We start from the raw sequence: 110,771 nt of genomic DNA on the forward strand, positions 1-110,771 counted from the left end.
GGTATGCATGTTGATGGTTTGCTATTTTTGCTAGGGTTTCATTGGAACTAGTTTTATGAACGACCGTTTTAACTGTGAAATTGCAAGCCTGACTTAAAATTATTTGGATCATACCATAACATATGTAATGAAGTTGAATTAATGCTATTGATAGTAGCATTCTAAAATTGTTGATGATCACATTGTCCTTCAAACAAATATGTCGCTTATTTTTAAATCCCGCTTAATACATACTAATATTGCTTCTATAATCATTTGACTGTCAACTATCTATGTGTGTATAGTATTTTAGGTAATAGCCTGTCGTGATTGATAATGATTTACATATACTAATTCCTGTAAATGCCACCCTACAATGTTAAGGGATATTGATCGATAATGATTTACATATATTAATCCCTGTAAATGCCACCCTATAATGTTAAGGGATATTGATGGGAGTAAGGTGCATAAGGCTCTAACGAAGAAGTATGGAGACGAAGGATATAAGGAAGGTGATGTTATTAGTTTCTATATCATTATTTTTGGATATGGGATCTGATTGTGTAAAATATGGTCAGTACTGCTGCATCTTTGGTTCACTATTAGATATAATCACATTCCTTTTTGAATTTCGCATACTGGATATCTGCTTATTAGAAATTACGTGTGCTTAATTTATCTACTTGGAAGAATTTATTATACAAATAAATGAATCAATGACAAATTTAAATTTAGAAGATGCAGTTTGCTTCTTTTTGTTGAGAAAGATAATAGATTGGAGAACCTATCATCAAGGGGATGTTGAAGTACTGGCCAGTAATGAATTGTCAAAAATAAGTTCTTTTTCTTGGAGCTTTGGTTACTTTAGTAACAAATCAGATTTTGTAAGTGTCATTGCTTGTGCGGTTATAAATGAAATTCCCTTGCCTATAATATAAATTTTGAATTTCCTTTGCTGCAAGTTGTATTCTAAGTGTAGCATGTTTATAAAAATCATCTGATTCTAAATATAATATTGATGCAGGAAGTGAGATATTTTTCTTCAAAAATGGCGTGTACCAAAGTGTAGTTTTCAAAGATCTTTTTGACGGTCGATACTACTCTGCTGCTTCAATGTATACTCTCCCCAATGAACCAAGTTGAACTGTTAAGTTTAACTTTGGCCCTGACTTTGAATTCTTTCCCCTGAGGATTTTCAAGATCGGCTGATTCTCAAGCCAATAATCGAAGTTTCCTACCATAGTTTTGATAATCGAGGCTACTAAGAAGAAACCATGAAAAGGTTGATGCCCTTTAAATGAAACTTAAATTCTTTTCTGTTTCAAACTTGATAAATTCTTATGTTGCACACACACTTTGATTATGTTATTAAAGGGCTGATAAATTCTTATGTAATTGCTTAATTGGTGTTAGCATTTAAATGATATTTTATTCGTGGGATGTTGCTTATACTTATGTTGCATTCTTAGGTGATTGTTGCATGCTAAAAAATATGGTTTGGCATCGAATGGAGAAGAGAAGAGAAGTGAAATTTGAGGATTAGGGTTTTTAAATTTGATTCAGGACCAACTTGCCACAAAAAAGTTTACTAATTTATGTCAACTAGCTATTGCCTAGTCAGTGTGTTAGAGACGAGTCCACATCAGTTTTCCAATTGCATCTATTGACGAAAAATGCTTGAAGGATGACTCTGAGTCTCGAAATGTAATTTCAAGAATGAATATGGATAATTATTAATTTTAGGGACTACTTTAAATTTTGAGTATAGTTTTAGGGACCACTTTGAGGTTTAACTCGATATAATAACCTATGCATGTTTTCCTTTTTTATGTATTTATTATATGCATATATAACAGAAAAAAAATATTTAATACACTACAACAACATTTATTAAGTTATAAATTGTTTCAACATTTATTTTTTATCTAAATATTAGGGGAATGTTTTTTTTTATGTATACCATTTCTAAATGGTTGACAGCATATTGTTTCATGGGTTTTAATCTGTTCATGTATTAATGAATATAAAAATTTACGTATGTGTATATATATAGATATATTAATAATTAATTTCAGATGTAGATATATGTTATTTAATATATATTATTTTACTTTTTCTTTAATTACTGGCATTTTTTCGAACATCTTTTGATGGTGTTGGATTTGGTGATGTCTTTATTGATTCACTATTTTTTGAGAAAGAAGAAGTATTGGGAGTCAATGAAGTATCTGTACAATGTGTATAATGGGGGTTTAGGGATGTTAGATTCAGTAAGATATCAGATGTTTATTATTCTTAGTACCCAGATGGTTATTCTGGATAGTATGAGTGTATTGTATTTGAGAAATTAGTAGTATTTTACCTTGAATGTTTATTTTTTAACTCATATTGGGCCAAATAAATAGCCCACTGTACACATTGTACAAATACTCCATTGACTCCCTAGCTGGATTCTTTGAGAAAAATTCTACATTCATGTAAAAAATACATGGATGTTATCCAAGTCTTTTTGGCTATATGCGCCTCCTCCAATCTCCAAATCTTTGTGATTCACGCACTACATATAACTTAAACTTTCCATGACCTTTACTCAACGTAAACTTTTTGCTGCAACTTAAACCCTCTTCTTCTTCTTCTTCTTCTTCTTCTTCTTCTTCTTCTTCTTCTTCTTCTTCTTCTTCTTCTTCTTCTTCTTCTCTGCTTGCATCATAGGTTTCGCCGTTCTCCTCTGCTCGCGTTTTCTTTCTTCTTGTTGTTCTTCTTCTTCTCTACTCGCGTTCTTCGTTATGGATCTAGATTGACTTCAACCTAATTAGCTTCATCATTCTTCTTCTTATTCGTTTTCTTCTTCGATCTGGACTTCTGAATTGAAACAATGAATGAATCAACTTCAAATCAGTTGAATGAGGTTATTATGTTGAGACAGTTAGGAAATGATTGCTGCACGCTATCACAATAATCTTAAACACTGAACAAAGTAAAATGAGGCTACCAAACCGAACAACATTCATCTGGTGAATCAAAATCACAAAGGCTACCGAACTGAACAATGTTCATGTGGTGAATAAATGGTGATCAACTTTTAATCAACAAGAGTAGTATTTATCCTCCTCTTCCTCCTCCTCCTTCTTCTTTCAAATTCGCGCACATAGGTTCTTCTTCTGCTTCTTCTTCTTCGCGCACGCAGATTCTTCTTCTTTCGTTATAATCATCACCAACAACACTAATATTTTGCTCGGTTAAGTGGAGTTGCTCATTTTGATTCACTTGATTATTAATGTGTTTAGTTGAGTTCTTGTGCATGCAGAAATGTTTTTCTTACTGATTGAATGCTTATCACATTTATTTAGCACATGATTGATGTTTGGTTTAGTGATGTTGACCATTTCGATTCACCTGATTGTACTCAGTGAACGAAACATAATCCATGATATGAAATCAAATTCGAAACACCTCTGTCAACAATTTAGATATTATCAATTCAATTCAGATTTAGAACACCTGCGTCCATTCAATTCAATTCAATTCAATTTAACAATTGCATTCCATTCAATTCGATTAAAAAAATAATCTATTACCAAAATGTTAGTGTTGTTGGTGATGACGATAACGAAAGAGGAGAAGAAGAAGAAGAGAAGGAGGAAGAGGAGGTATACGTAAATTTGAAAGAAGAAGAAGATGACGTATGCATATATTTGAAAGAAGAAGAGGAAGAAGAAGAAGCGCAGGGAAGAACAAGAGGAAAATAAAGCGCGTATTTTCACTCGTCATTAATGCGCGTGACTCTATTTGAACTTGTGCCAACTTGGTTACATGATTACATGGATGTATAGTACGCCCCTTCTATTTTTATATTCTATTTATTGCATTCATTAATTGCTTTATTTGAATGCTGTTTGTGTATCTATTTTTTTTAGTGAGATAAGTTATGACTATTTTTAGTTGATTTTCTTTACTTACCAAACATTTTTTATTATTCTTTATGCATGTTGTCTGTTGCTTTAGTTACTCCATGTCTCGTTTAATTACCTTTTTTCTCTTATCAAACTAAACTTCGATTGTTGGATTCACCATCCTATAAATCTTCTGCAATGCCGTCTTCTTTTTGTTACACTTTTTCCACAGCTTGCCCACTCTCTTTTTTCACAATTTGTAGCTTTTACACTTTTTCTAATCTGAGATGAAGTCATTCTTTACCCTTCTAAGCAAATTTTTCTTCACCTTCCTCGACCATGGGTAATTTACTTTTTAAGCTCGGTCACGTTTTTTGTTATGTTTGCATTATTTTTTAAATGATATTACGTATTAACGTTTGCATACTTATATTTAACTTTTTTTTCTTTTGATAATGGATAGCAGTTAGGGATAATAAACGAGTTGAAATCCGCGTAATCTACTAAAAAAGGTGGGTTGGGTTGAAAATTTGAAATCGTCAAACTTAAAAAATTCGACTAACCCGCACCGCTTAAGCCCTGGACTTTGGCCGAGCAGGACAGACATCTCCGGCAGACTAGCCGTTTTTTTGTCAGGACCTTTTTTTACAAATTTCTATGATATTATTGATCTACAAAAGGATAAAGATAATAATTGAAAATGTTCTAAGTTCTATTTTTTATTATGTTTTATCTTTGATTGATTATAAACTTGAAGATGTTTAATTATATGTTTTGGATAATATTTATTTTGTTTTGAATAATATTGGTTTTATTATTTTGTTTCAAAAAACTTGGTTTATGATTATGTTTATTACATATTTATAATTATAACAATTTTAATATTCGTGAATTTAGAATTATAATTTTTTTATGTCTTTAGAAATTATAAATTTATTAAAATGATTGTGAAATTATATAAATTATTTAATATTTAATAGTTTATAAAAAAAGATTTGGCGGGCTTAGCCCACTAATCTGGCATTAGGCAGGATGGAGAAAGAATTTATGACTGTATCACTAGGCGGGGAGGACCAGCCCGCCAGATAGTGAATTTTTACCGGAACGGGATGGAGCGAACTTCCCCATTTGTCACCCTAATATAAAAGAGAATTTGAGAGGAAGGAAATCTCTCAACCCCTTATCTAAAATACAGAATTATACTTTTTTTTGGCGACTTTTTTTTTTCTCTTTTTATCAAAATACATTAAGAGAAAAAAGAGAATTAAACTTAAATTTTTCAATCTTTGTTGACTTTCAAAATTTTTAAAAATTTTTAAGATACAGCAAATAAAAGAAAAACTTATGCAAAAAAATCACACAAATTTACTTAAAAATTTTTTTATTAAAAAACACGTTAAAAATATATCCATTCAATTCATTATGTTCCTCCTTCTATCATGTTTCTTGTCTTTTAACTAAATCTTTACTTAAAACTATATAAATAGCTAATGTACATTATATATATATATATATATATATATATATATATATATATATATATAATTATTTTTATTAACGTGATCATTTATAATTAAATGTATATATAAAATTTTTATCGATAATTTGTAAAAAATTAAATCTGCAAAAAAAATTGTTGAAACAAATAACTTCATAATTGTGATGTGATATTTTTGAATATTTTTTGCTCAAACAAAATTGTTTCCGATAAAAAAATAATACTTATGGTCCCAAAAAAAACCGTTAGTTAAATGTGCAAACAACATGCTAATATGACAGACCAATCCAATCTTATAGAAAAAGTTGATAAACTATGCATTATATATATAGCTAATATTATAATGAGTACGCAATTTTGGCACGCCAATGAATCATGCTACCCCAATTCACACATTTCCCTAACTAACTTAAATGAGAAATTTCTATCGCATTGATACCTCTGTCATTTGTCAACTATACCATTGATTATGCGAACCAATTGAGACATGATAAGATGCTTTGCATAAGACCATCTCCAATAGGGAACTCATCTCAGTCTCTATTTATGGCCCACTTGTCATAAAAAGTGACTCCACATCAGATTTTGCGTCATAACCAATAAATAGGAACTCAATGAATCTCTCTCTTCTCCATTAGAAGGAACTAACTTTGATCCCTATTGTGGTCCCACCTAATTAATTAATTAAGTAATTAAAATTAATATAATAATTATTATTTTTTAATAATATTATTTAAATTTATAAATTCAAAATAATTCAATATTATAAAATATTAAAATAAATAACTTAAATTTGATTAGTATTTTAAATTTTATAAATAAAAATAAATAATTCAACTAAAAATTATTTTATAATATATAAAAATTAAATTTATTTTTTATATAAAATAAATTTAATTAATTATGATTTAATATAACAATATAAATAATATTTGATATTGATTTAACATAATTATTTATATTAATTATAATTTAATATAACTAATTATTAAATAATTAATATAAATAATTAATTAAATAGATATATAAGTATTTAATATATATTTAATATATTTTTTATTTTTTTTATTAACTTACCACATGGCATGATTTTATTGGTTGTTGCAAGTCCCTGCTTAGAGGGACTCTCAACCTTGATCTCCGTGAAGAGCCCTCTTTCCCTTTTCACTCCAATGATAATTGAGTCCCCATATGTCAGAAGAGAAACTCTATTTCTTAGCATTGGAGTTGCTCTAAGTTGACAAAATTATAGTCCCGCATAAGAAAACGAAAAGCAGTATGATTATTTTGTTTAATTTTAATGTATAATGTAAAAAGTTTTATATAATTGTATATTTTTTAATAATTATTCATCAAATATATAAAAAAATAATTATTTTTATTAATATAATGATATATAATTAAATACATATATAAAATTATTCAACTATATTTATTTTGGAATAATTATTCATCGGATGTATAATATAATTGTATATTATTAGTAAAGCTGTGATTAAGAATGGAAGAAAATTAGACATTTTTAAAAAAATTAAGAATTTAATTTTGATGTCTTAATCATATAAATATTTTATATGGTCGTTTAATTACAAACATATATATAGGTACCCAACCTTCTTTAAAATAATATGTAAGTTATCTTTTATGATGTGTTACACTCTAATTGGTTATTATCTTAACCATAGTTGAATTATTTTGTAATTACCAGTTGAGATGGGTAATGGTATAATTTCTTAAAATATCAAAAACTTCATTCCCGATGAAGCACCTTTTCAACTCCTCCATTCTTTCTTCATCAGGTAGTTTTAAATCCTTTCAAGCATGCTGTCGACGTTTGTGACAAGAAGCGACAATGGTCATCTACTGCTCTATCACGCAATTTTTCATCCTTAACGACCTCGTTGAATTTCCTTCGTCCGTGACTTTGCGTCCTTCTCAACATAGCTAGCGCCGATATTATCTTCTGGTCATCTCACTCAATCCCTCTTTCTGTAGTAGAATGGTTAGTTTGGTTATTAAATTTTGTCATTAAAAAATATATCTTTATTTAATTACACGATGGAACATATATTCATATTTAAAGTATAATATAATAAAATAAATATATTCAGAATGCTTAAAAATATAATTAAAATTAAGAATATACAAATATAATAATAAAATTTGTACTCTAAACAAGTAAACATATCCTTTATCATACATAAATTATTTAAAAAAATAAATAAATGATTAAAATTAATAACACAAGTTTAAAATGATAAAATTCGATTTTCTTACAAATATTTTTTATGTATTTTTATTCTTTTAATTTTTAATTTATTAGTACTTTATTATTTAATTAATGATTAAACAAATTATTTTCATGAGAAATTATTTTTTGTATTATCTTAAAAAAGAGACTAATATAATAATTTAAAAAATAATGTAAAAATGATATTTTAAATAAAAAATAGTTAATATTAAAAATTTTAAATACAAAAGTAAATTGTATAGATATTTAAGATATAAATATGAAATATATGTCTAAAATAAATAAAACAGATAAAAATAATTCTTTATTTCTCGTGAGTATGTCTAAAATAAATAAAACAAACAAAAATAATTCGTTATTTCTCATGAGTATTCTCATTTTATCTGTTTTATTTATTTTATGCATGTATTTTATATCTATCTCTTAAATATTTATACAATTTATTTTTGTATTTAAAAATTTTAATATTAAATACTTTTTATTTAAAATATCATTTTTAGGTTTTTTTTTTAAACTGTTATATTTATCTTTTTTTAAGATAATACAAAAAATAATTTCTCATAAAAATAATTTTGTAATTATTAATTAAATAATAAAGTACTAATAAATTAAAAATTAAAAGAATAAAAATACTATAAAAGAATACGGTAAGAAAATTGAATTTTATCATTTTAAATTTGTATTATTAATTTTAATAATATATTTATTTTTAAATAATTTATGTATGATAAAAAAATATATTTACTTGTTTAGAGTATAAATTTATTATTATATTTATATGTTCATGATTTTAATTATACTTCTAAGTATTCTAAATAGATTTATTTTATTATATTATATTTTACTTATGAATGTATATTTTAATGAAAAAAATTAATAACTAAACTAACCATTAATTATGTTGATAAGAAGTGATCCATTGCAGAAACAGGATAGAATGAAATTCAACAACATCGTTAAGAAATGATGCATTGAAAAGAGAGATTGCGTGAGAGGGCAGTAGATTTAGAAGGGCCGAAGTTACATGATGAAAAAAGAATGGAGGAGTGAAGATATGCTTCGATTAACGGGAGTGAACTTTTAATATTTTAAGAAATTATATAATTACCCATCTCAAACCATAAATTACAAAATAATCAAACTGTGATTAAGATAATGACCAATTAAAGTGTGACATATCATGAAAGGTAACTTACGTGTTATTTTAGAGGAGGTTGAGTAAAATTTACCATATATATATTTCTTTTTTTTTAAATGATGATAGATAGATCAATGGTATTCTAAGTTAATGCATGTGATCTATTGCTTATTTATCAATTATTTGATTTAATTAAGTTTTATCACTATAATAAATTATCAATATAGTGACCGATTCTGGTAGTCACTACTCGTTAAAATTTTGGTCGCTAAATTTAAAATGTGACCAATGTTGGTCGCTAATAATTAGTAATTAATTTAGTGATCGATTTTCAATCAAGACTACCAAATCCTCACCAAACAAAATCGATTGCTAACCAAATCAATTGTTAAATAGTGATCAATTTTTTTGTCGTTAAATTGGTCGTTAAGAAAATTAATTGCTGAATTTTTTTTTGACGACCAATTTTTAATGACCGATTTTTTAATGTCTAAATCAATCGCTGATCCTAATTTTTTAATTATAATAATAATTCAACAAAATATATAAATAAACAAAGATGGATCCATTTTTCATATAAATATCAAATAACATTCATGATATCTACATAACTATAAAAAAGAGTAATATTTACATAATCACTTAACGTGTGGTTAACATTTCACTAAACAAAAAACAAATATGACATTCAAATAATAATACTACAACTATTGAACCAAGAAAGCAAAAGAATTCAATAAATCAATAATCATTCTTCTTTATTAGCTTCTTTAACAAAATAATAGCACTAAAACCTCTTTTAACTTCTTTCCACTTTCACATTCAACTTCGCATCTCTTTTTTCCACTTCTTCTCCAATCTTTCTTGCATACCCTTCATCATCATTTAAATTTTTTGCAACAAACAATAATGATGATGGTGCTGTTCAGCATATCTACATGAATCAATATCCAAAATTAACATGAAGGCACAAATTGATAAACATTGGTACATACAGTGAAGAACGAAATTCATGGTTTGCTATAGAATGATAGGTAATTAATATAATATTTTTTTTTCATAAATAGGATAGGTGTAAGAGATCCAATTGACATAATCCGTACGCGCAAGGTTCATCATTAGGAAAGTCAAAGTATTTAAAAAGTTCATCTCAAAAGAACAATAATATGAATGTCACAAAAGTATAAACTACATTAACTAGTTTAGCTTACTTGTCAACGGATTCATTTTCTAAGGAAGCACATCCTTGCTATGTTCCAGAGATGTCCAATTAAGAGCTTCAGCTTTTAATTAATCATATGAATACATGATTAATCATATTCCACTAAAGATGGACAAAGAATCATATGAGCACATGATTATGTTAATGTTGTAAGTGTTGAAGTTAGTCCCACATCAAAGAAAGCAAGGAAGAGTGATGAGTTTATAAGATGAGAGACCCATTTACTTTACACCTTAAAATTTTAAATTGGATGTAGTGTTTTCTCATTTTATGTTTCCGGTTGTCGAGAGCTCCCCATGGTTGGCCCAACAGATTATTAATGATAACTCTGCCAAATATATTCAGCTTGTAGTTAACATATTCATATTTCACGATGACAGACTTTAAAATTTAAGTATTTGAAGATTAACAAAAACTACACAAATTTAGAGTTATTTTTTTTAAACATTTGAGCATGATGCGGATAGAGCAAATTTGACTTCTCTAAAATTCTCTAATTAGTTATCCAAAATACTAAATAGAGACAGAGAATAGCTTTAGTTATCTCTAAAGGCAGGTGAAGAGAGATGGGGCAGAATAAAGCATAAGAAAGGAGACCACAGCAGTACCAAAGCACAGGGACAAAAGACAATTTTTTATTTTGTGTAATGTTAAACTAGACCAAGTTAGTGCATAAACTGTGTACAAGAAAATCAAACAAGCAACAATGACAGGAAAAGAAGGAATTCTTCATGAACCAACATTGTGTTTTCTCACTTTTTCTTCTCGTGCTTATCCTTAACATTAAGATTTATGTATGAATAATTGAGTATAATTAAAATGTGTATCAAAGTGTTCATATTACATTTTTTTTTACTGAAGACAGATTTTATTGATGCAATAAAATAAAGTGGCCATCTTAGACTTACAGCAAAGATAAAATTTGAGTATTTTCAAACCAAATGAAAAATCTAAAGATTAGCTACTAAAAAAAAAGTTTCTAAAGAATATGAAAGAGTAAAGTGAAAAAAGGTAAAGAATTGTTGGGTAAAGAAGTTATTACTGAAATTTTATCAATGGAGGCTAGTCACTGCTTCTAAGATTTCGGACCTTGCAATAGCTATTATTTGAGGAGAAATAACTTTCACTTCGAAGATCCTCAAGTTTCTCATCTTTAAAATCTGTTAGGTTAATATTACAGCTAAATAGATTTTTTTTTCACTTGCTTTTTCCTTCTAAGTTGTTTCTGGAATCATAACTATCGTCTCCATGTTTCTATTTCTTAAGTTGTCTAGGAAAGGTTTGTTATTTTTTAGGCATTCTCTAATTCCGGGCATTGGGTGAGACAGTAGAGAGTTGATTCCACTGTAGCATCGTAACGATTGCAAAATGAGTTCACCATTTGGATTATAGAGTATAGCCTTTTCTTGATTGGTAAGCCTTCATACTTAGAGAAAAATTTTAATTTTAAATTGACATTTTAACTTTCAGATTAAACTCCACAGTTCTCTCCTTCTGCATTGTTCCGACAAAAACTTAACTGACGCATAGTAGAACTAAAAGGCCACGGTATATCCAGAGGCAACTAAGTAGCATTCACTTTTCTCCTTATTCTAGGTAACCATATTTTCTGCTACTTTGATGCTTGTGTTATGATTACCTGGGCTACTATGTGTGTGAATATTGAGGTGATTAGCTCTTGATTCTAATTTTGATATGGTAGGAGTAGTTCAGAAATCCAAACCGGGTGATTATATGAATTGTTGAGAAATTGGATTTCATTCTGGTTGAATTTGTTTTATTTAATTATTCTTTGTGATTTTAACCGAAAGTCTCCTTTTAATTTTTTAAAAAATGTCTTTTTCCAAAATCTGTCTACCCTCTAGAATACTTTTCTAATCCCAAAATAGATTATTACCTATTTTTGTACGTAAAAAGGTTAAAATTTTAAAATACTTGTTTTGATAGACCATGTAAATTAGAAAATGAGACCAAAAAATTAACCTCTATTCTTATTTTTCTAGCACAGTCAAATTAAAAATTATGAGATTCTTAAAATTTAAGCCACTTTAATTTTTTGGTCTACAAATAATTCGCCAATTAATTCACTACATCTTTCTCTCTATATTTTTTTGGACAAAAAAAAAATTACATTATTATCTTTTGTATGTCTTTTAATAATATCTTGGAGAACTTAAAACAACTTAATATGTAGATAGACACTGCAGTTGTCATTATTTTTATTAAAATTTCTCTACCACTAGCTAAATAAATCCCTTCTTTTCATTATTGTAATTTTTGCAAAACTCTATCTTTAACAAAATTAAATATCCTCTTTTTTTTATTTATTAACCACCGCTAAAGACTTAAATATTTGTTCTGACAATCAATATATAGTACAGACAATAAAACAAATTAATAAAAGAATATTTTTACTTAAAAAAAAGACATTTAAATTTATTACCTGACCACTTATTTTTTTCACATTACACTAAGGAGTGTATTTCTGAAAATAAATGACTGAATTAGTCATTTTAAACGCTACGAGACTAAATTAATTTCATCCTTTTAATTTCACAAGCAATAAAATGAACATAATCTTATTTTTTAGGAAGCTAAAGAATAAAAATAAAAGGTAAAAATTTATATATAATTTTAAAAAGTATTAGACCATAATTTAATTAAATATATTAAATTATTTAATAACTTTTAATTATCAATTAAAAATAAAAAGAGTTACATATCACTATATCAGTTTTCATCAAAATAAAATTATAATATTTTAATATTTTCCCAAAAGGACTTCGCCATGTCAGAGAGAGAGAGAGTCGAAATCTTTCTATACATGATAAGAGTTAAGACAGAGACACGACAAAGCAAAAGCGTTCTTATCAACGGCTAAACGCGGGGTAGACGCTAGACCTACCTGGTTTCCCTTTCCCACATAACGGTACCATCGTGTAATAAACTAATAATTTTGATGAGAAACGATCTTTTTATTATTTTTATAAATTATTTTTAATATTTAATTTTGATCCAATCTCATCTAAAATAAATTTATAAATATATTTAATTACATAATATTATATAAAAAAAATAAATTTACTTAACGAATGAATTATAAATTATAATTCAAATAACATAAACTCTCTATATTTATCTAAAAATTTGTAAGTTTAAATTTTTTTATTTTTAAACATAATTTGTAACTAATAAAAGATATTATTTGACCGTACAAACACAGCATGTGACAAGTTTTTTTTTTAAGTGGTTCTTGCATTGTTGGGTGTTGATGGTGGGACCCACACGGTGTTTCTTCCTTGGAGGAGGAAAAAAAGAAAAGCAAAAAATTGGTTGGGTTTCCAACTCAAAACTCAAAAGAACTCTTGATTTCAACCAATGTAAGCAACAACCAACCAACGAATCAACGACCCTTCTTCTTCGCCGCCCCACACACACATAACAACACTCTTTTCCTTCTTCTTCCCCACCAAGTTACTTTCTTTCTCTTTTCACTTAATTCAACTAATATCATAAATTATAAATATCACACAATATCATAACATAAGTGTTGCTTCCATTAAGCAAATAGCCAAATATTCTCTCTTATCGCTAATTAATCTCATTCTATCATCATCTCTAATTCAATTCAGCCGCCTCTTTGATTACAAAGGTATTTCTAATTTATCTATTTGCCGTCTTTTTTTCTTTGACTTTGTCCATCTCTGCATGTATGATTGTACACCATTTTTATTTTTTATTTTGCGTTTTCAATATTAAATGTCAACCCTATCTAGATTTTATGGGGAATAATATGTTTTCCTCTATATGAGCAGGCGTTGAGTTTGACCTTGCAATTCTTAATTAGTCAAATTCTTATCTTCGTGTGTTATATATAATGCTGTTTTTGTACTCTATTTTAATGGCAGATTAATCATAAAATTGTAGGGTTAAAGTTGTAATCTTTTGGGGTGTTTCAATATGATGCTTAATTTTCGTTTGGTGATTCTTGTGTTGGCAATTTGTGGGGTTAGATACAGGATGGGAATGGTGAAAGCAGAAGAATTAAGTCTTGAATCTGTGAAGGGGAAGGTGTATACTCTGGATTCAGTGAGGGAAGCTTTGATCAGGCAAGAAGATACAATTGTCTTTGGCCTCATTGAGAGAGCAAAGTTCCTAATGAATTCTCGCACCTACGGCCGCGAGGAGATTCCGGGATTCGCTGGTTCATTGGCTGAGTTTGTTGTGAAGAATACAGAAGCAGTTCAAGCTAAGGTTAGTAGTTTAGGGTTTTAGCCCTTATATTTATTATTCTTTATAATGTGTTATCATTATTGTTGTGTACTCTCTTAATTCACTTTTATTTGGTCCTTTTGGATACATTATTGGATAAATGTTTTTCATACAAATATATATGGATCCAAGAAAAACTGTGATTCGCTAGCCCGGTGAAAAAGAGTTTGTGTTAGTCTATTAAGACAGTTGACAGATAACGTAATTCTTGTTGATATGATGCGATAGTATCGTTTGATTTATGTAGTTGACCTTACTTAGTGGGAAGCGTTTGTCGTTATAGTAGTATGATTGTGTTCTGTTTTCCTTGCTTCATTCATCAAGTGATATCCATGTTGTGAATATATGAGCATTGTACTTCTCAACCTTTGTTATGTGGGTTTGTACTTAACTTTCATTTCTAATGAATTTGGAAGAATCTTAAGAGATTATAGTTGAAAAAATGGCTTCAAAAAGGTGTCAAATACATAATAAGTATCTTTGATAAGGTTATACCTTAACACATTCCTCATTACCAAATGGAAACATTTAGAACTTCTGCTATTACTTATTTATCAATAAGTATCTAGTTTATGGACTAATGCAATTATAAGAACATTTGATCTTGGCAATCACCAAAAGTGTTTCTTATTTTCTTATGCTATTGGCTTGGAAAGAAGATTGCACATAAAAAAGTTATGCTATGCTATAGGTTGGAAGATACAATAACCCTGAAGAAAATCCTTTCTTCCCGGAAAATCTGCCACCCTCACTTGTGCCATCTTACTCCTTCACACAGGTAATTTACCAAATCCAAAAATCTTTCTCCAATCTCCTAACTTGGTTCACTGTCAAGAAAGAAAAATGCTAAAATTTAATTAGATCTGCAGTTTTTACATCCCAAAGCTGCTTCGATTAACATAAACAAATCCATCTGGAAAATCTACTTTGATGAGCTGCTTCCTTCGTTTGTTGCTTCTGGTGATGACGGCAACTATGCGCAAACCGCAGCTAGTGATCTTTCCTTGTTGCAGGTAATGTTCTCTCCGAAAACTCTCCTAATCGAAGTTTCATGTTGCGAATGTAAATTTTGGTCAAATCTCATAAGAGAAATTTCAACTGTGGCCTTAATGGCTCTAAACTAGCGCTAATTCTCATTTGTTTCTGCAGGCCATCTCTAGAAGGATTCATTATGGAAAATTTGTTGCTGAAGTGAAATTCAGGGAGTCTGCTCAACAATATGAGTCTCTGATTCGCGCCGAGGTATACATCATAATGCTGAATGGTAGCACATTAGTTCCACTAATATTCTTATTAGCAATTTAGTCCCATTAATATTCATGTTTCTATCCACATATCACTTTTCAAATCTACTAATTTTTTGTTCACTATTACTATATAATATTGAACAAATTACATTGATTTTCTAAATTTATCATGGTCCCCCTCTATGACATGGACCTCACATAAACGTTCCTTTAGAGGAGGTTACTGTTATGTTTATAAAGGTGTTTAATGCAATATTTTACAAAATACACAAGTATCGGTTGTATTATCACCTAAATCTTAGGGAAAATCAATGTATAGTTTTAGAAATAAAAAGGATTGAATTAGATTTCATTAAATATCAACAAAGGTCAGTGCAATATGAAACTTCTGAAGTAGTTATCACATTAGTCAAATATTTTTAATTTAATGATATAGTTACATACAATTAGGTGATTGTGTAAATATATTTCATGCTCATGAATTGCTTAAACAAATATCATCTTGGTTGTTTACTAACCTTAGTCTAAAATATAAATGCTTGATTATTTCAGGATAAAGGAGGATTGATGAAATTGTTGACATTTGAGAGTGTAGAAGAAACGGTGAGGAAGAGGGTTGAAAAGAAAGCTATGGTATTCGGACAGAATGTGACCCTCAACAATGGTGATGATAAAAATGTAACATACAAGGTTGATCCATCAGTGGCTGCCAACTTATACAAGAATTGGATAATACCTCTTACTAAGGATGTTCAAGTTGAGTACCTATTGCACCGTCTTGATTGAAATTCAAGAAACTTTAATGTCTTTTCCAAGAGGAATATTCATCTCAATTTTTAGGCCATCCTTTATTGCCGAATTCTTGTGGCTGTACAATCGCCATTAGAGTGTGTAGATGCTTTGGATAATAAACATTTACACATCTAATAGTGTAGTAGCTATAGAAAGATTATTAATGAAGGATTGATTAATTGATTATTGTAAATCAAATCATCATCTTATTTATTAAATAACAATTATTATAGACATAGCCGTTATTAGCATCCTTTTTGTTTTAAAGAATTCTAATTTGTTTTCGGAAATTATTTATGAAAATGTGTTATTCTCATCTTTGTTTAAAGTTATAAAATCTTTTCCTAAAAATAATTTACTTTTATTCCCACGAAAACTGTATACCACAATTCTGATAATTTTGTTCTCATTTCAATAAGTAGGTATTGGATATTCCCATGTGAAGGGACTAAAACCATATAACATTACTATTATATCACAATAATCATTATTTTTGTCAAAGAATTCCTCCTCCTAGATATTTGGATATTTTGAAAATTTAGGATCCATCTTTAAGAATATAAAAAGACATATTCATAATTTATTTTAACGAATATTAAAAACAAATCTTAACAATTTATAGCACTAAACAAACAGCCCCTTAGATATATTTTAGAGCCTTATATTACCAAATCCAATGCTGATAATTTTTCTTTCATATAAACCGCCCATATCTAAAATTCACTAGATCTTCAAATAATTGAAATCCGAATTATACCATTTGACTGACTTAGTGTCCTACTTAACAAAGGAAATAAAAGTTTTAAGCGAGGATTTCAGTTTACCATAATTTGATCATAAAGCTCTTGAACAAAAAATCAAAACATTTGTCATCTTAAACTAATTTTCATACTTCATAATTGAACCCACTTTATCCTAACATGTGGCACAACTAGCGCCTATGAACCAACCTACATTTACGGGAACAAAGTCCACCTAAATTTTATCCCGAATTTGATTGGACCTCTAACGTGCTTTTTTGTAACCCTTGTTTCTTTAACCAGTGATAATACAAAAATGTTATTTATACACTAAAATTAGCTATTAAAATCAACTCTTAATATATTTGTATATAAATATATGTGTGATTTAATTTATTTTTAATATGAAATTATATTTTAACATGTATTTTATACTAGTGACTGACTTTGATAACTAATTTTAGTGTATACGTAATATAGTTGTAAAATTATACATGTTCGAAGTTCAAACCCTATCATGTCCAAAAACAAAAAACCCTATGAAATTTTTATATCAATTTACTTCCACTCCATTCTACTTGAGGCTGCAGTTGCACCACATGCAGCAGAATATACCATGCGTATAATCAGGTTTGTGATTTTGACAAACCTGAGTGTGAATGTAATTTACTCATAAAAAAAAGGTTGAGAAAGAAACATTCATGAAAGAACTTGAGGAATGGATAACAAATTAAAACAGCAACGAGCGAGCTAATTGGATAATCTACATTTTTCATGAATGCTTGATGATAATTCAACCTTGCACCCCACCAAAAATAAAAGTGCAACTATTACATTTTCATGCTAATACAACACAGAAATGTGAAAAACTATTATGTTCTATGAAGTCAGCAAACAAATCTTGAACTTATTTGGTCTACCCTTGATAATGACAAGAATTAATGAAGATTGTACTAATCTCACATGTAAGGTTCTCGCAATGCCGTCGGTAATACCAGTTCAGACTCTACTTCGCTGAACGGAGAGAAATATGATTGAACCATGTCATCTGATACATCCTTTAAACTAGGTGGATCCCACTGCAAATTTTGTAAATAAAATGCTCATAAATTTCCCAAGAAAAATGGAGGAAGTGTGAATTTATAAAGATTTAATCTGTATGAATTGGCAATATAAAGAAGTATTACACAAACAATCAATCATATACCGTCACATCATGAAAGTGTCTTACTCGAGTACACCAACTTAAAAGTCTTAGAAACAAAAGCATTCGATTGGAACACAACGTAAAACTCTTTTATACTTCCAAGGTATGTTAATTAAACTCAATTTGTGAATATACAAACCATTGGATGGATAGGCATACCTTGGGGGTAAAATCTTTATCAACCATTCTTGCTCTAACACCCTACATGAAGAATAAATCAATAAGAAAACAAAGAAAAAAAAAATTGAAATGTCCTTTATGGAAGGCCAGAAAGAAAAACCATTACCTCAAAGAAATCAGAGGAGAACTGCTTGGAAATTCCACGAAGGGATATCCGGTACTCACGTGCAAGACATTGATCAAGTGTTTCAAATCTACCTTCACGTATCTGAATGCAGTAACAGATGTTAGTGCAGAAGTCAAAAGGAATTTGAATGATAAATTAACGAACAGTCAAACTTGCAAGGGAAATGTAACTCACAGATTCTAAAGTAATTTTCAAACTCAATGGAGATGCTTCTCTAATCTTCCTAAGAGTTGATATACACCATTCATCATAAGACTCAGCTGCTTCCTTGGCCTGAAAGATAGCATTTAAAAAGAAACTATATGAAGGTAGCTTAGTTAAAGCCAAAAGGATTTGAAAAACTACCAAGTGCTTAGTTCCCTGCCTATTCTAAGGTTTAGTTCCCTGTCCATTTTTTGTCTCTGTTAATTTTTGTGCTTTGTTTCGATGGGAGCTTTTATTAGGTCAATTGCATGAATATCATGAAATCATAATATCTTAAAACAAACTATGTATATAGTCAAATCATTACAAGTTAAATGCTTTTTAGGCTGCTATAGATTTTTTTTGGTCTCTCTACCTTTTAAACATTGGCCAATCACCTATTTGATATCCTCTCCTAATTGGGACTTCTGCAGATCTTTTCAAGAACCATAAATGTCACCTCCAACTTTTTCTAATGCATTCATTCCTTATCTTGAGAGACGTTCTTAGCATCCCTTCTCAAGTGGAGACTGATACAGCTAATAATCTCTTCTCCAATTTTGAATGATAATATGGTGATTCACATATCTTGGTTAAAGCTAAATTATGACCTTCAGCAAGAACTTCCCAAAAAGTCAAATTCTAAAGTTGATAAAACTTTTCATCTTTGATGTTTTAGCAATAAATAAGCATAAGGTTCCTTCTAAAAACTGCCTACTGTAAGGAAATTTTGCTTGTCAGCAAAAAGAGATTTACAAGAAAGTGACAAAAGATATACTACACAAGCAGTAGTTATAAAACAACACAAAATTGTAATTAAAATTGCTCGATATGTTCAATTTTTTATTCACCAATCAAAACTCATCAAAGATCAGGTACAAAAGATTTACTACAATGCTTACCAAAGCTTCAATAATTTCCTCCATTGTATCATGACAGAAACATCGATCAATAGTATCAATCCTGAGTCAAAACAAAATATCATATGCAGAAGCAGACGATGATGTCAATTTAGTCCAATATAAGTATGGAGAAAAACAAGACAGCATCACTGAATTGCCTAACAGAACAATCTCATTTCTTGTTGGCACATGGGTTGAGTGACGAATCAATCAGGTAGCAAATCATAAAGTGCTTAAGAGATAGGTGGTACAATACAAACACTCCATCAAACGAGAACTAAAGCTTGTAATTCTAATTAAAATAAACTTCTAGATAACATAATATCACTAACCAAACAATCTCAACAAAATTAAACTTTCTTTGGAGGATTTCACCAAACATATTTTAAGAAGAAAGGACCAGAGTTTATTAAAATTGATGCATTTTATTTTTTCTTGTCTCGATTGTTTCACAATGTTAATACATTTTAAGAAAGCAGATTTCTGTGACTGGACCTTAATTGGGTCAGATCAACAGAACTATGAAGAAAATTATTCACGCAATAGAACTTATCGAGCTGAAAAGAAATGTGGGTGTTTAGATGCACATTACTTGTGAAGGACACTGCTTTTGTCTGGGTAAACAATATCTCCATACTGGGCAAGAGATGTCTCCACAATAGAAGGATCATCTGTGATCAATTTTCCTAGGCGTTCTTCAAGCCAAGGAAGCCTCTGTCAGGGAAACCAAAACAAGTAAGTAGCAGAGAACTCTAGTAACAAAGATAGAACAAAGTGCAAACACAAACTTTTTAAAAATTCAAATAAATAAATAAATAAATAACAACAACAGAGAAAAACATACCGCATTTAGTGTAAAGTGAGTAGCAAGGTGACAAGCAATCATTTCTACACCATTTAGCTTATCTCCTGTAAGGGCCAAGTATTCCCCTGCACAGCATGATTGTGAAACAAATTAGCTCGAGTCAATTCCTGGTTTAGTCATGTAACCAAGAATCTCTCTCTCTCTCTCTTCTTTTGTTGTTGGGTGTTTTTTTTTTCGTTTTGGATGGGCAAAATGTAGGGTTTTAGTTATACATTGTAAAAGAATTAGAACTTTCAGTAAAGAGTCTTTTAAAACATTATGTAGGGTTCTTGCTCAGATATTGTATACCACAATGATATTACCTAGGTATCCAGGTAAACGAGATAAATAATAAGAAGCTCCTGAATCAGGGTGGAAACCTATTTGAGCCTCTGGGTGTGAAAAAATCTGCAAATTTTAAGCAGGAGATTCAGTTGACAGATTTTTTACTGATTATAAAAACTGTTTACTAAACATAAGTTCAACAAGCATTAAAGAAATCATCATACAGTTTTATCAGTAACCACACGATACATCCCCGGAAGAGAAATTCCAGCTCCACATCCCATTGTTATTCCATCGAGAATAGCTACCTGAATAAATGCTCATAAAATTATCATCCTACTTCCAAAAAGATTTCATGAAAATTCCAAGATATAAAAAAAAAAAAAAAAACTGATCATCAAATAATGAACAATCCCATGGAGCCTCATTAATCATTATCACTGTAGCAGTAGTATTAACAACATAGTATTATCATTTCTAGAGGTGTTATCCTGACAAAAGTAAATCACTAAGGGTGTGTGTGGTTCGAGGAATTATAAATAATTCCTAGGAATTTTAAGATGGAAATATCATATTCCTATGTTTGATTCAAAGTTTGAAAAGCTATTCCTAAGCAAGTTTGATTCCAGGGAATCAAAATACCATCATTTCAATTCCCACCTTCCCCTTGGGTATCTTTGATTCCCATAGGAATAGAATCTTTATAACAAAGTAATACTTGAACCGCACACATCCTAAAGGTGAGAGATTCTATCGTATGATAAGTCCAGATAAATGAATGATGATGTAAATTAAATTGTATGAGTAAGCTTAACTACCCTAAGCAATCTTGCCAGTAGCTTTAAACTTGATGCAAAAGGGTTAAATCAGTTTACGTTTCATCTTTTTATAAACCTGCATTAAAAAGTTACTTTTTTATAAAAACAAATACCAACACACACTTTGATAGTTCTATTTCCTTCACACTCAGTTGTTTTAAACTGTAGTAGATAATATAACCCCCTAAAAAATGTTATAGGTATATATCTTATATCCTTCTTGTATTTCCACTACAAAGTATTAATACTCAATATTTCAAACAAAAATATGGGAAATGATAAAAAACTTACATGTGGCTTAAGATATGTCCCTTGAAGATATGCGAATGAATATAATGTTCTGAGAAACTGTTCAGCTTCTTCAACATTTCCTTTCATAATAAACACAAGAAATTTGACATATTGCTTAATTTTTAATGTATCGAATTGAAAGATGGACAGATAATAAAACTTGTTCATCAAACAATAAAACAAAACCTACCTTCATTCAGTGAGTTATACAGCCTAACAACATCTGCACCAGAACAGAAAGCTCTGCCACTACCCTTCAAAAGAATTCAACATAGCAATTCAGACTCGAAACAACAACCAATATACAAGACTCCTTAGATGAAAAAATAATAAAAGTTAGAAGAAAAACAAACCCTACATTATCAAAGCCTTTATGTAACTTCACTAGCTCGCGATATAAAACTATGTTACAAAAATGTAGTTCAGTCATAAAAACCGAATTGTCCAGCTAAACAGCTTGAACAACTTGCCATTAAGACAATTTTTCATTTCAATAATGGTTTCATCATGGTACAACTACAAATTAAACAGCTTGAATTGAACCATACGTACTTAAAAACATGGTAAACAACTCTCAAAGAAAAGACAGTAATAACATACCTTCATTAAGACAAAGCCAATGTCAGAATTTTCTTCCCACGAATCATATAGCCTCTTAAGCCTAGCAACCTACAACACCAAAAAAACGACTTGCCGTTCACAACCACAGGAACCGTACAGCCACAAAACGCACAAGAAAAGGAAACAAAAACGGCAATGCGAACCATTGAAGTTGTGAGCGCATTCAGTGAAGATGGCCTGTTGAGTATAGCTGCTCTCGATTTCGCTCTTCCTTCAACCAAAATCTAAAACCAAAGAAACAAATAATTGAATTTTTTTTTTAAAAAAAGGTTATATTTAAATAAAAACAAAATAAAATTGACCTGCTGTTGGGGATCATCGTGATCATCATCGATATGGTGGTGCACTTGAGCAGAGAAAGCTCGAGGATGAGAGCATAGTGTGCGAAGAGAGAATCTACATTTTTCAGGCAGCAGAGTTTTCAAACGTTGCATGTTTTCAAAAGTTATGTCTCTGCTGTTTTGTGCAGAGAAGGTGTTTGATGTTTGTTCTGTTAGAGAAAAGGAAAAAAATGGAAACTCAGAGCGAGTTTGAGAAGCTTGGCGCTGCTGATTCGGGTCGGGTTTCAAAGAGACGAGTTGGTAAATAAAATGAGAAGCTCCTTTTTTTGTTCGCAACAAGCTCTTTTGCTTTTCACTTTTTTTTTTGACCTGCTTTGTGTTTTTTTAATGGGCAACAGAAATCGTGAAAAGCTAAAAAATATATTTTTTTATCTATAAAAAATATAATTAAATCATTTTTAGAAAATACATAGTTAAGATTGGGTTTAGATTTTAGCCCGAAAAAGGGATACTTTTCTAAAAAACAGAAATTTAAAACATGGGAAAGAGTGTACAAAAAAAAACATGGGAAAGAAATAAGAAGATAGAAATCAATATGTTAACCAACTTAATGGTCATTTCCCGCTTAAAGAAAGTTTGAATTTCGTCTTGTATATACACCAATTTATTAATCAATGACAGACTTTTAAATAAAACTCTAATTATATTTAATTCTAATTATATTTAATTCGATCGTCTACTTAAACTAGTATAGAAGATTCAAATCCCATAACAAATTACTAAATAGTAAATACTAAGATTTTAATCTCTATAAGATGATAGTATAATAATGTTTCTTTAAATTTAATCTGATTTCATTTTATTTATAAATTTCAATACAAATTCCAGTTCTAAATTAATTCACCTCTTATAAATATCAAATGATACTTCAAAAACACTTTCAAAAGCTATTCCCAAAAATGCTATTTTTAGGAATAAGATTATTGGAAATGAAAATTAAGAAATGAGGGATTAAAATTCACCTCTTGCTACATGGATCAATATGGAGTACCATGTGAATGTCACGTAGCAAAATTTTCAATGAGAAATAGAATAACACTAAATTCAATCCCTAATCATTTTCTATGAATAGTTCCCTCCTTAACCAAAATAAATTACAATCTGATTTCTAACTAAAAAAAATGCAAGATACATTACTTGTAATATCTTATCTTAAGAACTAATTTATCTCTTATTTTTTCCATAGTTAAAAACCAAATTATTTTATTTTGGTTAGAAACCAAAGGGTTCCAAAAAACAAAGTTGTATAAACATTACCTAGATGAAAAATCTTGCGAATTGTGATTACCATCAAAATATCAAATATTAGACACCCGCCAAAAAAAATGTACACATTTTCTTCAATTCCTGTGCATGCATACCAAAATACATACATTACCTTACATTACATCCTACACCACTTTACACTTCCATAACAATTCTGAATCATCTCCTTCGCTTGTTTTGAACAATTTTATCATATCAAAATTCAACTAAGATATAGAATGCCTCCGGTGTCTTAAAGATGAACCAGAAGACTTGGTGTCCCCAGGAACTATTGAAGCTGGGCTATTAGAACTCCCTGAAGTCTCTGAACTCCTATTCTCTGCCTGCCCTTTTCCCACATTCCACAACTTATCGAAGATCCTCCTCGACCGAGAAGGCAACAACTGCGTGCCACTCCGGCTGTTCTTGCTATTCTTCTTGTTCAACTTTCCATTCTTGCACAATTCTCCTTCTTTCAAGTGACATACTTCGTTGTCAAGGTATTGACAGCTCTCACCCTCAGTTTGTTTGCATTCATCGTCTCCATTTGAGTCGGCATTTGAAGGGCCGTGTGGAATGTTATTAATGGATTGAGGGATGGCAGAAGCTTTGACCTGCTCAAAATAGAGAACCTGCACTATAACCCGGAGAGGAAGACGATCATTTTGAGCGGCGTGCGTCGACGCATCAATGGTTAATTTTTTGACATCCATGAGTCCACATATGTTCCTTTTTTCAGCTTTTGTCAGGCCAGGGTGCTCCTGAAGATTATAGAATGATTTTAATACTAAGATGTCATCAAATTTGTTAAAGATGCATGAGAACAATTACATGATAATCACAAGTATACAACATTTTTTAGTTCACCAAAGCATATACTCTGAACTAATCAACCCAAGAGAAACATTTTTCCCAAGATCACATGCATAGAAACAACACCAGCAAAAGAATCTCGAGTCAAATCAAGGTATTATCATGGAATATGGTAGTTTCACGAAATCTTACCTTCAAGTAGATGTCAATAGCTCTGTACAAACCATCATGATTTGGCCTAGCAGACTTTGGAATTGACTGAGACAAAGCAATAAAACTAGTGAGGCTGAGATTCGGATCGTGCGAAATTTCTCTGATATAACCATCAACCAACTTGCCAACATTCAACAAGGACATACTCCTCAAAAGAGATTCATCATTTACTTTATCTTTCTTCTCATTGGCTTCGAAATTAAGGCCGTCCTTTTCTTCACTCATGTATCGATTCAAAAGACCTTGTACCAAATCAACATCAAACATAGTACTTTGAGGAGACCTTGCTGGAATCAACAAGTCTTTCACAGAAGCTTCATGTAATTTCAGGCTGATGCTCTTCATCAACTCTTCTCTCGATGACTCATCAGCTTCAACTAGTATTGCCACTTTCAATAACTTGAGCAAGAAGCTACAGGAACAACCAACGCCATTATCACTCGGCAGCAGACACACAATGGTTTCTACCAAGGTTTTGTACCTCTGGGCGTGGGCACCAGACACCAATTCATCTACAGAATCGGGTAACCATCTTATAGCATAGATTTTTAGTGCCTCCCCAATCACAACACCATCCATTCTTCCCTTTGATTTCACTGTAATCATCACTCTTCTATAAAGATCAATGTCCAATTCACATATATCTTCAACCCACCAATCCCTTGGAACATGCTTAACTTTCTCTTGGGATGTCTCCTCCACAATATTATCAGGTTCTGTTAATTTCCGGTTATAAGTGTAAGACCAAGTGATGTTGCCTGGGTCCACTGAAGTCTTTGAAGCAATGGAATCAATGCATCTCCCAATGATCTTCAGATCCTCAGACCATGGAAGAAGAGCCTTTGTTGTTTGGAGAACAATTATCGAATCTTTCCAGCTACGAAAGATACTAGAGTTCAAAAACACCTCAATCTTGAAAATCAAGTTTCCTTTATCGATATCTTCAGTCATCTCAAGGAACTCCGCAGCACAACGAACAGCCACTACATTATAAGGATTTAGAGTAACTGTCATTCCATAGCAGAATTTTGCGCAAACTTCGAAGGCCTTCGGTCCTCCAGGGAAGTCATCCAAGTATATGTCATCAGAATTCTCTTCATCAACCTTCGATACTAACCTCTGTAATCGATTGCTCTTGGAGAGTAGAGGGAACTGTGAATAGTGAAAGTTCATTGTTCACAAAGTAAAACCGCATACTATGGTAGCCTTATTGTCAAATTCAAATTTTTTATCTTTGAATTTAAGTCTAGTGGCTGGTTTTATTAATGAAAAGAAAAACTCCTACATATCTATAACTTGCAAGTTATACATACAAAGAAAATATATTTAGTTTTTAACCATAAATACCAATTTCTTAGTTAATATTAACAGGAGAAATAGCAAAGATTCTGAAAATACTGTACCTTGTGAAGGCAAAACTTAACTTCACCGACAGTGATTGTGATATCTGTAGCCAATTCAGATGACACATACCTGCATAAATTCAAATCGAAATTATTTTAGCTTCTAAAGAAAGGCAAACGATGTTAAAAGAATTGTTAACAACCGAATAAGCAAAATATTAAGCAGTTAATCAAAAACCTTCATTAGAGATGTATTTAATATTTAATAAGACAATATTCATGTTGCTCACAGCACTCTCACTTGGATGCATCACATAATATAGCAAAGATGCATTATATTTAACAAACTTGATCATATTTTCAACACAATCCTCCAACCTCAGGACAATAAATAAATAAATAAATATTGAAAGAATGAACATGCAAGTTATTTCCAAGTGGTTTACCATCAGAGAAAATTACACTGACCCCTGAAATTTGGTGGAATTCATTGTGACCCCTTCTATTTGCTATGTTTATTGTATTTTATAAAATACAAAGGTACTCGCTGTATTATTACCTAAATCTCAATTTTCAAGGAAGTCAATGCATGTTTTTAGAGATAAAGGGGAATCAAGTTGAATTTCACCAATTCCTCAGTCAGGTGAGTGTTAATTTTCTAAAGTGATTGGGAACATTTTCAATTTCATTTGTCTCCTGTACAAAGAAACCCCAATTTTCATAGCAGAAAAGTTAATAGACTTAAAAAAATCAATGGCTAACTGAATACACATCTAAACTTCACTATACCATACCAAATGGGGTTCTTAGTTGAACACACATTCCACAAGCATCACAGATGAAATATCATTTTCAAACATAATACAAAAGCTAAATAATAAAGGACTAAAGGACACATCCTCAAAAAAGAATTCATTCACGCTTGAAAATCTTTATAGCATTATCTATAAAACAAGGCAACTAACAAGTGCCACAAATGAAAGTATAAAACTCACAATTTCACATGCATATAACTCATCTATTCCATTATTTAAGACAATTAACATGGTCTTAAATGTGGCTTTGCTTGTTGCCATGATTCAAGAAAGTGGATGAACCAACAACCACTTCCCCATATTTGGACCACAAACATGTTCACACAGCTCTAAATGATGGACCACCCTATATTCATCAACAATAGCTTTTAGTTCAATCTCTCTCACTCTTCCTTCTTTTTCTGTTTTTCAGTTAGCAGAAAATTCAGTAAATAAATAAATAAATAAAATGAATCCATATTATTGACCATGCCCATCTAATTACATTAAAAAACATGCAATGGTAACATAGACATTTGTCACGGTAAATTTGAAAATGTTAGATTCAATAGTGTTTGTAATTTTGTATAGTACTTAAAGTGTTTGAAAATATTCAGGATGATTCTGAATCGTTTTAGAATGTCATGAAAAGTCTTGAAAGACTCTAAAAAGTTCTAGAAGATGATAGACCATTCTAGAAGAGTATAGATGTATGTAGAAGTATGAAGAGAAACATAGAAGAATCTAAAAATATTTAGATAAACGTATTAGGTTAGATATTTATAATGAAAGTTTTGGACACCCAATCTAAACCGTTGATTAATTTTTTATTAATTTAATCATGAACGTCCATTAAGGAGGTGGATGACTATAATAAAAGAATATGAGAGTTAAAATAGTTTAGTATGGGTGAGTCATTTATAAAAAACACTTGAGTAATAAAATACTCTTTCTACTAAATCTTTATTTCTCTTGTATTCTTAGCTTTTTTAATAAGTATGGAGAATTAGTCTCACTTGATTTTAGTTAAAGAGGTTAAATAAGTACAAGTGCTCGCAAAATAACATTAGAGTGTGTTCAAAGTCGTGAAACAGAGCTATAATTACCTATTATTATTATTATTATTATTATTATTATTATTATTATTAGAATTTAGCAATAGTCATAAAAGACAATGGTCATTCAATAAAATTGAAATAAATTAATTAATTAACTAAAATGAGAAAAAATCTTATAACAAACTCTTAGTTTTGATAGTTCCACTATCATAAAAAAATTATAAAACAAATAAAAAAATTGGATAAAATAAAAAGGCTAACCATGAACACAACAAGATTTAGAAGGTGTACTAAGCTAATAACACTCTCAATCAAAATTTAAAATAAATTAATAAATACAAAAAATATTTTTAAAAAAAAATTAGTAGATTCGGGGAAGATAACTGGGGTCTAGTTTTTTTTTTTTTACTTTTTTCCAATAAAAATTATCTAAAAGAAACCACACACATATGAAAAAATACCAAGAAATTAACAATGGCTTATTAAGCTGAGTGAGAAATGAAGAAGAAACAAACAAAATAGAATAAGAAGAACAAACTTTCTCATCACCTGACAGATTTTCCATCAGCTTTAAGGGCATCAGGCTTTGATCCCAACTTCATAAACTTCATTTTCTTTTTCCTTTTCTTTTCTCTCTCTCTTTGGCTTTCTCCTTCAAACTAAACCGTTATAACCACCTAAAAAACAAAAATTGCAGGCAAAATGACAATTACACACCTCAGATTCCTACACGAACAAAAAAAAACAACAAAAAGAAGCTACCAAAGAAGAAGAAGAAGAAGAACCATGTAAGTAACACGTTGTGGCTCTTTACTCTTCACAGCAACATCAACACTTGACGAAGACCGTATTTCACGTTTTGCATTGATGATAATGTTGACGAATACACCAACAGCTATAGCTAGTGGTCACGAATATAAGAAAAAGAATGAAAAAAAGAAAATAAAATATTGCAAAAGGTCGAAGGTGGTGGTGAGTAACAAGGTAGTTGGGGAAAGAGAGAGGAGCAGTTATTATTATGACTTGATGGACAGAAGAAAAGAAAAACGTGTTGTTATCGGAAATATGGAAATTGAATCGAATTGAATGTTTTGTGTTCATTCATGCACACAGAAAAGAAGCAGAAGGAGAAGAAGAAAGAGAAAACTGGCGTCAGAATGAAAAATGAAGAAGAAGGTGTCAGAGTGAAAAATGAATATAAATATTAAGAGAAAAATGGTTTGGTTTTTTTGGGCAGTAAGTGAATGGTGGTAATATCGCCGCCTTTGGTTAGAGAAAAGAAAAAGAAACGAGGGGTGATTCGGGGCGCAAATCTCAAAAGAAAGAGTTAATTGAAATTGTTGTGTAGGTAAAATGAATTTGAATTTATTTAGGGGAGTGAGATAGAGATAGTAGTAGTAGTGGTAGTGTAGTAGTGGTTAGTGGGATTTTTGTGTGTGTGATGATGGGGGTGGTGTTGTAGCAGTGTGTGTGTTCTGACGCACTTGTCGTGGCTCCAAACGCCTCTTGCTGTGGACTTTGCAGGATAAAGTAAAAGGGAAGGGGAGAGAGAGAGAGACAGAGAGACAGAGCAGGGAGAGGTTTTAATTTTTGAGTAGAGGGAGTAGGGGACTATGTCACTGACAGGGTGGCTCAGACCAGACGAGAACACTTTTTCCATTCATATTTTCTCTATTATTTTCTTGGGTGAATTTCAGGTGTTTATGGTATATCAGTATTCCACTAATTGTACTGCTCACTTTCTGAGATTAGCAAATTTGCGTCTTCATCAATTTCGCAACTGGAAATGAGACATTCTTAGTAGGGCTGTGCGCAAATCGGGTTTGATATGATATAGAACCAGAAATATACATCGGGTTTATTTGATATCAATTAAAACTTATACACTTTTGAGTTATAATTATACTGGATAAAAATTGGGTGAAAATTAGGCCATTAACATTATATTATATTAATATTTTTTTGTAAGTTAGCATGTAAAAATATATAAATTTCCAAGACTTCAACCATTATTTGACATGGTAACATTCACTTAGAAAAATATAACAAAAATCAACTATTCTCTAAAATTAAAGCTTAACCATAATCAATACTAATATTGTCTAATAACACCAAATATTTAAATCAATACAAATAACACAATATTATACAATAGTATAAAATCTTATGTATTTTAAACATAAAATATTAACTTATAGTCTTATATATAATGACTAATAACACAAAATATTAAGGTTTACAATACTTAAATTCCACATAATAATTGCCATCATCCATCACTAATAACACAAAATATTAATTGTGTACGATGACCGGCCCACTGGGCCGATTTCGGGTGACCCGAGCTATGGCTCGAACCCGACCCAAAATAATAATCGAGTCTATTTTTTAGACTCTTACCCGACCCTAAACCCAATAAAATTACACCAAATTAGTCCCTAAAGTATTTAGGACCGGGTCGGATTTTCGAGTCGGACCGGACCATGCACACCCCTAATTATTAGTTTTATAGTGTAATTTTATTTTTTTGTCATTATTTTTAATCATGAGCTCAATTTCTTTAATCTAACCATCTAACAACATATTTTTAGGGATAAAATACATAAACAAACCAAATAAAAATTAATATTATATAATAATCCTAAATATAATAACGTTACATTATTGTTCCGATTGTGTTTTTATATAAATCGAATCTATTAATTTCGATTTACACTTTCTCAAGATAAATCGAATTAATAAAATTCAAATTAAGAGAAATATATAAATCGAATTATATAGGTTCAATTTAGTATGCCTAACATAGTAAAACGAGTAAATAGCCAAAATCGTCCCAAAAAGATATCCCGATCTCTATTTTAGTTCTCGAAAGATAAAGATAATCAAAATCGTCCCTGAAAGATACACGATTGATCACGTTAGTCCTTCCGTCAGTTGGATGATGACGTGTCACGTTAAGTACCACGTGGCATATGATGACGTGGATGACTAATGCCACGTGTCAAAAGATAATTGGTTGACATGTTAGATCAGTAACACCTGGCATTTGACGTGTAAAAAAATTATTTATAATCAAAATAGTCCTTGAAAGATACCCCGTAAGTCATTTTCATCCCTGAAATTTTAAAAATTAATCAAATTAGTCCTTATATAAGTTTTTTTTATTTTTTCTTGATAATATTAAATTTAAAATATTTTTTGATACTACTAATTTTAATAAAAATGTAATTGACAATTAAAAAATTAGTAATTGTATCTTTTCTTCTTAAAAAATTTTTCAATAAAATTACTCTCTCCTTTAATTCTTCTCAAAATCTCTGTTATTCTTTTCTATTCTAAAACTTTTTTTTACATTATTATTACATTTTGCTGGAATATATATATACTCAAAAGTTAAAATATTGAAAGTCAAAATTCAAGAAGATCCACAAATTTTGCTTCAATTTCAAACTTTACAAAATATTAAAAATTTGTTGCTTAATTATTATTATTATTATTATTATTATTATTATTATTATTATTATTATTATTATTATTATTATTATTATTATTATTATTATTATAATATATGCTAAACGAATTCCTTCTTAAGCTATTACATGCAAATCATAATAAATTTTTGTGTGTTTCATATGTTTGAGATAGATTATATAATTTTTTTTTAATATCACTATCATTACATGCTATATGTAAGTAATACCGTAATGAAAAAAAAAATATGTAGTAAAAAAAAATAGTGGTATAACTTTGTTTAGGTTAACATACATAAATTTTGATTTTAAACATATAACTTTGTTTAGGTTAACAAATACATTCATTTCAATTTTCAATTTTGAGTATATATATATATATATATATATATATATATATATATATATATATATATATATATATATATATATTCCAGCAAAATGTAATAATAATGTAAAAAAAAGATTTTAGAATAGAAAAAAATAAGAAAGATTTTGAGAAGCATTAAAGAAGAGAGATAATTTTATTGAAAAAATTTTTAAGAAGAAAATATACAATTACTAATTTTTTTTATTGTCAATTACATTTCTATTAAAATTAGTAGTATCAAAAAATATTTTAAATTTAATATTATTAAGAAAAAAACTTATATAAGGACTAATTTTATTAATTTTTAAAATTTCAAGGATGAAAATGACTTACGTCTGAACTTTGAAAGACTATTTTTATTATAAATAACTTTTCTACGTGTCAAGTGCCACGTGGCATGCCAGATGTCACTGATTTGACACGTCAACCAATCATCTTGTGACACGTGGCATTAGCCCTCCACGTCATCATATGCCACGTCGCACTTAACGTGACATGTCATCATCTAACTGACGGAAGGACTAATGTGACGAATCGTGTATCTTTCGGGGACAATTTCGATTAACTTTATCTTTCGAAGGGATATTTTGATTAACTTTATCTTTCGAGGACCAAAATGGAGATCGGGGTATCTTTCAGGGACGATTTTGGATATTTACTCATAGTAAAACAATAAAATGACTAGCACATAGTAAATCGAATGGATTTAATTCAATTTAGAGGCAATTTACACGGTAGTTAAATCGAATGTATTGCTTTAATTTATTTTCAATACACCTATATATACAATTCGAATTGAATTGTTTGGAAATACAATTCACAATCTTTCCCACCACCAAAACGCATTCTAGAGACAAAAAAAAGTTAGGCAACAACACCACAAGATTTAAAACTGCGCACATGAAAGATGACACGAATTATATCTATCGATTGAATAAAGTTGTCCATAATACTGATGGTATTAATGAAATGGTTAATGAATACTTTTTTTTAAAGATAGATTACAAATGTTATTAATATTAAGCCGCTTAGAATATTTGTTTATAAATGTTTGTTAGAAATTAGAATTTTTTAACTATAAATAGTGGTTAGATTAGTGATTATAAATATCTGTTAGTTAGAGTATTGAGTAGAAGACCTGTTAAAATTTATAAGTTATAAATGTTATATTAAGTAGTGAAAAATAGTATAGTTGAAATTTAATTTAAGGGTACCCTTAATTTAACTCGAAAGTGTAAGTAATAACAGTAATTGAGGATGTGGTATGTTTTACATTAATTATTTTCTGTTAGAATTTTTTGCGTTAGGTCCATTTAGATTTAGGTCGGATTTTTTTTTTTTTTTTTTGCTTGTAAGATTATTTGTTTGGATTTAGGGCTTTTTTTTATTAAGACATGCATTATTTAATATTCATTTAGTGAACAATTTTGTTATGGTTCTTAGAAAGAACCAACATCTCTTGAGTCTGTTCGAATTAGCCTCATCCATAGTAGTCTGGATCCTAGTAGTCCTCAAACGTCTTTTAGAAGCACGTCCCTTGGTAGGATCGAGTATGACTGTCGGACTATCGTATGGTGGATAAAATTCCTCGGGGATTGGAGGTGTGAATTTCATCTAATAGACATTAAACATCGAGTTAAGGCGATACACCTCATGAACATAGGTTACCCAACTCATATGTGAGTATGCACAGCATGCTAAGGCATGGCGACATAGATAATGAAGTGCATAAAAATATCCACAATCACATGTCTGGTTCCTGAGGGACACTCTGTAAGAGCTAAGTGAAAAGCTATCAGTCGGAGTGGTCTCAACCATAGTAAACTCATAATTATCTCTATCATACAAAGTCACTGTGAAACACCTTGAAGCTTTCAAATTAGCATCTACTGCCTTCATTAAATGCTGACTAAATTGCTGTTCGATTTCTAACTGTGCCTCTACCTCTCTCTCCTTCCGAACAAATAACTCGGCCAATCCCCCATAGGTGAATTTTAGCAACGAACAAACTAGAAGGTTCCTTACACCTTTTAGTATAGAGTTTACACACTCGGAGATGTTAATAGTCATATGCCTGAATATCCACCTTCATCTCGATACTGAGTCCATTACTCATATTCAATCTTGTTCGCTCAGTCACATATTGCAAGGTCTTCAGTGGAAAATGTCAAACTAGTAGTCAAACTCGATCTCAGTCTTGGCATAAGCAGCATTCACTAAAAATTTCTGTGCATCCTTGCCCTTAAAACTCAGGACGAAATTTGCCGTCACATGTCGGATACAAAATGTCCAATAGGCATTAGGTGGATGCCAACCGCCATCAGGAGTCTCCAAAGCAGCCTTGATTCTGTTGTGCCTATTCAATATAACGAGATTACCCGGCTGAGGTGTTATGTGCTACCGAATGTGAGATAGAAAGAACGACCACGACTCCGTATTCTCACCCTCCACAAGTGCGAATGCAATAGAAATGTTGTTGGAATCGTCGTCCTGAGCAATTGCAACAAGCAATGTACCCCATATTTACTGTACAAGTGGGTCCCATTAATACTAACCAACAGCTTACAATGTCTGAAAGACTTGATATACGGTGAAAAAGTCCAAAAAAGCTAATGGAAATAAGCTGATGACTTATCGACTTGTCCACCAACTCGCACAGGGCTCATTTTCATTGGTGCAACACTACCTGACATCATTATCTGCACACCCAGTACCCATATCGGCAACTCATTATACAACTCTTTTCAATCTCTGTAAATCTATGCCACGGACTTCTGCTTAGCCAACTAAACCCTCCTGTAAGTCGGTCTGAATCCAAAATGTGCATCTGTCGCATTTTGTAGTACCTTGATCGACATGGCAGCAGTAGCTCTAATCATAGTTAGTATGAAAGCCAATATAATATGATAATCAAGCATCATGTGATCGCTAGATATCGACGTGGTCAAGCAAATATTTGGTTCATTGTACCGTCTTACCTCCAAAATACCCTTTTGTTGGCTAAGAGTGATCCGAATCAACTATGTGTAATCATTGCCAAAATCCTTACGCTTCTCACGGTACTTGCAATGATCATATTTTAGCACTTTATATTCAACCCCACGGCAAATGCTATAAGTCTTCACGCTTAAGACGACCTTCTCTTTATCCTAAAAATGTTGACAAACTTGGAACTTAGCTAGACCTCCTGTATCCTGTATATCTTTGGACCCAAATCCAGAAGCTACTCTCGATAATCCTTGATGTGTCGTGGCCTCCAAATCTAAAGTCGAAAAGTGTGGGGGGATACTATTGAGTTCCTAAACTAGCTAGAGGTTCCCCCACTATCAATTGAAATACTCCTCGCTATATCATCATCACTATCATCAACAATTGTGGCGAGCTCCACATCATCATCATCATCCCACAGTACATCTTCGACACCATCTGGTGCTCCACCCTCCCTAGAAACTGGGGTCATAACAGGAGTATCGACCATCGCAATAGCAATAGCAAGCTCATCGAAGGGTCGAGTATCAACTATTTGTCCTTCAATATCGCAGTTTAGGTCAGCTATGAAGGATAGAGATATAACCAAAACTACCTCAGGTGCAATGACAGGCACAGATGATAAGTCACCAAGAGGTATTGAACTAGAGACGGTTGGCATTGCTAAAGATTGAGGATTCTGGTTCGATCATCCCGAATTACAAACCACATCTCCAAACTTGGCCAATATCTCAGGGGTCCTTACCTCGAAAATTTGACGACAACAGTGGAATAAAACTTGCAAATCTTTGTCAATGTCTATGACGAAAGAATTGTACTTCACACCTTCACGTACTATAGAAATAGGAATTTTATAGAATAACTTCTCCACCTGTTTCATGCCTGTAGTCCTAATTTTTGGATTATAGTATTCCAAAACTTAATGAAACTCATAGAAAGTTTGATAAAAATACTCAACGGATCCTTATTAATAAATTTTATTCCCTTTCGCATTTAATTTTTTTTAAATCGACTCTTTATAGTGCACAAGAATTAAAAAACTATTATCACTAGGCATTGTGAGTCCCACTATGATAAGGATTTCATGTTTAATTCATATTTATATATGTAAGTATAATAATAAATCGAATTAATCTCTCTCTCTCCCTCTATCTATCTATCTATCTATCGAATTATTATGATTCAATTTAGCTACGTTTTCTCACATGAAGTAAATCGAATGTAATTGTTTTAATTTACACCATGCAACGCTTTATTTAGGTAAATCGAATCCATTAATTAATATCGATTTATGTATTCTAATGCTAAATTGAATTGAGTAAATTTGATTTACATAAATGATGGAATAAATTCAATTTACATTGAAAAAAGATAAATCGAGTTAATTTGCTTCGATTTATATAATTTTATTGTCAAAATTGGACATGAATGTAACGTTATTGTATTTAGAACTATTATGTAATATTAATTTTCATTTGCTTTGTTCATGTGTTTTATCCTATTTTTAGCTTATATTTTTAAATATTAATGACTAACTATTAGTTAAAAACAATAAATTTTATCAATCATCTTACATTTTTTTTATTTTTTAACATTTAGATTTTTTTCTGTTTCACAAAATACTTAGTTTATTTATACTAGTTAAGAATTCTTAGTGCATTTTTCACATTTGAACAAATATTAAATAGTACATTAATAAAATTATTAAATTATATTTAAATTTGTTAATTATCAAAATTCATTTTGAGATATCCGAAACTAATAAATTTATATAATATTAGGAAATGTTATATAATATTATAAATTTGTAACTTTAAACTAATTTATAAAAAATACAGACTTGAAAGATATGATAAAGAAAACCACGACTGATATTATTACTTTATTAATTATTTTTCGTAATAATTGAAGCATAATAATTATTCCCTTTCATCATAATTTATGCAACCATATAAGTGGTTCTCACTTCTCAGATGAAATTAAACATGCATAAGCAACTGCTTCAACGTGCGGTCCGCTTGAAAATCAACAAGCACTGATGATATTGCACTAACTAAAATGGTGGATACTCTTGTGATCCCATATTCCTACAAAAATAGAATTATAAATTATTAAATAGTTTAATATATTTGATTAATTATATTTAACTAATTATCTGAAAATTTAAAATGTCATTTTTGTGTGAGTATTCTCCAACTAAAATAGATGCAACTCCATAAGTTGAACAAATTATATATCAATATAAATAATACACAGAAAAAATGAGATTTTTTTTTCAGAAATAAAATAAAAAAATTATATTCCTCCAAATACCATTTTTAAATTTTAATTCTCTAAATACGATTTTTTTTTTGGAACAAGTTCGTCGCACCCTCAACGAACTCTATAAAAATTATAGAATTCGCCTTATTCCCGCAAGGTGAACTCTCTTAAAAAATCATTGAAAAAGTCATACTTGTTGTCGGTGTATTTTTGTGTATTTTATATACTATTTGTAGATCTTATACTATTTAAAAATAATAATAATTGATTAAAAATATGAGGTTTAAAATATTTGAATGGAGTTCGTCAGGATAAAGCTAATTCTATAATTTTGTTAGAGTTCAGGGGTACAGCAAACTTGCTCTGAACAAAAAGATGTATTTATAGAATTAAAGTTTAGAAGTGGTGTTCGAAAAAATATAAATTTTTTTTATTTTATTTCTGAATGATGCTGAAATTAAACTGCCGATATACATGTCTAAATTAAACCTTTTGATGAACCATAACATGCTTTAACTGTTCGTCGGGGGATGTAGCTCAAATGGTAGAGCGCTCGCTTTGCATGCGAGAGGCACGGGGTTCGATCCCCTGCATCTCCACTTTATGTGTTTAAAACTGGCATCATCTCATTCCTAATTTAAAAAAAAAAAATTGCTTTATGTGTTCTGTTAAGTGTTAACTGAGGATGCATCATCTCATTCCTAATTTTTTAAAGAAAAATTGCTTTATGTGTTCTGTTAAATGTTAACTGAGGATGCTGAAATTAAATTGTCCTTCTTTCTTTTATTGATAGCTAACAAAAATGGATTTTATTTTTTCTAATAGTAAAAATGTTTTACCTTTTTAAAATAAAACAAATTAATTAAAGTTTTTCATTTATATTTTACGTCATTTTCTAAAGAAACGTGTCTAACTTAAACTAAATATGATACAACACCTATTTGTGATAGGAGCGAAAAAGCAAGCATCTTTTTCTCAAATCACTATATGCTATAAATTAAATGGACCCCTAATTATTATTATTGATCATACTAACTGTGGACTTGTTAACTTGCGCTGCTATCCCATGTTCGGGAACGATGCTATTAACAGAATTATAGTTTTCAATTATTATTCTCAGGACCACACAGAATTTTGGTGTCTCTTCGTACATAAATAAAAAATTAATAATTTTAATAGTACATAAGATTTTATTCTGATAAACCCTACAACAATAATTATACACCACGAGATCTTTCTAAGTTCGCATAATAATATGGGTCATGTATGTTATTATTATATTTATATATATAGTAATATCATATATATCGCTCCTTACATTGATTTTCTGTCCCAACACCAATAATTTCGTTCACAAACAATAATAATAATAATGATCATATAAAAAGTTTCTATGATAGATTTTGATAACTCAGAAAAATCTCAAAGCACTACTCATCATTTATATTTAGATTATATGAATAATCGTTTTCTTAAAAAGCTAAGGTAGCAAAGGGCAATTAAAACGGTACATAAGGACCACAATCCTAGCAATATATATGGTCCTCAAATATAGCACATGCATCTGATGAAGACTAATTAAAATAAATACATATAAATACTTGGTATAACAAGCCAAAAGATTAATTAATAATTAAAATATATGAAGTAAAAAAATGTAACCGAATATATATTGATATTTTGTTTTTGAAAATAAATAACATAAATGAATAAAAGATTAAATGTAAATTATGAAACAAAGGTATGTGAACAAAAAAAGTATGAGTCAATTACTTTAAATTTTTTATGAGAAAAAATGTTAATAATGATTGAAGTTAATGACACTACGGATACACTTTGTGCTAAATAATGTGTGCGGCGACTTATAGTAAGAAATTAAAGCAAACAACAAGCTAAGTGAGGGGTAAAGAAAATGATAAGTAGGACTAATTAATTAAAGGTTTATTATGCTTTCTCTTAATTATTTTATTGTTCTTAATTTGTATGATATTAATATTTAAGTTATAAATTATATAAATTGGATACAGATGGTTCATTTTCATGGCATTGTTTGTTATATAAATATGTTAAATAAGCTTTTATTATATATAGGTAAGATTTATTTTTTAAATCATAGCTTTATGATCTAACTTAGCTTGTGAGTTTTAATTGACTTTAACTTATTAAAAATTTAAAATACACTTATATTATCAATAAATCAATCTCAATTCTAATAAGTTGTTGGGTAACTATATATGTTAATTTGTTCTCGATTCACCCGTTTTGAATTCATGTATACAAGTATTATTTATGAAGCTGAACTTATTATTTTAGATAATTATACGAATCCATTTAAATTAATTGAGGAATTAATTTATTTGTCTACTTAAATAAATATTAAAAATTTAAATTTTATTTTATAGATACAATAATTTAATTAATATTACTTTTTTTAAATAGAATTTTAATATACCACAAATTAATTTTTATCTTATTGAATACAATTGAAAAATACGGTTAAAAAAATACTAAATACATATACCACATATCAATACCCTAATTTCAAGCCGATAAACTTCTGAACCAACAAATTTCTTCTAAATCAACAATAATTTGTCCGTTTTTATGTCCGACAACTTATTTTGTCTATTTGACCCTTACTTAAAAGGATTAATGAGATAATTATTACAGCAACCCAATTTTATTATTTTAGTTATTTTATTTGTAAGACAAAATGTATTTATTTAATCAAAACATGTTCTAATGAGTAATAATTCAAATGATATAGTCTTTTTAAATTTATTTAAAAGGTTACGGTTTCAGTATTCTATCTTTAGTAAACAAAAAAATCAAGACAAGTATATCTTTGGTGAATGGTGAGGGATCATGGCATAAGTGGCGTTCACATGGGTCCACAAAATCCTCTAATCATAAGTTTGGTGAATGCTGATATATATACTATGCCATCTCGTGCTCATCCAATATGGTATCTCATATCATATTATATTATATTATTATTCTGATAAAGTTCTCTGGGTGCAAAATAAGAAAGGGTGCCATTTCTCTTTTCTAAATCATAATTGGTATCAGCAAGTCCAAAAGTGGCGTTAATATAGGTAGCATAAATGCATAATGACACGATAACTTGTAGTTAATTATGTCCAAAAGCTAAGTTAACAGCTTAATTTAGATTTTTTTTTAAGATAGGGCATTCGAATCTGCAATTTTCAAGTGAGTATGAAGATATTATATTATTTAAGTTATAATTTATTGATAAAAATTTAATTTAGATTAATTAATAAAAAATTAATCAATATATTTTAATATTATATAAAATTATTATTAATAAAAGTTTTAAATTTTTTATTTTAATATTAAAATAAAATCCTAAACACTAAAAATTTTAAATTTTTAATAATAATAAATTGAGTAAAGTATTAAATTAGTCTTTTATGTTTGTGTATAATTCTATTTTGATATTTAAAGTTTAGAATGTCTTATTTAAATGCAAAAAAGTTTTATTTGACTTCAATATAATCTCATTGTGAGGTCAAAGTTAAATAATTAACTGAAATGTCATACATGACAGTAGTACAAAAATAAAGTCGATAATTTGGGGAATAAGTACAAACTTTAGAGGCACAAAATCAACTGTGATGTATCAATACATTTATTTATTATTCTTTTTATAATTTAAATAAAATATTTTCTATAAAACTAAAAAAAATAATAAACAAATATATTAGTATATTTACAGTTGATTTTGTACCTCTAGAATTTGTATTTGTTCTCTAAATTATTGACTTTGTTCTTATATTGCTGTTATGTATGATATTTTGTTAATTATGTAACTTTGACTTCACGATGAGATTACATTTAAGTTAAATGAAATTTTTTTAAATTCAAATATGATACTTTAAATCTTAAAGACTAAAACAGAATTACGTTTAAATATAGAGGATTAATTTAGTACTTTATCCATAATAAATATATTAAAAACTTAAATTTTATATATTTTCTATAAAACATTTTTCAATTAATAACTTTAATGTATGTGTTGGCTAAACTTTTAATTAAAAGGGATGTCACAACAACTTTTTTGTCTAATCAATAATCATATGCGCATGTGTGTATAAGCCTATAAGGTGGAATCATGGGTGAGATTAGGCGTGGGCATAAATAGCCCATCTATCGCAATATTAATAATTAATAATTATAATAATTATTAAGAGTTTGATGGAAGAGGGTCCCAAGTTTTTTAAAATGGTTGGAGTGTGAGGTGACTTGTCTCCTGGCAAAACTTGCCATTGGGGACCATGTGGCTTCTTTTATGGCTAAACCCTAATGTGGTTCTTGCTCATCCTTTGACTTTATCTTTAGATTTTAATTTTATAATTGTAGGTTAAGTTTTGATTGAGATATAAATGGATAGATGTTATTTCGTTACAATAATGCAACTGGCTAAAGGTTTTAAGATCTTAAAGATTAACATGATTTGTGCACGCTTGTAGTGAGCTTTTTCATCACTTCTACTATATTGTCCATAATCAAATACACACACACACACACACACACACACACACACACATATATATATATATATATATATATATATATATATATATATATATATATATATATATATATGTTTCAAAATAGTTAATTAGTAATGAATTCTCTCATTTTTTCTCAAATTGATATTATATAAAATATTATATAATAAAAGATCACATTTGACAAGATTACTTGAGATAAAAAAAATAAATTTAAAAAAGTTTTATGAGTAGAATTTAATTTTTATACATTAATAATATAAAAATAGTTTTATATTATTATTTAATTGGATATTATTATATTAATGAAAATAATTAATTTTAAATTATTTATTTGAAAAATTATTTAAATTTATAAATTTAATTGAATAATTTTATAAATTTTTTTCCATCATAAATGTAATATACCACATCTTTTATGGGACAATTCACCTAAATAAAATAAATAGATCAAATATTTACTCAAATACAACAATTGAAAATTGATTACTTAGTTGTCCTATTTTTTATTCTATGTAAACTGTGTAACCCCTCCCAGTTTTTACAAAAGAGCAATGCTAGGGAGCCAGCAACTTTTGTGATTGTTAGCCATCAACTAACCATTAATGATGATTTGATGGTGTGAGATTGATGTGAGATTTCATCCAATGACTCACCTTTCTCTGCTGGTTACATGCTGGCCAAAATTCAATAAAATTGCTGTCCCTAAACTTTCCCTTTACAAAAATATGTAAACTGTAGTACCTCTTCCACAATTTATGAAAGAAAAAATGTGTGCTAGTACTCCTTCCACAGTTTACAAAGAAAAATCTGTGTGCATAAAACGTGGTATCCCTTCCACAGTTTACAATGAAAAAAATGTGAGCACAAATTGTGGTACTTCTTCCACGGTTTATGAAAAGCTATATATATACGTAACCCGCGAAACCGAACGATGGATTATGGGTGTGTTTGGAAAACTGTTGGAAGGGAAGAAGCATGTTTAAATTTCTTGAAAGCTTCAACTTTTGGTTTGGCAAATTTTTTTTTTCGTGAACGCAGAAGTGATTTTGCTGCCAAAAAACCACGTTTACAAGAAGCAACTATTTGTAGCTTCTGCGTTTTCTTAACTGACTTTTAGCCATAGATACTAACAATTTATTTACCTTTTACCAACTTTATCCTTTATATATGTTATTATATTATTGATAAAATTCTTGTTATTTCTAGTTATATGAGTTCTATTTTCTATTATTTATTATTTTTATTTTTTTCAACTATTTATTTGACATTATACACTTTTATAATAGTGATTTTTGTGTATTGTGTTTGTTATTATCTTTTTATAATATAATTTATTAATTCTATTAGCTAAAGTAAATTAAACAAAAAATTAACTGTAAATAATAATAAATAAAAAAAATTATAACATACTACAAAACGAGTACCAAAAATACTAAAAATATATTATATAAAAAGATCATCAAGAACTTTTATATTTGTTTCAATCACTATAAAGTAAATATTTAATTTTTTTTATTATTTTCAGTATTTTCATTTATAATTGTAATTCTCGGATACTATATTTTAGTGTAATCTTTTATAATATAGATTATGATTCCATTAAAAAAGATAAATTAAATAAAAAATTAATCATAGATAATAATAAAATCATAAAAGTTGAATTCCAAATTAATATTAAGAATAAGATTATTGAGAGTACTAGAATAAGAGTACGATGTAAAAAATACTAAAGTAACATTTAATACTTAGAAAATGTAACATATTTGATTAAATATTATTTTATATATATATATATATAATTTATATTTTTATTTTTATTTAAAAATATATTTTATCTATTTTTATATGTTATTTTTATTTTAGTAAATAAATATTAATTTTATTATAAAATTAACTAATAAGATGTATTTAAATATCTAAATTAAAATAATAGGATAATATAAAAAAAATTTAAGTTGATGTCCATTTTAATAATTTTTTATTTAAAAGTGATTTTAAACGGTATAAGCCAAACAACATTTATTTTATTATAATCCATTTTGATACAAAAATTACCAAACATAAATCACTTTAATACAAACTTACTTTTGATCAAAATCAAGTTTGCAAAATCAATTTTATGCAAACGGGAATCCAAACACACACTATATTGTTGAGTGTTAAAGTTGTTGGAGGTGAGAGCATTTGGAAGAGAATCTGGGAGCATCGAAATCTGGCGTGGTGGAGTCATGAAAACCAAGATTGCATGTACCCATTGAATGGCGTTGCTCACGTGGCCGGCAACATCAACCAATAGGTTAATTTTTCATATGCTAAAATTTTATTAGTAAGGAGTTAAATATTTTTGTTAATTTATGTGTTAAAATATTATGTGTGCTTTGTGTAATTCGTAAATAATTTATAGTGTAGTGATTTGTACACTAAATTTTTATTAGTATCGAATTAATTTTTTCGATAATGAACCAATTTTTTCGTTAATGAATCGTATTTTTTTTAAATTTGATGTGTGTTGAATTAATTTTTTCGTCAATGAACTATATATTTTTTAAATTTGATTAATGTCGAAATAATTTTTTGTTCCACATGTTACAGCGGTGTATTTATAGTGTTAGGAGAGAATTCACCCAATTGCTCCCAAATACTTAAAGTTTATGCAGTATGCTGTTCTTTAGATCTGATAACATATTTGATATGGCAGAAGTTGCTTCTGGATGAAGAAGGATTGGAAGATAATGATGTTTCCGTGTGAAACGAAGAAGAAGGGAATAAAAGTAACTGTTTGATCAAATTCAAACCGATTTTTTAAATAAACTATCTATCTATAACAATATATAATGGCAATACATGGGTTTGGTGTCCAATTTTTTTTTTCAGTATTACTCTCTCTAATTAACTTCTCCACTTAATGTCAGTTATCTCTGAAAAACTCTCATTACTCCACTTGGCCACTTGACGTACTTGTCACCTCTTGACAGTGTATTATGGTTGTTAATTGTTCCCTTAAAAAATTTACGCTATTAATTTAATATTTGAATTTTTTTTATTGTTGTTAATTCTTTACTAAAAAAATTTACACTATTAATTTAATATTTGAATTTTTTTATTATGGTACTATTTTAATGTACTCTAAATTTTTATTATGTATTTATAATTTTGATAAAAATCATTCTTAAAAGAAATATTAATCTTATTTTTTAATTTTTTTTGTCCAGATAATATTAAATTATTTATATTAAAAGATTTACGAAATTTAAAAAATATTATTTATATGTTAAAAATCTGTTTTTAGATATTAAGTATTAGAATTGGTCCAAATAACATTGGTTAGTTGTGTATATATATTCCATTAGTTTGTTAATTTTATCTTTTGAATTATTTTTTATTATTGTACTATTTTAATGTACTCTAATTTTTATTGTGTATTTATAATTTTAAAAATAATCATTAGAAGAAATATTAATTTTATCTCTTAAATTTTTTAGCTTTGACAATATTAACTAATTTATATTAAAATATTTAGATAATTCCAAAACTATTATTTATACTATAACAAAATAACAATATACAAAAAAATATGGGAGTTTGATGTTCAATTTTTTTTATTCAGTGAGTTCTACTTGACAGTTGTTGTATAAAATATTTATTTAAAAATATTAGTAATTTTTTATTTAATTTATACGGTAAATAATAATATTTATGTAATTTTATTTTATTTAGTATCAAATAAATTTAGATTTGAATTTTCTTTTATTCTTTTCGAATTGAAATAGTCTCATTGCATGATTGACAACTTCGATTTCTATTATAATAACTATTTTTTCTATTATTTTCTATTTACTATTTTTTTTATTTTTGTCATAATAACTTTTTTTATCTATACCAATATATAATGGGATAGAAAAGTTTGGTATCCAATTCCTTCTCCCTATTTTATCCCTATTTCTTTTTTATTTTTGTTACACATTGAATTTAATATAACAAACTGTTACCACGTCCTCAATTTTTTATTTTTTTATAAAAGAATTTATCTCACGACAGAGTATTAAATTGATTCATTTTCAACCCACGACATATTTTAAAACTGATTTACTTCTAATAAAAAACTGCTTCCACTACGTACTCAATTTAAAAACTGAAACCCCAACAGAATTAAATACTTTTTCACTTTCAATTTTGGTTTCACAAACCAGATTCGACAAGGAAAACAAGTTGCCATATCAACTGACTCCAATTTCAACTCAAATGCCAAACGCATGTAGAGGTACTCGATTAACTACAAACATAGAAGTAGTCCAGTTGACTACAATTAAACAAATGACTAGAGCTACCACCCATCATCAATTTGATACAGGTAATACGATAACTAATTTTCTTTGTTATGAATTCAATTAGTTTTTAATTTTCTTTGTTATGACAATGGAACAGGCACAAGTAACAGAAATCTATAACAATATACAATGTACTTTCTAATGTTGCCCTTAATGATAGAGATTCTCCCGTACATGCGTCTTTTACTTTAAATAAAAGAACTTTCACCGTTAACAGCAACACATGTTATTCTATCTTATTTTCATTCTGTTTCACTAATAGTTGTAGGAACCATAACCTCTTCTTCAATTCTTTATTCCAATAATTTATCCATTTAATTAATTTTATCCGTTTTCAATTTTTCTTACTTCTCTTTCCAAGTATGAATGTGTTTCTCTGTATGTAACAATTATTTGGATGAATTTTTGTAATTTTCTGAACTAGATAATGACTATGCCAAATGTTGATTTTTGACGCCATGTACGAAAGGAGGAAAAAAATAATTAGGGGTGATAAATAATTTTTTATAGATCTTATCGTTTTATTTTGGGTATATTCTTTATGTGAGTACTTTATACCAAGTTTGATCTCATTATTCAATTTTTAGTGCTTCTCCTCTTGCCATTAGGTGCACTATTCTATATTATTACTGTTGCCATCATTCTCATTCCCTGAATATCGTGATTGTATCGCTTCCATCTTTTCCTCGCTTTCATTTACTACAATTGCAAATTTTATAACATTTTATTGTTGATATTAATTTCACGCATAACTTTCACCTTCATTTTCCTTTCTTTTCAGTTTACTTACCAAACTGTATTCATTCTTATATATTTTTAATCTATCTTTCACATACAAAATTTCTCTCATCAATTTAATTTAAAAAAATGATTATTTTTTTTATCTGATATTTATTTTTTAATTTTGTTTTGACATGTATATACCTATCAATAATGAACCGAAGAACTCTCATAAATTATTTTGTTAACTCATTCTTATATATTTTTAATCTGTCTTTCACATACAAAGTGATGAAAAAAAATGAGAGCTGCCATAATGGTATTATGGTAATTGATTGCGAAAAAAATAAAATAAGACAACATAATAGTGACGGTGAGACGATAATAGTTATCCATGTAAAAAGAATGATAAGAAAAAATGATAGTGTATAATATGATGAGATGATATAATCAAAATAAAAATTAATAATTTTAAAATAATAATAAAATTAAAAATAATTAAAGATGTTTAATATAAGATTAAAAAATTTTTTTTATCTATTCGAATTATACATAAAGATAACGAGTATTTTGAATATAAAATTTTAAATTTACTTCAAATTAAATAAGATTGAAAAAATAAATAAATTTAATATATAAATAACTAATTTGTAAACTATGTTAGTAAATTTTTATCTTAATTTTAGTATACATAATAATAATATAACTTTTTAAATTTTTTAATTTAAATTAAATTATTTTATATTTTTTACATATCTTAAATAATTTAAAATATTTAATTTTTTTATAATTAATTTTTATTTATTGATATCAAATTTATAATTTTAAAAACAAAAAAATAAAAAAGCGGCTGAACAGGCACTTTCAGCAGCTTTTCTATTATTTTTAAGAAATTAATTTTATTTTTTTGTTAATATATCATTCATTATTCAAATTTATTAGATAAGTATTTTTTATTTTAATGTTGATGTGACTTTATTTATATCATATTTTATTAAAATTAAAATTACTATAAACCAAAATATAATTCAAAAAATAATGATAATAACATTTTTCTGATTCAAAAAGAGTATATATAAACCAAAATACATATTAGTTATTTATAAAAGATAATTTTTACTTAAATGTCAGATAAAAGTACTATTATTTTAATATTAAATTGAAAAATATATTTTTTTATCTATTAGAATTATAGATGGAGATAAAAAATATTTTGGATATAAATTTTTAAATTTGCTTCTAATTAAATAGGATTGAAAAAAAAATAAATTTAATAATATTTATAAATAACTAATCTTTAAATAATATCAATAAATTTTTATATTAATTTTATTACACATAATAGCAAATTAATATTTTTTAATCTTATTTTTTAATTTAAATTTATTTTTTTAATATTTTACATGTTAAATAATATAAGATATTTTATTTTTTTTATAATTTATTTTTAATTATTATTAAATTTATAATTTTAAAATAAAAATATAAAATTAATTTTTAAAACTCAATAGAAAAGCGGCTCAACAGGCACGATAGTGCCTGGTGAGCCGCTAGTTTGTATAAAATAAATCGGTTTTTTTTAAACCATATAGTAACACGTGTCAACCATCCAAAAGCAACTTCACCTGCAGTCGACTGCAGGTGAGTTTCCACCTTTTTTCAGACTAATGTACTAGTATTAGAAAATTCGAAAACTCTCTTCCTCATTTGTCATTATAAAAATAATATTCTTCTGTACAATTAATTTCATCGAGTACATATAAAGTTTTTAATCCTCATAAACCATGAAAGGAGTAAAACAGATTATGTATGCATGCTTACTATTCATAAACTATGGAAAGAGTGTTACGATTTATGTATTTTCTACATTTTTTATAAACCGTAGACAAGATACCACTGTTTTATATAATTTTGTAAAAAGTAAAAGAAATTTCACGATTTATATAGAATAAAAATAGGACAAATAAATAATTTATTTTTAATTGTTGTATTTGAGTAAATATTTAGTCCATTTATTTTATTTAGGTGAATTGTCCTATTTTATTTTATTTTATTATTACTTTATATATATATATATATATATATATATATATATATATATATATATATATATATATATATATATATTTACCTTGTTTGATACTGTGAGGACAGCCCCATCCATGATGATTATGGCAATGTGCAAGGTCATATAAATAATTATATAAAGGCATAAGAAGGACATCATTACACATTGTAAAAACTAGAAACTGTCATAATGGCCTAGTTACCTATTTAAATTTTTTCTATAGTAAAATAATCAATTAATGATACACATAAATTAGATTACCATATTTCAAAATAATTCTGGTAAGGAGTATAAATAAGGCTAATGTTAAATTTGATAATTAAAAAAAAGAATTTAAATTAAATCTTTTAAAATAAAAAAATTAATAAAATAATAAAGTGAGAGATTAATTACTATTTTATAACTTCAATAAAATATATAGGTAAGTTCTGTGGTGACCATGTTTTGTGGTGGTTAATAGGTTAAGATTAATTATAGTTGACTGGCCAATAAAATTAAGAACTTGTTTGGGTGAGCTTTTAAAAAAAATATAAATTACAGTTTCTAAAAAAAATATTTTTTTATTATTTTTTTAGTATTTTTATTTTTACTACTAGAAATTTGTTAAATATTCTAAAAAATAAAAAATATTTTTTTATTAAAAAAAATATTTTTTATTAAAATAATGGCACCCAAACAAATACTAAGACACATGGATAAAAAAATTAGTTATTGTATGATTAATTTAAAAAAAAATGGTAACTGAAGGAATATTACCACAATGACAGAATGGTAATTACAGGTCCTAGACCATTTTTTGATGGATTGGGCCTAGAATGTAATGGACAATAAACAAAAAACAATGAAATTATAATGGTATATTCCAAAAACTGTGTCAAAGTGAAAGGAAATAGTAATTGGACCCCAGTGAATTAAATAGTTAGAATTAGTTAAAAGAAAAAAGGGATGATGCAAAATAAAGTAGTCAGCAATATATCCAGTATGAAAATTTGGGGAAGTCACGGTGCTGTTAGAGCTTCAGAGTCATATTGGTAAAATTTAAAATTTGAAATTAAAAACTTTAAAATTTGAAATTTGATATAAAATAATTGAATAGAAATTTTTAAATTTAGAGTAATATGTAAAGTAGTTTTTTCTATTTATTTTTATTTGGCTAAATAATCAGTCCATTGTATATATATTGTTAAAATTTTTTGTTACCTTTCTAGCGAAGCTCATATTATAATGCCTAATCCTTAAGATTTTATCGTAAACAATAATTGTTTTCATTTGTATCAATAATAAAGTAAAAATATAAATTAAAATGAAGAAAATTACTACTATTGTTAATATTTGTAAAACAAAATTTTAAATGGTGAAGTGTGAAAATTTATACTACATTTATACAATTGTAAGTCTTTAACATTTTTTTTAAAAAGAGTAAATTCTCACTCAGTTGATGAACTTTAAAATTTAAATAATTAAATTAATTATCATAAATGCTAACTATGGAATAATTTTATTATTTTTTAATCTATGATACATTACTTATATTTTATAGATGTTTTAAGAACCATAAAAAGGCGTAAGAAAATAATTGTTGTAACTTGAAATCAAAGAATTTTGTACTAAACACTAGAAAGGTAATGAAATTAAATTTTATGTGAGAGAAATCTTCATATATTGTTAGACTTAAAAATTATTTAAAAGGATAATTTGATTTTATTATTAAAAAAATTAAATAATTTAGATATAAAAAATATTATGAATTATATACACTATTCTAGATCATGAATCATCAATTCTACATTCTAAACCTTTAACTTAATGACCCTTATATTTAGTTGGGGAAAATATATTTTTTATTCTTGAAGTTTGGCAAAAATTAAAAAAATATCTCTAAGTTTTATTTTGTTTTAATTTTATCTCAAAAATTTTTTATTTGTATTAAACATATCCTCGATGGCTGAATTTTCAAAAAAATTAAGACCAATCTAATAATAATGCATAAAAATTATACTTGATTTACTTGTATTGAGAGATTATTCTTATGAAATTATTGTTGAATCAGTCTTAAATTTTTTTAAAAATTAGTTATTAAAGGTATATTTGATACAATCGAAAATTTCTGGAATAAAATTAAAACAAAATAAAACTTAAAAATATTTTTAAATTTTTTGTCAAACTTTAGGAACAAAAAATATATTTTATCCTATTTAATTTATTATAATCGGTAATAATTTTAAATAATTAAATCTTTCAATCTAAATATCAATAGCTACAGCAACAGCGTAAACACTAACTTTAATACCATTATTGGTTGCAAACACAAATCTTTTAAGTTCAACCGTCTCCAAATTTAATGTGTGAACAACATTTTATCTTTAAAAAAATGAGATAAGTCTCAATATAGTTCCTGAAGTTGCACTCGAACTTCATAGTAGTCCCTAAACTTAAAAGTTCCTCAGAGTCATCCCCAAACTTGCACTCCAGGACTTAAAGTGGTCCTTCCGGCAATTTCAGCACGCGTGGCGCAACCAAAAAACTTAGCTGGCAGCGTTGGTGACGCGTGGGGCTTACAGAAACGACGTCGTTTTGGCTGTGGCGCCAAAATGACATGAAACGACGTCGTTTCACGCTCACTACGTCCCTCCCTCAACGTTTCAATAACGTATTGTCTCCCTCCTCTCTAAACACGAAACAAACACAACACAGAGCGAGGTTTCTTCTTCTCCCTCCCTCAATCTCCAATGGCGCATGTGCAACTGCATTAACCGCACCGATTTCGTAGTGGAAGACTTTGGCTCTGGAGCATCGCTGTTTTCCTCGCCTTCATACACATAGTTGGGAAGCCTGGTTTTTCTGAAAGAGGTAAGCCAAAAATGAAAAAAAATGTGGTTCCTCTGGTTTTTTATATTGTTGTTAATCTAATATTCACAAAAGTTCATACCGTTTTTTTCGATTATAATTGGTGGGTATGAACGCCTCTGTTTTGTTCTCTGTGCTAGGGTTTGATCACTACTGGCTTTCGTAGTGGTTTGGCCAAGAAAATTGTAGAGTAGGAGTGTTTCTTGTGTTTTGATGATATGAAAAGTGTTCTTTTATGTGTTAGGGTTTACTGCTGTTAGTGGAGGAGTTACCAAAATGTTAATGTGTTTCAGGAGAATGACTCTGATCAATGAATTTGTTAAACAGAGTTTGCATGATCACAGTAGAAGTAAAGATCTTTTGGGAGTTGAAATTTTTTGTAACTCTGATAATGAATTCTGAATTTGACTGATTAGTGAGAGTGATGATGAAAATTGTAGAAGAGAAAATTCATGAATGATTTTAAATGATGATAAGCTATTATCTGAAGTTTAGCCGAAATGTGCTTCATTTTACTATTTTTCTCTTGGAATACACAATTATGATACTGGTTAGCTTTATATAGAAGACTTTTGGGAACTTTCTTTTTTTGCCAAAAAGTTTCCAATGACTACACTTTTTCGAATAGAAAAAAAAGGTCCTAATGTATATTATTACTATTCTTGAATGTCTTGAAGGCGTGAGGAAGCATTGCCTATATTCAAGAGGAGACTCTTAGGTGCCTTGCTGGAGTTTTCTACTCAAGAATTGCAGGTTCAAGTACATTGGTTTTTGACAATGATCTTCTTTTCAAACATTTTATTTATGGCATGTAGGCACAATTGTATCCTTTTGTCTTCTGAATCTATTTTTCTCATCATTCATTTTGGTTCCGAATGTCCATGCTTATCCAAAAATAAATAGCTTCACTCATAGTTAAGCACACCTAGTTAGTGTTTGAAAATGGTTTCTGAGATACAAATATAGAGATAATGAGACAATAGTGATGGATACAAAGAGAAATGTATTTGTTAATAATTTTAACATTCGGGAATTCTGTAATAAAAAACAAAAACAATTCTCAGCATATAGAATAAAATATACTCTATTCTAACATCTTGGTCAATAAAGCTAAATGTGTATACCATGCTCCATATAATTCTATTGTAGAAGCACTCATGAGTTAAGACCTTCCACATCTTCTGAAAAGTGATGAAATAAATTCACCATATGAATCTCTTTTTCCACTAGGCAGTTTTACTAAGCATTCATTCAAACAAACATGAAGTGAAACCTTGCAATCTATTTGTTCAGATTCAGAAATGCTTAATAATTATAGTCTAATTTCAGAGAAAAACCTAATGTAATCTTAATGTTGTTGTATTCGTTGTTGTGTGAATGCTGTTTAGGAATGCCATGTGTGTATGCGTGTGCTGCACTGGTAAAGGCTGGTAAGAGACCGAAGGACTATTATCATCAGTGGTTGATCATGGAAGCATATAATAACACATATGCCTTCCATATCAATCCAATTCCAGGTCAAGCAATATGGAAAAAATCATCATATAACAGACCACAAGCACCAAAATTTAGAAACAAGCCCGGACCACTTAAGAAAAAAAGAAGAAAAGATGCAGATGCAGATGAAGAGTCAAGTGGGAGTAAGAAAATGAAGATGAAGATGAAAAGAATATATAAAAAAGGTCGATGTTGTTGTTGTGGTGAAGTAGAACACACAAGAAGGAACTGTCCAAAGAAAGATGCTGCAGAGGCTGCCACTGCACAACCCACTGCTGCTAATGCTGGTGAAGGTTAGGCCAACTCTGCTGTCCCTGTCCCAGAAGCCCCAACCGAAATCAATCTTGACCAAAGTCAACCACCCTTGGAAGCAACTGATGACTCTCAACAGGTTCACGAGCTTATATGATTTTAAATTTATCATACTCACATTCTAACCTAATTTACTAACTATGTTACATTTTTTGGCTTATAGGTTCTACCCTCACCTGTTAGGCCGCCAAAGCTCCCTCTAAAAAGAAAGTTAGCCAAGCATTGTGAAAAACCAGTTTCAGGAAGTAGCAATTCACCAGTAACCACCCCACCTACTGCTACCCCACCAGGAAGTAGTCATACAGCAAGGAATTCCCCACCTAACCCTATGCAAGGTGCAACACAGGAAACTGCTACAAGGCTTGCAAATTTCATGAAGTTTGTGCCCAACCCTGGATTCAAGGCACCCGGACACAAAATGAAGATTAGGATGATTATGTTTAGGAAAAGCAGGCTATTTTTTTGTATCTATTTTGCTGATGTTGTTTACAATGCCTAAAATATTGTCCCAGTGTTGGAGATTTTAGTATTTGAATTTTATCAGGTCAATATGTCAACTACTTTGATATACTTGGTGTTTTGGCTCTATAATGTCTTTTTTGAATCAAACATTACCAATATGAATTATAAATTATGACTTTATTGAATTGAGTTTTCTCAGTCTTTTGTTTATATTTTATTCTCTGTTAAAGACTTAAGAGTAGTTCAAATCCTGTCCATTTCTATTTCATTGAAAAGAAATCCAGGAACAAAACTATGCATATAATCAAACACTTTAATTTCCATTTCTTTTAAACAAAAGGATAGGAACAAGTACATGAACAAGGAATGCATATAACATGCATGTCATTTGTTTTTTGCTAGATACAGTTGAACTTGCTGTCTATCCAGTTTAATACAAGAACACCAATTACAATCAGCAGCATGAACACAAACATCAAAATTCCCCCCATTTTTAGAACCCTAATTTCAGCTTCTAATTTACCAAATTTTCAAGCCATCTTCATCTTCCATTCTTCATCATCAACTGAATGTCTTGTTCTATCATCACATGGCATGGCATCTTCCAAAACTTTATCAACCCACATAAATAATCCACACCATTTCTTACCCACAGTCTGCAGATCAAAGAAAATTCAATCAGCAAAATTTATATCCATAAATACAGCAATCAACAACAATAATACTTACATTGTAGTTTGGGCAACACAGGAACGGTCTCCTTGGATTAGAATCCGTCCCTGACCACCGCAGCACCGGTCTCGACCCGCAGGCACACCATTCTGGCAAACGAGCTTCTCTGTTTCTGTTCATTCTCCTCATGATGCTTCCAAACGATCATGGGTAGTTCGAGCTCCCAACTGCATTACTCGTGCTAGCCATAACCTTCGGGCTTCAGAGAGGGAGAACAGAAGAACACAGCACCGACGAGGAGACAACAGAGTGAATAATGTGGCCTTCAAAAAAGGGGATTAGGGTTTTAACTTCACTTGAGGGACCAAATTGAGTCGGAAGAATTTACTCTGCCACATCAGCTAGCCGTTGTGAGTCCCACGTGTCACCAACGCTGCCAGTTAAGCTTTCCGGTTGCGCCACGTGTACTGAAATTGCCGGAAGGACCACTTTGAGTCCCGGAGTGCAAGTTCGGGGATGACTCTGAGGAACTTTTAAGTTCAGGGACTACTATGAGACTCGAGTGCAACTTCAGGGACTACATTGAGGCTTATCTCTTAAAAAAACAAAAACAAAAACTTTATAATAACTTTAAAACTAACTTTTCTAACAAAAAGGAGCTTTCTCTCAATATATACAAAGAAAAAATTTTAAACAACTCCTGATTAATTCGAAAGATAACTGAGGTCTTCAATAATTTTTTTTTCAACTTTTGATATTTATTTTTATGAGATTGATTAATTTTTCTATTAATAATTTTTATCTGTATTAATAGAATAAATCTATATGACATATTAAACTGTTGATTGGTCCATTAAAAATCAATTAGGATTAACAAATTCTTTTTTGGTAAGAATTTCGTTGTCTTTTAAGAATAATTATCAAAGCCATTTAGTTTTTATTTTATTTTTCTATTACCTTTTTTAATTACATTAGTTAATTTTATTGTGTAAAACTAAGAAATATTAGTAATTTTTAAATTGTTTTTATTTATAAAAATTAAGAAATATTCTTCACATCCAAGTAATTTTAGCATCGAAATTCATCCAAGCAATTTTAGGTCACGCGCTTTTTTCACTTTCTTCTTTCCGTACGCTTCTTCTCTTCTTCTTCTTCTCTTCTCCCCCGCGCTTCTTCTTTTTCTTCTTCTCACTCGTTTAAGCACGGAGCGTCTTATTCTTCTTTGTCTTCTTCTTCGCATTCCTCTTCCTCCTCATTATCCTCCTTCTTTTTCACGTGGTGTTTTCTCCTTATCGTCATTCTTTTGTTGTTGTTGCTGGCTTGCTGCTGTATTTTTTTATTTTTTCCTCCTTCTCTCCCTGGTGAAAAAGTAGTAGAAGATGAGAATGAAAAGTTTTGAATTGTGCAGAACAGAATTGAACCGAACATGTTATTATGGTGAAACAATTGTATAGTACTAAATGAATGGAATATTATCCATTATATAAATTCAAATTCGAATAGCTTTCTGCGTAATGAACCGAACAGGTACTCATGATGAAACAATTGTATAGTATTGAATAAACGAAACATAATTTATTATATAAAATTAAATTCAAACAGCTTTATGCATAATGAACGAGCACATACTCATGGTGAAACAATTGTATAGTACTGAATGAACAAAATATAATTTATTATATAAAATTAAATTCGAAACACCCCTCTCTCTACAATTTAGAGATTATCAATTCAATTCAATTCAGATTCAGATCACCTGTGTCTATTCAATTCAATTCAGTTCAATTTAGCAATTGTATTCCATTCAATTCGATTGAAAAAAATAATTCATTAGCAAAATGTTAGTATTGTTAGTGATGACAACAACGAAAGAGGAGGAAGAAGAAGAAGAAGGAGGATGAGGAGAAACAGAAGAAGAATCTGCGTGCACGAAGAAGAATAATCTGCGTGCGCGAGGAGGAGGAGGTATATGTGAATTTGAAAGAAGATGACGTATGCTTGTATTTGAAAGAATAAGAAGAAGAAGCGCGGGGAGGAGAAGAATATAAAGCGCATGTAATGACACTCTTTTAATAAGAATGATTTTTCTTGGTGTTGGACCTACTTGGATAAAACTTGGATGAAAAAATATTTAGATGTTTAACATAACCCTTTAAATAAATGATATTTAGTGATTAACATGTCATATAAGTATATTTTAAAGAGAGATCATTAACAGAGGGACTAGCCAGTCTCACAAAATTAAATATTAAATACCAAAAACGATAATTTTTTTTGTTTAAGACCTTATAATTCTTTAAAAAAATTATCAGAAACGGATTGAATATTCACTCGTATATATATAAGTAGACTATATTATTATTGATTGTTATTCTCTCCCAAATCATTTAATACATAAAATCTTGAAAGTAAAATACAAAAATAAGACAAATTAACTTTATTACTAATAAAATTAAATAATTTAGATATGAAAACGTTAGTAAATTATATATATATATCTTTTAGATTTTAAATCTTAAATTCTTAATTTAATAACTTTTAAATTTAGTTTATTATAATTTTTAATCTTTGAATATTCAAACCTTTTAATTTAAATTCTTTTGATTACACCATGAATATTCTTATATATATATATATATATATATATATATATATATATATATATATATATATATATATATATAAATATATAAAGACAATATTATTATTGATTGTTATTCTCTCCCAAATCATTTAATACATAAAATCTTGAAAGTAAAATACAAAAATAAGACAAATTAACTTTATTACTAATAAAATTAAATAATTTAGATATGAAAACGTTAGTGAATTATATATATATCTTTTAGATTTTAAATCTTAAATTTTTAATTTAATAACTTTTAAATTTAGTTTATTATAATTTCTAATCTCTAAATATTCAAACCTTTTAATTTAAATTCTTTTGATTATAACATGAATATTAATTTTGATATATTGCTGTTTACGATGGAACATTAAGTATTAGGTATTACAATATTTTACTTTTATTTTTGTGCTGTACAGTGGATACAATGCTTACTACTTTATTTTGTATAAACTCTTTTTTTATATCACATTCTAACCATTTAATTTATCGGATGTCCAATTACTATTTTCTTTTATTTTGATACATATTTTTGGAATATTCAACTCTAATTTCTTTCTTTTTTTATTGTCCATTTTATTTGAGGTCCAATTTATTAAAAAAATTATTCTAAGACCTGTAATTACTATTTTACCATTGTAGTAATATTTTTTGAGTTACTGCATTTACTTTAAAGCTAATCATATATTAATTATTTTTTTCATCTATGTGTCCTAATTTTATTAGTGTTTGTCAATTATAGTCAGCTTTAGCCATCAGAAAATATGGCTGCCCAGGATAAGACTCGTTGCCACCAATTGAAAATGTCTCTTCTTCTCTCATCCATAAGTCAGGGGTTATTAAGCTTAGTCTCCATATTATTAAAGATAGGGAGCATTGGAACAAAGCATGAGAAATTGATTCAGCCTTCAACATGCATCTTGGACAAGTGGCAGGAGTGGATGCGAACCGGCTATGAACTTGTTGCAACACTGGAAGCTTTTCATGAAGACTTTTCCATAGAAAAATCTTAATTTTATGTGGTAATTTCAACTCCCAAATGATATTTTAGACTCTGTTGTGTATGTTCTGGGGCCTCAATGAAGTAGGAGAATGAAAGAATCCATAAACAATTTTGTATCCTGACCCAACTTCATATATACCAGATTTTGTCAAGCACCAATTAACTTCATCCTCCTCCTCTGTTGGTTTGATTGAAAAAATTTTATTGCATATATCAACTGAAAAAATCGACTCAATTAGATTTCTATTCCAGCTTCTATCAGGATTTAGTAACGCACTAATGTAATACACTTGCAGATCTGTCGGGATTGTGAGTGCATTTTGAGGGACATTAAGGGGCACTGGTGGTGGGAGCCAGGGGTCATGGAAGATATGAACATTAGTGCCAGAGCCTATTTTCCATAACAAGCCTTTCTCAATCACCTTGCGCCCTTCAAGAACACTTCTCCAGCCCCACGACGGTACGCTTCCTATCTCTGCATGTAGGAAATCTGTATATCTGAAATATTTAGCTTTGAGCATTCTTGATAGAGTAAAATTAGGGTATTTCATTAGACGCCAACATTGTTTTCCCAATAAAGCCAAATTTTGCGCCCTTAGGTCCTTGATCCCCGCCCTCCATCTTTCTTCGGTCTCGTCATTGTGTCCCATTTAATCCAAACCATTCTTCGTTCTGCGCCTTTTTGACCCCACTAAAATTGCGAGAGCATGCTATGAATCTCAGTCAACAGCGTGTCCGGGAGCTTGAAACAAGAGAGTGTATAAATAGGAATCGCCTCCCCCACCGCTCTCAATAGCGTGTGCCTACCACCTGATGACAATAGACTTCTTTTCTAACCCATAATCCTCTTCTAAACTTTATCCTTGATAGCTCCAAAGGTTGCTTTCTTTGATTTTTGAACTATAGAGGGCAGTCCCAGGTATTTGTCTTGTGCTCCGATATGTTCAATATTTAGTGTCTGAGCAACTGCTAGTCTTGTGTTCTGAGGTGTGTTGTGACTGAAAAAGATAGCTGACTTATTCAAATTGACTTTTTGTCCACTGAAACCCTCATAGATCTCTAGAAATTCTAGAATACTTTGGCTTGTATTAGGTGCGCTCTTGCAAAAAGGATTGAATCATTAGCAAACAAAAGTTGATTAACTGTTTGGCATCTCCGATTAACTTGAACTCCTTGAATTAATCTGTTTTGCTCTGCCTTGTGTAGCAAGAAGGAAAGCCCTTCTGCACAAAAAAGAAAGAGATATGGAGATAGGGGGTCACCCTGTCGGATGCCCCTATTTGGCCTAAAATAGCCAAAAGGTTGACCTTCCACAACGACAGAGTAAGAAACAGTCGTTACCAATTCCTTAGTCCAGTTAATCCATTTAGCATCAAAGCCCAGCTTATCCATAATATACCATAAAAAATGCCATTTGACTCTATCATAAGCCTTGCTCATGTCTAGTTTAATAGCCATCTCATGCTCTGCCCCACTTCTTTTATTTTTCAAATAGTGCATACATTCGTGGGCAATTAGGATATTATCTGAATTGAGTCTACCTTTGAGAAACGCACTCTGATTTGGGCTTATAATTTTATTCATAATACCTTGTAATCGATGCACCATAACTTTAGAAATAATTTTATACATAACTGAAGACAAGCTGATCAGTCGTACCTGAGTCATGTCATTGGCATCTGGCATTTTTGGAATCAAACAAATTTGAGTATGATTGAAACTTTTTAGAATTCTGCCACTGTGAAAGAAACTTCTTACTGCCTTAAAAACGTCACCTCCAACTAAATCCCAAAAAAGTGAAAAAACTTAGCTGTAAACCCGTCATCACCAGGAGCACTCTGAGCGTGAATACTAAATGTAGCTCTTTTGACCTCGTCCATAGTTACTGGCCTTTGGAGCCTACGGTTCATGGAAGTTGTAACCTTTGGCTCCAAATCCTCTAAGTATAGATTCGGATCAGCCGAACAAGAAGAAGTAAAAATATCGCAAAAGTAGTCTTCAACTACCTTTGCAAAATCCTCCGGTTTCGATGCAATCTCATTGTCCCTCCCCACTAATCTCCAAATTCTGTTCCTTCGCATCCTTGATTGAAATTTCTGGTGGAAGAATCTAGTGTTCTGATCTCCTTCTTTTAGCCACTTGACTCTAGATTTTTTTTGCCAATAGCTCTCTTCTTTCAAATATGCCAGCTCCAACTTCTTCTCCAAACTGGTAATCTCCTCTCCCCCATTGATTCCAGCCACCCGCAACTCCTCTAGTTTAGCTTGAAGATCCTCAATTTCTTTCCGTGAGTTTGCTTTGTGAGTTTTCTTCCATTGAACTAGTCTATGTCTACAAACTTTCAACTTTTGGGTGAAGGAGAACATAGCTGAGCCTATAACTTCCATTCTCCACACTTCATTGACAATTCTCTTGACATCCTCTTCTCCACACCAACGTTCCTGGTATTTAAACCGCCTTTTACTATGCCAGGATTGAGGTTCGGTTTCCATCAAAAGTGGAGCATGATCCGAGCCTGACTCTGTGAGCCTGTGCACCACTGCATTCGGAAACTTCAACTTCCATTCCATCCCAACTAAATAGCAGTCAAGCATCTCCTTCACCAAATCCTCTCCTTGTCTTCGATTTGTCCACGTGAAAGGGCACCCCACCATTCCAATATCCACTAATTCGTTACTGTCAATAAAATTAGTGAATGTTGCAATGGTGGTTGCTGATTTTTGGCCTTCACCCTCCTTTTCCGCTTGCCTTGTTATATCATTAAAATCACCTACTATTACCACTTTTCCTTTCAAGTGTTGGCTCATTGTTGTAAGCTCCTCAAACTGTAAGGATCGAATTTGTTCCGAACAACTCAAATAGACACCAATGAACGCCCATAGCTCACTGCTTCCGACTTCCTTAATTTCGGCTGCCACAAAGAATTCTCCACTGCTAATAATTTGAACACTGATGCTGTCCTTCCAAGCTAGCACAAGTCCTCCTGCCACTCCTACCGGGTTAACAATATGCCAATTTTCATAGCCGCATACCCGAAGTTTTGCTTCCACCTGTCTAGATTGATTCTTTGTTTCACTTATAAACACAATTTCGGGAGAGTGGGATTTACAGATCCCTTTTAAGATCTAAATTGTCAGGGGTCTCTCCAAACCCCGATATTTTTTTTTGTTTAAAACCTTATAATTCTTTAAAAAAATTATCAGAACCAGATTGAATATTCACTCATATATATATATATATATATATATATATATATATATATATATATATATATATATATATATATATATATATAAAGACAATATTATTATTGATTGTTATTCTCTCCCAAATCATTTAATACATAAAATCTTGAAAGTAAAATACAAAAATAAGACAAATTAACTTTATTACTAATAAAATTAAATAATTTAGATATGAAAACGTTAGTGAATTATATATATATCTTTTAGATTTTAAATCTTAAATTTTTAATTTAATAACTTTTAAATTTAGTTTATTATAATTTCTAATCTCTAAATATTCAAACCTTTTAATTTAAATTCTTTTGATTATAACATGAATATTAATTTTGATATATTGCTGTTTACGATGGAACATTAAGTATTAGGTATTACAATATTTTACTTTTATTTTTGTGCTGTACAGTGAATACAATGCTTACTACTTTATTTTGTATAAACTTTTTTTTTTATATCACATTCTAACCATTTAATTTATCGAATGTCCAATTACTATTTTCTTTTATTTTGATACATATTTTTGGAATATTCAACTCTAATTTCTTTCTTTTTTTTATTGTCCATTTTATTTAAGGTCCAATTTATTAAAAAAATTATTCTGAGACCTGTAATTACTATTTTACCACTGTAGTAATATTTTTTAGGTTACTACATTTACTTTAAAGCTAATTATATATTAATTATTTTTTTCATCTATGTGTCCTAATTTTATTAGTGTTAGTCAATTATAGTCAGCTTTAGTCATCAGAAAATATGGCTACCACAGAAGTCACAAAATATGTTTTTTACTATTTTAATTTAAGAATAATTAATCTCTCATTTTATTATTTTATCAACTTTCTCATTTTAGAAAACTCTAATATAAAAACTATGTGTGAATCAAATGGATTTATGAAACGATTCAATAAATAATTTAGTGTATGAATAATATAAATGCGAGTCAAATAAATCTTTTTATTAATTTTTCATGAAATCCTAAAATTATTGGTGTTCTAAAGTGTTACATAGAATCTGATTAGACTTTAAATTTGGATGTGGAGTTAAAACACCTTAGTTGAGAGTTTTACTTGTTCATCGGAATAGAAAATTTTCTGATGTTATGGTCTAAATGATAGTAGGAGTATTTACAAAAAGTTTTGACGCTTAAGTTACCAAATTTTAATAGATTTAAAGTAAAATTGGATTGAAAAAAATACATAAATGTTAATATATTTATAAAATTATAAATAAAATTTGGTCATTCTTTAAAAATGACTACAGATGATCATGAGTGATTATTTTTTTATAGAGTAAAAAATTATCTCTATATTTGAGATAATTATCTTCAGATAATCATGAGATAATTATTTCTTTCCATCTTTTACTGCCAAAACAAAAGGCTTATTTTGTTGCACGTCATTATCTTGTTCTCTCAAGTTTTCTACCATTCAGTCCTCCTCTCTTGGGATTAAAGACATATCTCCTGAATACTTCTTGTCCTCACCCTCTTTTTCGATTTTCCTTACACTTATTTGCAGTTGATCCTGCTCTTACCATGAAGGATAACATGGATCATGGGCTCTAGAGTGTCCGCCACAGATAAAATTGCCCCTCATTCAACCAAAATCGATGGAACAGTGGAGAAGATGTATGGAGAGAAAATAGAGAGAATTTTTACAGTAATAGTATTTTTTTTGTTTTTTCTTTTGCAATTCTGTCGTTATATGCTTCTCTAATCCCTCCTATATTTAGGGTTTTTATTACTCTTGTAACATGTTTAATTTCATTTCAGTTGGGTCTTCAATGAATTTAAACTTTCAAATTCCAAAAATAAAGGAAAAGAAGAACGAAAGAAGATGGACACCCCAGAAAAAAAATAAAAAAGAAAATGGACGCAAATAAATGTTTGATTGGATAAATAGTTTATTTGAAAGTTAATTTGACTTGGTCTTATAGTTAGTTTTTTAGTTTGTTTTTTTTTTTTGTGACAGTTTTTTAATTTGTTTAAGCGTGAAAGATTTAAATCTCGTCTTGTACAGCTAATAATATATTAGCTAACAATAAATCATAAATAAAACTTCCATTCATGATAAATTAGTTTGTAGATTATGGAGGAAAGAATACAGTAAAAAACAAAAAAAAAATATTCAAAGGTAGAATCCAAAGCTAAAAATGTGTTTGGAGATGTATTTAAAAAAAAGGGTAAAAAACCCAAATGAGCCAAGGTGAGCTCAAAATTACCTAATTCAGCCAAATGAAAAATCAATACATGAATCAACCAGGACGAATTATTATATAATTCGAATCAATATGATTCGAATTATAATTACATGTAATTCGAATTGATATGATTCGAATTACTAGGAAGGCAAGAATCCAATGAAGTTCGAAACAACTTGTTTCGATTTACATCAACGTAATTCGAATTTACTTAATTCAAATTACTAGGAGAAGTGGATCTTAGGGAGGTTCGAATCTACTTGATTCGAATTAGGTGAAATTTGAGTTACATAGTAATTCGAATCAACTTGATTCGAATTACAAGGAGTTCGGCTATAAAAGGAGTTCGAGCCAAGTTCATTCGAATCACTTTCTCATTCTCCAACCCCACCAAATCCCAGAGAAGAAGACCAACGTTCAGTACGAGTGCGAGCAGAGCGGCTGTTTCTGTCGATGGGGGACGATCCGGGAAGGCTTTATCGTTTGGATGGAGTAGCTCATATCGCCGGTGTGATCAACGACGAGGTTAGTGGTTTATGAAAGCGATTTATGATAACGGTATTTGTTAATGGTTTTTTATAATGGTTTATGTTACTGTTAGTGGTTTAGGATAGTGGTTTAGGAAAGTAGTGTAGGCTAGTGGTTTTTGTTGATGGTTTTTGTTAATGGTTTTTGTTAATGATTTTGTTTTAGCGGTTTATTGTTAATGATTTTTGTTAATGGTTTAGGAAAATAGTGTAGGCTAGTGGTTTTTGTTGATGGTTTTTGTTAATGGTTTTTGTAAATGATTTTGTTTTAGCGGTTTATTGTTAATGGTTTTTGTTAATGGTTTTTGTTAATGGTTTATTGTTAATGGTTTATGTTAATGGTTTTTGTTAATGGTTTTTGTTGATGGTTTTTGTTAATGGTTTTTGTTAATGATTTCTGTTAATGGTTTTTGTTGATGGTTTTTGTTAATGGTTTTACCCATCATGATTTATTTCCTGGTTCCTTATAAAATATATCGGTTATGTTAGTGGTTTGTGCATCTGTTCTAATTATGCGGTTTATGTACTGGCCAGCCTCGTCGTTGCATATCCAGCGTTAGGCGGCAACAGGGGATGCGTCTTGATGAGAGGTATGTCCCGTACTTGCAGATGGCGGGACTTTACCATCTTGCGAGACTGAACGACAGATGGTTCCGACTAGACGAGCCCCTAGTCAGCGCATTCGTCGAGAGGTGGCGGCCTGAGACGCACACCTTCCACATGCCGTTCGGAGAGTGCACTATCACGCTTCAGGACGTCGCATACCAGCTGGGGTTGCCAGTCGACGGAGATTATGTTAGTGGTTGCCTTACGGACTTCCACCTTTACATTGAGGGTGGGAGACCTGCTTGGCAGTGGTTCCATGAGTTGCTCGGTGTTTTACCTCCGGAGAACCAGGTGCAGAAATTTGCAGTCAACTGCACCTGGTTTCAGGAGACATTCGCAGAGTGTCCAGATGGGGCAGATGAAGAGACAGTTAGGCGATTTGCCCGGGCCTACATCATGATGTTATTGGGTACGCAGCTGTTTGCCGACAAGTCCGGCAATCGTATACACATCAGATGGCTACCATATGTTGCTCGGCTTGAGGAGATGGGTCGCTACAGTTGGGCGTCGGCGGCACTAGCATGGCTGTACAGGTGCATGTGCCGAGTCGCCAACAGACATGTGGTGAAGTTAGCTGGCCCGTTACAGTTATTACAGTCGTGGATCTTCTGGAGGTTTCCCACACTTAGACCATCTGGGTATGATGAGATCAGCTGGCAAGGGACCTCGGGTAAAGATGGCTCGCATGAAGATCGACTTGTTACAGCCTCGGCAGGTAAGTAAGCAGAACTTATGTGTATCTCAAGTCATTGTTTCAGTTTATATCACTTAACTGAAAGTACAAACGATTTGATTTTGATTTTTTCAGTTTATATGGATGCCCTATAGCGCAGTCGACGTCATCCAGGTTGTCCATCCTGAGGTGTTGGAGCCTCGGCATACGATGTTATGGCGATGCAGGACGTCCCTGATTTATTTTGCGGTTGTCGAGTGGCATCAGGTTGATAGAGTTTTACCTCAGTTTGGCAGCGTTCAGCCCATACCGTCTCCCGCCCTGAACATCGACTTCCTGAGGACGGCTACAGTGCCAGGCATCGTCAGCTGAACTCCTAAAACCCACCTAGGGAGCTCATTGTACGACTCGTCCCAGTCCCCATATATCACGGCAACGGCCTTCTGCTTCGCCATCCATACCCTCCTGTACGTAGGGCTGAACCCAAAGTGTGCGGCCGTGGCATTTTGAAGCACCTTGATGTTCACAGCTGCATCAGCCCTAACCATCGGCATAATGAAGGTGGATATGACATGGTAGTCCAGACTCCTATGGTCGCTGGAGATGGAGCTGGCAAGACATGTATGCGGTCCGTTGTATCGCTTCACTTCCCAGATACCCTTCCGCTGTCGGAGACTCAACCGAATTAGCCATGTGCACCCATTCCCAAACTCAGAACACTTTCCCACATACCTGCGGTAGTCAGACTCAACGACCTTGTACTGGACCCCTCGGCGGATACTGTACGTCTTCACACTCAACAGCGCCTCATCTTTATCCTGAAATTGTTGGCCAACCTGGAACTCGTTCATACCGGCAGACCCCTCGGTATCTCTAGCACCAAATCCTGAGGCCTGCAGAGCATTGTCGTCCTGCCGCATGGCATCCAGGTCCAATGAGGAAAAATGGGGTGGATACTGCTGTGTGCCAGAACTAGATCCACCTGTAGCCCTTGTCGGAACAGTAGTTCCAACATCATCGCCGCTTTCATCAGCGATCATATCCGGCTCCACGTCATCGTCATCTGGATCATCAAACAAACCATCACCAACACCAGCCGGTGTGGGACAATGTACCTCGGTGGGAATATGTTCCCCATACCGAACCTCGTCTCCAACATTGCCGCTCAGATCAACGGCAAACGAAGGGGACGCAACAGGCTGCATCGGTGGCTCATACACAGGAGCAGAGGATGAAGCAACAGCAGGTCTCGAGCTCGAGCCGGCAACCGCGGCTATAGTAGTGGCATTCCGGTTCGAACCACCCGAGCTAGATACCACATCAACCAACTTTGCCAACAGCTCTGGTGTCCTTACCTCGGGAAACTGCCTACGAGAAATAAACATAACCTGCAAGTCCTCGTCACTACCGATTGTGAAACAATCAAACTTCACGGTGTCATGGAGCACCGCTGTTGGAATGCGGTAGAAAAACTTCTTGACCCTTTTAACGCCTTCAAGACCCAGCTTCTCCAGCACAGAGCTAACAAGTGCATCGTAGGTGGTTGTCGGCGTCACGATAATACATAGGGGATCCTTATCAGTGAACTTCACGCCGGACCGAGTTTTTCTCTTAATCGACCCTCTGTAATGTACCAGAACTAGGAAACTCTCCTCACTAGCCATCTCCCCTCTTTCTTGAGAGCAACATGAGTTCACAGCATATATATACAGCCCTGGCTCGCACTATATATATATAATTCGAATCTATATGTTTCGAATTATGTAATATCACAACCTAACCTAGTAATTCGAATTAACTAGATTCGAATTAGCTAAGTGTAATTCGAAACAACTTGTTTCGAATTACTTAACAATGTGTCTTCCTAGTAATTCGAATTAACTAAATTCGAATTATGTTGAGGTAATTCGAAACAACTTGTTTCGAACTTCATTCATTTGTTGCCTTCCTAGTAATTCGAATCATATCAATTCGAATTACATGTAATTATAATTCGAATCATATTGATTCGAATTATATAATAATTCGTCCTGGTTGATTCATGTATGGATTTTTGATTTGGCTTAATTAGGTAATTTTAAGCTCTCCTTGGCTCATTTGGATTTTTTACCCTAAAAAAAACCCATATTCGGGCTAAATTTTTTGGCCCAAACAATGACCCAACAAAAATAGTTTTCAGAATAATTAAAATTCTCAAAAACAAAATTTTGTGTTCACATATTTAATCAAAAGGATTTCGGATTTAAAAAAATTTAAAATATAAATTTTAATTAATTTCACCTTTTTCAATTTTTTCTTTTCTCTATCTCATTTCAGCATTTATATGCATTAACTAATATTTAAAACTAATAAATGATAAAGTCAACTAAATATTTTATGAATAAATACAATCTAACTTTCTTTTTCAAATAAAGCAATTAAAAAATACAATTAATATAATTACTTCAACCAAACAAAATATTTTTTATTTAAAGGAAATTTGATTATAATATTTAAAATTTTTAATATTTGAAATATACTGAAATTTAAAAGTACTCAATCTAAGCACACTCTAAATGTAAAATTTGAAAAATAAACTTATTGACCATAAAACGTGATAGTTTTTTAAGTTTCTAATTTTCTATCTATTTTAATGCTAACAAATCCAGCATTAATGTAAATGGGTTGTGTTGAATATTAAGAAATTGTAATATACAAAGAATATAGTAAAATGATATTGTTGAATAACTAGGAAAAATTCTAAATCTACTTGTATCATATTATAATAATTTGTCAATAATTTAGACAAATTTTTTGACAATTAACTAATATGAAGAAATAAATGAATTCACAACTTTTATCCTTTTTTTTTTTTAATGAACAACGGGCATTTATTTAAAATTTTTACTTTGATATCTCCATGCATTGCATGTGCTAATTTGGATTACAAGTTACAACTAGTTACACCCTATCCAAATGCACCTTTAGCAATGAATAAAAATAAGAACACAGCTCCGTGAGCTGGAGATTTGTCGGTGGTTTAGTTTAGCTTATTTGGGCCTTTTGGGTGGAGGAGCAGTTGGTCATTTTCCATTTTGGTAAAAAATTGAACATGGGTACTAATGTATTGTGTAATTGGTTTAATTGATTTGATTTAAAATTGATTATGTCAAAATTGTTAGAATTTATTTTGAAATAAAATGATTTATGTTTGGGAATTCTTCTACCTGTGGTATAGTTGTTTATAACCACATAATCAATTATATTATAATTTTTTTGGGTTGATTGAATTACCATGTATTTCTTTTCTTATTGATGCTTAATAGTTAATATTTCGACATGCGTTGACCTGAGTAATGTAATTAGAAATTTTACAAAAAATAAAATGTGTCACTTGTAATTTTAATAAAAATAGTCTGTAATTATAATTATAATTTATCACACGCTCTCTTTCACAACTTTAAAATGTAGTATCATATTTATAAAATAACTTTTTATTATAGTATAACTTTTAATATTAAAAACTAATATATATAATTTTATAAATTAATATTTTTCAAGTATTTTTATTTAATATTAGTAAAGATCAATATACTATATCTTAAAATTATATTATATTTGGTATATTATTTATCAGGCATAAAAAATTCATGCTATTAAAAATATTGTCAAAATCTCATTTTCTATATATAATTTTTTTAGTTGACTTTATTTTTTATTTTTTATTTTCCTTATGTATTTAGTATAAAATGTTTTATATAATTCTTCAGTTATATTTTTTATTTTTTTTATAACAGTTAATACAATAAAAATAAAAATATATTTATTTAAAATAATAATAATAATAATAATAATAATAATAATAATAATAATAATAATAAATATTAAAGGTGAGTGACGTGGCAGAATTAGATGGGAAGACGAATATAACCTTTGTATCTGTCTCACTGTGTCCCGCTCTACACTGATTCATTTCACAAGTCACAACACATCCTTCCTTCATCACCCTCTAATCTTTTATATTACTCACACCGAGCTCCCTCCCTTCGTAGTAGATCTATTCTCATTACTCGTCATTAATAATATCACACACAAACCCACTCTCTTCTCTTCTCTTCTTTCTTTCTTTCTTTCTTCTTCCGATATCGAACGACATGTCGTTTCGGAGATCCCTTGTGTTCTCCGCATCCTTCTTCTTCCTCCTCTTCCATGGCGCCTTCTCATTCTACCTCCCCGGCGTCGCACCTCAGGATTTCCAAAAGGTAACCACAAACGAAACCTCTCTTCGTTTACATTTTCTTCATTCGAGCTTTTCCTCGATCTGCCTTTTCAGATCTTGGATCTGCCATAAGCTTCATATATTCTATTTAGTTTTAGGTAGTTGCTTGCATTTTTTTTGTGACATTTTCGTCGGTTGTGTGGATTTCATTTTTGATCTGTTCGTTTTACGGGATTCCATCTGACGCATTATGTTGTATGTTGTCGATGGTGCGAAAGTTTTAGCATTGTCGGTTGATTCGGATTTGAACTCGATTCGTTGATTTGGACTAGTTGTTAGGGTGGTTTGATGTGGTGGCGTGCAATGTGATTATATGAATGTGAAGATATGGGAACGTTATAGTGGATGCTTTGTCGTCTTCTTTCTTTGGAGTAATTTGACTATGATGTTACAAATTGAAACTTTGCAGGGAACAGATTTAGTTACTTGTCTTGTGTCATTTAACGGCGAGAATAGATTTGATTTGATTTGATTTTATGCTTCTTGTACTGTTTAGTGTCTCGTGAGCTCACTAAGAATTTTACCCGCTTTTAGCACTTTTATGGCATATGCATCTTTTGAAATAGTCAAATTTAGCTGTAATTTGAAAATCTATGTGTTTAAAGCTTTTCGTTCCCATGCCTAATTTTCTTCAAGTAATGTTGCTTTGCATGGATTTTGCAATGTGCATACTTTGTTGGGTGCATGTGATTGGTTCTTTAATTTGGCTTTGGCCTTCTCCCTTTAACTTTTATATTTTTCTCTCACCCTTTAATCCCTGAATGTCAAATTGCTGTTAATAATGAATGTTCAGAATTCAGATTTAAATATATCTCTTCATTGACTTCTGATATTTGCTGGTGCAGGGAGATCAATTACAAGTAAAAGTAAACAAATTAACATCAACGAAGACCCAGCTTCCCTACACATATTATTCCCTTCCATATTGTAAACCAGGCAAAATTCTAGATAGTGCTGAAAATCTTGGGGAAGTGCTTCGAGGTGATCGCATTGAAAATTCTCAGTATGTGGTAAGATTCTTGTAACATGTTATTTTGTGACATGTTAACTATGTTATGGATCCAGCTAATTTACTCTTATTTATTTACAGTTTAAAATGCGTGAACCACAAATGTGCAATATTGTGTGTAAGCTGAAACTTGATGCCCAGAGTGCAAAAGAGTTCAAAGAGAAGATTGATGATGAGTACCGGGTGAACATGTATGCCATTCCTGTAGTACCCCCCCCCCCTCTCCTTTTTTTTTTTTGAAAAAATATGACTATTATTATTATTATTTAATGTCAGTATTGTGTTATTTATAATGACTACACCTTTTATGTACAGGATCCTAGATAACCTTCCCTTGGTGGTTCCGATAAAACGTCCGGATCAGGACTCTACTGTTTATCAGCTTGGTTTCCATGTTGGACTCAAGGGGCAGTATAGTGGGGTATGCTCATTTTTTTGTAGAACAATATTTGTTGTTTTGAATGCCAAATATTTTCTTGTGCTTATTTTGTTGAAAATGGACAGAGCAAGGAAGAGAAGTATTTTATTCACAACCATTTGGCATTTACTGTCAAGTATCATAGAGATTTGCTAACCGAATCTGCTAGAATTGTGGGCTTTGAGGTGAAGCCATTCAGGTTAGTATTTTTGCGGTTGCTCTGCACTATTAAATGTATTTCATTTATTTTCCTGTGATACGTATACAACACTCATGTCGACCCCACCTAGGGGGATAAGGCTTTGTTATTGTTTGTTTGTATGTATACAATACTCATACTGATTTTCTGAAACTGAATGTTAAAATGTAGTGTTAAACATGAGTATGATGGGAATTGGGGTGAAAATACACGTTTGACAACTTGTGATCCTCATGCTAAGCACACAGTTGTCAACTCCAACACTCCTCAAGAGGTCGAAGAGAACAAGGAAATTATCTTCACATATGATGTTGAATTTGAGGTGAGTTCATGATTGTAGAATGGTACTGTATTTTCTCCTTGGCACTTTCTTGATGGCCAATTTGGCTTATGACTTATGGTAGATATTAGATAAAATAAAATCCTGTTCTATTAATGGATTTTCTTTTGTCTTATCATAACTGGCCTTTCATTTCTCTTACATTATGGAATGATTGGAATCTGTTTTTTATGACATTTATCTATCTACAGGAGAGTGATGTGAAGTGGGCTTCAAGATGGGATGCCTATTTGCTAATGAATGATGACCAGATTCACTGGTTCTCAATTGTGAATTCATTGATGATTGTTCTCTTTCTCTCTGGAATGGTGGCAATGATAATGTTGCGTACACTCTATCGTGATATTTCAAAGTACAATGAGCTTGAGACCCAAGAAGAAGCGCAAGAAGAGACAGGCTGGAAGCTTGTCCATGGGGATGTTTTTAGGCCACCAAACAACTCAGATTTGCTGTGTGTTTACGTTGGAACAGGGGTTCAGTTTTTCTTTATGATACTAGTAACCATGATCTTTGCCGTCCTTGGATTCCTTTCTCCTTCTAACCGTGGTGGGCTTATGACAGCCATGCTGTTGCTTTGGGTATTCATGGGAATTTTTGCTGGTTATGCTTCTTCTCGCTTGTACAAAATGTTCAAAGGATCAGAGTGGAAGAGTATTGCCCTCAGGACTGCAACCTTGTTCCCTGCAACTGTCTGTGCTGTTTTCTTTGTGTTAAATGCTCTCATTTGGGGAGAAAAATCATCTGGAGCTGTGCCATTTGGAACAATGTTTGCTTTGATCTTTCTATGGTTCGGAATCTCTGTTCCACTTGTTTTTGTGGGTGGCTATGTTGGATTCAAGAAGCCTGCAATTGAGAACCCGGTAAAGACCAACAAAATCCCAAGGCAGATCCCAGAGCAAGCATGGTACATGAACCCGGTCTTCTCAGTTCTGATTGGAGGAATACTCCCATTTGGAGCTGTTTTCATTGAGCTTTTCTTCATCCTCACCTCAATCTGGCTGAACCAATTTTACTACATCTTTGGTTTCCTCTTCTTGGTCTTTGCCATCCTCATCGTCACTTGCGCCGAAATAACAATTGTGCTTTGCTACTTCCAGTTGTGCAGTGAGGATTATTTGTGGTGGTGGCGTTCATACCTCACCTCTGGCTCATCTGCACTCTACCTCTTCCTTTATGCAACGTTCTACTTCTTCACCAAGCTTGAAATCACCAAGTTCGTATCTGCTGTACTATACTTTGGCTACATGCTTATAGTATCTTATGCCTTTTTCGTGGTAACTGGTACCATCGGATTTTACGCATGCTTCTGGTTCACAAGGCTCATCTACTCTTCAGTCAAAATTGATTAGTTATGCAGTGGTCAGTGTCATGGATTAAATCTACTATACTCTTCCCAAAGGATGAAGAAGATTTATGTAAGGATTTCGAGATTCAGGTACTATCATTATTCAGAATCAGATGTAACCTATTCTATACAATTTTGCATTGTGAGAAGGACACGGTTATTCTTTTGTTTCGATGTCTTTTTTACTTGCTGATGCTGAGTTGTCGAAGTAGGAGGATCCTTGTTTGATTACAGATTTATAGGGGTTTTTTTATGTTACTGTCGTAGAAGAATTTCAAATTGGCTCCATTTTAGTTGATTTTATTTTTGTTATTGTTTTATTGTTATATTAGCAGTGTAATAAATGTCAAATATCGTTAGCTTCAGGGTTGTTCGTTCCAGTGCAGCTTCGTCCGCTGCCTGTTTAGACCGTACTTCTTATTACCCCCTCATTATTATTACTTTTTACCTTTTCAAAAGGTCCAATTTATTACTCGATCGAACCATGAGACAGGAGAATGGAAAAAAGACAGACAAAGGCCGTTTTAATATCTTTTCTCCTTAATGATTGATTAACCAAGAATATGACAAGAGTTTACTTAGAAGGCAGAAGCCGTAAGTTTTAAAGTTGTTCCCAAGAGATGAGTTATTTTTGAAAGTCTGATCTATCTTGCATCGTACACCACGCAAACAACCTTTTAACCATTTGAGAAGTCTAAAATATTTCTTCTCCAATAAAGGATCAATTATTTTTCCTTGTGACATCAGGAAATTTGTTAAAGAAGTGTACTAATCAAGTTCTTCTCTAACATGCTTGCTACCTGTGCAAGCAAGCATCCTTGACTTTTATAATGTTGGGAGCTGCCAGATCCAAGTCAGCTCTTCGAGAACAATGCAAGCACCAACCTTTGAATACCAAGCATGCTAGCGCTCTTCATTTAACTTTATTATTTTGCCTTAAACAAAGAAAGACCATTACTTTTTTATTGCTTGTAAAAAAGACTTTGTATTATCATCTGTGTGATTATGAAGAACGTGATTGCGTACAAACCCAAAAAAGGTAAGAAAGTTTTCAAGAAATGGCAACGGACTAGTATAGCTAGTTCAGCATACATTCACAAAAAAAAAAAAGAAAAGAAAAATATATAAGTAGCTATTTCTTTGGGTGTGTGTCCTCAGGTTTTGCAAGTCCAACATTGACCTTAGCGACATCGGTAGCTGTGGCCTCTGGCTTCTTCTTGACATACAAAACAAAGTAACTAACAGCACCCGTTATGAGTAATCCTGCCACTGCCATTGTGCTCAAACTGAAAGGTAGTGATCTTCTTTGGTGAAGAACATTCCCACCTTTTCCCTTTGATCCTTCAACACCTGAGTTACATACAAGATACAAATCTTCATTAAAACCACATATGAAATAAGATATAATGAGAAAGTATATATTATATGAACCTGCTGCTTTCACTTGTTCTGAGCTCATCTTGTGTGTGTCTGCCGTTTTCCTCCAATCTTCCTCTCCACTCATCACTACTATCTATTCTTTCTTTCTTTCGTTTTCACTTAATCGATTTCAAGCTCTATGGTTTGTTGTCATCTTGTTTGTGAAATGTGGATATTGTTGCCACTCACTAACTTTTCCTAAAGAAACGTTGTTGCTTGCTTGTTTGCCACGTTTGAAGTTTAGTTTGGTGCCTTACCAACACGTACTCATTACGCGGCAATGAACTGGGTGGACGTGTGTTGAGATGATTCCCGAAAAAGAATGAAAAACAATTCCCTTTTAATTGAAACCATCAAACCGCTCTCACTTATCATTTTATATGAAGTTAACGGTTTTCACTGAGATTTTATCTTACATAAATAATATTACAAATACAATAATTTAAATTGATGTTATTTAATTTAATATTTATAATTTTATATATTTAATATTATTTAATTATTTTAATAGGAATTAAAGAATATAAAATAAAATAAATAATAATTAAAATAATATAAAATTAAATAAATTTAAAATTAATTTTCTATTATTTTGTGAACAATTTTTTTTACTTATATATATATATATATTTATGGTAACATGATTTTAAGGATGATTCCTCTAAAGTTTGATTAATTTGTTTAAAGATCTGAATTTAGCATAGGCATGATATCTTCACGTGGAAATTAGGCTAAAATGGACAATTGTTAAAGTCATGATGGGTTGAAACAGTGTAAATTAATTTATGAGAAGTGTTCATACCCTGGCCCAATACTGAGGCCCAAGACCAACTAAAAGGCCTAATCCAAAGGATTAGAGCCTAGTTAAGTACCGGCCTTCACATAAGAAGTCGGTATCCACCACGACTTGGTCAGAAGAGGTCGGATGTGAGGTTAGCTGGCAGATAAACACTCGTTCAAATGAGTAACCGCCCCTAAAATCTCTCTAACCGCCTCATAAAGCCATATCTTAACCTCCCCATGATAATAGGGACGGTTACCACCCTAAAGATACGGCACTACACCAACGGTGGTTATTGGTTCACCCCTATAAATACACTGACACCCATTCAGGTATCTCTAAGTCCAATACTCTCTAGACCTGCTTGCACTCTTGCTAACTTAGGCATCGGAGTGTCTTTGCAGGTACCACCCCCCATTCCCACGCGAGCACAAGTCGGACGGAGCCTCCCGAGTTGCGGACACATCCGGAGTTCCCCTCCATCACACACTTGGGCCGCCAAACGCCATTCGTCGTATTAATCTCCGGTTACCTACCGTAACATTGGCGCCGTTGCCGGGGACCCGAGAGATCACTCAACGATGGCGGATAGATCCCACGAAGAAGGCCATGCGGAGACAGATTCTGAACAAGAGAATCTAGACATGGGCAATGAAAACAACGATCAACACAGAGAGGGTACCTCCGGAGTAAAGAATCCGAAGGTAAATTCCTCAGATGGACGTGAATCAGAAAAAGGCGGACCGTCTCATGTAACTGAACTAATGAGTTTGGTTCATAGCCGCCTGGAATAATTAGAACAAGAACGGGAGAGGCAAAAGGAAACCGAAAGGTACCTTAAAGAGGAGATGGAACGGCGAAAAGAGTTAGAAAGAAAACTCTTACAGCTAGAATCCTCCCTCAAGAACTCTCGCGATGAAGGAGAAGATCGATTACCGGGCGGAGAAGATCCTTTCAGCGAAGACATAATGAGGGCAAAAGTTCCAGGGAACTTCAAAAGCCCTGACATGGACCTCTATGATGGAACTACGGATCCAAAGCATCATCTTAGCAACTTTAAAAGTCGGATGTATCTAGCCGATGCCTCCGACGCTACGAGATGCAAGGCTTTTCCGACCACTTTATCGAAGGCAGCAATGAAGTGGTTCGATAGCCTCCCGCCAAGATCCATCACTAGTTTCGAAGACCTCTCAAGAAAATTCTTGATGAGGTTCTCAATCCAAAAAGATAAGGTAAAATATGCCCCGAGCCTCTTGGGAGTAAAGCAGGAGGTCGGAGAGTCTCTACGAGCCTATATGGAAAGGTTCAATAAGGCATGTTTAGAGATCCAAGACCTACCCACAGAGGCGGTAATAATGGGGTTAGTTAATGGACTTAGAGAAGGCCCCTTCTCACAGTCCATATCTAAAAGACACCCCGTTTCTCTAAGTGATGTACAAGAAAGGGCTGAAAAGTACATCAACATGGAAGAAAATGCAAAGTTAAGAGACCCGAGTTCACGATCTGGACCTGCTTCCTCCTCTAGAGAAAGGGAAAGGGAAGTCAGGAAGAAAGAAGAACCCGGCCTCGAAAGGCCCAGAAAATATCACTCTTATACTCCTCTAAAGACTTCCATAGTGGATGTATACAGAGAGATTTGCAACACAGAAAGGCTGCCACCCCCAAGACCTATTAAAAATAAAAAAGGGGGAAGTCGCAGCGAATATTGCGACTACCATAAGATATATGGTCACTCCACTAACGACTGTTACGACCTCAAAAATGTGGTAGAAAAGCTGGCCAGAGAAGGTCGGCTTGATAGATATCTCATGGAGAGGTCGGACACCCATGGAAAGAGGAAGCGAGATGACATGGACAGGAGAGATCCGCCACCACAGACCCCTGAGAGGCACATCCACATGATCTCAGGAGGATTTGCGGGAGGTGGAATCACCAAATCTTCTCGCAAAAGACATCTCAAAAGAGTCTATCAGGTCGGAGATGAGACACCCGACCTCCCCACTATATCATTCACCAAAGAAGATGGGCAAGGGATAATCCCCGGGCATGACGATCCCGTGGTGATAACTATGATCCTAGCCAACGCCCATCTTCACAGAACCCTAGTAGACCAGGGAAGCTCGGCGGACATCCTTTTCAAGCCCGCCTTCGACAAGCTAGGGTTGGATGAAAAAGAGCTGAGAGCTTACCCTGACACCCTATATGGGTTAGGGGATACGCCAATAAAACCACTGGGATTTTTACCCCTTCACACCACTTTTGGAAAAGGGGAAAAATCGAGAACTCTAAGCATAGACTTCATAGTCATCGATGAAGGGTCAGCCTACAATGCCCTAATTGGCAGGACTACCCTAAATCGTCTTGGAGCAGTGGTATCGACTCCTCACCTTTGCATGAAATTCCCGACTCCAGGAGGAATAGCAACGGTGAGGGGGGACCAAAAATTGGCAAGGAAGTGCTACAACGAAAGCCTGAATCTGAGAGGGAAGGGCAAAGAAGTCCACACCATAGAATTAAGTGGGGCAAGGACCAGAGAAGAGCTACGACCCCAGCCGGGAGGAAAAACCGAGGAGATACAAGTCGAAGAGGAGGAAGGAAAAAACACCTACATAGGAGCTAACCTAGGGGAAACCCTGAAACAAAGGTTGGGGGAACTCCTAAGAGCTAATTCCGACCTCTTCGCCTGGAAGGCTTCCGACATGCCCGGGATTGATCCCGAGCTCATGTCCCATAGGCTCTCGGTTTACCCAGGGTCCCGACCTGTACAGCAAAGAAGACGCAAGCTCGGCCCAGAGAGGGCCTCAATAATAGAAGAGCAAGTACAGGCGCTCCTGGAAGCCGGCTTCATCAGAGAGGTCAAATACCCCACATGGCTAGCCAATGTAGTGCTAGTCAAAAAACAAAGTGGTAAATGGAGAATGTGCGTCGACTATACCGACCTGAATAAGGCATGTCCTAAGGACCCTTATCCTCTACCGAGTATTGATACCCTGGTGGACTCCAGCTCTGGGTACCAATACCTATCATTCATGGATGCCTACTCGGGATATAACCAAATCCCGATGCATGGACCCGACCAAGAGAAAACATCATTCATCACGCCCAGAGCCAATTACTGCTACGTGGTCATGCCATTCGGATTGAAGAATGCAGGAGCCACGTACCAGAGGCTGATGAATAAAGTGTTTTCCCCTCATCTAGGAAGCCTAATGGAGGTATATGTCGACGACATGTTAGTGAAAACCAAGCAAGAAGTCGACCTCTTAACCGACCTCTCACAAGTCTTCGACACTATAAGGTTGCATGGGATGAGACTAAATCCCGCAAAATGCGCCTTCGCAGTAGAAGCAGGAAAATTTCTAGGGTTCATGCTAACACAAAGAGGGATCGAAGCCAATCCCGACAAGTGCAGAGCCATCCTAGAAATGAAAAGTCCGACTTGTTTGAGAGAGGTTCAACAGCTCAATGGCCGACTTGCAGCCCTCTCCAGGTTTTTGGCAGGATCGGCACTAAAATCCCTTCCATTATTCTCCCTACTAAGGAAGGGATGCCAGTTTGAATGGACTCCGGAATGTGAGGAGGCATTCCGAGAGTTCAAAAAGTTCTTAAGCCAACCTCCTATCTTAACCTGACCAGTACCGGGAAAAGACCTCGTCCTATACTTGTCCGTCGCAAATAGGGCTGTCTCATCAGCCCTGATCAGAGAAGACGAGGTCGGGCAACACCCGGTCTATTTCACCAGTAAAGTTCTACAAGGTCCCGAACTAAGGTACCATAAGCTAGAAAAGTTTGCTTACTCCTTAGTAATAGCCTCCAGAAGGCTAAGACCTTACTTCCAGGCTCACACAATAAGAGTCCGTACGAACCAGCCCATGAAGCAAATCCTTCAAAAGACGGATGTTGCAGGGAGAATGGTTCAATGGGCGATAGAGCTCTCCGAGTTCGATTTGAGATACGAAACTCGGACTGCAATCAAAGCCCAGTGCCTCGCCGACTTCATTGCAGAATACGCAGGTGAACAAGAGGAAAAACCGACTACATGGGAGCTCTATGTAGACGGGTCCTCCAACAAAACAGGAAGCGGCGCAGGCATAATATTGGTGGATGGAAAAGGAACCCAGATAGAGGTCTCCTTAAAATTTGAATTTCCAGCTTCAAACAATCAGGCAGAATATGAAGCCTTGATTGCAGGATTAAAATTAGCAGAAGAAGTTGGCGCCGCAAAAGTAACGATCTACAGCGACTCACAGGTGGTGACATCCCAAATAAATGGGGAATATCAGGCAAAGGACCCCAATATGAAGAAGTACTTGGAAAAAACCTTGGAACACCTAGGGCACTTTGCGGAAACCGAGGTCAAGCATATAACTCGGGATCTAAATAGCAGAGCTGACGCCCTATCCAAATTAGCAAGTACCAAACCCGGGGGGAACAACAGAAGCCTGATTCAAGAAACCCTTCAAGAGCCCTCGGTATCAAAAGCAGAAGATAAACGAGAGGTGCTTGAGGTAGTCGGTCTCAACCTCGGATGGATGAATCCTTTAGTCGAATACCTAAAATTTGACACCCTCCCCAAAGAGGAGAAGGAAGCTAAAAAGATCCGGAGGGAGGCACAACATTATACATTGGTAAGAAATGTCCTTTACAGAAGAGGGATATCAACACCATTGCTAAAGTGCGTACCGACCTCAAGAACCACCGAGGTGTTGGAAGAAATACACAGTGGGATCTGCGGAAACCATCTCGGAGCAAGGTCGCTGGCCAGAAAAGTGATCCGAGCAGGATTCTATTGGCCGACCTTGCAGAAAGATGCCACAGACTTTGTGAAAAAATGTCAGCCATGCCAGATGCATGCAAATTTCCACGTAGCTCCGCCAGAAGAGCTCATTAGTATAACTTCCCCCTGGCCTTTCGCAAAATGGGGAATGGATCTGTTAGGTCCTTTTCCTCAAGCGCCAGGGCAAGTTAAATACTTAATCGTGGGAATAGATTACTTCACAAAGTGGATAGAAGCAGAGCCACTAGCCACCATCACCGCCCAAAGAAGTCGCAGATTCCTCTACAAAAACATCATCACAAGGTATGGAATACCTTATTCCATAACCACAGATAATGGAACCCAATTCACCGACGCCACCTTTAGAAGCCTAGTAGCCAGTATGAAAATCAAACATCAATTCACCTCGGTAGAACACCCACAAGCCAATGGGCAAGCCGAGGCAGCCAACAAAGTCATACTGGCAGGATTAAAGAAGAGACTACAGGAAGCAAAGGGGGCTTGGGCTGAAGAGCTCCCTCAAGTGCTATGGGCTTATAGGACAACCCCCCAATCTGCCACAGGAGAAACACCCTTCCGACTGGTATACGGCGTAGAAGCCATGATTCCTATAGAAATCAGTGAGCAAAGCCCAAGGGTAAATCTCCATGATGAGGTCGGAAATATACAGGGGCACAAAAAGGAGCTCGATTTGCTCCCCGAAGTCCGAGAGAACGCCCAGATAAGAGAAGCGGCATTAAAGCAAAGGATGACTACCAGATACAACAAAAAAGTCATTCGAAGAACATTTGCTGCAGATGACTTGGTCCTAATCAGAAACAACATTGGGGTCAACAAGTCAGGAGATGGAAAGCTCGCCGCAAATTGGAAAGGGCCATACAAGATCAAGGAAGTGTTAGGGAAAGGTTATTATAAAGTAACCGACCTGGATAGCACTGAGTTACCAAGGTCGTGGCACGCTTGTAATATGAAAAGGTACTACAGTTAGAAGCGAACTCTACTCCCTGATGTACTCTTTTCCCAGCTTCATGATTTTTTCCCAAACAAAAGGGTTTTTTCTGAAGAGGGGTTTTTAACGAGGCATCATAGTAGAGGCTAAGGGAAAATATGCTGTCAAGACCCTTAGTAGCAAAAAGGTACCTTCCCGATTAATAAAGATCTTTTTCATTACTATATTTCTCTTAAATATCCTCCTCTATTATTTTTATAAGTCTTTCTACGAAACGCGCCGACTTAAGCTCGACAAAGCGTGAAAATCCCATGAACCGACCTAACATGGTCGTCAGGATGAAACGACGAGGTACAAGTCGGTGTAAAGAGGTTATATGAGTTGATCGTATCAAACTCGAGAATTATCCGACTCTTAAGTCGGAAGGAAATCCGAGTAACGCTAACTCGAAAGAACTCCGAGTAAAAGAAAACCGAGTTCCGAGCAGATGAAAAACGTATCGCAAAAATAACCTAAGTCACAAAAGCTCACTATAGCAAAGTTGAGTATAAAGGATAACAAAAGAAATATGAAAACCTGAAAAAGTTTGCAGACAAGCCTTTGCACGAAAAAGGCTCAAGAAAACAATGCAAGCTAACAAAAGGTTTTTTCGAAAAGATCAAACATATTCAAAAGCAGAAAAGCATGTACACGCGCAAAGTAACTTAAACCCTTATTCAAAAAAGGGCACCTACTTCGATTAAGAAACCCTTATCCAAAAAGGGCATTTATTTTGTTTAAACCCTTATCCAAAAAAGGGCAACAAACAGAATATTTTGTTTACGGCCTTAAAAGGCCAAAAGCAAATTGTTCACAAGCCACCAACGAATAAATATAAGTTTAAAAAAGGGGGACCCACAGGCCGGGCCCCCATATAGCCACAAAGATAAAAAGAAGTCATTTCTTAGAAGCTGCAGAGGAATCACCACCACCAGGAGGAACGCCACCAGGACCGGGAGGAGGAGCCGAAGAGGAAGTCGGAGCAGGGGTTGAAGGACTCGGTGCATCTTTGGAATGCGGAGGAGACTCTATGATCCTCTGCCCCCGAGTCTTTAGATCTGACTCGGAAAGGACCTCGGGTTGAGGAGGATCAACAATGGTGCCGTCAATCACCACCTTGTCAGGATGTAATGGAGAAAGATCCAAGTCGGGGGCTATAACCCTGACTTGCTCAAGGAAAATTCTCCAAGACTCCTCGGCGCCATCCGCAATAGAGTCCTCCAAGTCGGCATAAGCATTCCGGGAGTTCACCAAATCCTTTTTCACCTCCACCATATCTCTAAACAGGCTTTGGTAACTCTCCTGGGCTGCCTTCCTGAGATTCACCTCCATAGTACATTGGGCTCGCAGCTGGCTCTCCTTCTCCCGAAGGTCATCTCTCTCCTTCCTCAACTTATCCCTCTCCGCCTTCAACTCCCTCCCATGTTTTTCAAACATGAGAAGCCTCTCCTCCAGTTCCGCAACCTTTGAGGTATTCCCCAAGGAGCTGAGGGGAGTCTTCTCAAAGATATCCAAAAGTTTGCCACAAACTCCCGCCGCCCTAAAGCTCTCCTCGGCCAGAGCGGTAAGGTGGCTCCGAACAGAAGCATCATCCATAGGTATCAAAGGATAGATGTTCTTTCGGACGAATGCTTGAGCATCCACTTTAACACCACCCTCCCAAGAAGGGCCAGACTCGGAAGTCTTGCGCTTCTTCTTCTCAGGCTCGGGGAGCAATTGGGCAGAAGGGAGTGGTCGAGCCAAACTCGAGGAGGAGGAAATAAGGATAGGCTGAGAGGGAGTACCCACATTCCTAGGAGGAGGAGGAGGAGGAGGAGGAGGAGAGACGACCGCCTTGGAACCCCCGGACCTAGTCCGGGACTTGGCCTTGGCTTCCTGGACCCTTTGGTAAGCCTCCTGAGCATTCTTTTTTGCCATATCTACAAAGAACATAATTAAGTCACAAGTCGGCAAAAACAAGTCGGCAGAAAACAAAACAAGTCGGTGAAATGCAACTCGGAAATAGGAAATGCATGCGCTACCTATACAAGATTGAACAAATACCGACGTCCCCTGGAGGATTTTTCTCGTATCCAAGTATGGGGTCTTCCCCCATGCTTCTCGGAAAAACACTACAATGGCTGCCTCCACCTCGTCTAGGTCATCTAGACCAACCTTTTCACAAGGGGTAGCCGGCAGCCAATAAAGGGGAAAACGGGGGGAGGAATACTCGTCCAGGAAAAAGGGGTGGTGACCCTCTACAGCTTGAACCTTGAAGAAAAAGTTTTTGAAGTCGTGGAAAGATTCGTCAAAAAGGGTGAAAATCCTCCGACCTTGAATGGCTCGGAAGGATACCCATTGTTGTTTGTTGTTCATCCCACTAAAGGGTTTAGTCATGTGGAAAAGATAAAAGAAGATTCTCAAGGAAGTCGGGAAGTCCAGAGCGTGGCTTATAAACTGGTAAATCTTCAAAAAACCCCAGGAATTGGGGTGGAGTTGAGTAGGGGCAACCTTACAGTGGTGCAACACGGATATTTCAAAATCCGAGAAAGGAAGAAAAACACCCAAACGGGTGATCATGCATTCATACATAAAGAAAAAGTGAGGGGCCGCCTCATCAACTCTCCCAAAACAGACCCGGTCTTCGGGACCCGAGATTATCAGTTCATATTTGGGCTCGTCCTCGCCCGTAGTACAGAGCCTATGATGAGTACGGAGGTGGGTAATGAACTCAGCGTCGACTAACGGTTCCTCCCCAAGGACCGTATCGTCAACCCACTGAGAAAGAATGTCTACAGAAGCCATTTTTTGTATAAAGAAGAAAGTGGCAGAAAACCTACAAAAAAGGAAAAAGAAAAAGAAAATCAAAAAATACGGCCACTATAGGAGAGAGATTCGAAACTAGAATCTACAGGTCAACCTATCTGCTAGCAGAACAAAAACATGCAAACATAAAGCATGACATGGAAAAAGCAAAACTAACCTTTATCCGAAAATGGAGGTTGGAGAAGAGCAGAAGTCTTCGAACGCAAGAATGCAATACGAACAAGATAAGGGAAAAGTTTGAAAGTTTGCAGAAACGGAAATTGGAAAGAGAGGGAAAGTATTTATAAAAAAGGCTAGGGGGCATAATGGTAAAAAGCGATGCAGTCATTAATGAGAATGCACCGTTACCAAAGCCCTCAATCCCTAAACGATCCCTCAACGGACACGACGCTTGAATTGACGTAACTGTCAGAAACCAAAAGTCGCGAAAATCACGTCGGTTCCCAAGAGCCGTGTTCTTTCAAACAAGTCGACTACGCGCCCGAGTTGAATACTTGTACCCAAACTTTAAAGAAAATTTGGGCTCAAGTAGGGGCACTGTTCATACCCTGGCCCAATACTGAGGCCCAGGACCAACTAAAAGGCCTAATCCAAAGGATTAGAGCCTAGTTAAGTACCGGCCTTCACATAAGAAGTCGGTATCCACCACGACTTGGTCAGAAGAGGTCGGATGTGAGGTTAGCTAGCAGATAAACACTCGTTCAAATGAGTAACCGCCCCTAAAATCTCTCTAACCGCCTCATAAAGCCATATCTTAACCTCCCCATGATAATAGGGACGGTTACCACCCTAAAGATACGGCACTACACCAACGGTGGTTATTGGTTCACCCCTATAAATACACTGACACCCATTCAGGTATCTCTAAGTCCAATACTCTCTAGACCTGCTTGCACTCTTGCTAACTTAGGCATCGGAGTGTCTTTGCAGGTACCACCCCCCATTCCCACGCGAGCACAAGTCGGACGGAGCCTCCCGAGTTGCGGACACATCCGGAGTTCCCCTCCATCACACACTTGGGCCGCCAAACGCCATTCGTCGTATTAATCTCCGGTTACCTACCGTAACAAGAAGTGTTAGAGCAAACAAAATTTATGATTTATAATTATCAATTAGTTATTATTAATATTTTTAATAATATAAAATTATATTTAATAGTATATAATTATTTACTTTTTTAATTAAAATGCGCGACTATAGACTTTTTCTTAAGTTATTGTCACGAGGCCTTCAAGAAGAGTTATTATTATCATATGTTAACATAAAAAGTTAGAAGTAACAAAGGAGAGGCACACCATATAGCAAAAGTATTGAAAAATAGAAGGATAATAAGGAAATTATAGACTATTGAAATCCTGAAATAGCTGACATTCAATATTGGTTACCATTCCAACACATAAACGGACAGGCTAGTACCTAGCTGGCCATAACAATAAAATCATCTCCAATGTTTATGTTTAGTTTTATTTTATTTTAAATTTTATAAAAATATTACATAAGTATTTATAAATTATATATTATAAAATTTAATTTAAAATTTAATACAAAATTTATTATTTTAATACTTAATTTATTTTAATTTAAATTTATTCATATTCTGACATAAAATTGAGTCAGGTTTATAATAAATAAAGATTCATTAAAAAAAAATTTGACCTCATCTGCACTTATTTGACCTTATAGAAATTGGATGTGATGCTAATAAATCAGTCCTATTTATCTAAATGAATAACTAACATTCAAAGATATCTCTCATTCATTTCAAAGAGATATCTCAGCCACTTCCCTAATAAAGGAAAACAGTTATCCATCACTAAAAGTGGACCTACTCTATAAAAATAGTTATCTTTTTTGCTTTAAACCTTAAACTCAATCTACACAAATCCTGCTTTAAATCTTTGCTAACTTAAATATCAGAATTCTTTAGGTACCACTCCCATCTCCTCACAAGAAACTCGAACGGCAACACCTCAGCAACAAGGAGGTCGGACACTATTCTTAAAGGAGTTTGGACCTCACGTTCATGCCCAACAACAACCCAGTTTCAACTAACTCTTAGAATATTGGTTCCGTTGTCGGAAAATTGGAAGTCTATACTCTACTATGGCGGACGAGCAATTTAAAGACAGACACACTGTATCTGAGTCTGAACTAGAACATCACAATGATGACCAAGCCCTAATGATACCTCCACAACTTGAAGGAACATGTGAGCCACACAGAAAAAGAACATCTGAAAACTCAGCAAATTCATTCAGATGTACATCTCCCTAAAAACGAAAAACCTCCACACCCAACTAAGATCATGGAATTCGTTCATGGTCATCATGGCCAGTTGGAACAACTCGAACAGGAGAACAAGCGACAACGGGAGGTTGAAAGAGACTTGCGAAGGAAGGTACGGTATAGAAAAAAACTTGAGGAAAAACTTTTGAAGTTGGAGGCTAACTTGCAAAATCAAACCAAAAACACAGAACGACAAGACAAACATAAACCCTTCATTTTGTTCAAAAATTCTACACTCAAAATTCAGTGGTACAAATTATGTAGATCTAATTATCCTAGCAAATTACACAATTGGTGTTGTTCGTTCCAACGACAGTTAGTCTCATTAAGTCTCAACGTTACAAATTTGAGTTAGTTTAATATCTAATAACTAATAATCTAGAAGTGAAACATATTCCTCTTTATGAGTATCAGTTTTAAATTATGCACCAAAAATTTTGAAATGAAAAGGAAAGAATTTAAAAGACTAAAAAGGAGTAAAAACTAAACTAGACCAAATATAACAAAACAAATGACTTGCAAATTAATAAAATACCTTTGACATGAACAGATGACTTTAAATTTAAATACAGTGTTTAAATAAAAAAAAATAAAAAAAACTTTACAAAAAAAAGTAAATTTGCAAAGAAGATTAAAGAAAAATGTAAAGTAGAAGGAGTTCTATAGACAAAAAAATTTCAAACAAGATCAAAAATTTTTTGAAAATATAAAATTAAAAGAGTGTTTTTCTGAGAACAGATTTCAATTTCTATTTCTTTCAAATTTTGTTTATTTACAAACTTTTTTCATCTAGTCTAATTTCATTGCTTCCTATACAAGAAAAAATAACCGTTCCACTACATTAATAATTGAGTAACCGTCTTCAACTGTTTCAAATATTGGCCTCTTTATATGGAAATATGGAACCTTGTATTCAACATGCACCTTCGATTAATCTACCTTGTTTATCGATGATCCTCTCTCAATGAACTCGAGAATCTTTTCGATTGAGACCAAACAAGAATATTTTCAATATGCTGACTATCAACTTGGATTATTTTAGACCAACACCAACACAAGAACAGGGATTTGAATTTTCTAAATTTTAAATTTCACCTTAAAGAGTAAAAAAGTAAAATGTGATCTCTCACCATTTATTTTATAAATGGGACTAAAAATAAATATAAGAGAGAAATCATTTAAAGATAAAAGATCATATTTTATTATCTAAAGTACAAATTCAAAATTTAGAAGATCTAAATCCCAGGAACAGAAAGCAATGTTGGACCTTCCAATATCAAATTCATTTGCACATTATAATCAACGCCATTTGTAGTTTCTACAAAGAAGACTACAATTTCAATTTCCCAGCATATGGACCGTACGGCACAACGGATTACCATAAGTGCATCGCCAAATTTCAATTTCTTCGTTTACCATTCATCATTCACATATCTCCTCGTCTCCATTCTATCTTAAATACATGTCCATTAATAAATCCGCACAACTTTTTTATTTATATTTTAATATATTAAATACATAAATTTAAAAAAAATAAAAATGATAATATTACTTTTATTTTTAATAATATCATTTTTTATATATTTTCTTTGCTAATCATGTTACGAGTTCACAAAAAATATAATTTTAGGACATAAAATAAATAAATCCTTACTTATAGTACTTAATTTTTCTATGTAAACACTTATTTAATAATTTATCAAATATTAAAAGTGGACATTATTTGGGAGATAATATCATAGCAATACGAAAGTTTTATCCGTTCAATACAACAACTTCATTTTCAAAAATTTAACGAGTGACTTAGGATATTGTTGAGCAAGACTCTTCAATTTTAATAAGTGTTTACTTTTCAAATATAATTTGATTTTAAATAATTTTTGTAATTAGAAAAGCTAAGCATCATTGATTGACTTTTTTTTCAACCCTATTAAATAAAATAAGAGATAGAAAAATTAAGAATAAATTTAGAGTGAAGACCTAAATAAGTCTCTAATAAATTTTAGATAAAATATTTTTATCATAACAAGTTTTGATTATTTTGAAAGTCCTAAAAACATTAGTTTCGTCAGACAAATTATTTTATGATCCGAAGAGAGAAAATAAATAAGATGCGGACAGCATGGATTGAGATTTTTGGTATGCCAATTCATGCATGGAATGAAGAAAAATGTCACAAAGTGGCTGAAGTTTGAGCAACAATGATAAAAGTGGATAGATGGAAGGAACTTTAGCTTTGCCAAGGTGATGATTGACACTTCATGGATGTTAATAATCTAAAGTAGAGTAGTGTTGGATTTAGACGCACCAAAATTTAAAATTTTTGTCAACGGAGCAAACAAAACCTTTGATGATGATGTGAAAGAGATAATTTCATGGGGAGTGAAAAGCCAAAAGATCCGAAAAAAAATTGACAAAGAAGTGCACGAGTATGATGATGAAGACAGTTTGATTCGTCTCTTCTGTAACTATTGTGTGTTATCCGTCTCTTTTCTTAGGGTGTGTTTGCTGAGCTGAAAATCGGAAGAAAGAGAAGAGAGAAAAAAAATTAGAAAGAAAATAATTATTTTTTTTTTATTTAGATGAATAGAAAAGTCAAAGAAAAAAATGAATAGTGTAAAAAAATAGGTGGAACTTGTTAAAATTTTTTTCCCTTCAATATTTGATAGAAAATGAAAGAAAAATGTATTTGGTATTAGTTTTTTAATATTATCCTCTATTTTTTAATATATTTTAAAATATATAAAGATAAAATTATCTTTTCACAATATTATATACTATTTTCTTCTTCATTTTCTTTTCATCAAAACATATCTAAAGAAAATAAAATTTTACTCCATTTCTTTCTTTTTTCTTTTTTTCTTTCTATTTTATTCCTCTCTATTTCTTTTTTTAAAACCAAACAAAACCTTAAAGGTAGAGAATCTTTACCAACTATGGAAAAATAAGACAGTTTGATTCGTCTCTCATTTTTAATCAAAATTTTAATAGGTTTGTTGGATAATAAGTCTCTAAAAATTTTATTATAAAATAATTAGGTAAAAAAATATCATTATAAATAATAGAATTAAATTTTAAAGTGGTTTTTAGATTAATTGTTCATATTAAAAAATTTATAATATTTCAATTACACCACAAAAGTCATTAAAATTAAAAAAATTACACCATATTAATTCTTACCCATTTTTTATCGAATTACTTATCACTTATCACGTTATGAGTGATTTTATTCATACCTTTTCACACGAGACTAGATGAAACATGTTTTAGTTTTAGTTCTAAATGCTTGAGCAAACATAGTCATTAACCTTAATGAACCACAAAACAGTTTATTTCCCGAAATATATTACTATTATGACTAAATGATGTCATTTCATCAAGTATTTAATATCAAAAACAAAATGACGTCGTATTGGCTATTCAATATAAAAAAAAATGTGCTAAGTTACTCACGGCATGAGGTAATTTGATACCATTTTTTCAATTCGATGATGTTTATGATGTAAATGGTCAATTTCAAAAACTATTTTTGTACTTACTTTGAAATTAGTCTCCTTTAAAATGACATATGGATTAATTAATTTTTAAAATTTTTTAAATAACAAATATTTGTTAAAAACAATTGTTCAATTAAAAAATTTTTTGAGATCAATTTAAATATTTATTTATAATTTATAAAATTATTTTTACTTATCTAAAACCAAAATAATTTTAATTCTCTTTTAGAACTTTGTGCATAATTTAAACTGTAACCAGAGAATATATTAAGATAGGAAAAAATAAAATGTATTTCTATCATGGACATTATCTTTTTCTTTCATTTTTATTTTTGCAAAAAAATGAAAATCTGAATAACAATTTCTTTTTGGGTATTTTAAATAACAAATTTAAGTATCCAATGTTGTACTAATGAGTATTCGTAGAGGCAGCAATCCATGGTGTTTTTTTGACCGTTTGTTAATTCTGATTTCTGAGGCCAAACAAATAACAACAAGAAAACATAACTCTGTGGCCCCCACACCATGTACCATTCCCAATGTACCCTTTTAACGGCTACTTCTAAGTTCTAAGTTCATCGCAATATCTCATCACCCAAACCCACCGCTATATAAATGACCTCAGCACATTGCTAAAACCAGTTGGTTGTGTACCATTATATCACATCAATAATCAGTAAAAATCCTCAGCATATTTTGTTGTTGTTTTGAAACAATGGCTGGTTGTTTGAGAGCTTCCTCAGCTACTTGTATTTTGGTCCTTTTTGTTGTGTTTGGAATATCTTATGCTGCTAAGGATATCTTGGTTGGAGGCAAGGTTGATGCATGGAAGGTTCCATCTTCACCCTCTGATTCCCTCAACAAATGGGCTGAGAGGGCTAGGTTTCAAGTCGGAGACCGTCTTGGTAATTCTCTTCTTTTTTATTTCAAAATCTAAGTTTCTTTACAAGATTATTTGTGACCAATTATAGAAATTGGTGTATTATAAAATTTGATGATGAAAAAGTATGGTAAAGTTGAGAATGAGTAATCCATAAGTTTTTTCTTTATTCAGTGTGGAAATATGATGGTGGGAAAGACTCTGTGTTGGAAGTGAACAAAGAGGATTATGGGAATTGCAACACATCAAATCCAATTAAGAAGTTCAATGGCGGCAACACTAAGGTGGAGCTGGACCACCCTGGACCATTCTACTTCATAAGTGGAGCAAAGGGTAGCTGTGAGCAAGGTGAGAAGCTTCATGTGGTGGTCATTACTCCAAGGGGTGCACCTGCACCTTCACAGGCACATACACATGCACCTTCTCCTGCTCCTTGCTTTTTTTAGGATTTGAAGATGATCATACACCTGCCCCTGCTGTTGCTCCTTCAAGTGGTGGTGCCAATGCTTTGGAGTCCGGCAGTCTTATGACTCTTATTGGGGTTTTTGCCATGTGGGTTTTCTAATGTGAATCAATGAATGGTTGAATTATATCCAATACAGTAGTTTAATTGAAAATCTGTCACATTGATGTGATATTATTAGATTATTAGTTCTGTAGGGAAGGAATTGAAAGATTTAATTTTTTTCATATATTATTATCATGATTGCCTTTTCAAATATCCTATAAAATATATTGATTTTTACTAAATATTGCATATTGATCATTCTTCTATTCGAAGAAATTTCTTCAAACTTGATATAACTTCATAAAATGCAAAATATATGCTCACCAAATCATATTTTAATACATATGGAGTGTAATTACTAGTTGATGTAGAAGCCAAAGCCAAAAAAAAAAAAAATACTAAAATTCCAAAGGCCCAAGATTAACAACAAAGCAACAAGCATTTCAAATTAATTCATTAAAAATTAAGCCTTACAAGTTGAAGAACCTTAAAATAACTTCTGGAAAAGTTACTAGAAAAGAACATAACATGAACATATAAACATGGATGATATAGGAAACCAGTGAGATCAACACTATACAAGCAGTTGACTGCAAAACATGCCATAAATCTACCCTGCTTATCAGTTGAAATAAACGTCTCCAGCACTGCGAAAGTCATCCAAAAAGTATGGGAAAGCAGCAAGGATGACACAAAATTCTCTCTCTTGAAGGCAGCTCCATTTTATTCAGTTATACTGCAAAACGAAATCAAAGTGTAAAAAGCATATGGAAAAATTCAAAGATGAAATAAGAATTTAATTTTCTCATAAATCTTCAATTATTACAGTAAGCCAGTTGCAGAACTATGGGTGGGTTTGGTAAAGTTTAGCAGAGAAGTGTTGAAGTGTTTGTAGTTTTTAAAAACATACACACTTCACTTTGTGCTCGACAAATCAAAATGATAATGTATTTATGCTTTTAGCTTTTGAAAACTCCTATATAAAGATACTTTACAAAACTAACTGGTGTTTTTTAAATTAAAAGATAATATAACCTTGTATATTAACAAGTGTTCAGATTTATTCTTTTGTTATTATATTTATATTTATGTCTATTACAGTCATTCTAAACTTTACAAAACAAATTTTACTAAAACACAATTGTTGTAGTTTGTACTTATTTTTAAAGGCTCTTTTATTTGATTTAGCAAATATAACTGCTACAAAAGCCATTACTTTTGAAAAACAGAAGGTTTACCAAACCACCCTAAGTGAAATTTTTTGAGAACATAAGAATTTAACATCACAAATAAATGAATAATTGCACATTGTATAATCAAACCTTAACACCAAGCATACACTAAACTTTCAAAGATAATAAGTTAGAAATATGATAAAGTACACCAACCTCCCTTGAATTTTAGGTAAAATTACACATAGCACCCCATGAATTATATGTTGACAATGACAAACCCAGATCTGGTGAGAGGTCAGTGTCCATTTAGAAAAATATAAAGTTACCAGATGTCAGATAAACTTAAATCTTAGAAGAGTTCTGTAAATACTTTTAGAAATAAAGAGGTATGTGTGTAATGTCCCTTATCATCAGAGGCTCAGAGGAGGTTAATGTAATTTTACCAATCACACCAAATCAACAAAGCTTAAACATTTATACATGTTATAAAGTTAGCAAGGCTAGAGTTGTCTATTGCGGGCTAGAGCAATTCTCTAACTAGAAACTTCTCCAGAATCCGCAAACTTCAGTTCTGAGTCGAGATTCTTCAATTTGAGCATAAGATGAATCTTAGTTCTGGAAATGAGCAAGTCAACTGGATTGACTTGGAATCAAAGAAAGCAGTTACAAATCCTTAACTTTTTTCAGTTATAAATTCAAATATTTTGTTTGTCACAGTTATGGTTATATCAGATTCAGTATATGAACAAATGAAGTTTTGATTAACTCTTCAGTAAAGTATTCTTGGACAAATCTTGGACATGAGCTACTAAATAATGATAGTAGTAAAAAATGTTTTCAGACCAGAATAAAGTCTTAATACCCTACAGGATCATCATGCAGTTATTGTACCAAAAGACAGTTTTGGAAGACATCATCAAATTCGTAAAGTAACTTACAATACCAAATGAAACTCTTACCCAGATTCTGAAAAATAAGGGAGGCACAACGGCACAAGCAGCTCAAAATGATCATCACTCGTCATCATCTGAAATGTCAATGACTATTGGTTCCTCAGTTTTTCCATTGTTATGACCAAAAACCTCAAGTGGTTCTTTCTTCACGTGCACCTCAGCATCAACTTGAACAGGGTGTTCTTCAGAAGATGGATGCTTTCTCTTCTGACCAGCCTGCTCCTGATAGTTGCTCATCATTGGTACCTCCCCAATGCTCATGTTAGCCATTTCTTTTCTTTGTACTGCATAAAATAACCGTATTCAAAATGAAATACATCCAACCATTTGAGTAATACTCTATTCAGTTCTAGTAATTGTAAGCTTGTGTCATCAAACCCCAACTTAAGCAAATTCATTTTGAAGTATTCAATATTTTACTTTGTATTCAATTTGCCCCAAATTAAATAATTAATCCCAGTGGGGTTAATTTTCTAAAAAAAAGTAGCGATAAAATAACTCATTTTTGTGTATTCACTTGCAACTCAACATGTTATCATCATAGCATAAAATGTGGCTCCCACTACTCACTTCAGATTCATTACCTCACCACATCGGATCATAGGATGGACTGTGATGAGTGTGATCCCCATTTTAACTGGTCATCACACTGTATCATCCTATGATGATGAAGTGATGAGTCCCAAGTACATAAAAAATGCATGGCACAAATATGTCTCTTCTCTATAGTTGGGGACTATTATCCTAGAGGCTTACACTTTCATGCATTAAAGTTCAGAGTTATATAACTTACAATTACTTACCTGAAGTGAGGTCACGTAAGGAGTGGTCAACAGAAGGCTGCTCATCCAAGAAAGAAGAAGGCGGTGGTAGAGCTTCGCAAACAAAAACCCAAATCGACTAATATTAATTCTAAGATCAGATAACTGAAACTTGAACTCAAGAAAGAATTAAATTGTAGAGTACCTTGACCTACATCCCCAAAGGGTTCCAGTTTGCGTTGGTAAACTTTTAACCTGTCCTGTGAGAGTCGGAGACAAAAGCAACAACATTAACGATTAACTAACATACTTTGGGCGTGGAAACTTACAAGGAAGTGTTAAGCGAGAAATGGAACTTACAAGTTCAGATTTGAGGGGATGATAATCTGGATTAGTCCCTTTGCATCTCAACTTCACTACACAGAAACAAAACAACAAAAAGCCCTAAGCATGTGTGTGAATTGGGAATTTGGAAGAAGAAATGAAGAAAAAGACGAAAGTACATGAGAAAAGGGTGGAAGTGATGTTGGCAAGGGTTAAGAGAGAGTGAGCGCGTTGAAGAGGAGGCATTTTAGAGAGGATGAAAGGGTTTGAGAGAGAAAGAATATTCGGCAGCTCTGCTTCCAGATTCTCCAGGCTGGCTACCGTGCGCCTCAGTGCTTCGCTCATCTCTTTCGGTACGCCCTCACCCACACTTTCGCTTCCCCTCGCCATTTTCTGTCTCTCTCTTTCGGTTTTAGTCTCAGGGGAAGTAGAGATGTTGGTGACTCATAAGTCATAAGGGGCTAATTTTTTTTTATATTGGCTAAATATAGGTGTAATACGTTGTTACGGGAAAATTAGGTGTTTTTTTTTTATATGGTGTTTTATTTAAATCGGACGGTCCGATTTGTTTGATAAAAAAATAAACCACAAATCGGAGGGTCCGATTTGCTTGAAGAATAAAATAAACACGAAATCGGAGGGTCCGATTTGTATTTTTTATTTTTTTTAATTTGTTGAAATGGAAATCGGACGGTCCAATTTTAACATTAAATTTTTTTTATTTTTGAAATTACAAATCGGACCGTCCGTATTGTAATTTTAACTTTTTTTTTTTTTCAAACTGAAAACGGAGGGTCCGTTTTCTGCTAACACCATATATATGTAAAATATCTCTCTTCTCCACATTATTGTATTACTACATCCTCTTCTCCATATAAAAAATCAAAAGGTGGTCATAAGGAGAGAAGCACAACATTCAAGGGGAACATGGCAACATGCTTTTTCACTATTTGATTAGTGAAAATTCAGTTAACATGAGTAAATTATTTAATAATTTTTAATTATTAATTTTATATAAAATTAATCGTACTTAAATTTTTATTCTATTTTATAGTTTCGTTCATCTAATAAATAAGAGTAAATTATATTTTTTAAATAAATAATTAAATAAGTCTTAAGAAAAAAAGAAAATTTTATTTTTATTTATGATAGAATTTAAATTTATCGATTGTATTTAACTACTCTAGCGTTCACTTCTCAATTTTCATATACTCTAAATAACAATATTAAAATTACTAATTTAAAAAAGATGACAAATTTAAATTTTAATATATTTATTGTGCATTTATTTAAATGAAAAATTTTAAAAATTTTGCAGATAATAATATTAATATATGATCTAAAATATACTTGTTAAATATAAAACTAAGATAAGAAACTAGACGATAAGAATAATTAATAATTCACTAAATAAAACTATAGAAATTGGACAAAAATAAAAAAATAATAAAATATATTCAATTCAACCAAAAAATCTAAACAAAATTTAATAATAATTGAATTGTTTATTCAAATAAAAATAAAACCTTAAATAACTAAAAATTTTAAAATAATATGAATGTTGTGATAAAATTCCTTAAATGTATTTATTCATTAAATTTAAATTTAAAACTACAATGAATTGTTTCAAATTCTAAAAATTAAAAATTTGTATATTTTTCTATTATTTATTTTTATTAGTGCTAAAAAATAAACATAACAAAATAAAATATAAAATTACGATATGAAATTGCTTAACAAAAAATATTTGAAAATTTTACTAAATAAAATTATAAAAATTCGAAAAAAAAAATGTATTTAATTAAACTAAAATCTAAACAAAACATAATAACAAATGAATTATTTATTAAAATAGAAAAAAATCTTAGGGTGCGTTTAATAAAAAAGACTGACACTGAGAAATTAAGATAACAAAAATTTAGAAACAGAAACGTAATTAAGTCTTAAATACTGTATTTGGCGTGTGATGTACAAGCCAAAGACTGAGCAGAAATCATACGGTTCGCTTTCTCTTCCTCTGTCTCTCTTTCACTTTCGATCTCTGTCTCTTTCTCTTGGCTCTCTCTCACTTTCTTCTGTTGGTTGCAGGAGATACTAAATAAGAGCAAATTGGTTGCAATTGATGCTGGAAACAGGGGCTACCTACCCTCCGAATAAGGTATGTAAGTTGATGATTACGATGTTTTTGACACCAAAATTCTGATGATTTGATGATGACACTGATCTGAGGTAGTTAACATCGTTGTTAAGTTTGCATAAGGTCACAAGTTGAAAAGTTGTTTTCCTGAGTTTGTGGTGTTTGAAATTTAAGGGGAGAAAATGAAGGTTAGATGGTGAATTGGTGATTGAGTTTTGGAGCACATAACCTAGTCATGTGTTTGCTGTTTTTCATTGTTTTTCAAGCACCAAAATTGCCAGATATTTGCAATTATGTCACTGAGAGCTAAAAAAAAGATAATTTTGTTTCATTACAATTTTGTTAGCTGAACTTGAATTTAATCAACTCAATTTAACTATTATGCTTTTGTATTCTTTTACTTGTGTTCTATTTAACTATGATGCTTTTGATTCTCTTTTGCTGATATCCTACAATCAAACTTCAAGCTGTTTTGGATTAGAATTGAAGTTCTCTTAATTTGTATAAAGCATGTCTGCAGCATTCAATTTATTTGATATTACCTTTCATTAAAATTAAATGATGATATAGAATTTCACTTACTTGCTTGACTTCTTAACTGTTACTTTTCATCTTTTAAACTATGTATTAACTGGTGAAAAGTTGAAAATCAAAATCTACCATTGCTGTTTGAATTTGCTACTAGTTCATTGATAGGTTCAATTTATTTCCTCTCTTTTGCTGAACAGATCTGCTACATATACTATCATCTACTCCGAGACATCCAAACCTCACTGAGCACACCAGTGAGAAAGCCAAGGAAGCTAAAGATATACAAGTGAGAAAGCTAGTGGATACAGAACAGAAACTCTTGGAAGCAAAAGGAAATGCAGATCAAGTTATAGTGTTGTGTTTTAAATTGTAGTAGGAGCATTTGTTTGTATTTGTGAATGTTATAAAAGCAAAGTATATGAATGAATTAGATTGGCTGGTTTGTTGACATTGAATTCTTGAAATTAGATTGGCTGTTTTGGAAGATTCTTCTCTTCTTTACCTAGTTACAAACAAAACAAATGCAAATGCAAATTCTTCTCTTCTTGACAATGTATATCTTGATCTTCTTCCGTTTCCCTTAGTTGAAGAACTTCTACAACGGTAAACCAACTGGCTCAAAGATAAATACTAGTAGTAGCAAATAGCAACACCGAATCTCAATCTTGTTCTTGTAAATAACCTAACTCTTTCATAAATCACATTTATAATTAAAGCTAGTATCACAGAAAGTGAAGTTGGCTATAACATTGTAGTGTCCAATCATAAATCATATTCACGTCTAACCATATATATCCATCATAACTCCTCTCCCCATTACTAGAAACAAAACCCAACTTTCATAAATAAATGACTTAACTCACCATGTTAATGTCTCTCAGGTGCAATTCCAGAGCCTCTGAACATTCATGGTGGTTTTTGAACAAACAAGCTACTAGTAATATTGCATCATATATAGATAATGTCATACATTTTTTAAAATAGCATCAAACAAATTAAGATATAAAAATTTATATTTTTTTTAGTTATTGATTCTTGTTAATACTGAAAAGTAAACAACAAATTAAGATATGAAATTGCGTGAGAAGAACATTTAATAATTTCATTAAGTAAAACTATTAAAATTTGAAGAAGAACAGAAAAAAATGTATTCGACTAAACCAAATTCTAAACAAAAACTGAATAACAAGTGAATTATTTACTAAAATAGACAAAAAAAAAAACTTAAAAAAACAATAAGATCTAAATCACTTTTGGTTCCTAATTAAAATCGAAACTGTCTTAATCAACACGAGTTATCCACCTTGGCATTAGCTTCTTCGCTTGCGGACTTGACAAATTTCTTCCAAAAAGAATGGTTTTGCCACACAACAGACATCTCTTCAATGGGAACTCCTTTAGTCTCGGGAAGAAACTTATGAATAAAACCGCTCATGACCAAAACAAAGAAAGCAAAGAAGATGAAGAGGCCAAATTTCATGTGGCAGAGCATGGAGGTGAATACTTGAGCAATTGCAAACGTGAAAATCATATTGACGGACACATTAATACTCTGAGCTGCAGATCTGACTTCAAGGGGAAATATCTCGCTAGGAACCAACCATCCAAGAGGACCCCATGACCATGCAAATCCCATGACATAGATGCATATAAATCCCACCACAAGGAACGCATACCATTTTGGCAAGATTCCGGGGTTTCCATCCACTCCAAATTTACTTGCTATCGCGGCGGTTATCACAATCTGACAGATAAACATCTGAGCACCGCCTTCGAGAAAGAGCTTGCGCCTTCCAACTTTGTCAACGGTAAAGATTGAAACAAAGGTAGCAAGCGCATTAAAGCCACCGGTGATCATGGAAGACATAAGAGAAGCGTTGCTGCCAAAACCAATGGTTCTGAACAAAACAGGAGCATAGAAAGTAATGACGTTCATGCCAGTGAGTTGCTGGAAGAAAGGAATGGCTATGGCCATCACGAGCTGAGGCCTATAATGCCTCTTCAACAGAGTGGCCCATGGGTGTTTCACTGCCATGGACGATTGACTAGCCTCAACGAGGTCCTTGAACTCTTCGTCCACGTCACTGGTTCCTCTAATCTTGATCAGCTCTTGCTTGGCTTTCTCATCTTTGCCACGCTCGATCAAGGAGCTCGGCGAGTCGGGGAGAAAGATTGCGCCGATGATGATCATGACGGCGGGGACAGCCGCGAAACCCAAGCTGTAGCGCCAGCCTTCACCGTTCTTCATCTTGGCGAAGAAATAGTTGAGGACATTGGCCACAAAGATTCCAATGGTGATGGCCAATTGGAACATCATGTTAAGGGCTCCTCTGTATTTGTAAGGAGCAACCTCCGACACATAGATTGGAACAGACTGATTGGCACATCCAATTCCGAAGCCAAGCAACATGCGACCAACAATGAGCATCCACACTTTCTGAGCAAAGGCATTGAAACCAGCACCCACGAGGAACAGAATACCGCCGGATAACATGGTAAGACGCCTTCCAAAGATTCGAGTGATGGAAGACGCACAGAGTGATGCCACCAGAGCAGCCAGATACAGGGAGGATGTAAATAGTGTCAAAACCTGGCTATCAAACCTGCAATACTGATTGTCAGATGGCTTCATGTTCATCTCCTTTGCATACACGTCTGGGAAAAATTTCTTCAGAAAAGGATCCATCGATGTAACTCCACCTGAGATGCCAAGATCATATCCAAAAATTAGTCCTCCGAATGCAGCAACCATGCACGTCACAAAAACCCGGAAAGTGAGTTTTCCCGGATATTGCTTCCCATTGCCGGACCCCTTTCCAATGACTCCACCCGCCATTGTTATATTTGATCGGTTAATGGAATTGCTAACAAGGGAGAAGAGAAAAATAATCACTGATGATGAGGGAGAGATATGACTAAGAGAAGAGAAGGGAAGAGAAAAGAAAGGACTAGTGTTTGGTTTGTAGTTGAGTTGAGATCTGAGGAGAGAACAAACACTACGATATTTATAGATGGATTCATGATTTTTCCGCCGAATTATTATCTTTTTTTTTTCTTTTATTATATTATCTATCTTCTATCTTTTGTTTAAAATGATACTAATTATATATCATCAGTGAATTGAGATCACATCAGAGAAAGAACACAGAGTACAATATTTATATATCTTCTTATACTATTTTAAATATTAAATCAATAAGCAGTTTAAATAAATCTTTCTTTTAACATTTTAAAATAATATTTAAATAAAATTTATCTATATCTATATATACATAAATAGTATTAAATTAAATTTAAACTGCAAAGACTATCTATTTTTATATTTTTGAAATTATTTTAAATATTAAATCAATAGACAATTTAAAATAAATCTTATCTTTAAGCATTTTAAAATAAAATTTATCTATATCTATATCTATATATATAGATAGATAATATTAAATTAAATTTAAATAAAACAAGAAAACAAAAGTCAGGTTATCTAATAATAAATCAAAATTTAATTTTAAAAATAACATAAAAGATTGTTAAACGTGGTTTATCTTCTAAAAAAATTCTAGAACACTATTATATATAGAGGTCAATATCAAACTAATCCACTAATAATTTATTGATGAAAGATAATACTAATTAAGAAGTTAAGTGAAAGAAAAAAAAATAAATTTTTAAATTGGCTAGGAAGAATGAAAATGCATTATCATCCAACATCTATGAGCGAAAGCTACAAGCAGAGCTTTAAGAAAGACAAAAGAAAACAGTTCGAACGGAAATGATTACAACAACTCTTATAGAGAGGCGAAGTTAATGGCAGTATCTTTATCTTTATAGTAATATAAATGGGAGCCAATTTGCTGATGTGGCGTTCATACGTTAAGTCTGGGAGTTTATTTGCTTACGTGTCATCACTAGAAATTGTTAGATTTATATTTATAAATTATAAATTATTATTTGCTTAAGTTGTTATTTTCAAATTTTAAGTTTGGGTTGTTTTACATAGGTTATTATTTTTTAAATTTTAAATTATTTTATTTGTTTGGATTATTTTACTTAGGTTGTTATTTTTTAAATTTCAAATTATTTTATTTAAGTTGTTATTTTTTAAATTTTATTTAGATTTTACTTAGGTTTTTCTTTTTTATATTATAACACTATTTTTTAAATATCTGTTAATTCTTTTTAGTATTATTTTTTAAAATTTTAAATTTTTTTTAAATTGCAGCTACATAAATTTTTTTAAAGAAATTTAGAGTTTTAAAAAAATATACGTTAATTATTCTTCGATTATTACGTACTAATATTATTATATTATTATATTATTATAAAAATTTACGTTATGTTGGAATTTTTAAATTATTATTTGTTTAAGTTGTTATTTTCAAATTTTAAGTTTAGGTTGTTTTATTTAGTTTGTTATTTTTTAAATTTTAAATTAAAATCAACCAAATTTAAAAAATATTAGTTATGATGCAACTATAAAAGTATAAGTTACGAGAGATGTAAAGCACTACAATTTAAAGTACATCAATCCCTTTCTTTATATATATCTAAAATCTCTCTATTTATTCTAATGGCTGATATTCACAAAATTGCTGACATCAATCCTACAATCGATAATTTGTGTGTACGTATACGAGTGATACGGTTATGGACACTACCAAGTTACGGAAATTCTCCATTGTCATACTCAATTGAGATGGTTTTACTCGATGAAGACGTGAGTTTTCTACTAATATTTTTTTATTTTATTTAAAATTTATATTATTTATATTTTAAATTTATTTGTTTATTCCCATCTAATCATTTTTTTTTGTTCATTAATTCTAGGGAGGAAAAATACACGCCTCAGTTAAGAAGGCTTTTGTGTCTCGATTCGTGAATTTGCTGGAGGAAGGAATATCTTACCAAATAAGATATTTTGGTGTTGGACTCAATAAGGGTTACTTCAAGACTACACATCATGAATACGTGGTTAATTTAAACCAACGTACTGATGTGCACAGACTTCTAGAATCGTCGAGTATCCCACGACATGGATTTAAGTTTGTGAGTTTTGACACTCTCAATGCTCCTGGGTATGATTGCACCTATTTAGTTGGTAAGTTTATTATTTTAGAAAAAGTATAATTATTTATTTTATTGATAATTTATTCTGCGTTTTTTTTACAAATTTATTGATAATAATTTTTTTTATTTTAAATCATTTCAGATGTTGTTGGATATCTTGTTGGAATTGGAAATGAGAAGACTCTTGAAAAGGATGGCAAATCTACCAAATATACTGTTATCGAATTAGAAATTGATGATGGGTAATTATCTATTTATTTTTATAAATATAAAAATTTTGCTAATCTCATCTTTCTAAATTATTATTTTAACTTATTTTATTATAAATATTTTTATTAATATTAATAAGTAACAAATATATTTTAACTAACATTAAGCTTTAGTTAAAATTTTTTAGATTCAAACCCACCGTTTTTAAACGTCTAATTATTTAAATTTTTTAAAAAAATCACTTCGGATTGATTTAAATAAAAAGGATTCAAATTTAAAAAAAAAAATTAATAAAAAGCATTCTTTCCGCGGTTTGTTTGTTACAAATTTAAAATAATTAATTAATTATTAATTTTTTAAATTATATTTGATATTTTAATTTTATTATTAAATTTTAAATTTTAAAAATATAAAATATATTTAATTTGATATTATTTTATTGGTAGTTACTTTTTAAACATTAAACATTCTATTTGATATAAAAAAATAATAGAGTGTGCACTTTTTGGCAACTATGCACATGAATTAAATACTTTTCTGGGATCTGGCATTAAGGATTGAGCTGTTGTCGTCTTACAGTTTGTTAGAGTGAAATTATTTAACGGTAATATTTATCCATATTTTTTTAACAATATATTTTTATATATGAGCTTTTACTTATTGTTTATGTGAATTTTTACTCATTTTGTATTAAAATAAATTTTTCAGAAAAGATTGTTTTACAAAATTTCATGTATGGCACAAAGATGTTCTTCAATCTTGAAGATACAACTGTCATCCAATTTAAAAATAGGTGGGTATTTTCTTTTTAATTCTTTAGTTTCATACTATGTGTGTGTTATCTAACATAGTTTTTTTTTTTTACTTTATTTATCTAGCTTTGTAAGATTTGAAGAATCTAAAGGTAATATCGGCGGAATTTCAAATGAGGCTGCATTCTTAAAAATTTATCAAGGCAAAACTATCGAACAGTTAAAAGAATTCGATACGGTAATTTTCTTTTTTAAAAAAAATTGAGAAAAAAATAATTGAAATTCGTTGTACATAGATTATTTTTGTTTATTCATCTTATTTATTTAAAAAATTCACCAAATTTAGAGAATTTAAATCATTATTTTTTTTTCAGAATTCTATTTGTGTTGTCTTGCCTACTATAAGTCATATTATGGATATTCCAGACTGGTGGTACGGCCAATGTGAATGCAACAAGTCCACATATGCTTTTACAAAAACTTTCAAATGTTCAAGTTGTGGCCGTCTCCTTTTATCCATAACTCCAAGGTTATTTATTTATTTATTTTTAAATTAAAGTATATGCACATTGGATTAGATATTGAATAAGTCTATATTTAACCTTTTTTTATGTTATTTTCTTTTTTAAACAGGTATCGAATAAAGTTTGGTGTCATTGATGATTCTGACTGTGCATGTTTTGTAGTCTTTGACAAGGAGGCAAAACAAGTTTTGGGAAAGAGCTGTGTAGAGATACTTGATCCACTCCTATTGGTAAGATCTAATCAATATTTATTTCTAAAAATATTAGTGAAGATATTTTTATTGGTAATTTTTATATTATTTATTATTAATATATTATGTAATACCTTGCAGAAAGAAGATCTATCGGATACACCTATACTTTTGCTCAACCTAATTGATAAGACCTTTCTCTTCATCATTGAAGTTCAAATATCTGATAATCCACATTTTTCACCTTCTTATAAAGTTAAGAAGATGATTGATAATGTGGACCTCATAAATAAATTCAAAGAGGCTCACCCTATTCAAATTGTGAGTATAATTATAAGTGTACTTTTTATTAAAAATTAATTTATTTTTTGCTTCTTTGGTCATTAGTAGTATCTAATTTATAATTAATAATTAATTATAATTTTAGGATGTTGACTACACTGGTGGTTTGCTTCCAATTTCAAAGACATCCTCGATCATTGAAGGAGAGAAAGTAGAAGGTGCTAAGGTATTTGTTCAAAAAATAATTTTTTTTTGTTTGTTAGATCTTAATTTTATTCAAAAAATATTAGTGAGATAAAATCAAATGTTAGAAAGAAGTCTTTAATTTAACGTGGTATTTTGTACAGAATTTGTTGCTTGAATTCTCCAATGAAGTTGCTGCCAATGATGAATCCGAATTGTTGGAAAATGCCATTACACCAACTAAGCGATTATCCTCGAAGTCGGAAGAATCGAAGGTAGAAGGAGATACTTCAACTTCCAAGAAGATCAAGATTGAGAAAGAAACTTGAGAATTTGGATGCACATGTTTTGGAATCCTTTTAGAGTCTATCTAATAGAATAATGTCAAGCATATGTTTGTTTTGGTGGAAACATTGTCTTTTCTTGAGTTGTTATTTTTCTTTTGGTTCTTTTCTATTTTTATGTTTGGAATTTAGAATTTTTTTAAATATAAATTGAAGTTATTTGGTTATTACTTGTGGTTTTATTTTTAATTTGATTTTCACCGTTGATATTCTGATAATATCTAATTTAATATTTAATATCATAAAGTTATAAATTTTTTTTTAAATTATTGTTGATACAATTAAATTAGTTATTAATTTTTAATGTGTATTTATTTTTAAAATAATCTAATTATAATTTTTAATTAAAGTATTATGTTTAGAATTTTAAATTTAAATTCAAATATACTTTTTTTTTGAATTTTTACGTAAGCAATTTGAGAATATTTTTTAAGAATTTATATAATTTATAAGCTATTATGCTAATTACAAAAGGAGTATAATAAAGTAAATAGAATTAACAGTCTTATTAAGATGTGAGGTTATTTATACTATTTTAAAAAATGTAATACTGTTTAAATTTTAGAAAAGATATAATAAAGTTAATACTGTTTATGATGACACTAAAAAAATTATTTTTAAATTAACAAATTTCTATATTCTTAATAGACAACGAACGTTTGATTAGAAAATTTTATTTAAAAATATAAAATTTATACTATTTAATTAGGAAATTCTATTTAAAAATTTAAAATTTGAATTTCTAATACTAATTTCTAATTAAGTAAGCTCTTAACCATTTCGATTTTTAAATTTAAATTTTTTTACTTGCCATATTTATAAATTTTTATTATTATCTTTTAGATTATTTCTCCACAATAGAAGTACTTTCATCTTTTTCTCTCTTTTTAAATATTTTTTTTTAAATTTACGATATTTATAAGGTTATTAATTTTTAGATTATATTTAATTTTATTATTTTTATCGATAAATAATAGGATTGATACTATTTATGACGAAACTAATAAAAATTATTTGTAAATTAACAAATTTCTATATTCTTAATAAACAACAAACGTTTAATTAAAAAAGTTTATTTAAAAATTTTTAATTTGCACTAGCTAATTAGGAAACTCTATTTAAAAATTTGAAATTTAAAATTCTAATACTAATTCCTAATTAAGTGACTTCTTAACCGTTTTCATTTTTAAATTTAAATTTTTTTTATTTGTCACATTTATAAATTTTCTCTGTTTACTTCGTTTACGTTGTTATTTTTTAGATTATCTCAGCACAATAATAGAGGTACTTTCATATTTTTTTCTCTTTTTACTTATAAGTTATTCATTTTCAATCTCTTTATTTAAGGAAATGAAAAAAAATATTTTAACTGTAAGTTGAATTTATTGATCGTAAGATTAAACTTATATTTATTTGAAAAAAGATACTTTTGAAAAAAAATATATATTATTTTTCATAAAATATGTTTACGTAACTGAATAAATGAGAATAAAAAGAAAATTAAAGCAACCAATAAAAATAAAACCTATGCGATTTTATATAGACATAAGAAGACACTAATTTCATATTCAGCATTTTAGAGAAACACAAAATACATGTTTTTAATGGGTGTTTGTGTGTGACTATGTCTTTCATCATTTTTGTCTCAGTATTCAAGCACCATACATGTACTCATGTGTACTCCCGTGTCTATGTTTTGATCGATATGTATACCAAAAGCAAACACCGCCATATGTGTACTCCTGTGTACTTTATTTTTTTTAATAATATAAAACAATTGATAATAAAAATGTATTAGGTATAATGTATATATATTTTTAATTAGTTAAAAAAATTATTTATTTGGTATTTCCAGGTATATATTGAAAGATGCAAGAAGTCCAAAGAGAAGCAAGATTGAAGAGAAAATTGATATTATAAGACAAAAAAAATACAAAGCGGACCACAATTCAAAATAGACTTCATACAAAAAATAACTAACATGTCATGAGTATTTTGGCCGAATGAAAACCCATAAAATACAATATTTTCTATATATTATTTAGCTATTGACAAGTAATAAATTATTAATTTACATTGTTTTTGTATATGTTACTAAATTTGTTTATGAAAAAATTACAGGAAATTCGAGTGATGGTTCCAATGATGAGCATTTTCAATCGGTGTTGTCGAACATTACAAATGGACTCAATACAGGTTGATTTTTGGATGATTTTTTTTGGAACTTACTTATGTGAATGTACATGCACTTTATGTATTTTGATATTCCTACTATTTATTCAATTATAAACTTTAACAGAAAATATGTTCAAAAAACTAATATCTCGAGTTATCTTATTTGATAATAACCCAACACCATATCAATCAAGGTCTCCAACTACTAATCTACACTCTGTAGGTGAAAAGGAACGATGTTCCAATATTAGTGATATTAGTAATTCAGGTATCACATGCGAAGCATATGATAGCCCATGTCATCAGACAAGTCAACAACAGTTTCAACAAACATCAAACAATATCCACCAGTTGCAAAGTCAGCGTATGTTAATATATGCTTTTATTACTTAAAGACCAAACATTTAACTTTTCAATTGGTCTATTAAAAACAATGTTTGATATATGCTAAATAATTATTATAGATTCATTGGAGTACTCAAATCGAATTAGATTGCAAAGGGATGCAAGACTGAATAGAAAGACTATGCTACTTCAAAAGAGACATGGTAAGATAAGCATGATAGATTGTAATTATCACAAAGCTAAAATTCTACTTCTTTTATCTTTAATACTACTTTCATAATATATATTCATAACTCAGCTAATTTAAACATTTAATATATATTCATTTTTTTATAATATAAAGTGCTTGATCTACTATCTCTAATGATTACAGGAGCAAGTACATCTAATTCAAATTTAGATACTAAAGAATTAGAAGAAGTGTGCATAGCTGAAAAAGGAAGACACCTGAGACAAAGAAAAATATTTTTGAAGGAATTGGCTATAAATCTTTCAAAAATCTTTGAAGAAGTTGAGGATATTACTGAAAACACGACTATATTAGATGATTCTGTGCAAATTGAATACCCAGCCATATTCGATGTTGCTGAGAATACAGGTAATCTAAGAAGTAGCAATACCAGCAGTTTATTATTTACTATTGTTATGCTTCTTATAAACAAAAAATTATCGTTTAGTGTTCAAGTTTTTAAAATTCAAACTAAGATATGGTTATATATTATAATTTTTGTATTTGAACATTGATATATTGTAATTCTTATTGTTTGATTAGTGTGCATGTAAAACTTAAACCTTGAGGTTGGCACAAAAAAATTGTATTATATGATCTCATCTTTTTAATCTATAAATTACAATCTTCGGTAATCTTTTATAAATATTATTTTTATACTTAACATGGTGAAAGAAAGATATATTTTTATATAAAGTATTTTTTTCAGATATAACTGAAACATAATTTATTATCTTGGTGATTATTAGATATGATAGATATTGGTGACCCAGAATTTTTTTGTCGGCATTGCGACGCCATGATGTGGTACGAGGAGAGATCAGAAAAGTCTAAAACAGGATCCAATATTGAGTTCTCAATATGTTGTATGCGAGGGAAGGTACAACTGCCGTTTTTGCAACGTCCACCTCAACTCTTGCAAGGTTTAATATCTGGAGCAGACCAGAAAAGCAAACACTTTAGGGATAATATAAGAACTTATAATAGCATGTTTTGCTTCACGTCCCTCGGAGGTAAAATAGAGACCTCTATCAATGATGGGACAGGTCCTCCCCAGTTCATTGTGAGTGGACAAAACTACCACAGAATTGGAAGCTTGGTGCCAATTGAGGGACAAAGACCAAAATTTGCGCAGTTATATATTTATGATACAGAAAATGAGGTCTCAAACAGGATAGAGATTTTTAGGTTTGTATCATGCATTCCAAACTGATTAAAAATTTATTTAGGTAGTTCGTACTTTGATTTTGGTTAATATGAATACTAATATTTTTCAATTGATGTTTTATACAGTTCAAGAACAAACAACAACAACATTGACCAGTCCTTAGTTCTAGATCTCAAGGACATGATCGATCAACATAATGTTCTTACTCACACATTTAGGATAGTGAGAAACTACCTGAATTAAGGAGATATCGCAAATATAAGACTACGGTTGTACCGAAAAAGATCAAAGGATGCAAGAGTCTACAATTTACCATCTTCTAACAAGGTCGCAGCTCTAATAGTAGGAGATTTTGATTCTGGAGATGCAGGACGTGATATTATAGTTCAATTAAAGTCTGGACATATGCAAAGGATTCATGAGACACACACCGCATTTATTCCTCTTCAGTACCCTATGATGTTTCCTTACGGTGAAGATGGCTACCAAGAAGACATTCCTTTGCGAGAATCTCATAGGGCTGATGAAAATAGAAAGAGACAGCGTGTGAGTTTAAGGGAGTTCATAGCATTTAGAATACAAGAGAGAAAGGTCGAGTATGCAACCATTGTCAATGGTGGAAGATTATTTCAGCAGTTCTTGGTTGATTGCTTTTCTATGATTGAAGCACAAAGGTTAACCTACTACTGAAACAACCAAACCAAGGTGAGGAGTGATATATACAAAGGGATTCAAGATGCAGTTGTTAGGGGTGAGACACGTGCTTCTAAAGCAGGTAAGCGTATCATCCTACCTGCGTCATTCACTGGTGGTATGAGATACATGTTTAATAATTGTCAAGATGCTATGGCAATTTGTAAGAAATATGGATATCCAGACCTCTTCATCACAATGACATGTAACTCAAGTTGGCAAGAGATTGGCAGGGTTAACAATCCAAGGACCTTAAAGGTTGAAGACCGGCCGGATATATCATATAGAGTATTCAAAATTAAGCTTGACATGATAATCTCGGATCTTAAGCAAGGAATTCCATTTGGAGTGCTAGATGCAGGTATTGCTCATCATCCAAACTTATTTTTAGAGAAATATTCCTTTAGATTGTTATAAAATAAATGGCAAAATATTTTCTTACTTAATGTATTATTGATTTTTTATTATCACCCTTAATTTATCAAAGCACATACATAAAATAGATAGTTTAAATATAACATATAATTTTTTTTGTCTTTTTGGTATAAGGGATGTATACGGTGGAATTCCAAAAAAGAGGTCTACCACATGCTCACATTCTTTTATGGTTAAGTGGAGACCATAAGATAACAACGACAACTCAAATTGATCAGTTAATATCTTCAGAGTTGCCAGATCCTGCTCAGCATCCAAAATTGTTTAGAGCTGTATCTACATATATGATTCATGGACCATGTGGTAGAGCATTCTCAAAATCTTCCTGCATGAAAGATGGGTACTGCACCAAATATTATCCCAAGACATTCAGTAAAACCACAGTTATCGATAATAGTGGATACCCATCGTATAGAAGACGAGACACAGGGTAGGTTACTGAGAAGAAGGGAGTCCATATGGATAATAGGAATGTGGTTCCATACAATGCATATCTACTGATGTCGTATCAAGCGCATGTTAATGTAGAGTACTGCAACAAGTCGAATGCTATCAAATATTTGTTCAAGTATGTGAATAAAGGTCCAGACAGGGTAGCAGTTGGAGTTACAAAGGAAGCTTTCAGTGGAGAGGATGCTCAGGTTATTGATGAGATCAAACAATTCTATAATTGCAGATATTTGTCTGCATGTGAGGCTGTGTGGAGAACCTTAGCGTATGATATTCATCAAAGGTGGCCTTCATTGATGAGATTAACCTTTCATTTTCCTGGAGAGCAAAATATCATCTTTAAAGATGATGACGATCTTGAAGAAATCGTGGAAGAAGAGGAAGGAAAATGTACAATGTTCTTAGCATGGATGGAGGCCAATAAAAAATTTGAAGCAGGTCAAACTTTGACGTATGCTGAATTTCCAAATCAATTTGTTTATGATAGAGAATCAAGGGTATGGCATCCACGCAAAAGAGGGTATTCTATCGGGAGGTTAAATTATGTTCCACCAGGTACAGGTGATATTTATTATATGAGAATTTTATTAGCTGTTCAGAGAGGTTACACAACATATGAGTCTATTAG

At 31.6% G+C, this 110,771-nt stretch overlaps 11 protein-coding genes, 1 long non-coding RNA gene and 1 other non-coding gene across 17 annotated transcripts; 7 read left to right on the forward strand and 6 right to left on the reverse strand.

The window, feature by feature from the left end:
* Positions 1-13,208: 13,208 nt before the first annotated feature.
* LOC112697561 (chorismate mutase 2) lies at positions 13,209-16,546 on the forward strand. Of its 2 annotated transcripts, XM_025750795.2 has the most exons (6): positions 13,209-13,636; positions 13,998-14,238; positions 14,948-15,034; positions 15,126-15,269; positions 15,406-15,498; positions 16,056-16,546. In XM_025750795.2, the coding sequence occupies exons 2-6, from the start codon at positions 14,005-14,007 to the stop codon at positions 16,287-16,289; spliced, it is 792 nt and encodes a 263-aa protein (XP_025606580.1). In that variant the 5' UTR covers positions 13,209-13,636; positions 13,998-14,004; the 3' UTR covers positions 16,290-16,546. The 2 variants fall into 2 exon arrangements, with proteins under 2 accessions (XP_025606580.1, XP_072077577.1); XM_072221476.1 differs by lacking the exon at positions 13,209-13,636 and having other exon boundaries at positions 13,645-14,238.
* Positions 16,547-17,737: 1,191 nt separating this feature from the next.
* Positions 17,738-23,122, reverse strand: LOC112697562 (small ribosomal subunit protein mS47). Its single transcript, XM_025750796.3, has 14 exons — positions 22,796-23,122; positions 22,637-22,717; positions 22,473-22,541; positions 22,063-22,126; positions 21,873-21,952; positions 20,988-21,071; positions 20,802-20,886; positions 20,479-20,564; positions 20,227-20,348; positions 19,635-19,695; positions 18,724-18,822; positions 18,529-18,630; positions 18,402-18,443; positions 17,738-18,114 (listed from the first exon to the last, which is right to left on the reverse strand). The coding sequence occupies exons 1-14, from the start codon at positions 22,925-22,927 to the stop codon at positions 17,995-17,997; spliced, it is 1,227 nt and encodes a 408-aa protein (XP_025606581.1). The 5' UTR covers positions 22,928-23,122; the 3' UTR covers positions 17,738-17,994.
* Positions 23,123-24,118: 996 nt separating this feature from the next.
* LOC112697564 (phototropic-responsive NPH3 family protein NPY1) lies at positions 24,119-30,149 on the reverse strand. Of its 3 annotated transcripts, XM_025750797.3 has the most exons (5): positions 29,086-30,149; positions 28,850-28,977; positions 26,509-26,578; positions 25,085-26,257; positions 24,119-24,840 (listed from the first exon to the last, which is right to left on the reverse strand). In XM_025750797.3, the coding sequence occupies exons 2-5, from the start codon at positions 28,909-28,911 to the stop codon at positions 24,307-24,309; spliced, it is 1,839 nt and encodes a 612-aa protein (XP_025606582.1). In that variant the 5' UTR covers positions 28,912-28,977; positions 29,086-30,149; the 3' UTR covers positions 24,119-24,306. The 3 variants fall into 3 exon arrangements, with proteins under 3 accessions (XP_025606582.1, XP_072077575.1, XP_072077576.1); XM_072221474.1 differs by lacking the exons at positions 28,850-28,977; positions 29,086-30,149 and adding an exon at positions 27,444-27,928; XM_072221475.1 differs by lacking the exons at positions 28,850-28,977; positions 29,086-30,149 and adding an exon at positions 27,243-27,451.
* A 7,767-nt stretch (positions 30,150-37,916) lies between these two features.
* On the forward strand, positions 37,917-37,989 carry TRNAA-UGC (transfer RNA alanine (anticodon UGC)). Its single transcript has one exon. It is a non-coding gene; the product is annotated as a tRNA-Ala (tRNA).
* Positions 37,990-60,241: 22,252 nt separating this feature from the next.
* On the reverse strand, positions 60,242-61,267 carry LOC140180310 (uncharacterized). The gene has a single exon (XM_072220776.1). The coding sequence runs from the start codon at positions 61,265-61,267 to the stop codon at positions 60,242-60,244; it is 1,026 nt and encodes a 341-aa protein (XP_072076877.1).
* Positions 61,268-64,957: 3,690 nt separating this feature from the next.
* LOC112805938 (protein MAIN-LIKE 1-like) lies at positions 64,958-67,474 on the forward strand. Its single transcript, XM_072219614.1, has 2 exons — positions 64,958-65,749; positions 65,843-67,474. Exons 1-2 carry the CDS (start codon positions 65,002-65,004, stop codon positions 65,860-65,862), a joined length of 768 nt encoding a protein of 255 aa, XP_072075715.1. The 5' UTR covers positions 64,958-65,001; the 3' UTR covers positions 65,863-67,474.
* A 2,168-nt stretch (positions 67,475-69,642) lies between these two features.
* Positions 69,643-73,641, forward strand: LOC112697565 (transmembrane 9 superfamily member 8). The gene is made up of 7 exons (XM_025750798.1): positions 69,643-69,948; positions 70,811-70,975; positions 71,056-71,165; positions 71,290-71,395; positions 71,479-71,591; positions 71,763-71,913; positions 72,123-73,641. Exons 1-7 carry the CDS (start codon positions 69,841-69,843, stop codon positions 73,278-73,280), a joined length of 1,911 nt encoding a protein of 636 aa, XP_025606583.1. The 5' UTR covers positions 69,643-69,840; the 3' UTR covers positions 73,281-73,641.
* Positions 73,642-74,349: 708 nt separating this feature from the next.
* LOC112697566 (uncharacterized) lies at positions 74,350-74,877 on the reverse strand. The gene is made up of 2 exons (XM_025750799.2): positions 74,708-74,877; positions 74,350-74,626 (listed from the first exon to the last, which is right to left on the reverse strand). Exons 1-2 carry the CDS (start codon positions 74,778-74,780, stop codon positions 74,409-74,411), a joined length of 291 nt encoding a protein of 96 aa, XP_025606584.1. The 5' UTR covers positions 74,781-74,877; the 3' UTR covers positions 74,350-74,408.
* A 15,396-nt stretch (positions 74,878-90,273) lies between these two features.
* Positions 90,274-91,459, forward strand: LOC112697568 (early nodulin-like protein 13). The gene is made up of 2 exons (XM_025750801.2): positions 90,274-90,734; positions 90,884-91,459. The coding sequence occupies exons 1-2, from the start codon at positions 90,545-90,547 to the stop codon at positions 91,153-91,155; spliced, it is 462 nt and encodes a 153-aa protein (XP_025606586.1). The 5' UTR covers positions 90,274-90,544; the 3' UTR covers positions 91,156-91,459.
* A 178-nt stretch (positions 91,460-91,637) lies between these two features.
* LOC112697567 (uncharacterized) lies at positions 91,638-94,890 on the reverse strand. 2 transcript variants are annotated; one of them, XM_025750800.3, is made up of 6 exons: positions 94,610-94,890; positions 94,467-94,522; positions 94,312-94,366; positions 94,149-94,220; positions 93,352-93,629; positions 91,638-91,953 (listed from the first exon to the last, which is right to left on the reverse strand). In XM_025750800.3, exons 1-5 carry the CDS (start codon positions 94,818-94,820, stop codon positions 93,406-93,408), a joined length of 618 nt encoding a protein of 205 aa, XP_025606585.1. In that variant the 5' UTR covers positions 94,821-94,890; the 3' UTR covers positions 91,638-91,953; positions 93,352-93,405. The 2 variants fall into 2 exon arrangements, with proteins under 2 accessions (XP_025606585.1, XP_072075437.1); XM_072219336.1 differs by having other exon boundaries at positions 92,873-93,629.
* Positions 94,891-96,348: 1,458 nt separating this feature from the next.
* On the forward strand, positions 96,349-97,582 carry LOC112697569 (uncharacterized). The gene is made up of 3 exons (XR_011873703.1): positions 96,349-96,430; positions 96,519-96,588; positions 97,296-97,582. It is a non-coding gene; the product is annotated as an uncharacterized lncRNA (long non-coding RNA).
* Positions 97,583-97,947: 365 nt separating this feature from the next.
* Positions 97,948-100,302, reverse strand: LOC112697570 (sugar carrier protein C-like). The gene has a single exon (XM_025750802.3). The coding sequence runs from the start codon at positions 99,932-99,934 to the stop codon at positions 98,384-98,386; it is 1,551 nt and encodes a 516-aa protein (XP_025606587.1). The 5' UTR covers positions 99,935-100,302; the 3' UTR covers positions 97,948-98,383.
* A 9,109-nt stretch (positions 100,303-109,411) lies between these two features.
* On the forward strand, positions 109,412-110,127 carry LOC112805939 (uncharacterized). The gene is made up of 2 exons (XM_029287429.2): positions 109,412-109,619; positions 109,808-110,127. Exons 1-2 carry the CDS (start codon positions 109,412-109,414, stop codon positions 110,125-110,127), a joined length of 528 nt encoding a protein of 175 aa, XP_029143262.2.
* Positions 110,128-110,771: the final 644 nt, after the last annotated feature.

This window comes from Arachis hypogaea, chromosome 16 (genome assembly GCF_003086295.3).
Source record: "Arachis hypogaea cultivar Tifrunner chromosome 16, arahy.Tifrunner.gnm2.J5K5, whole genome shotgun sequence".
Classification (NCBI taxonomy): Eukaryota; Viridiplantae; Streptophyta; class Magnoliopsida; order Fabales; family Fabaceae; genus Arachis; species Arachis hypogaea.

Coding starts and splice junctions, on each gene's coding strand:
- LOC112697561 (XM_072221476.1), top strand. CDS start 13,945: ATGATGCTTAATTTTCGTTTGGTGATTCTTGTGTTGGCAATTTGTGGG. Junction 14,239..14,947: donor CAGAAGCAGTTCAAGCTAAG/GTTAGTAGTTTA, acceptor GCTATGCTATAG/GTTGGAAGATACAATAACCC. Junction 15,499..16,055: donor AGTCTCTGATTCGCGCCGAG/GTATACATCATA, acceptor TGATTATTTCAG/GATAAAGGAGGATTGATGAA.
- LOC112697562 (XM_025750796.3), bottom strand. CDS start 22,927: ATGCAACGTTTGAAAACTCTGCTGCCTGAAAAATGTAGATTCTCTCTT. Junction 22,127..22,472: donor TTGGCTTTGTCTTAATGAAG/GTATGTTATTAC, acceptor ATTCTTTTGAAG/GGTAGTGGCAGAGCTTTCTG. Junction 21,953..22,062: donor GTATAACTCACTGAATGAAG/GTAGGTTTTGTT, acceptor TTATTATGAAAG/GAAATGTTGAAGAAGCTGAA.
- LOC112697564 (XM_025750797.3), bottom strand. CDS start 28,911: ATGAAGTTTATGAAGTTGGGATCAAAGCCTGATGCCCTTAAAGCTGAT. Junction 26,579..28,849: donor GCTGATGGAAAATCTGTCAG/GTGATGAGAAAG, acceptor GAATTTATGCAG/GTATGTGTCATCTGAATTGG. Junction 26,258..26,508: donor TTAAGTTTTGCCTTCACAAG/GTACAGTATTTT, acceptor CACTATTCACAG/TTCCCTCTACTCTCCAAGAG.
- LOC140180310 (XM_072220776.1), bottom strand. CDS start 61,267: ATGAGCCAACACTTGAAAGGAAAAGTGGTAATAGTAGGTGATTTTAAT.
- LOC112805938 (XM_072219614.1), top strand. CDS start 65,002: ATGCGTCTTGATGAGAGGTATGTCCCGTACTTGCAGATGGCGGGACTT. Junction 65,750..65,842: donor ACTTGTTACAGCCTCGGCAG/GTAAGTAAGCAG, acceptor TGATTTTTTCAG/TTTATATGGATGCCCTATAG.
- LOC112697565 (XM_025750798.1), top strand. CDS start 69,841: ATGTCGTTTCGGAGATCCCTTGTGTTCTCCGCATCCTTCTTCTTCCTC. Junction 70,976..71,055: donor TTGAAAATTCTCAGTATGTG/GTAAGATTCTTG, acceptor ATTTATTTACAG/TTTAAAATGCGTGAACCACA. Junction 71,166..71,289: donor GATGAGTACCGGGTGAACAT/GTATGCCATTCC, acceptor TTTTATGTACAG/GATCCTAGATAACCTTCCCT.
- LOC112697566 (XM_025750799.2), bottom strand. CDS start 74,780: ATGAGTGGAGAGGAAGATTGGAGGAAAACGGCAGACACACACAAGATG. Junction 74,627..74,707: donor AGAACAAGTGAAAGCAGCAG/GTTCATATAATA, acceptor TATGTAACTCAG/GTGTTGAAGGATCAAAGGGA.
- LOC112697568 (XM_025750801.2), top strand. CDS start 90,545: ATGGCTGGTTGTTTGAGAGCTTCCTCAGCTACTTGTATTTTGGTCCTT. Junction 90,735..90,883: donor TCAAGTCGGAGACCGTCTTG/GTAATTCTCTTC, acceptor TTCTTTATTCAG/TGTGGAAATATGATGGTGGG.
- LOC112697567 (XM_025750800.3), bottom strand. CDS start 94,820: ATGGCGAGGGGAAGCGAAAGTGTGGGTGAGGGCGTACCGAAAGAGATG. Junction 94,367..94,466: donor ATCCCCTCAAATCTGAACTT/GTAAGTTCCATT, acceptor CGACTCTCACAG/GACAGGTTAAAAGTTTACCA. Junction 93,630..94,148: donor CTTACGTGACCTCACTTCAG/GTAAGTAATTGT, acceptor TATTTTATGCAG/TACAAAGAAAAGAAATGGCT.
- LOC112697570 (XM_025750802.3), bottom strand. CDS start 99,934: ATGGCGGGTGGAGTCATTGGAAAGGGGTCCGGCAATGGGAAGCAATAT.
- LOC112805939 (XM_029287429.2), top strand. CDS start 109,412: ATGGCAATTTGTAAGAAATATGGATATCCAGACCTCTTCATCACAATG. Junction 109,620..109,807: donor ATTTGGAGTGCTAGATGCAG/GTATTGCTCATC, acceptor TTTTGGTATAAG/GGATGTATACGGTGGAATTC.